Below are 133,470 nucleotides of genomic sequence, written 5' to 3'. Positions count from 1 at the left end.
CCGTGTCCTGGTGGCTCGGAGCAGCTGGGCCTCCCCCAGCAAGGGCGCAGCCCCGTGGCTGAGAAATACCTTCATCCGCCTTTGCTTCCCCTCGGAGGTAAAAACAAAGCCGCCCCAAGGACAGCAACTGCACTCACTGTCGTCCACGACACCGAGCAGCGTTGTCCTTCAGCTGAGGGCTCCCATCTGGTTTTCCCCAGGTCCTGGCCGGGTCTGTACGCCCGGGTTACGTTGCATGGCTGCGGGAGGGAGAGTCGCAGGCACTCTTCACGTGTCGCCTCTGTGTTTGCATCTGCAGTCCCAGCCCCGGGGCACGTGGTAAACGCGTAGGCTCGTCTGAGCTGCTGGGGCCACCCCAGTGGGGTCGGGAGGACAGCGAAGTCATTGCTTCTTCTATCCGTTATTTCTGTTCCCTCACGGGAGTTTCCTGCTGGGTGGAGGCTGCGACGCTTCCCGTCCCCGCGCCCCGGCAGCAGCACCAGCTCCCGCTCCAAGAAGCTCAGAGGCTTCTTGTTGGGACAGTCTCCAGCGAAGCCTAGCCCACAGTACGAGGGACCTGGACTGTGTAAGCGACCGCGCTTCGCTGTGCAACAGCTCTGCAGAGGAGGCTGTAGCTGTTGAAAGCCTTTGTGTACATCTCCAATAATCCGTGTTTATTCATACAGCACAACATCTCCTCCCTTCTTTGGTGCTAGGAGCAAGGCTCTCCCAGACCCAGTGCTGCCTCACGTGGGGTCTTGTGTACTGGAATGTTTCTTGATGCTTTTTTTTTTCCTTTTTTAACCTCAGGAATTAAAAAAATAAAATTCTATATCATTGAGAATGTGTGTCCCTTTTCTGCCTTGTAGAGATAGCTTTGTCTGGGAGGTAAATCAGATGATTGTATGATACACTTCTAAGTGTATCTTGGCCTGTGCCCCAAATATTGGCCTTCGCACACCCAGTATGACATTTTGCTGTGGGGACCGTGTGAAGCTGCCACGAGACAGCGGTATCCTCTCCGTTAGCCTTGAAATGTCACAGGGATGCTCTGAAGTCCAAATATAAGGTTTCAAAATACATACGGCCCAGAAGGCTTGGGAAAAACAGACAGCACTTGGGGGTGCTGGGACTACAGAGTCTGGCCAGTTAAATGGTGGATAATTGATCCAGATCATACTTGGAAATGGTGGGTTTGCACGTACCGAACTCAGATCGATGGTTTTGGGCTACTTTATCCACCATGACTTCAGTGATTCTTGCAGCACCCATCGCCATTCTCTCACACCTTTCCATTGCTTTTCTGCTCTCTGGAAGAGGCGCTTCTCTAAAGCACGTCTCTGTTTCAGGCAGGAGCAGGCATCAGTCAGGCGGGTTTGCCTGCAGAGAGTGAAAGTTTCTCACCGGCTCTCCCAACTTCCTCTCCTTGTACCACAGGCAGGCCGCCGCCATGCTACGTGACTGCCTGCACCACGGTCGCGGCTACCGCCGAGCCCTTCACCGTAGCGAATCGACGACAAGCCGAAGCTACTGCCATGGCTGTCCCCGCTACAGCACAGCTCCCGGCCTTTGCATAGTTTGGGGGTGACAGGCCAGCGGGCAGGTCTGGCCCCGTTCCTGTCCTGGTGAAATCTGGGGTCCTGGCACATCTCTGGCTCTCAGAAGTCTGAGGTGGGGACAAGGAGTTGAAGGGTCTCAGGGTGACGATGCAACGCTCAGGGCAGAGACAAGCTGAGCTGCTCCTTCAAAGAAAAGGGACAGCAGAGGAGACTGCAACCCAAAACTGGGAACATCTGGGTAAAAATGGCCTTAAAGAGAGGGGAGGGGAGCCTGTAAGATCTCAGGCCTCTCCCGGGGCTTCCAACAACTGCTCGGTGTCTGTCCTGCTGGAGCTGTGGGTAAGGCGCAGGCAGTGTCCCAGGGGCGGCGTGAGGGGCCGTGGGGCAGGGGAGGCAATGCCCCTCACCTTCGGAGAAACCTGCCCTCCGGGGAAGCAGCATCAGCTGAAGGCTGGGGACACCCTAGGGAGGCATGAGAGGGATATCAGTGGAATAAATCCAGCTAAAACCTCAGAACAGAGGGACAGAGGAGCCCCAGGAGGGCTTGGCCGCAAGAAGCTGAGCTGCTGGAGGACAGAGGTCCCTGGCAGACGGAGGAGGGGGCAATGGCAGCAGGCACCTCCATGATCAAGTCCCTGCTGCGTGGTGGCCGGCAGGGAGGGACCCCGCCGGGGATGAGGCTGCAGCCGGAGGGGCCGCAGGAAGGCAGCTTCCCTGTGAGTTGGGGGGGCACCGGCAGCCTGGGAAGCCGCCAGCGGCTGCTGGACTGCGGGCAGCCCTGGCGGGACGGACCCTAGGAGGGAAAACCCGGCCCGGGGGGGCTGGTCCCCCCGCTTCCCCGGGCAAAGCGGCGGGGAGCAGCCTGACTCAGAGCGGGACGAGCGTGACCCAGAGATGACCCTGCCGCCCCAAACTGCTGAAAGTTCATGGCCGTTTCACCACCCTCAACAGTTTCACTTGCCAACCAAGCATGAAAATTTCCCACCACATTTCGTGGAGCAAAGAAGCTTTTACCCTCGTTAAGAGGCCCCAAAATTCAAGTTCCCGGGATCGGCAGGACACCGTGCAGGGAAGAGAAGCTTGAGGGCACCAGGTAGGACCGCTGCTAAGATTTGCATGCTTTGTTTGTTTGTTTGTTTGCACGACTCGAGGGCTCTTTTGGGGCTGGGAGGACCCCCTGGCCCCCATCCCTGGGAAGGGGTGGTGGGGCTTAGCTGCCGTGGGGATGCATCTGCCCCCAGCGTGCTCCCTCCTCCCGCGCCCTCAGAAACCTGCCCTCCCTCCCAAAACTGCACCCCACCCACCGCCTCGGGAGCCAAAACCCACTCCGGCACCTGCGGGGTCCTCAGCTGCGACTTCCACACCCCAAGGCTTAGACACCCATAGTAAATCCTGTTCACAAGGTTTTCCTCTGGCCTTTTTTGGGAGGGGTAAATCCTGTCATTGGAAACAGGTTATGCATAGGGATCCAAACCTGGGAAGGACGCGTGGGCAAGAAACAACCAGTTCATCCCCTCGCTGTTTGTGACAGTGCCTTTATTTAACAGAATTTCAGCTTCCGTTCACATTGAGCTTGACACAAATCACAAAAAAACCCCAACCCTTCTTACACATATAGTAAAAAATACATAAATCTTTCACCATTTCTTTCCTTAAGGGAAAGGTAAAAAAAATTTTTAAATCCTAATAAACATATATGAAACTAGAAGCCCATCTGCTCAAATATTCCCTATTAGCTAAAAAAGCAGCGCCAAACCTTGCAGAAAGCTCATGTTTATTGACACGCTTTAACGATTAATGCACAACAGAAATACTTTGTTCCTGCAAGAAATAATTACCAGGAGGCAAACCAGGTTAAATGTGATTATTTAAAAGAAAGCTTCCTGAGCACTACAACTTGCGATTGAAGACTGGGAGGAGGCTGCGGTTGGGCAGGACAGGCGATGCCGCGGCCCGGAGGGGGGACGAGCGAGGGGGATCGGCCACGCGGTGCCCCGGCGGCCTCGGGCACCGTTATGGTGCCAGCGCCGGCACGCCGAAAGCCCTATAGAAGTTGCAGGGTGCGTTGCAGCACATCGCTTTTGGGAACCGCTGCCTCCACCAACTTAAGTCTCAATCCAATTTTCATTAACGTTAGGTTTGACACTTAATTACTCTCTGTCTTACTGGCCCCAGGCTAAATATATTTTCTCACCGTTAGCAGGGATATCAGTACATAACCAGTGGTCTGTTGAACCATGGGTTTGGTTTTTGTGTTCTCATTTACTACGGCTTTGCACCATAGGGCAAATATCTCCAGGGCAGACAACTCAACCTCTCTGATGCCCTTGAATTTTTATTGCAAGGTGCGATTTGTTTCCAGTATCAAAGTAGGAGCTGTAGCAACTAAATTATACCCAATCTCACTTTACATCACATAGCTAAAATATAGGAGAAAGACAGATTTAATTCTGTAACGACCACTTTATGAACATGAACGATTGGCTTTCCTTTGCAACACAAACCACCCGTGCAGCAAAACAGACTTGTGTCTGCGCTGGCACAGACAGCAGCATTTACCTGCTGCGATAAACCAGTGTAGGAGCTAAAGGCTGTTCTCCTTTACAAGGGAGGGGGCCTGGTGTCGGTGTGGGCAGGGCTCCCAAGCCTGGCCATCTCCGTAGGAGACTCCGGCTGGACAGCAAGCGAAGGCTGGACCCCCTCCTGCTGCTTCCTATGGGTGGTTCATGCTGCTGCATCTGCCCCTGCTGCTGCGGTCGCTGGGCTTATCGCCTCCCTGCAAGGCTTGTTATTTCAAGTTGTGGTCTGAGCTGCAGATGGGCTGGGTATTTACAGCTTTTATCTTCTATCAGTTCTGCTTACAACAAGCATGGCTCCGTTTTGCTGCCCTGTGCCAAAGGTTTCCCTTCCTTTCAGCCAGCAAGCCCAGGCGGGGCCCCACACGGCAAGCACGGGGCGCCGAGGAGCCCCCAGCCCTCCCCGCTCCTCTGAGGCAGTCTCTGAGACCGTTTCCAAAGAGTTTGGTGCTCCTCCGGAGGGGAGGGGGGGGACGACTAACTTACAAGAGGACTTGGCAAGGAGGGGGCGTAACAGAGGAGGTCAAATGGGTGCTGAGGGTCAGCGAGCTTCTCACCCGCCGCCTGCCCAGCATGGCAAAGGACCAGTCTGAGCCGCGCTCCTGGCTGTCGCAGGCGGAGGAGCACTGCTCTTGGCCCCCGCGCCGGCAGCAGCCGCCGCTCTGCACCATCCTGCCCAGCGCCGTCCTGAACCGCTCGCCAGCAAAGACGTAGAGGAAGGGGTTGAGGCAGCTGTGGAGGAAGGCAATGCTCTGGGTGACCTGCAGCCCGATGTCCAGCCGGTTGGCAGCCTGACAGCTGTATGCCACCCTGGTGTAGGTGTTGATGGCTTTGACCAGCAAAACAATATTGTACGGGAACTGAGAGAGAAGGAAAGCAGTGATGATCGTGGTGATGATCTTCAGGGACTTCTGCTTCTGGGATCTTTTGGCTTGCAGGAGGGTGTTGATGATAAGGGCGTAACAAATAACCATGACAAGCAGCGGGAGGAAGAATCCGATTGTGACTTTCAAGGCCAGGACAGTAACTCTGAAGACCATGCTGAGGTTTGGTGGGTATGTAATTTTGCAAACTGTTACGTCACCCACCCGCGTGCTTTGGCTGTACATGATTTCTGGGATGCACAGGCTCACGGACGTCAGCCAGACAGCCAAGCACATGAGTTTGCTGCGCAAGAGCCGCCTTCGCTTAGAAGTTTTAGCTTTCGTCGCCTGGACAATAGTGATGTACCTGTCAAAGCTGATGCAGGTTAGAAACAAGCTGCAGCTGTAGAAGTTGATCTTATACATGCTGTTGACGACTTTGCACATGAAGTTCTTGAAGATCCAGCCATCGGAGGCAGCCTTGGCCCAGAAGGGGAGGGTGAAGAGGAGGAGCAGGTCCGCAATGGCCAGGTGCAGCAGGTACCGATCCATCACGCACCTCCTGAAACGGTATTTGCAATAGACGAGCACGACCAAGGCGTTTCCCACTGTGCCCACAGAGAAGATGAGCCAGAAAAACACCGGCAGGAAGGCTCGAGCGAACTGCCTGACCTGCCTCTTGTCACACATGAAATCTGTGCCGTTCACCAGGTTTCCATACAGGGACAGCACCGTGCTGTCATTCCTGTAGCAATCCAGGCTGGTCTTACCGGGGTGGGTGGCCTGCAACGGGACATCAGGTAAATTTGTGTTGAGAGGTGGCTCATTACAGCATAAATTTGCCCCTCTCCGCCAGATGCAGTTGCAGATCCCCAGTAGATTCTGTTTCAGATGGGAAAGCGCAAAGGCTGCCAGCGAAACACAGCGCATTTCAGACTGCTTGAAGTGTGTGGGACAGCAGAGACTTATAAAAATGACCTGTTGAGTAACAAACTCCTTACAAAAGAGCAGTTCACAGCCTGCAGCCAACTTCAGTTATTAAAATGGCAGGTGGTGTCAGCGTTACCTCTGTCAGATCATTCAAAACACTGTTGGTTTGGCAGCTTCAAATACGTCACAAAATGCAAAATCCCCAACTCGGAAAGAGGTGGGGAAGAAGGCTTCGTGTTACTGCTATGGTGGGACAGCACTGTTGGCTCGAGAGAGGCAGAAAACTGATGGAGGCAAAGAGGGGGGAAAGAAAAACGGAGATTTATATATATATATACAGTATGGCTGTATACTCACTACGCTTGCAACAGCCATCTTCAGCCAGATCTTACTCAGTTTTGAAGGAGGCTCTGTAACCTGGAGAGGAAAGAGGAACAACTGATTTGGAACACCTTTGAAGTAGAACTGTGACTCTTTTCTTTCTTCTTCTTCTTTTAATAAAAACCTCAACCCTTTGAAACGAGTCTGGCCAGGAGACAAACAAACCACACAGAAATTGATGTCGCTGGTTTGAATTATTTAGCTGTTTCCATTTTACAAATTTACATTTAGCCCCCATTAGATCTTCGGCTTCTCTATGGCACCGTGCTGATTAAGTCCTTTGGCATACTAGAGTCACTGTGATCTCATTTTTAATGAGATGTAGAGTCCCCAGTGAGCACATTAAAAAAGAAAGTCATATGAAAGCACCATATCTTCCAAAAGATTCATGAGAATAAATGAAATGTCTCTTAAATTGTCTAGCAACTAACAAGGAAAAGTACCTGCCTTTAGCAGTAGTTTGCAGTGTTAAAATATTTGCATCCTCTGCAAATCTGAGGATGATAAAACTGATAATCTCTGCCTGCAACATCTCTTTCTTATCTGAGCGTTTAAGCACGATGCTCATTGCTGTTGGCCTGCAAAGTAGACCATTATGCCCTGGTAAACAAGAAAATGTTGTTTTTTCCTGCTGCAGATTGCTTTTCAAGTCAGTCTATCATCACAAAAAGTAGCTCAGCCTGGTGGGCTCGACACGAGTCAGGCACTCCACTCCTAAGTATTCAACACGTTCTGCACCAGCTCGCCCGTGCTAGTGCTGGGGATGAAGCCCGGGGACAACGCGAGGTGGGTCCCGTCGGTGCTACCGGGGACCTTCAGCCAGCGCAGACCTTTCCTCCGGACATCGGTGCCTGCCAAAGCAGGTCACGCAACCGAGAGGTCCCCTCGCAGAGCCAAACCTCTCACCCCAGCGGCAGCTGGACGGAGCCGAACCTTCTCCCCGGGGAAACGGCCCACGTTCACGCTCTGGCTTCCCGCCGGTTCCTCGTTGCGTGCTGACTAAAAGCACCTTCCCCGGTATTATTCGGGGCACGAACTAACGCAGCGTGCAGTTTGCCTCCCCAGCCTGTGCTAGGGTTAGCTGAGTTAGCAAGCTCGTCAGCAAAGCCCGTTTACTGTAAGCGGCTACTTCTAGGGATGGCGAGTGTGTTTGCAGCCGCGTCTCTGTGTTTGTGGCACCCTCTGGCCCAAACTGCCTTTGATGCCTTCACCCGCTCTCGGTGCTGAAGGGAATGCTTGCAGCAAGTATTTGCAGGGCTTTGGAATCTGGTCAAAAAAACGTAATGCAGTTGTTTTCATCTATTTAGAAATGACTGTGTTCAGAAAGCACAGAGTAGGGGCTAATCCTTCCATTTTTTACCTTCATGAAGCAACTTTAACGAATATGAATTATTTAGGAGCCAAGCTGGCAGCATGAGATCTTTGCAATAAAAGAACGTGAGTCTAGGCACAGAGTGTTTGCTTAAAAATAGATGGAAGAAACAAAAACAGTCATAAATATGTGCTCTTAGTTTTTAAATTTTCTATCAAGATGCAGAACTACACGCAGGATTATGCTGGCCCCTGGAGTTTCAACTTCAGATACAAATTTAGTACCTGTCTTTTAATGATGTCACCTATGTACCCTGTGCACAGTAGTTCAATTTCTGATGCACAAAACTCAAAATATATTTTTATTTTACTTCTTTTCAAAGCAGACAACCAAGGAAAGTAAATGGCCAAAGCATACTAATGCTACAGCGTGGTGCAGAATTTACGCCAGTAAAAATATGTAAGCAGACGGAAAGAAAACACTTGTATAATACCTATAAATCACTTATACCACATGTAAATACTAAGATGTAGAAATTAAGACCAGTCATAGCCACGCATATACAAATGATGTTGGACAGGTCTGATGAAACAAGTGGAAAATGCTCCTCTCCCAGCCACGGTTTAATACAGCAAAGTCTCTGGCGGCAAAAGCCCCACAAGGCGTTTTCCTCATCCCCGTCCCCGTCCCCATTCCCGCCTGGCTCCAGCCCAGGCAGCAGTGCAGGGGGGTGACCGACCCTGCCGGGCACAGGCAGCAAGGGTGCACCCGCCCCGGCCCCCTGGTCACCGGCGGGCTCGTGCACGTCACGGTAAATAGGGGGATAGCCGCAAGCCGAGCTGGATTCCTACCATCCGAGGGGCAAAGCACCACGACCTCACCCGCAGCGCCGAGGAGGCAGCATGCTAACCTCAGCGGCCGCCTCGTGCGGGGGTTTTGCTTTGTCGTTATAAGTTATATTAATAATAACAATGTTATTAGTATAATAATAATTAATGTTATTACGAGCTTTCATACGTTCTAGCCAGCACCTGATTTTTCTTCGACAGTGAACTTCACAGCACGCTAAAAGTTGACAAGCAACAGGCCGTCCCTTGAGATGAGGAGGGGCTGCTTATTAATCAAAACTAATTTGATCCTTTTTTGCTTATTTTCGGGAGGAAAAATGCGGTTTCAGGAATCGCTGTGCTAAGTGCGTGACTCACCCTTCCCAGCTACGCAGCAATGTCAGACCTGCCGCGCTCTACCCGCTGCGACTCCTCGCTGCAGAAACTCCTCAGCGAGTTGATATCTCAAACCAGCAGAGCCTCATCCCCGATACAACAGCACAAAATCCAGCTATCGAGGCTGAGACTGCCATGTACAACCCAGAGGTGACCGTGGCCAGCAGCAGGCAGTCAGCGAGCTACTGATTTCTCCCCGGTACCCGTTTCCAAAACGTCATTGCAGCATCTGCTGAAGGGTGCAGAGCTGTGCATCCCCAGGGGGCTTTTCTATGTTATTTTCTTTTAGCCATCAGACCTACCTTAAATTGTAATCAAAAAGGTCATCGTAACTGGGTGTGTTCAATGGCAAATGAGCTTCTTTTTTAAAAAACAAAAAAGCAATTTGTAATTCAGTTTCCTTTCCACGGAGGCTGCACCTGGGAAAGACAGACATGAATAGCAGAGGAGGGGACTCACCTCTGCTGCAGGGGCGTCAGCCCGGACGTCGCGCCCAGCAGTCACACCGCCGCGCACCGTGTTTGCTCTGTGCACCCACGATTAAGCTTTGGGCTTTTTGTAGGCTGAGGTGGGTGTGTGCTCCCCGGATCCCAGCCTAATTAGACTTGTTACAGGCTGTTTTCTCTGTGGTTTGCATGGTTTAGGTGGCTCAAACACAGATGGCAATCTTCTCTTTTTTTCTTTTTTCTTTGTTTTTTTCCTGGTAAGCTCTTTCAATAGCAAAGGGAAGACCTCTCATACCATCATTTTTCTGCTCATGTGCATCATATAACACAGGGCAAATCAGAGGCTGCTCCCAGCGTGGTCATGTCCTGCTGGAAAACACTTTCACTGGGGAAAAAAGAATCCCCAGACAAGAACTGGATCCCTCTGGGGAGCCACCAGTGTCCCCTGGGGAGGCGGGGACAGGAGTGAGGAGCCAGGTCTAGTCCTGCCCGCTCCAAGCTGGCCCACAGGCACAGCTCCCCAGGGCTGCCCGCCAAGGCTGCAAGCAAGCAGGAGCCAGGATCGCAGGGGCTGCGTGATGCCCTGCAACACCAGGTGCTTTGCAAGCAACAGCAAAATGGAGCAAAAGTACGTCACCTTCAAGAGGAAAGGCCAGGCTATTCCTGCCACAGAAACTGGGGAGACCCAGAGCAGGGCTGCAGGCAGTCACGTGAAGTCCCTGCTGGTGGCACATCTTAAGTGACAACCATCCAGAAGAGTGTGGCAGGAAAGATTTTGAAGAAGAAGGCAGTGAGAAATGCTTAATAAATATATGAACTCACACATCTTATGTCTTCTGCCTGGCAAGCTGGCATGCAAATTATGGTGATTTAAATTCCCCTCTCTGCAGGAGGTCCAAGCACCATGGGGTTTTGCTTAAATGCTGGATGGTGTTCAGCTGTGACCGATGCTTGTTTGACTCACGCTTCAAGAAAATTTCCAAACTGCAGTTCAGGCTCAGTTCCAATTATGGAGAAAACAATGATTTGGGCTAGCTTTTGGGTTGGGCTCAGCTGTCACTTGGCACCACACTCCAGCATCGGCAGTGTGGCATCCCCTTCCGAGGGGAAGGAGCCCAGGGTGCTCCACACTCAACTGCAAAATCCCCACTAAGGTGTCTGCATATCTTTAATTATTAGTTGTCATCCTGAAACTCTTCCTGAAACAGGCATAGGCTTGTATGCGATGATACCTCTGTGCAGCGCGTGGCCTCTTTCACCTCCCGGACCCCCAGGTAGGAAAACAGAGGTGGGGGAACAGCTCTCGGCTAAACCCCAGGGCACCTGCTAAGGAAAGCATAGGTGTGAAAGCACGGGCATAACCTCTGGGCTCAGGCACAAGTTACTCCGGGCTGGCAAATGGCTGCCTGCCAGCTGAGCCATGGTAATTACCCCTAATTCAAGCTAGTTTGGCCCTCGGTGTATTGCAAGGTGATTCAGCCTTGGGAGAGCTCCATTAGCTGCAGTAGGGTAAAGGCATGCCCGGGGGCAAAGCCTCTGATGCAAAGGGTCTTCACATCCTTTGGTCTCTCCATGAATCTGAGCCCTCACTTCTGGATTTAAGTGACTTCAATTAGACTTAGTTTAATTCTCCCTACAAGCAAAGTAATGAGTATAACTTAACCCACTCACTTCACACAGCCAGTTCCACTGTCCTAAAAGTCCCCAGGCAGACAAATCTCCAGACCAGAACATGGGCGGCTGCTCATGCTGTTTGTTATTTTTCTGCCACGTGCCATTTATTAAGTGAGTGTCGCTGACAACAACGGCATTTTTGCCCCCGAGGGTGAGAACAGAAGCAGGAGAACAGTGTGAACATTACAAACCCTCTTGCCAAATTTCTGCCAAACCGGTTCCCTATTTGCATCCTCACTCAGTGTCGTCCACGGTTAATTCATTTCGAACCAAAACGAAGATGGTGCTGTCAGTTCTTACGATACCAGCACGCATCATGAGATAGCTTGTGATTTCCCTCCAGCTCATATCATTACAAAACTAAGCATCTCTCTTTTCCTTACAATTATATTGCTTTCATGCTCGCCAAGAGAACGTGCAAGTGTAACACTTTTTCTTTTTTTGGTTTAAAGTAAGTGGGAAAATGAAAACCACCAGCATTTCTTATACTTCTTCTTTTTAGCTTCAGGGTGTTTAATTTTAAGCACAACTTGGGGATGATTTTTTAAGCTTCTCATTTAGTGCATGTACTAACGGCAGAGACGTACTCAGCTTGATGTGCTGATCAGGTGCTGGAAAGATTTTGCAGAAATAGAACAAAACTTGGGGTTACACCCTCTGCTGAGGCTGACCGAGAAGTTTCCTTTTTTCACAGTGAAAATTGCACTGTGCTTGCACTAAATCTGTCTTTTAATATACCTATTTTCCCCTCCCAGGTACAAGGAGGACATTAACCTGCTTCTCTCCAAGCAGGCTGTTTCACAGATTCAACAATCCCTCAGCTGGTCTGTTTAGGAGAGGCCACGGCCGTGATTCACCATCCTCGATGAGGAGGATATTTGCACTCAGTGAGACCCGTGCCTCTCGTACGCAAGCGAATCATGTTATCTAGGAACTTTCTATAGATCAAAACACTTGAGGCGAGTCCTAGGAACGTAAGACTGGACATGAAAAGTCACCTCAGCTGTTCCTTGTTTCCCCAAAGTGAGGCAAGACAAAGCACCTGGGCTATTCCTGACAAGCAAGAGTTGCTCTCCATTGAGTAGTCTCTTATACCTTCAAGCAAAGAAAAGATGACCCTGCGTAATACCATTCCCATCCTAGATACTTGCATACACTTTGCAAATCAAAAGCATGGTTCTGTAGATCTTTTCAGCATTTCTTATTCTACTAATAATGCAATTTCAGCCAGGTTACTTGTTTATGTAGACTACGCACAGGGTTTCCTGGGGCTTTCCATACCGAGCAAACAAAAGGGCGTTCTTATTCCCACTTCCAGGGGGTGTACAGAGTCATGACAATGATCAAAAGAGTTTGGGAGTTCAGTTGTAAATTTTGAGATAAAACCTGCCCGGTTTGGTTTCTTTTTTTTTTTTTTTTTTTTTGAGGGTACATCGTGCTCTCATAGCTTGCCCCCAACTGACCCAGTTGCAGGTGAAAGCGCAGGCAGCCCTCCTGTGAACCCGATCCCAGACAGAACACGCTGGGTCTCCAGAAGACAAGGTACCTGCAACCAGAAGCCACCTGCCACGACACAGGTCTGACTCCCTCCCCGCTGTCACGCAAGGTCACCACGGCAGACACAAGGTTAGACGCTCCTGCGGGGAGCCAGCCTGCCTGGGTCACAAAGTCTCATCTCTCTGACTTGGTATTTCGAGAAAGACATAGTTGACCTTCTTAACGATGCTGTAATCTGTGAATTACTAAACTCTCAGTTTAGATGGATTAGGCATTCTTTTTGGGCTAGAATGTGGTTTTCTAGATGTGATGCATTCTCATTTTCTCAAATTCTCAAAGAAATGTTTAGCCATGAGTTTTTCAAAATTAATTTTGCACAGTTGTTCCAAGCCTTCATTCACTCGAAAGAATGTGTTTAGGCTTCACCATTTTAAACTGCATCACACCATGCTAGTTAAACGTATGTTTTAATAACTTTATTTATGGAAATATTTTAGGTGCAAACCTAATTTCTAGTAAGGAGCATTAATGGCTTTCATTCAGTGAATGGTGTCAGCACGCACAATATTATCAGTGCTTTTGCAGAAGAGATTGATGACGTGATAATGGCAAATCACACTTGTGACAGCAGAAATTGTGATTTCACATGGGCAGTCAGCAGCATCCAGCAACTCAGCTGAGTCACTTTAAAGGATGTCATTTGTCAAATGTTCTCTAATGTAATTGTATCTGCTAAAAATCTGTTCTTACTCTGAAATCCTTAATGATCATATTAAAAGAAAACTTGTATATTATCTCTCTGTCTCACTGTGTTAAATTGAAGTCAGGAGGAGTGAGGAGAAAGTGTATCACAAATATACTAATGTGGATTCTTATCTCAGAAATTTTTTTATATTTCCTTCTTAGAGGTTTTGACATTTCACCTGCCCAGTGGATGAAGGGAAGACGGTGGATGTAGTTTTTCTGGATTTTAGTAAAGCTTTTGATATTGTCCTTCACAGCATCCTTCTGGACAAGTTGTCCAAGTGTGAGATGAGCAGACAGGCAGTGTGCTGGGTGAAGAACTGGCTGAAGGGCAGGGCTCAGAGGGTTGCAGTGAATGGGGCCACATCTGGCTGGAGACAAGCCACCAGCGGTGTTCCTCAGGGCTCAATCCTAGGGCCAGCTCTGTTCAATATTTTTATCAATGATCTGGATGCAGGAGATGAATGTACCATTAGCAAGTTTGCTGATGATACCAAACTGGGAGGTGCTGATGACTCTCTTGAGGGACAAGATGCCTTGCAGCATTGGGCAATCATTAATGGCATGGAATTTAACAAGTCCAAATGCTGGATTCTGCACCCGAGATGGAGTAACACCAGGCACAAATATAAATTGGGAGAGGAGTGGCTGGAGAGCAGCCCTGCAGAAAGGGATCTGGGGTGCTGGCTGACAGCAGGCTCAATACGACTCAGCAGTGTGCCCTGGCAGCCAAGAAGGCAAACCACATCCTGGGGTGCATCAAACACAGCATAAGCAGCCAGTCAAAGAGGTGATTATCCCGCTGTATTCAGCGTTGGTGCGGCCTCACCGTGAGTACTGTGTGCAGTTCTGGGCCCCACAATTTAAGAAGGATGTGAAGGTCCTTGAATGCATCCAGAGGAGGACAACCAAGAGGCTGAAGGAGCTGGAAGGAATGTCCTATGAGGAGCAGCTGAGGACTTTGGGTTTGTCTAGTTTGGAGAGAAGGAGGCTGAGGGGCGACCTCGTTGCTCCCTCCAGCTTCCTGAGGAGGGGAAGTGGAGAGGGAGGTGCTGAGCTCTTCTCACTGGGATCCAGTGATAGGACACGTGGGAATGGTTCAAAGCTGCACCAGGGGAGGTTTAGACCGGACATTAGGAAACATTTCTTTACCGAGGTGGTGGTCAAATATTGGAACAGGATTCCTGGAGAGGTGGATGATGCCCCATGCTTGCAAGTGTTCAAGAGGCATTTGGACAATGCCCTTAATAACAGGTTTTAACTTTTGGTCAGCCCTGAAGCGGTCAGGCAGTTGGCCTAGATGATTGTTGTAGGTCCCTTCCAGCTGAACTGTTCCCTTCCCTTCCCTTCCCTTCCCTTCCCTTCCCTTCCCTTCCCTTCCCTTCCCCCTTTACCTTCCTTTCCCTCTTTCCTTTCCCTTCCTTTCCCTTCTCTTTCCCTTCCCCTCCCCTTCCCGTTCCCCTTCCCTTCCTCCTCCCTTCCCCATCCTTTCCCTTCCCCACCCTTCGCCTTCCCTCCCAATAAGTCAAATAACGATGAGACTGTTATTTGCCTGAAATGCCAGGGGATTTCAGCTCCAAAACCACTTTCAAGGACACATATCACAAAGGTTACAAGTGCTAACAGGATTTTATTGTATTTTTCTCAATCTGTTTCAGAGCCGATGCTCACAAGCATGAACACGGTGTGCACGTGCAGCCAGGAGCAGGCTGATGCAATCCTCACTTTAGCTTGAAAAAACATCACTTCAAGCCTGGCAAAGGAAAACGAGGGCCACAGAAAGTCGCAACTCCCCTGTATCGTGTGGGGAGCCGGATGCATGATTGTTATGGTTAATCAAATATCAACCTTTGCCAGAAACAGGAAAGCAGGTAACTGACTGATGCACAAAGAAGGCGCTCTCAAGAACAAACTGAAAAGTTTTAAGAATGTGATTTTTCTCTCTTTTTGTTGGGAATGAATTATTTCACGTGATTTTTTATTTTGGCATCCAAAAAAAGCCCCAAAGCATTCCCATACCTAGTTTATCATTATTTTTTCTCTTGTGTTTCTAAATTCTTTTTTTGTTTCAGCCTGTGAGAAGAAAGGACTATCACTAAGGTCATGTATCACTTTGAATGAAAAACTCCAAGAATATGGCAGCAGACGTACAGGTCGAGCAGTCCCTGTTTCCCAAAGAGCAAGAATTTGAAGACTGAGGATTGGGACCGATCACATACAAGAGAAGCGGAGGAGGAGGTGCATGCTATTTTCCAAAGTGTTACACTTATCAATGCCAATCCTACTTTTTGCCCTCCAAAAATTGCTGCGCTGTGCTTCTTGGCCAGCGATGGGCAAGAGAGCCCGAGAGAGCCAGGGCACGAGCGGTGCCTTGGAGGTGCAAGAGCAGCAGGCAAGAACGGAGCCGAAAGGGCCCAGAGGAGCCCTGCCAAGGGGCTGTGCTCAGTGCTACAGAGGACAAGAAGCAACCCCCGGGGGCCACCCTGGGGCCCACCCTGGGAGTCTGGAAAGCTTCCTCTCCCCGGATGCGGGGCACGAGGGCCACCTTCGTGGAGCAGGAGCAGCAGGCACTTAGCCAAAGTGGCCCAAAGGAGCCCTGGCAAGGAGCTGTGCTCAATGCTGCAGAGGAAGGCAAAAAAACCCCCAGACACCTGCTAGCCCACCATGGGGGAAAAAAGCCTTCCTCCCCCCAGCTGCAGGGCACGAGAGGCCATCTTCGTGGTGCATGAGCAGCAGGCAGTAACCTAGCCAAAAGGGAGCAGAGGAGCCCTGACAAGTGGTCATGCTCAATGCTGCAGAGGAAGGCAAAAAACCCCCAGGGACCAGTGCCAATCTGCCCCGGGGGAAAATTCCTTCCTGACCCCAGAACTGGCGATCGGCTATTCCCTGAGCACGTGAGCAAGACCTTCCTCCTCCTCCCACAGGCTGGTCACGCCTCCCAGGAGATGCCCAAGCCCTATTCTCCCTCAACCTGGAGCCATCGCAGGGGCTTCTGAGTCGCCACATGCCCCCAGCCTGATTGACCTTGCGGGCAAGAATCCTTTCCGTGCCTGGCAGGACACCAGTGGGTGTTCCAAAGCACTGGGACCTCTTGCAACATCTCTGCATCCCATTTCTTACAGCTGCTGCCCCTGGCTCTGCAGGGGACGAGGGCAGAGAGCTCTGCAGTGCTCCTCAAGTGCTCCTCCAGAAGGCATTGCCTTGGTCTTGCCACTGGGGTTGTTGGTGGTTGTCATCTCCTGAGGAGCTGGCGTCTGTTCCCTGAGGCCTGAAGCAGGATTTCCATCCATCAGATGGGCTTTGAAGGTGGTCCCGCCAGGAGCTGGTCTTGCAGCAGAGAACCTCCAGCAGCTTCGTCCAGCCTCCAGTCTTCCTCCCTCCAAGTAATTCCACCGGGTGCTCAAGGACTTCCTTTCAGATATCTTCGGGCTGCCTGCCGGGCAAGCTGGCCACGGGACATGGGAGGATGCCCCTTTTATCCTGCCCCAGGGCATTGTGACCGCTGCGTTGCCGGGTGGTGGCACTGTGACACAGGGGTGACGGGGCCTCCCATGTGCAGCCCTGTCCGCCACCCCTCCACCCAGCATCCTTCAGAGAATCACAGAATCGTTTAGGTTGGAAAAGACCCTTAAGATCATCGAGTCCAACCGTTAACCTAACACTGCCAAGTCCACCACTAACCCATGTCCCTACACACCACATCTACACGTCTTGTAAATACCTCCGGGGATGGTGACTCAGCCACTTCCCTGGGCAGCCTGTTCCAGTGCTTGACAACCCTTGCAGTGAGGACATTTTTCCTAACAGCCAATCTAAACCTTCCCTGGCGCAACTTGAGGCCATTTCCTCTTGTCCTATGGCTTGTCACTTGGGAGAAAAGACCGACACCCACCTTGCTCCAACCTCCTTTCTGGTAGCTGTAGGGAGTGATATGGTCTCCCCTCAGCCTCCTTTTCTCCAGGCTAAACAACCCCAGTTCCCTCAGCCGCTCCTCATAAGACTTGTTCTCCAGACCCTTCACCAGCTTCATTGCTCTCCTAAAGGAAGGTCTGCTGCTCTTCTAAAGGAAGGTCTGCTCTTCAGAGGAAGGCCTTTGGGGTGCTGGCCCCGAGGCAGTCCCCATGCCCAGGAGGCCCAGGGGGCTATCGCTGCCCTTGGTGACCATGCACTGGGCACAACCAAAACCACCTGGGAATGGTGGTGGGATGAAATGACTGATGAGGTTATTCAGATGCAAAGGAACTTCTGGTTTTGCCTTTTAAATTACTAAAAGAAACAATGAAAACCAATCCTCTAGCACATGCACGGTAATTAATCCATCTGCAAAAGTGGTGCAATGAGTGCAGAAAGCTGCCAGACTGTGTCTATTCAGTTAAAGAATCTCAACATTTTGATGCCAGCTCGGTGTGAAGAGACAGGCCCTCGCACGGGTCCAGGTGGGGGTCTGGTGGACCAGCAGGCAGAGCGAGGCTAAAGACAAATTCCCTTGCCAGGAGTGCCCCCTGTCCAGAAAGCTGTTAGGAAAAAGACTGTCCGTCAGGAGTAAGGACTTCAAACCATATCTAATTTATCAGCCAAAACCTGTGTTTTGAGTCATGCTTAAAAACGAACCGGTAGCCAGTGCATTTTAAGACCATGCTTTCCTCTTTGCAAAGGGTCCTGCAAGGCAAAGGGGTGCTGAAATAGCACATTCAGAAATAATTAGCTCTAGCTGTACTAATTGCATTCCCATATAGTGCTGTATTTAGCAACAATCCAGGCTGGAAGTATCAAATTCCTTGATGATTGCACTGACTTGCCACATCAAAAAAGACGGGTCACATCTTTTAGCCAATGTAGATGGATAATTTTTTGGAAGTGCAGGTGTTACTTGGCTGTCTTCTTGCTTTAGCAATCACTCCTCCTCTCCTCTCCTCTCCTCTCCTCTCCTCTCCTCTCCTCTCCTCTCCTCTCCTCTCCTCTCCTCTCCTCTCCTCTTCTCTTCTTTTGATTTTCTTTTATTTTCTTTTCCTTTGCTCCTTTCCTTTCCTTTCCTTTCCTTTCCTTTCCTTTCCTTTCCTTTCCTTTCCTTTCCTTTCCTTTCCTTTCCTTTCCTTTCCTTTCCTTTCCTTTCCTTTCCTTTCCTTTCCTTTCCTTTCCTTTCCTTTCCCTTTCCCTTTCCCTTTCCCTTTCCCTTTCCCTTTCCCTTTCCCTTTCCCTTTCCCTTTTCCCTTTTCCCTTTCCCTTTTCCCGTTTCCCTTTCCTTTTCTTACTATGGCCAGATCTTGGGTTTATCTCTCATCCCAAGTGCCTTGCAGTCACACCACACAGAAGACACCTAAAACCTCTCCCTCTCCCTCCCATTCCTCCTCCCACCTCCCCACACCACTCCCACAGCTCGCTCTTTCACTCCGACTGGATCGCCAGGCACTGGTGAATGCTGATTCAGCCTTTACTAATTACATAACGAAGAACAGCGTTTTTCTCCACTTCTACCTGGAATTATAAAGGTGTGTCCATACTCTTTAAGTAAGGCAAGACTTTTCAAAAGAGTTACAAAAGAAAGTTGCAACAAAATCGTGTAAACTCAGCTAATCAATATGCATTAAGCGCACTTGCACGGCGGTTCACACGTACAAATACTCAAAAGTGAATGGTAACAGATGATATCATGACCAAAGCCGATAGATTCTGAAAATTGTCAAAATAAATATGTAAGTAGTCTTAAGACTGCATTTGAGGAATGAAGAGTTGTTACACGGGGTCCTTCTCATGCTCCCAGCCAAGAGGCACCTTTACTGCTGGCAATAAAAAGGGGGTTTAGCTAGCGCGTACTTCCACTGCCTGTTTTTTTCCTGGTACCCGCACGTGAACTAGAAGAAAAACACGAGGAAATCCATTTCGGTAACACCAGCATGGCTAAAATAATCTTGCCATTTCAGCCCCAAACTAGAGTCTTTTACAGGAATCCCTTTGCACCGCAGAAAGGAGACAAACTTCCTGATTACATCAAAACCATAATATACAAATGCAGAAATCTTAGGGGTAGCATTTAACTACTGACAAGCTGTAGGATGCTTTGCACGTACAAAGCACTTTTTACGCGGGCATCTCAAAGCATTTTAATAGATTCAGGGAGCTTCCCAACACCATCCCTGCGCAGTGCTGGAACAGAGTTATTCCTGGTTTACGGGCAGAAAACGGAAGCACAGCAATTTGTTCCAGTTGACACAGTTGACAACTGATGGGTCGAAGCATCTGTGTAAAGATTCCCCACTTTGTTTTGGGTTTGTTTTGTGCTGACAGCATGAGAAACTCCCTGGCTATTACCTTATGTAGTCTTGAGCGAGTATTTAATGTGTTGGCATCATAATTCCTTAATCATAAAATTGAAAAAGATTAAAAGTACAATCGTGCCAATGGACTAATGTATTCATTATCACAGTGTATTTTGAAGACAAAACCATTGTAATAACTGTATAAGAACACAGATACATCTAGTGTTTTGCATATGGAACTAACAAGTGTTGCTAACAGGCACATTATAAACAGATAGGCTAGATTATATACTATTTAATTTCTACCAACTACAAAAAAAATTGTAGAACTCTTTTTTTTTTTAAGGCTGCTGTGAAAAGATATTGAAAAAATTTGTGTTAATAGATTGTCACCTATAAATAAAGCCCATTAAAATTGATTTGTAAAGCCCTGATATGACTAAGACTCTGATTCTTTCATGTTTTTTAAAATGCTTCACACAGCATAAACTCTTTATACTTGAGTCCACATACATGCTGCTGTTGCTGGGAAAATAACATATTTATTTCATTGTTGTATCATCCATCTGGTTTTAAAGATAATTATCACTGTGATTTCTGTTTGCTGCTTTGGTTTTGGTTGTTTGCTTTATGGAACACAAGCAAAACTAAAATTAGGAGTGTCGAGGTTTCGGTTTTATTAGGCACTTAACCATAATGTATACATCTGTCCAACCCTAGAACATCATAAACAAAGACCCTTAACAATTTCAGGCTCTGTCATGTAAGACTTATTAATCCATATTTAAAAGCTATTAATCTTGTCTGAGCCAAGAATTCGCTGTGGCTTCCCTAAGAAGAGATACCAACAGGTCACCGGTGAGCGCCGTGTCCAGTTGGGCTCCCCAGTACAAAAAGAGATGGAGCTACAGGAGAGAGTCCAGCAAAGGGCCATGAGGATGATGAAGGGACCAGAGCATCTCTCCTATGAGGAGAGGCTGAGAGAGCTGGGACAGTTCAGCCTGGAGAAGAGAAGACTCAGGGGGACCTCATCGATGTGTATGAACGCCTGAAGGGAGGGCACACGGAGAACGGAGCCAGGTTCTTTCCAGTGGTGCCCAGAGACAGGACCAGAGGCGATGGGCACACACGGAAACACAGAACGCTCCCCCTGAGCACCAGAAACACTTTTTCACTGTGAGGGTGACCGAGCACTGGCACAGGTTTCCCGGGGAGGTTGTGGAGTCTCCATCCTTGGAGATACTCAGAACCATCTGGACATGGATCTGGGGAACCGGCTCTGGGTGGCCCTGCTTGAGCAGGGGGGCTGGACCAGATGAACCCCAGAGGTCCTCAACCATGCCACCCTCAACCATGCTGTGATGACGTGATCCGAGTGCTCACTCCGTTATACCAGAGCCGTATCGGAGCGTTAGGCTACAGAACCAGAGGTACGAGGTTTCAGCAGGATTATCGCAGTAATGTGAACCAGAACAGATCAAATTTGTAACAAATGCAGTAACACTGAACGCAAAAATCTCAGTGCAGAATAGGGCTCTTAAGCAAAACTGGTTTACCAACTACAAAGCTCATCAATGCATACCCACTTACCTTTTTATTATAATTTTAAGAGGTTCCCATGCATTTTGCCCACCTCCAACCAACTGCCCCAACTTCTGCCCCCAGGAGACTCATTCACGCACTCATTCATATTCGAACAGCGAGAGAAGCAAAGAATCCCAAAAGCTGAACAACTCTTTTATTTCCTGATGGCTTCAAGAAAAACCAACAAAAAAACCCCAAAACACAGATGTTGCAAAAAAAAACCCCTCACACAGCTTCCCACCTGCTTGCTCCCGCCTCCGCCCGCCCCCGTTTCCATCGGGGTGAAGGAAGAGCGGAGCGAAACCGGCCCAGCCCGGCACGGCCGCAAGCCGAGGCCCGGCAGCCGTGCCCTCCACGCCCGGCGGCAGGCCCCGGGGCTGCTAGGCCGCCCCGGGGAAGGGGCGGGAAGGACGGCACCCCACAGCCCCGCCGAGGAACCCCAAACACCCGCCTCGCCGCGCTGGGCTCCGCGCTGACGGGACGCTGGGCTGACTGGGCGGTGGCGGGGGGAGGGGGGGGTGCATGCGCAGACGGCGGAGCCGCGGAGAGGGGGACGACAGGGTCCGCGCCGAGCGCGAGGTCTCGGGGAGGGGAAGGGGGAGCAACGGCGGTTGCCCCGGGCAACGGCCGCCGCCGCCCGCCGAGAGGGAGGGGCGCCGGCGACGCGGCCGCGCAACGCCCGGGGGCGGGTGGTGTGAGTCACGTGAGCGAGCCGCCGCCAATAGGAGCGCAGCGAGGGCACTCGCGAGGCCTCGTTCTCTATGGCAACCGTCAGCCGGTAGCCAGCCGCCGAGCCCAGCCGCCGTCCGAGCGTCGGCGAAGGGGCCGCCATGGTGAGTAGCGGAGCCGCCTCCGGCCGTCAGTCGTTCGGGGCGCAGGATGGCGTCGCCCTCTGGCCGGCCTTGCTCCCCCACCGCGGGGCAGAGCCCCGCCCAGCACCGCCGTAGCCGTGAGGAGGCTCTCCGCGTCGGTCGGCCGTCGCCGTGAGCCGGCCTGCAGGCTGGGCAGGGAGGCGGCCCGTCTTCATGCGGGGGCCGCTGAAGGGGGCTGCTGCTGCTGCTGCCGCCTGCCGTCCTGGGCATCCGTGCCACCCCCGTTGGACCCTGCGGAGACTAGTGGGGCTTGGGGGTTTTGCAGGATCCGCTGCCCCGGTTGCTTAACTGCGCTTGGAGATCACAAGTGGCTTTGGCCTGCGCTTATATATTTATTTATTAGTTTAATGTCCTTTTATAGCTGCTCTCTGGATTGTGAGTTTTCAGCACTGGTGTTGGCGTATGTCTTCCTTTCTATCTGTAATGAATAGAAGCTTTTCACCTAACGAAAACCCAGCAACAGCAAAGGGAACATTAATCGAGCTTTTCATATGATCTCTCATTTGCAAGATGTGGGACTTTGTGGGAGACATCGGACTTGCAACCACGTTGTGAGAGCTTGTTTTATTGACTGCTATTGCCGTTTCCTAGACTGCCTTTAATTTCCAGGCAGTCGAGATCTGTGCTCACATTTTCAGTATCATTCATCCAGGTATCGCAGTATTGCATTTTCACTGGAGCTACCCTGCACAGTTGGATTAATAAGGACGAGATGGTGGGATTAATTGTTTTATCTGAGCTACTACATTGCTGTCTCCAATATCAGCAATACTAACTTAGTGCATTGGAGTAAATGAAACGGACTTCACCTTTGGTTGCATCAGCTCTCCAGGGATTGTGATTATAAACTTCTGTTCGTGCCCTGTTGTGCCTCCTTGTGACTTGTGCTACCTGCACAAGCAAGATTTATTCTAATGTAATTGGCCATGCCACTACTCCTTCTTTTGAAATAGAGGCATACAAAGAAGGGCTGGTTAGCCAGATCTAAAAATGCTTCCTTCTTAATTTGCCCTGGGAATATTTGTTTCTGGGCAATAGGCTGTTGAGAAACAAATTCAGATTCTTACTTAAGACTATATGGGAAATCTCAAGATTTTACGTATAAACTAACAAAGAAACATAACATGCTTTTCTGAGTATTTTTGTTAGTACATCTGTAAAAGATACATCATTCAGCTACATTATACGTGTGTACATGTAATACAAAGACAAATTTATCCAAGAGCTTCCTCTCCCCTATGGTCCTTCTGGTTCTGATCCTCTGATTGTCTCTGTCTCTGATTTTGTATGACTTTTCTGAGGGTACTGGTCCCTTGAGGACTTACTTCCAAGTACTGGTGCTTTTAAAGGGGGAGCACTTACGTGAGGTATATAGGGATTACACATATGAAAATATGGTTGTTTTTTAACATACTAGTTAACATGATAACCCTATGAAAGCAAGCACAGAAACTAGTCAGAAGGCAAGTCTTTGCAATACTTATGCTCCTTTTTACTTCTTTCAGTGTATATTTATCTTTGTGCTTATATCCTTATCCCCAGGCAGAGCTAGGCCTTAATGAGCACCACCAGAATGAAGTGATCAACTACATGCGCTTTGCTCGTTTCAAGCGTGGCCTGTGTCTCAAAACAGTGGATTCTTGTTTTCAGGACCTTAAGGACAGCAGGTACCGTGGGGGTGGGGGCTGGTTCTGGACAAGAATAAAGCAAAATATCCTAGCAACAATTGCAGGTTTAAATGCTTTATGGGGTGACTTTTCTCCATTTACATTTGTGTGTTCTTAGTGAGGAAGAAAGACCCAATAATTTTCCAAATGTTACAAGTTAAGTCCTTTTAAAACTAAGTTGTTCAAATTCTTAGGAATTAACATAGATATCGACAGCATGACATTGCTTTATATCTTGTTTCTGATGTCTAAATTTGATATAAGACTGTAGTGGAAACAATATTTGTGATTGTAATGTTTCCAAGAGAAAATTTAAATACCATAAACAATCAGTCGTGACATGGTCATCTAATAACTACTGTAAGTGGATGTTTTCAGAAGAACAGTGCATTATATTAGAGTGATACCTGTGCAGTGAGGTCTCATAACAATGCAAAATTGTTGCCTTTATCATACATGACTCATCTTGACTGCTCTGTTTAGACTTGTTGAGGAGACCTTCACAGTTGATGAAGTGATAGACATGCTGGATGGACTGCGGACTGTTGTACACAGTGAAGTGGAGTCAGAGCTCATAAATACAACTTACACCAATGTTTTACTTCTGCGGCAGCTCTTTTCGCAGGCTGAGAAATGGTACCTTAAGTTACAGACAGACGTCTCTGAATTGGAGAATCGGTAACGTATATTGGGCTCTACAGAATGCCCTTCAGTAATAAGAAGACTTTAGTGTTGACTGTTTGCCTTCTTTTCCTAACCATAGAAAGATGTTCTTTTACTATTGTATTGATGATAGGTTAGTTTCAAGTCTTCCATCTATAAAGTAGCAAGATACACAATAATTTCAAATTTGTCAGGAAGATGTTTTTATTGGTAATACTCTTACTTGTATTAATCAATTAAGAGCAGGTGATAGGATTTGATTAAAAAGCCTTTGTTGTCTGAGTAGATTATATTTTAATCAAGGTTGCTAAATCTTACAGTTCTAATGCATATACCATAACATTGCATGACATGATCTGTTGCATTTATTGTATTTGCATAGGACTTCATTCTGTACTTCTAATGAGAATCTTACATGCAATAAAGAGCATAGCATCAGCCTGGTAAAATGTGTTTCATAGCATAGCTCTTTTAGTAAATAAATGTGCCTCCCTTTATTTTTCTTTTCAAGAGAATTATTGGAACAGGTTGCTGAGTTTGAAAAGTCAGAATTTACATCTTCAAACAAGAAGGTAGAGTTTTATGTTAATCAAATCATAATCAAATGTCCTGTGGGGTCATGACATGTTTAAAATACTTAGTACTGACTCTTTATGCTTAAGAGAGAAAAATAAAAAAACCGCCCTTTTCCAAAACAACCTTTGAAAGTCTCCAAAAAGTAGCATTTTGCAGTTCCGCACCAAGTCTTACACTGAATTGCCTTGGCTGTTTCCAGATTGTGGATTCTGCACACCCAGGGCGTACCTCATAATCCTCATCCCAAAGTCAGCCAGACCAGGGATGTGTTGGAGCGTCTGCTCCTGGGTTCCCTTCCCCCTGGAAACTGGGGTAAGACTGGGACATTCACTTGTCCCAAGGCTTTGTCCCAACATGGAGTCAAGAGCTGAGAAGATTCCATGACACAGATACAACTCTACTTATCTTGTATAATTATGGTTGTACCTTATTTGGTTTGTAGCCTAAGTGTATATTTAGTTAATATATATTATATTTGAATACTTAAAAGAAGAAAATTATTTTGAGCTGTGTAAATATTTTTTACTCTTACAATCACTCAAATATTTTTTCTGTTTTCCTTAATCTTTTGTCTTTTGGTTGCTGCAGCATCGGTAGTCTTTTGTAAATTCAAGTTTGCAATCCTTTTATGTCTCTATGCAGTATTTTTGTTTAACTTTAGCTGAAAGTGAAGTATATAACTTAGGAGCCAAGGTACCAGTAAAAAATGAACTTGAAATAAAAGGTCATTCATTTGCTTTAAAAAGAAAGCTGAATTGACTGACAATAGTTATTTTACAGACTAAAGGAATATTTTTCTTCCTCCTAGAAATCTGTATAATTTAATTTTTTAACCTTTATTATTTCTTTAGCCCAGTGCAGATCTCATTAAACCAAAACTGGCTCCATTAAATGAAGGTGGGTCAGAGCTGCTAAACAAGGTAAGAACTTGTCTGTTCGTGCAGTTGTGGTTAATGAACATTCTGCTTATTCAACTGAACTGGATAGCTGTACAGTAATATTTATATAATGTGCCTGTCACTATATAGACATTAATGTAATATACCCCAGAATGTAAAGTAAAATGCTAATAAATTAATAAATATTGTAAAGCATCTTAAATTTATTGTGGGGTTATGGTCTCTAACATGTATTGCAATATTGATCTTCCTTTTGCAAAGACATTTTGGCCTTTGTAATTATTTATTTTTCCATTTAATGAGGAAATAAGTAGAAACCAGTATTCAATTTGTTCCGTGCAGCTGGCTGGCTTTCCAACAAGGAAATAAATTAAAATACATAGCTGGCTGAAATGATTAGGTTATCGGACGTTTTCTCTATCATTCAAAGACAATCCTGTTACATTTTAGTCTTTTTTCTTTTGTTAGTTGGTTAAATTCCTCCTAAAGAAACAGGCACTTAAAGAATTTGGAATTTACTAGTTTTGAAAATGCCTGATTTCCTACTTGCTGAAGATTTTCAGAATTACAAAACACATTCTCTTATTTGATGTTATCAATAGTAAGGTATTGAACTCATTCAGTTCAACTGAACTTTTTTAAAATACCACACTTCTTCCAATACACTTTTAGGTTATGGGCAGTCAAGAAATTTAGCGAGGAGTTGTGTTTTCTGTCTTCTAGCCTGCATTACCAAAATGGTCTGTCAAGTACAGTATCTGAATCAAATTTTTGTTACCCATTAAGATAATTAAAGCATTCAAGGATTCAGACTTGTATTTTACTTATAGATCAATGTAGTTCTCTTTCAAAAATAATTTCAAAATCTGTTTCACAACAGTTTTTCTTGAATATGTGCATCTGATGTCTTTTTTTCTCAAAAGTAATTAAAAGTTTATATGGTGAATTTACTCTGACTGATAAAATATGGTTATCTCCTGGGACACAGAGCACAATATGCAGTAACCTGGTATTGTCTCTTTTAAACAGGAATTATGAATAAATCCTTACTTGCCTGTTGATCGAAAACACAAATGTGAGCAGCAATGAGATTTGTGTCTCTGAACATGCAATTTTCTTTATTGTGAATCTTGATACTAACAAGATGCTGAGCTCACTATCTCAATTCAGTAAAGCATGTGCCAAATTTAAATGAACAGTCCTATATATTAGAATAGAATTGGAGACTTAAATTTCTTGCTGACTGAGGTAGAAAACATAATAAATAAATGGATTACTGATTTCTTATGAAGGCCATTTTTACAAGCATTTAGAAGCTTGTTTGCTTTCCCAAGCTATGAAACGTATTTTCTTACCTGAAATATTTGGAAAATTCAAAATAGCACAAGAGTGTTCACGGCCTTTTTCTTGTTCAGACAGTTGCCTGTCTCCAAGAAGAAAATGAAAAATTGAAGACCAGACTCAGGACCATAGAAACACAGGTAAATTCCCTGTAAGCTTGGATACTTAATACTGCTTACATATTGAAAAATATCTAAATAAGAATCCCATGGTTATTATTCTCATGTTTTCAACTAAAATGTGTTTCTGAGGTTTTACATTTTCAACGTATCACAGGCTACAGCTGCACTAGATGAAAAGTCCAAACTAGAGAAGTCACTGAAAGATTTACAGATGATCCAAGGAGATCAAAAGGTAAATATAATTAAGATTTCCCCTGCCACCACCCCAGTTTAACACAACTGTTGCCTGTACATCTAAAAAGTTGGTCTGTATGGTGTGTTTCTTTTCTGGCAAATACAAAAGTTCAAGTTAGTATCGTCATGTTCCTGCTGGTCTGTCAGTCAGCAGATAATCCAGAAAGTTGGTTGATTTTATGACACGTATTTTGTGTCACACAGACCGTGATAAATTATTATCAGAAAGTATTATTGCAGATACTGTCAGGAAGTAGAATTCCAGAGTTCATATTGTCAGAGGTGATATTTGTATTAACAGATACAAATTTATTTCTGTTTGTTTCTTCCCGTTTACTAATGAAAGAGTGATATCTAACCTGGTTTTTATAGCAACAATAAATAACTAATTCTTTCAAGCATTTGTCACACTTGATATTGACATGGACAAGCCAGACTTGCTGCTTCTCACTTCAGTCTTTAAAAACCTAAATACTTATATGTAAGTGTCCGGTGTCCTATATTCTTAAACATCAATTGAAATTTTGCTACAAATGTCAATGATCATGGGTCAGATGACAAATGTTGGATTTTATGTCGTTCTATCCATATCAGCGTAGTGTCAAAAATGGTTCACCATTTATTTTTACTACTTGAAGTTCTTAATCTTTTTGTAAATGAGGATTCAAACATGGTGAGTTGCTGCTGCAGAAAAAAACATGAGAAGCTAAAAATCATGCAGGTTGACACAGATAAATCTGTTCAGGTCACCTTAGTATATTTTTTTCATTTTGTACCTTTATTTTGTCAATAATTAGAATTTTCTAAAGTTTGTTCATGTGTGATTGTTTCTTAATTTAAAATATTTCAGTTCAAACTTTTAACAAAATTAGAATGCTTTAATCCTATTATTTTGAGAAACTGACTTTTTAAAATTCCTGCATTATTTACAGATTTGGAAGTGAAATTCAATATCATAAAACATTTCCACTTTAATTTTCGTATTTTAATCCTGATTTCTTTTTATTTTGCTTTCTAACTGGTTTATGGTATGTACTTGGCTTTCTTAATATGTTATAATTTTATCTAGTAACTTTCAAAATCTATATTCAATAATATTATTTAATGGGGAACTTGATTTATCAGTCATGGCAAATATTTTCTTTATCTGTTTTGTTAAGCCTTAAATTATTAAAGGTTTAAAATAGTAAAGGGGTTTATTAAATCTTGGATAATAGCGTTTGTAGTTTAAAAGACTGGAACCAAATCTCATCCTACTTTTCTGGTTAAACATGAATTGGCCTCAATGTCAGGGCTGCTGAGTAGCTTCAGCTTTCATGTCCTAATTTGCTCTCTATAATCTGTCACTTTCTTCTCCAGCTCTTACATTTTCTATTTACAGGCATATATATGTTGTTGAAACTAGCTAGTAGATATAGTGCTGAAATGTACTACTTTATTTAATCAATTAAAGTATTAGTTGTTTGGAGAAAATGCTAAATTTTTTCAGGTTTCACTTCATATTTTTATAGGAAGGTGTCAATAAAATCATATGAACCCAGTTGCTCATTAAAGCAGTAGTTTTCAAACTCTTTGGACAAACAAATGACTGTCAAACCACAATGGTTCTTAAGGACCAACTCGTAGCTCAGCCACTTTCTACCTTTTTTTTTTCCTTTGGTGGTTTTTTTAATAGTTTAATATGGTTCCACACACCAAGTGTGAACCATGGTTTTAGAGTAACTGCTCTGTTGGATCAGTTTAACTTGAGGATTTAGAATTTTTACATAATTGACTTATGTCACAATTTAGAAAAATGATCACTGTCTATTCTGATCTGAAACATTATACAATATAGTGCTTTTCAGCACTGCAGCCTTGGACTCCGTCTCAAAATTCAAAAAAATCTTTTCTTCTGTAGAGGTACTATTATCAAGTGGTTTCCTATGCTCAAATCTTACCTTCCACGTAGAAAAAGGAGCAGAGCTTCCTTAGCTTTAGACTTTTGTTCTTCTTAAGGTGCTGCTGGTTCAACCTCATCCTGGTCGTTATACTTTTGAGAGTTTGAACTTGAGCTTTTAAACCTGAGAGGGTTGGTTTTTTTTTTTAAATGGAAATCCATAGAGCAGTTACATGAATATAATGTTTTGTGACCCAGAACCGATGGCCAGAAGAGTTTGGGTTGTTTCTTCTCACAGGGAAACAGGAAAGTTGCTTCAGAAGTGACTGTGGAGGCTCTTTTTGTAATGCATCTGAGAACAGCGCAATGTCGGTACCTGACTGATAGTATGAGCCTTAACACTTTCATCCTTTCCTACCTGTATTACACTAACGGCTTTTGAAATGCCTGTGATATTTTAGCTGCTTTAAAAATACATTATAGCATAGACATTCAGATCTTAAACTGTAGTTTACTCTTTCTGTATGCTAAATAACTTCTTGTGATATGCTTCATCCTGTGGCTTCACCTAATTCCTAAAGAAGTGAAAAGTACCAGAAGTCGAAATCTCAACTTGGCAGAGGAGACATTCCGGCCATCTTTAAAATGCATTTATTAACAATTTTTTAAAGTTATAAATTAGTTAGTGCTTTAACTAATTTTTTTTAGTTGAAACACTTCTAATTTAGGCTTTACAGGAATAACATGAATATAATAATTAAAAATTAAGAATACCCACTTTATGTGGAATTTTGCACTTGGCGTTTTAAATATTTCTTCTCTTGCATTTGACATATTTTAAATATTTCTTCTTTCGAAGACTAACGCAAACCAGGATATCACTGAACTGGAGAATAAGGTGGCAGCTTTGAAATGCCAGTTTGAGAAGACTTTGAATGACTCTACTGCAAACCAAAAATTCTTGGAAGAGAACTTGGTGACAACAAAACATGACTTGCTTAAGGTTCAGGATCAGCTATCCACAGCTGAAAAGGTTAGCATTTTATGTAATGTAAAGATGAGATCCTTACTCACATTTTAACTGATTAGTAATTTAACAAGCATACACTACAGGATGCAGTTTACTGGGTCACACTTGTGCCAGCGTATTTCTGTTATTTCAGTGGAAAAACACGTTATACGTAAAACAGCAAAAACACACCTAACTGCATGATTATAACTAGATGAATACTTAAAAATTGCCCATTTGTCTGCATAAAAATTTTTGAATGAAAAGTGTACTCCCAGTCTTCAGAAGACTTCTAGCCTGATTTCAGTAGAAAATAAAGTTTGTGTTTCTCTGTCTCTCCCAGTAATATCATTTGAATCTACTAGCTGATTTCATCTAAATTTGTATAAGTTAGAGAAACTACTATTCTGAAACTCAAGGAGGAAAAGCAAGTCATCTTTTCTGAAAAGCATATTAGCCTGGTTTTCATAATATGTAAATAATATGCTGATGTTATTATTATGTAGGAATTAGAGAAGAAATTTCAGCAAACAGCTGCCTATCGCAACATGAAAGAGATTCTCACTAAGAAGAATGAACAGATAAAGGATCTACGTAAAAAGCTTTCCAAGTAAGTGGTGCTGTTCTGTCTGTCCAAACAGGATCCTCGTTCTGGTTCCATGTTCTGCTCCCATTTTTTTTTTATAAATGTGAAGCTGTCTCTAAAACAGACTATAAATTTTCCCTTAAAAAGAATTTCTAGTAGGCTGTTCCCTGATTTTTGAGAAGCCAGTCCTTTTAATGGGTGCTAGGTGAATAGGACTGATGTGTGCAACAGCAGCTACTGTGTAGCAAGCAATAAGAGAATTTAGTATGGAGAGGGTACAAAATATTGATGGGTGTGGTAGATAAGCCCCGAGGTGCTACACGCAGAGATACAGATGGGACATGTACCAGATGCTTTGCCATTATCTCATTTCTTCCACGCTTGTTTATGGGAATGAGAAGTCCACAGTATGTAAACAGGTCTAGGCCTGAACTGAATAAAGAAAGATGCACCCTGGCCATTATATTGCATAGAAGACTATCATCCTGCAGGTGTCAGGTGAGCTTTGGCAACAGGATGCCTTAGACCTATGCTGTAGGAGGACGGAGGTGGAACTTAAAACTTCTGTTTAAACTTCTGCCTGTATTTTGGGATTTGTGGGTAGGTTCCTGGTCATTCCCTCATTCTACTGTTTGGTAAACGGGCAAATTTTAAAAGGAGAAAATAGTCTAAAAAGTATATGCATTTGTCTGTGCCCTGAGTCATGCAGTGAGCCTTGACAGGAAAGCGTCACTAGTGGGAGTAATTTATTACTTAGGTTTCATGTTTTCTTTAGAGACAAAATGTCTCTTGGGTATTTTCTACTCTGTTTTAATGATTTGATTTTTTTTTTCCTTTAAATCCTCAGATATGAGCCAGAGGACTAAAACACCAAGAACATCTGATCTATCAGAAGCTGCCATAGAAAGAAAATGTAGACTGGTATTATTTTCAATAATTTTTGTTTTGAATGGTATATTTTTTTGCTTCTAGTGCTTAAAATAACTTTTTATTAATACTAATAAGATGGTGAAACTCCTGTCTTACTTCCTTATAAACCTACAATTTATAGGTATTAGTTTCTGTAGTCATGTTTTTAATTGTTAACCATCAACATTCCTTGAGAAATAGCAAACGGGAGCTTATTGAAGAACTGAGACCATTCTCTACAAAAAAAGGAGTTTATTTTTGTTAAGAAAAGAAAAAAAGACAAAAAATAAGCATTAGAGTTTTTTGATGTTTCTGAGGTGGAAACTCCCGTTGTTACTTTTGTATAGTTGATATAGCAATGAAGTGGCATTATATGTGAAAATTGCATGAGTGGAAGTAAAAAGTAGGAGGAAAAAAGGAAACACGCTGATTCTGTAATGTTATTTCACAGTGGACATGTCATACCGCAGCAAAATGTGGTCAGTAACATTTTGCTAGAGGGTGTTCATTAGATAGTGAGGTAAATATGCTTTATAGTGGAAGTGCTGGACCCTTTCAAATAAAGCCACTAATTGGAGTTATACTTTTTCACTTGAATTTATTTGAAACAAATTTGAATATCAGAATACAGATTCTGATTTTGCCAGTATTCTTAACGTTAAGATGATAAACTGAAAAAGTATAGGGAAGTTGCTAATGGAACAACTTTCTTGGGAAATAAGTTATTTTAGATGCTTTCATCTCCTTTCTTATTGTAACCTCAGCAGAAAACAGCTTACTTTTCTCAAGTCTTTTGCTTGTAATCCTCTGCCTTGCATTTATCTGGAAGCCTCCTAATAGTGCATTCTATTTGTTCATCTGTCCCGGTTCATATGTATGTTGTATTTTACTCCAAATAAAACCTTTATGTTTTCAAACACTTAATCTTTAAGGAGCTGGGTTTTTTATAGGAATGTTTTGTACAGCTCTTTTTTTAATATCTGTAGAAAAGAGTGGCAGATCAGTAAAGAATCGTGCTAGAAATGCGAACATGTAAATTACAGACTCATGCCCAAAGCCACACCACATCAAACAGCTGTAAAAAAGTGTACCAGCGGCAGGGCTGGGAAAACGCTGGGGTATGCGTAAGTTACAGAAACTGGCATTTAACAGCGCTTGTCTCGGGAGCTGCTTGAACTGAAATGGATGATTTTTCCTCATTCTTTCTCAAACAGGCAAAGCTGTTAAAATTGCCCAAGCAGTGATGCCCCAGTGAAATCTGCCATACACTTGCAGTCCATAAATTCTCTTGTTGTCCTTTTTCCCCCACTGGTTAAGCAAGATTGGTTTAGGATAAAGTCCTGTATCTAGCATGATATTATTGCTGTAGCACAATAATAGGACTTTACGGGGTGACATACTCCTCATCCGGTGTCAGTTAAATTAATGAAAGGTATTATTGTGCTCCTTGTGCAGTCACTAAAATGTTAAGTTCTTAATAGGGATGTACCAAAGAGCTTTCTGGCCTGTGTTTGCTCAGAGCAATTATGTTGACACTAACAGGTGTACTTGTCTGGGTGAATATTGTGGTTTTCTTTGTAATGAAACTCATTTTAATGAGGTCAGTTATTATTTCTACAGTGGCAGGTAAAGGGTGAAGAAAGGCAGAGAATCTCATGATTTCTGCTGGTTTTCTCTTTTCTGATAAATCTTTGGCTGTTGACTTAGGTAGAATATTGTCTCTGTGGTAGGCCTTCATTATCTGCTTAGAAACCATTTCAACAACAAAGTGCACTCTTAACTTCAGAATATGGATAGGTCCCAGTGAAATAAGTTGGCTGTAGGCAAGTGTGGTGACAGACCTTGTTATCTCCTCAAATGAGTACGGCAAATCTTGTAGAGACGTGTGCAGCGCAAAATTGAAACACTGACTTTGATTATCTGTCTTGCAGATTGCCAGTTTAGTAAGCACAAGATCAGTGTGATCCTGCATTGGTTTGTGTTGCACAATGGCTAAGGTAAAGGTCTTGTGTGGAGCTCTTGAGAAAAAAATACATCATCTGTCAAAGATGATGTACCTGTCAAAGAAGAACTGGAGCATTACACAGTAGCGATTCTCTTTTTCTTGAGATAAATACAATATTTTGAAGATGGAGAGGACATCTGAACCTCTCCTGATTGTGTCTGATGTTTCTAAAACTTCACTTCTTTCCCTGACGTGTAAATTCTAATACTGCTTTTACCAGCCTTTGTTCTTCAGAAGTTCATTATACTGCTCAAATAGACATCATCCGTTTTTTCCACTTCAGCTGTTAATTCCGTGTTATGCCTGAAAGGAATGTTTAAAAAGAAAATTTCTCTATGACTGGCTGATCTGCAGGAATCAAATCTCTTTCAAGATGGGTGAGGGTTTTTTGCTTGCAAACTGAACCATATTTTCAACAGGGATGAAAGGTAGGCAGCTCAGCTTCACTAGTATTGACTCTGACAGCTTACAACCAACCCTGTGCTGTAACGGTGACTTGAGTTCAGCAGTTGCTCATTAACAAATGAGCCAGCAGTGCTGCGTGCTACCTTCTTAATGAGACCTGATGTTCTGTAACTGTTCATCAAGTACTCCTTAATCTGTTTTTCTCTTTGTTGTGGTTTAAGCCCAGCCAGCAAATAAACCCCACGCAGCTGCTCACTCACCCCTGCCCTCCGGTGGGATGGGGGAGAGAATTGGAAGGGCACAAGTAGGAAAACTCGCGGGTTGAGATAAAAACAGTTTAATAATTGAAATAAACCGAAGTAGAACAGTAATAATAACAATGAGAACAACAACAATAGCAGAATATACAAAGCAGGCAATGCACAATGCTACTGCTCACCGACCGCTGACCGCGTGTCACAAACGGGGCGAGCCCTCCCCCCCGCCCCGGTTTTTATACTGAGCATGACGTCACATGGTATAGAATACCCCATTGGCCAGCTGGGTCCACCACCCCGGCTGTGCTCCCCACCCCACAGCTTCCCCTGCACTTGGCAGGGCATGGGAGGCCAAAAAGGTGCAAGCACCACCCGGCAACAACCAAAGCATCAATGGGCCATCAACGAAACACAGCACACCCCCCAGCTACTGGGAAGAAAGTTAACTCTGTCCCAGCCGGAACCAGGACACTCTTGTGGATAATAGCTGGGGTTTTTTTATGTCCTAAGATGAATACTAATATATAACACTTAAACTGCAAGTGCTCCACTTTATTTGATAGACCAATGTAAGGACAGCTGCAATCTGGACATTTCCCACATACCTTGTTTTTGGGAAACCCACAGTCATCTGCCAGGCACTTAGATTTCAATTCAGCTAAAAAGTTCTTAAGATTCCTCAGTTTGGTTTCCCCCTTCTGGCATTATCAAGGACTGCTCTTGGCTTCTGCATGATGCCAAATGCTGTCGGACCACAGCCCCATGATTCTTACTACCTCAGGAAACAAACGTGAATCATCTTGGGGTGTCACGTGGCTGAATGGATCAAGCTTAAAACGTTTGAGCCCTTCTAAGAGGCCAGGCCTTTTAAAACGCATTAAAAAACAATTTAATGTGATTTGAAGGTAAGTTGGTATGTGAGCAGGTAAGAATTATTATTGTAAATGTTTCTAACTGGCTTTCAGCAGAGAATGTGCCCACGGGCGTTACCCTATGACTTAATTTTGACAATGTCCCGGTAAAAGCATTGGCACAGGATTTCTTCCCTGCTCTCACCACCTACAGAACTCTCCCTGAAGGCACCTAGATCTGCACTCCTTACTAGTCTCCTCTCAGACATACTCTGAAACATCAGGCAGCCTATTTGGAGTCAAGTCTTCTCCAAATAAAGGTGGGTAGATACATATTATTCTATTTCAGCAGTCTTAATATCTAGAGACTTTGATTTTTATCAATTTTTAATTATTACTTTTAGGAACCTGTTAATGTAGTGTCTTGGAGTGTCTGTTGTAAGTGATGGTGATGCTAAGTGGTTGGTGCAGGACCCTGACAGGGCAGCTCACGACTGACAGCTGCTGGTGAACAAGGGAGCTGCCTGGAGGTCTCCCCAAACGGCAGGCAAGCTTTGACAGAGAGAAAACATGAACTGGCAGAAGGCAAGCAGAAGAACTGACTGACTGACAGGTATCCTTTTGATTTTAGTGAGGTGGCAGTTTGTGGCTCTTTTGCTTTACACAAGCAGGTTCTGAGGTCTGGTGCAATTGAATTAGGTGCAATTCTGTGAATCAGAACTGCATTGAGTGTACCTTTATGGAGGGAGTACCCTAAAAAAACACATGGTTAGAAGATGGATAGAGCTGTGGTGCTAAAGAAAAACAAGGAAAATAAAAAGACGGGCTCTTCTTAGGCATGCTTTCTTGGGGATAAGGCCTGTATCAGAAATAGTGTGGCCAGCAGGAGTAGGGAGGTGATCGTGCCCCTGTACTCGGCACTGGTGAGGCCGCACCTCAAATACTGTGTTCAGTTTTGGGCCCCTCACTACAAGAAGGACATTGAGGTGCTTGAGCATGTCCAGAGAAGGGCAACGAAGCTGGTGAAGGGCCTGGAGCACAAGTCTTATGAGGAGCGGCTGGGGAACTGGGGTTGTTTAGCCTGGGGAAGAGGAGGCTGAGGGGAGACCTCATCGTGCTCTACAACTACCTGAAAGAAGGTTGTACTGAGGTAGGTGTCAGTCTCTTCTCCCAAGTGACAAGCCATAGGACAAGAGGAAATGGCCTCAAGTTGCACCGGGGAAGGTTTAGATTGGCTGTTAGGAAAAATGTCTTCACCGCAAGGATTGTCAAGCACTGGAACAGGCTGCCCAGAGAAGCGGTTGAGTCACCATCCCCGGAGGTATTTACAAGACGTGTAGATGTGGTGCATAGGGACATGGGTTAGTGGTGGACTTGGCAGTGTTAGGTTAACGGTTGAACTCAATGATCTTAAGGGTCTTTTCCAACCTAAATGATTCTGTGGTTCTATGATTCTCTGTTGGATGTAGCATAACAAAGTCCAGGCTACCTGGTGGAATTATCTAGAAGTTGTCTATACCAGACTTCTTCCACTGCTGTTTATTATTCCTTCCTCCCTTGTTTCCATCTCTTTTGGCAATAGATCTATTAAGCTTCTCCCCACCCTCGAATCATGGTTGCCAATCTGTTGCTAGGACTCCAGACTCCCTTTTTGTTTGTGTTTTAAGTATCCGGGAGAAGTGCTTGGCTTCTTACTGTGCTGGTGTCAAGAGACAGAAGCCCAGGATTTTCAGTCGGTACCTTCTCCTAAGTACTTCCGGTTTTGCTTCAGTGACAAATGGGATTCTCTGCTTTGTTTACCAGTTTCTGATTAGATTTACATAGGGCAGTTCTCATGCTATCCCGTCAGTCCCCAGCCTGTGTGGAGATGAACCCCTACCCTTTCTCACCCACTTCCCCCAAACCCCACACTCTCACATTTGTTAGGTACAGGGGGGGAAAATTTCCTTCTAATCCTCCTTTAACATGACCAGTGAAATGATCAGAAGTTCTTGCCTGTGTCTATTAGAGGCTTGTCTTTGTCCCTGCAGATAAAGCCCAAGTCCTCACCCAACCCAAAGGAAGGAAGTTCAAAGGAGATGAAATCTTGAATGGCATCAGAAATAGCATATTGATTATCTGAGGTGTGTATGGAAAATCACACAGGAAGAATCCCTAAGTGTTATCTGTTTAAACACCTTCCAGTATATTTTAAGTGGCTCTCAAGGAGCCACTGGATGACAGGCACTTTGCTGCTTGTGAGACTGACACTTGTGAGAAAGGCAAGGATTCATTTCATTGCACCTGAACATCCTGACCTGAGCCGAGGACACCACACCTCTCTGCCTGCACAGGCTCCCTAGACCATTAGTAAACTAGTTTGAAATGTAATGGGAAGGAGGTACAGAGCCAAGAAAATGTTTAATTTGATTATGCTCGTCAGTAGCACTAATCTATTCACACAGAAGCATCCCAAGTGCTAGTGATGTCCTATTTTTAAGGCTGTCCTGTCTGTGAGTTATTAAATGCTGTATGTTATTTATAAGCATCACTTGTAATAAATCCCACAGGCAGTGATGGACATTTGACTTTTTAATAATTTGCAAAAGTTTTTGTGATGTGGGACAGTTAACATAGCTGTAGTTTCTCAGTGTGTGTCCTTCAGTTAATAGCTTATGGACCTAAAATTGCCTTGGGTTTTTCCTTCCAGCAGAATTTAGGGTTACCCATGAGATCTATTTCCAGGGCTAGCTGGCATGTTGCAATTCTGCGGGCAAGACAGGAACAGCAAGGATGTTGCAGAAGAGCCACAAGCTCCCTCAAAACTGTACTCTGGGAGGGTTTGGCAATGTTTGCCGATGACAACCTCCATTTCCAGCAGCACTAAAACACGCCAGGAGGAATGGATTCACTTACAGGAGATGCATAAACCTTTTGCAGTCACCTTTTCTAGCATGCAAAAAAACACCACTTTGTGACTTTGCTACTATAGGTGGCTGGTCAGCAAGTCCACCAGAGTGGTTCTGCTGGTCTCAACAACGCTGCATGACATACTCTGGAGTTTGGGCTCATGTCCAAAGGCCCCGTGGTAGGGGTTCTCACCCGTACCCGCAGCTGGATGCCTCGGCTCTGCCAGTGCCTGATGTGATGCTGGAGCAGCACGCACAGCGCTGGCAGGGAGCAAGTTGCTGGCGCTGGAGGAATGAGATTGACAGCAGCTGAGTGGGTCTTATTTGTAGAATGGACCTGAAAGGCACCCAGTTCTGGCATGAAAAAAAACACGTTTAGACAGAGGAAGGAAGCTGAGTCCTTGGACTTTTTCAGCCCCTTTTTAGTGCTACAGACGCTCCTTCACTGGAAGACCTGTCTGAAGTGGTTGAGCTCAAAGTGTACCTTGGCAGGGGCCCAAGCGCACAGGGTTCATGTTCAGACCTGGCATCTCAGTGTGCGTTCAGACGACCCAAAGGCCTCTTAGGTCCTTCTGCCTCCACAACAGGCCACAGACACCTTTTCCCTGTGGCCTTTGTATATATTTGGTCCCTGCTGCTTAACAGTATTTTAAAACGCCAACCCCTCAGAAAAGTTCATCTGCAGCAGTGGGGTTTGAGCATGAAGCTAAGTAAAAAGAGACTGGACTATTTTGCACTCTCTCACACACACACAGCGCGGGTAGAGGGAGGGTAGTATTCCCGGAGGGTCAAACTCGAGTGTTATACTCAAGGCTGCAGCAGGCTGGGGACCCGCATGGCTGATGGGGACTGTTTCAAGACCACTCTCAGAGCTGGGGAGTGTGCTGGGCTGGTTGGGGTGAGCACCAGGCTGCACGAGACAGGATGCCCAAGGACCTGTTTAGGACAAGGGACACTGGGAATAAAAGCCAGCTCTGACAGCCACTAAGCCCGGTTCTAATGGTGTGGGAATCCCTTCCCCGTGCTATCAAATCCAAGCTGGTGCCTCACACACACAAATGCCACTCCCAGGGAAGAGAGCCCTTTGGGGAAGGAGTTTCCCATTTCCAAACCCAACTCAAACCAGTGTTATTTCCTCCCTGTGTCAAGTCGGCATGTGAGCCGACAAAAATCCCTGGGCTCACATCCTTACCAGAAATGCCAGTCAAAACCCAAGCAGCTATTCACCCAAAGTACCAATTTTATAGTTCTGTGTGTGTCTATAATCTATTTACCAGCATTCCTACTTCAGTATGTGCCTGTTAATAAGATTAGTAATTAAAAAGCTTGATAGGAATTGGCAAGCATAGTGCCTTTCCCTCCCCTCCAAGCCGGGCTGGCGTGGAGTCTGAGGCAGGGCTGGCAGAGTACCTGAAGGAGTGAAGGCAGGAAAGCTCAGCTGAAACCTCTGCCTGCAAGTAGGCAATGGAGAAATCCCGGCCGCTGTGGGACAATCCCCTGCAGTTTGTTTTTGCCTGCATTTCCTATGCTGTGGGGCTGGGAAATGTGTGGAGGTTTCCATACTTATGTCAGATGTACGGAGGAGGTAAGTGTGGCTTATGTTTCTTGCTTCCCTTGAGGAGGATGTGGCAAGCTTTAAATCCAAAAGTATGTTGTCCATGCTAACGCCCTGTCCACCCAGCAGGGTCCGGGGCAGAGCAGGAGGTCAGGCTTTTTGTTGGCGTGCAATCTCTTCTATTGCTGCTTTATTTTACGTATTCTTTGGCATAAGGCTTTTACCTGACAGCTGCCCCGATATAGCAGCTTTCCTTTCCTAGAAGTGCAGTGAAACAGTGGGAAGGCCCATGTTTTCTGAAAGGATGGAGGTAGAGTGAGAGAGGTAGGTCCCCATGGTATTAACGTATTACTTTCTTGCCCCATTGAACCGCTCTGAAGGCATCGGAAACTAGTTCGGTTCCTTGTTAATTCACTTGGAACATATTGAGAAAGGGAAATGCTTATGCTGATTTAATTCAAGGATCAACTATCATTTCAAGTTGCTTTCATTAATGTGTTGTCTCTTATATATAAACCTTACTTTAGGAGGTGATAACTTGGCTGCAAATCTGCCTTGAAGTTGGCTGAAACTCCTTAATCAACAGGAGTTCCACAGCTAAAGCCTCCTGGGAAGCGTTGAAAACAGGGAATAAATTGCTTTGGGCTCCAAAAAAAAGGTTCTTTGAAAGTTTATCCTTCTTCTAGGTCCAAACTGGAAAAAGATGATGATGTCTGTATCATGCCAGCCACAGATATTCTTCCTTAGAAATCAAAAGTCAGTTAATTAGATTAATTAAAAACCAACACTAATAATCTCTTCTAGTATACAGTTACTACTGGTTAATGACCATGTTTTGAAGAACCCTTATAAAAAGCCTCTCTTCATAAGACATCCCAGTTTTATACTGCTTCTCACACTGCATCTGTTGCCGTAGTGTCGGACCCATCTCAGCCGTGCATTAAGTGACATGATGAGCACCCCCCTCCTTTGCTTCTGGTCTGCTTCCACCTTTTCTTCCTTTCAGGAAGAAACACACTGAGACGTTTAAGTGCTTTTTGCTTGTTTTGTGCTTGTTTTGTTGGCTTGTAGCTTACTTCTAAATGCACGTGTGGTGGTAGGAGTTGGTTCATGCTGCTTGTTGAAAAGCCAGCTCAGTGCTGGGACGGCATCAGAGCTGCTCTGTGGGATCAGGTCAGAAAAATCCAGATAATACACTGGGTGAAATTACAGTAGAAGCTAGATGGTGCAGTGGCTGAAGCTTCCTTAGATGTTTCAAATAGCGGAAGTGATAGACACGCAGCAATTCTGGGTGTATTCCTCTACACAGATGCTTTTGAGGGTAAGGACTTCATGTCTGACACCAAACTCCAGCCCAAAGCTTAAAATGCAAGTGTTTCTGTACGCAGTTTAACTGCACGTGACGAGTTCACTAGCAGCCTGTCTTGGCAGACATCCTGAAGGACAGCAAAACTCAGATGCTGGGGTCTTTGCCTGGTTTATCCTCTTCTTACCAGCCATCAGTAGTGTAGTAGATGGTGAAAATTTTCTGAAATGTAACCAAAACTGGAACACTTGATTAACCAGAAAAAAAGATTCAATAAACCCCAGTCTTTTCTGAAAAGAGTAGTTTGTCCACTACTTTTGTCCTCCCTGGTTAAATTTCCCAGGGGAAAGGCAGCTCTCCCTACTTTGAAACTCAAACTCCTGACAGCAGGCTTTGCTTTTCTTCATTGTTTTTCACTGCCCTCTTAAAAAGGATTCGGTGGCTTTCCAGGGGTCTGCAAAACCCAGGCAGACAAAACGTCGTTTCAGGAACTTAAAAGCTGGATACGCCAGGTACTGGGCTTAGGGCGGATGCCAGCAACTGCTTGTTTGGCATCTTCCTTGTAGAAAAGCACAGAGCTAGTCCCTGTCCTGCCCAGCAGAGCGATAGAGCCCTTATCACTGATGATGATACTCATAAACAGGGTATTATTTGTAGACTTTACAACTTCCTGCCTTTCTGTTCATCAGCATATTGCCTCCTTCTTGCTCACCTCCAGAGAGCTTGACCCGAACAGAGCAAGGGGGGTTCAAACCTCATAGGTGCAGTTAATCTGTCCATAAGCAGGTGGGGCCAGGCTGAAAGGACACTGGGATGGGTTTACAGCAGGGCGGGTGCTCAGCAGCGCTCAGCCCTGGGCGAGGAAGCCTCTGGGCACCAGGCGGGATGCTGAGCAGAGGGGAGGGTGCCGCTGGCCCAGCCTCGTGCCTCCACCAGACCCGGGGCACACGCCACATGCTGTGCCAGCTGCAGGGGTCTGGCCTGGGGGCTGGTTTTCGCAGGCGGTTGGCACCGTAGGGAGCAACGCTGGGTGTAAATGAGCAGGGAGGTCAGTGGAGCTGTGCTGGTTTACAGCAGATAAGGAGCTGGTTCATACAGCTGCCCTGAGTCACTTATATGAGGCATTTTGGTTCTACCCTTCAGGAAAAGCAGCATCAGGAGCAAGATCTGAGTGCAAATAGGGTGTGGAGCAGGGGACTCAGCCCCAGCACCCCCAGCTGCGGGGGGACATTGGAGTGAAGAGCAAGCCCAGAGGCGTTCCTCCTCCTTGCAAGGTGGCAAAGCCAATGCCAAGCATGAGGCAAAGCTGCCGGGAGAGCGGAAAAGCCTTCACAAAGGGCCTGATGCTGTTTCCCCCCGTGGTACGTGGCAAAACTCCCCTCGGCGGCTGCTAGGGCAGCTCGCACCCCGCCAGGACAGAGCAGCTCTTAAACCTCCAACAGCTCCCTTGCGGCATAGGAAGTTATCTAACAGACTAACAAAGGGGTTGTTAAGAACGATAGAACCGGGAGGTGGGAAATTAATTCCCAGAATAAACCGGATTATTGCTCAGTGTTTATTTCCAGTTCTTTGCCTCAGTCACTGCCTGGAGTTCATTCCTCTGCGGCGCTGCACCGAGCCCATTGCGAGGAATGTTAATGCTGCAGATTAAATCCTAAATAAGAGATATTTACGTAAATATTTTTGGCTTGCTGTAAAAAGGGAAGCAGGAAAGCCTTCGCAAAAATCCAGTTTTTGCCTCAGTCAGCAGCTCTTTCTAAAGTGAGCCCCAAGTCGAGGACAAGGATTTTTTTTTTTCCCCAGCAGAAATTTAAGCCGAAGCGCATCCTGGTTGCCGGCTGGGAAGGTCCTTTCCCCTCCCTTGCCGCCTGCCCACCCGTTCCTGCTGTTCCTCTTCTGCAGGAGCATCCCTGCGGCTTTCCGTGCCAAGAGACATGGGGCATGGGGAGGCCGTGTGCCTCTGTCCCTGCAGGTGGGACTCCAGAGGAAAAGCCTTCACCCCTTTGCTGGCATCTGTGGCTCAGATTTTGGGGGAGTTTTTTGTAGTTTGGGGTTTTTTTTCAAGCCAGGCCAGAACTTCAATATGTTACTTACTTAAAATTCTATTCAACGCAGACTTTGCTGTTACTTTTTCATCGAGCGCTTCGGCTCTGCCGCAGACTGCCGCACACAAAGTAAATCTTTCCCTCGCCCTCTTTCTCTCATTATCTTTTACAAGGTTTGGCTGGTGTTTAGTTACCCTTTAACAGCACCAGCCCAGAACATTGCTCAAACCACTCGCAAAGCACCTGGGCAGCCCCGCCGCGCCAGGGTGGCGACCGGCACATTTTAACAGCAGAATTCCCAGCACTGCCAAGTGCCCGCGGAAAATTCCCCACGCCCTGGCGCTCGGTGCTCACCGGCATCTGGGATGCCACCTGAAACCCCCTGAGATGTCCCTCAGGGTTGTGCTGTGCTCTCAAGGTACCCGGACAGGACCCAGCTCCAGCCACCTCCTGGGACACTAATGAGGTGATTTGACCACAAATAGGGCAACCTGGTGTTTATTATGCTCCTGATCTGCTGAAGGCCATATGCTGGGTTTTTCTTGCAGGCGGCTTTTTGATCCCATATTTTATCATGCTGATCGCCGAGGGAATGCCGCTGCTCTACCTGGAGCTGGCCGTGGGGCAGCGCATGCGTCAAGGCAGCATCGGTGCCTGGAAAATAATAAGTCCCTACCTCTGCGGTGTTGGTATGTTCTCAGTTTGGAACTTCGTTTGTAAGCGCCCGGGGAAGACAGATGATTTTGAATGGAGAGCTCTATCTTTCAGAGCGGAAACCAGGCAGGAGTCGGGGTGTTACTGAGTCTCACCAGGCTGAGCAAAGGGGTTAACCAGATGCCCCGCAGCACGCATTTACCCCCTCCCTCGCCAGGCATTGGGGCCAGACGCTGGCTTGCTGTACCAGGTCCCTGGCCACAGACTGCCAAAACCGCAGTGTGAAGGCCCTGGGGCTGCCTGCACTGGGCTTTGACCCCAAGAGTATCATCCTGATAAGCTCAACATTGAGTGATAAAACGATGTCTTAATTTCCTACCGTTACTGCCTACCACTTGCCAATGTCCGCTCTCAGCTACATTATTATGTTATTAAATTACCCCAATAGCTCAAACTATCGCTAATTTGCTGAAATGCACATTCTATTTTTAATGATACATTGAATATTCACTCCCCCAGAGGCTAAAGTATAAGATCCAGTGCAGGATAGCCCTGATGGGAGGAGGAGGAGGAGGAGGAGGTGGCTGAGGCTGCCGTGGCAGCGGCATGCCCTGCGCGTGGGGCCATGCAGAAGCGAAGCCCCGCTCCCCGTGCTGGCTGCGGTGCTCCCCCGGGGCGCTACGAGGCCCTGGGCATTTCGGGGTTTCACCGCTGACTGAGCACCTCCCTCCATGCCCGCAGGCGTCGCCAGTGTCGTCGTCTCCTTCTTCCTCTCCATGTACTACAACGTGATAAATGCCTGGGCCTTCTGGTACCTCTTCCACTCCTTCCAGGTGTGTGGGTGCCCAGCAGCACGGCTCGGCCCCGCTGCGGCCGTGGAGGGTCGTGGGGGCTTTGCATTGGTGCTGGGCATTGTCCAGCACCATCATCAGCCAGGGGAGACCAAAAACTCCAGAAACCCCCCCAGGGCTTTTCTGGGGGGAAAAATGAGGCAGTGGTGTCCCTCCCTGGGGGCTCCCCAAGGGCATCGGGGTGCCTTCTCCTCCCCACAAAACACAGGTCAAGGCCAGCCCCATGATGCCTTGCTTGCATGTGCCTTGGAGGACATGGTGTCCTGCACCCTGGGGGGGGTCTATCCGAAGGCAGAGAAGATGGTTGCCCCTGGGGGAGAAGATCGGGAGGGTCATCCCCAGGGGAGAGGCTCAGTTGTCAGGGAGAGGCTCAGTCCTCAGGGAGAGGGTCATCCCCTGGGAAGAGGGGCAGAGTGGGCCTGTCCTTAGGGAGCAGGTCCGAAAGACTCATCCCCAGGGGAGAGCGTCAGAGAGGGTCAGTCCTCACAGAGGGGGTCGTTCCCAGGGGAGAGGGTCAGAAAGGCTCAGTCCTTGGGGAGATGGTCACCCCAGGGAGAGGGTCAGTCCTCAGGGAGAGGGTCATCCCCAGGGGAGATGGTCAGGACCAAGGGAGAGGGTCGGCCCCAGCCCCAGGCAGCACAATGTGGGGACAAGCAAGCCCCGGACAGAAAGCCGCCCTCGCCTTCATCCTCCCCGGCTCTCCCCATCATGCTGACGGCGGGCCCTCGCCCCACGCCCCTTCCCTCCCTCGCAGGACCCCCTGCCATGGGCCACCTGCCCCCTGAACAGCAACCGCACCGGCTATGAGGAGGAGTGCGAGAAGACGTCGTCCACCCAGTACTTCTGGTACCGGCAGACCCTGAACATCTCCCCGTCGCTGGAGGCCAGCGGGAGCGTGCAGTGGGAGCAGGCGCTCTGCCTGATGCTGGCCTGGCTGGTGGTCTACCTCTGCATCCTCCGCGGCACCGAGTCCACCGGCAAGGTGAGAGGCGGGCACAGCCCCACCGAGCCCCAGCAGGATGGGGGGGAGGATAAACGAGCACCGAAAAGTGAGCAGCCATGGCTGCTGTTACTTGGGGTTACGGTATCTCCCCAGGAGCAGCCAGCCCAGGCCCCTCTGCCAACCTGTTAAGTTGCAACTGAAGAAGGCTCTACCAAAACACTGAGTGATATTAAAAAAAAAACAAACTAGAAAAGTCTTTTAAATGCAGGCACCTCTGCTGCAAAACCAGCCACCAGGCTGCTGGCCCTGCGGAAAGCCACCCGCCACAGCAGAGCCACATCAGGAGGCGTCTGTTCCTCAGTCCTTGCAAGAAAAAAAAGGCGTCTACCGGGCGTTTTTGCTCACTTTTTATTCACAGCAGAAGTTATGAGGAAGCAGGGAAAAAAAGCAATGTCCTGGCTGAGCCTGCACTAAGAAGCGAGCTGAGGGCTGTAATCCCCAAATCGTATTAGCTGAACGCAGAAAGCCAAGAGACTGTAAACCAAGAATAACCTCTCAAACTTGCTGCAGCTGGCTTTGTGGGCAAAAAAGAAACAAATAAATAGCCAAGGCGCATTAAAAGGACGACTAGCTGAAAGGAGATTGGAACGAGGTGGGTGTTGGTCTCTTCTCCCAAGTGACAAGCCACAGGACAAGAGGAAATGGCCTCAAGTTGCGCCAGGGAAGGTTTAGATTGGCTGTTAGGAAAAATTTCGCCACCGCGAGGGTTATCAAGCACTGGAACAGGCTGCCCGGGGAAGTGGCTGAGTCACCATCCCCGGAGGTATTTACAAGACCTGTAGGTGTGGGGCGTAGGGACATGGGTTAGTGGTGGACTTGGCAGTGTTAGGTTAACGGTGAGACTCGATGATCTTAAAGGTCTTTTCCAACCTAAATGATTCTGTGGTTCTATAAAAGTGCTTTGTGAAGGCAGGGTCTCATCAGGGGGAGCGCAGGGGGCTTCCCCACATCCCCCATGCGTGGGAAGCAGGGCTGTCCCACTGGGGAAGGTGAAGCTGCTGCATTTCCAGGAGTGTGGCAACGAAAGGCAGATGCCGACTGGCAGCGCAGGCAGGTGCAAATCGGAGGAATATTTGGTAATTGCCCATCCGCTTCTCCTCCCAAGAGCTTGGGAAGGCACATTTTTGTCTGTTAGGTGTTTGATTGTTTGTTTTGTTTTTGCATATGGCTCTTTCCAATGTGGAAATTAAACATTTAGGTTCAAACCCAGGGGTCTGCTCAAAAGCTCATGGAAGACAACTGAAAGACTTAATTCCCTCCATCCCCCATCTGAGTTACATTCAGTTAAAGTCTTTTTCACATCTGAATTAAAATATTTTCAGTCAAGTTTGAATTTTGACCGATTATGAAGTCTGCTCACCTTCCTCCTAGAGCAAATGATGGATGACCTTTGCTGAATGCGTTCCTGACAGACGGTGGCAAACTGGTGTTACTCCACTAAATGCTGCAGAACTGAGTTTGTAAATGCTGCAAATATTTTAAATATCATTCTTATTTTTCCAGTCAAAGAGAAGACCGGTGGGAACATTAGCACAGGGTCTTTATTATTAATAAAAGCTTGTTTCCCTAAAACCTAAATCTAAAGTTAGATTTATCTGAAGATATTTGTTTAAAGATTGATACAAGGTAACAAACACTTTACATAAAGCATTTCCGTTATTTTAAGTAAGTGAGAAAGAGCTGATCTATTACGGCCAGTCTTGTGCATTCTTTAGACCAAGGTATTTTCCCCTCCTTCCTCCAGGTGGTCTATGTAACAGCATCTTTGCCATACTGCGTTCTCATCATATACCTCATCAGAGGATTAACACTTCATGGAGCTGTGAACGGGCTCGTCTACATGTTCACACCAAAGGTAGAGAAAAACCATGCTGAATTTTTCATGAAATGTTATTAGTTACCAACCGTGTAGGTTTTTAAAAGCTGGCCATACTCCTTTTCCTTACATTGAATTTTTGCAGCAGTAGCTCAGGTCAGGCAGGTGGAAACCCCGACTGGGAGCGGCTGGAGGCTGTTCTGCCACGGTGCCCGTAAGCTGCTTGCTTTCTCCTGCAGAAAAAGACCTGCCCGTTAACATAACCCGTAGCGTATTACTTCCAGACTGAGCAGCAACCCTGCTCAAAAAACACCCCTGAGCTAAAACGGGTACGCGAAGGGGCCCGTCCTTGTCCCCATTCCCGGAGGCTGGAAGGGGCAGTGCCGGCCATCCCTGCGCAGCTTCACGCTCCCGCTCTCCCCGTCCGCTTTTGCAGCTGGAGCAGCTGTCGAACCCCAAGACGTGGATCAGCGCCGCTACGCAGATCTTCTTCTCTCTGGGCCTGGGCTTTGGAAGCCTCATCGCATTCGCCAGCTACAATGAGCCCAGCAACAACTGCGAGAGGCACGCCATCATCGTCTCGCTGATCAACAGCACCACGTCCATATTTGCCAGCATCGTGACTTTCTCCATCTATGGCTTCAAGGCGACGTTTAACTACGAAAGCTGTATAAACAAGTAAGAGGCCGGTATTTCGTTTGTTTTCCACCGCAAGCCATTCTGGGGAAGGTAAGGGGGGAAGGTAAATAAATAACAGCACGCGGTGCTGCCAGCGCTGGCCCAAGCCCAGCCTTGATACTGCTCTAATAAAGCTAATGGCGTGATTTAAAGTGATGAAGGCTGAGATGAAAGGTCAGAGCTGGTGTGCCTTTTGACACCTGGGTGCCACTTCCAGGCACGGGCCAGGTTGAGAGGATGAGTTTGCCTGGCGAGTCACAGCGGCGCTTTCCCCTGCACCCCGGTCCAGGGACATGCTTTGGGGAGAAGGGTGGGGGGGCTGATTAATAAAGCGCAATGATGCTCAGATCCCTCCATTTAAGGCTATGCCCTGTGCCAGGAGCCCACCTCCTCGGCGGTGATGCTCTGGAGGTGCCCCGCAGCCTGCAGGATCGTGCCCCGAGGCAGGAGGCTCGCATGCCGTCCCTGGCACAGGGCCCTCCGCGGTTACACTTTTACTCATATTTTTACAGCTTTCAATCTATCTGCTGATCAGAGAGGAAACCGTGCTGCTAGTCCCTGCTCCTTGCCAAAAGGCTCATTAAATTGGTGGGGTGTGGACGTGGGACCAGAGGGCAAAGGGGAAGTGACACCAGCTGGCACTGGCCAGCACCCAAAATACTTGCTGGCTCCCTCCCAGGCGCCTGAGAGCGGCAGCCTGGGCGCAGGAGCTGCTCCCTCTGAAGCAGAGATGAGCACCAGGCTGCCGGCATCCTGACACCGCGCTGGAAGTGCCATGGCTGTGGCTCCCATCCGGGAAGACTGGAGCCCTGGGGCTGGCAGAGCATCCCTGCGCGGGGGCCAATGGAGAAGGGGATGGGGTATAAAACCAGCATCAGTTTTATACCTTGGCCTGAAAGACGTTCAATTCCAATAATCTTTCCCAGAGTGATCCTGCTGCTGATGAACGCTTTCGACCTGGAGGAAGGCTCTTTAACAGCAGACAACCTCAATGAGATGAAAGACTACCTCATGGCCACCCACCCGCAGGAATACGCGCAATTATTGCCGCAGCTTAAAAACTGCAGCTTGGAAGCTGAACTAGATACAGTGAGTTGCTGCCCTGTGCTGGTGCCTGGGCTTCACTCGTGCCTTTCCTCCTACCGAGCCCGGGCAGCCCCTCCAGCCGCCTGGCCGGGGGCTGCGGTGGGGCTCATTTGTGCACCTCAGGATGGGACGGGGGGCACCGGCTCAGCCCGGCAAAGGGCTCGCTTGGCTCATTAGCAACTGAGCTGGCTGGTGATGCAGCCGGACTGCCAGCTCCAGCTGTGGGACAGGGCAGGTCGCAAAGATATGGGGCAAATGTTTTCGCTATGAGCAGGACTGTGCCAGTTTCTATCCAATTTGAGTAAATCGGTGAGATCTCATCTGCCTCTGCCGTGCAGATCTGCCACCATGGGTGTATTTTGTTGTTGTGGAGGACCAATCTCATATGTCCCTATTCTTATGTCCCTTATCGAGCTGAGGAGCTGCCCTCACTTCTTCCCCTTCTGGCCGGCAGGCTGTCCAGGGGACGGGACTGGCATTTATAGTCTATTCTGAAGCGATCAAAAACATGGAGGTGCCCCAGCTGTACTCCGTGCTCTACTTCTTCATGCTGCTGATGCTGGGCATCGGCAGCATGCTGGGAAACACTGCCGCTATCCTCACGCCGCTGACCGACAGCAGGGTCATTGCTGCCCGTTTCCCCAAGGAGGTGATCTCAGGTAAGCACCTGCCGCGAGCAGCGTAGGCCATGCAGGGAGAGAGCACCTGTGTGCAAAAGCTTTGGTGTCCCACAGCCATTGAGGTCCTTCTTTGACGTCAGGTGGAGCAGAGAATATCAAAAATGCTGCCAGAAGGGTTTGCCTGCCCTTGGGGAATTCTGCCCAGCCTGTACAGCACTTTCCCTTGGGAGGTCTCAAAGCACTAGGGCAATCGTGGCTGTATTTGCAGGCTTCCCGACACATCCCAGCTCCTTCAGACTGGTGTCTGACCGGTGAAACTCAAAGGGCCAGGAGACCTGTCAAGACACCTGCAGTGAGTGGCTCTTCAGCCACACCACTGGTATCCCAACTGCGAACCACCTCGGTCTTTAGCCAAAAGTGATAGGGGCTCCCGTTGGGGCACGGAATCTGTTGTGCCACCGTAAAACCTGTTTTAGCTGGATGCCCAGCAGCGACAGCAGATGCTGTGCACACATGCGACAAGGCTATAGCCAAGATTGGGTTGTCTTGACCCTGCTGGGACGATGTGCTGTGACTGTGCAGGTCTAAGGAGCAGCAGTTTAAGGATACACCAGCATAGTCACACCCAGAGAGGCAGGGTCTTTTCCAAAGGGAAAAAAATTATCTTTCTCCTCCAAGAAAGCTGCTCCCCAACAGAAATCAGTAGAAATCCCACCAGCTTTTTAGCCACAAGAAGTACGACATTCCCCCCAGGCAATTAGATTTCCAGGTGTAACGCAGGGTCCCTGTTTTATCCACGCAGGTGTTGTGTGTTTCATTAACTGCGTGATTGGCCTAATCTTCACCATGGAGGCTGGAAATTATTGGTTTGACATATTCAACGACTACGCTGCCACCCTCTCGCTGCTGCTCATCGTGCTGGTAGAAACCATTGCTGTGTGTTATATCTACGGGATAAGAAGGTAAAAGCTTGAACCCTCCTTTCTTCAGAGTGGGATAGCAGGGGTGTGATCACTGGCCAAGGCACGCAGGGCCAAGAATAAAAATAGCACCTCGGGCTACATTTTTCTCCTATGCTATGGTATCAGCAAGGCAATGGGGTCTCCCCTGCTCTGCAGACCCCTTCCAGGGCCTCGGGTTCAGGGCTATGGGGGGGCCGGGCTGGGCTGACACCTTCTCTGCAGGCAGGGGAGTGCTAACGAGCCGTACACGCTGCTCCCTGCTGCTCCTGTCTTTGGTCTCAAGAGCACCTTCTGCCGAAACGCTGCTTCTCCTTTCACAGCAATTCAGCGCCAGCACCACAGTGCCAGTGAGTCTGGTTTCAAACTTTGCACATCGCTGGTCTCCCAGGTCATCCCCTGTGGGTAAAAGCAAGATTCAGCATCATGAAAGGTTTTACACAGCGGAGGTGTTTGTGCTCAGGGCATCTAAAGAAAAAGGTGTTAGTATTTGCTTTGTTAGTCCGCTAGCACAGCACGTGTACAGGCACCCACACTGGTATTACGCCCTCGATGAGTTCAAAGCCTTCAAGCCAGATCCAGGTTTCCTGCGTGATTTTAGGTACCATCCCCTGCATTAGTACTTCCTCAGTCAAGTAGCAGAGGTGAGAACAACTCAACTACACAAAAACGAGCAGCGTTTTCTCCACATTACTTAAGCATAATCGCTTTTCTCCATCAGCTTACACCAATAACGGTCTGAACTTATGCTCCAGGCAGAATTTTTTGGGGACTTTTCTTGCTGTACTGCAGTGAAATGTGAATCAAGCCTGCAGTTTGGAGTCCTCTCGGAAGCCCTGCTATCTTCTTTATTCCAACCTCACTATATAATGCTGGTGAGCCAGTTCTTCAGACAATACCTCTCTGCTTGTTACTCTTCTGGTCGACTATACTCCCCTTTTCCATCCTACATATTTAATTCTGTAGGTGGTTTTGAAGTAACTCAGATCAAGGTATCGATAGAACATATGCAGCTGTTCTCAAAAATATGTTGGTTTTTTTTTTTAAACACAGATTTGAGAAGGATCTTCACACCATGATTGGACGCAAGCCAAACTGGTATTGGAAAATTATGTGGGCTTTTGCTAGTCCTTTGCTAATTATAAGCCTATTTATATTTTACCTCACCGACTATATCCTCACAGGAACGCTGCAATACCAAGCATGGGATGCCACACAGGTAAAATAGTTCTGGTTTGGGGTGGTGTTTGTTGTGTTGTTTTTTTTTTTTTTTTTTCTTTTTGAACTTCCCTTAATTCCTGCAAGGACACAGCCATCCTTCCTAACTACATCATTCCACAAAGCTGCCTTCTGAAAGCTTGCAGCTGGAGTCAGGGCAACTCCTTAATTTTGTGGAAAGGGAAAAATTGACCTAGTGACAACAGTGCTATGGTTCTGTAAAACAGGAGTAATTTCCCACTACAATTCTTAATTGATCCCTTCAAACAGTAAAATTTTATTCATGTTGACTGAAGGCTCACATATCATCTTAAAAAATACTCTTTGAACAGAAAAATTACTTTCAAAGTGTAGTATTTTGAACAAAATTAGTGGTATTTTAACAGAACTGAGCTGCTGCTGGAATAAATAGTTTTCATAAACCGCTCTGGTTTTCATAATTTCCATATACCTTTTTTTTCATGGCCAAAATGCTTTTGTACAAATGCTGAACTGTGTATTTATCACAGAGGAATTACTACTGGATAAGTAGTCACTGGTTTCATAACCTTTTGTGGAAATGTTCCTAGCACGCAGAAACAAATTACGCCTGTTGTTTTCATGTCTTCACCGATTTGGGACCCGCTGACTGGGTGTCAGCGTGAGCCCACAGGCTCCAGGAGAGGAACGCAGGGACCCAACAGAGGTCAGGGCCGAGCCACCTCATTAAAAAATGTGAATCAAGCCAAAATCTGCTCTTTACCAAAGCTTGCAGAAGTTTTCTCCCGTATTTTCATCAGCAGCTCTGTTCTTGCCCATTTTAAGCTTGTATGGTTGGACAAAGAAAAGCACTGAGGACAGTCACGGGCTGCTGCAGCCTGCAAGTGCTTCTCAGAGGTCCCGTTTAAATACACAGCTTTGCTCCAGGCCCGACTCCGGGACACAGAAAACCAGAGCCCCCACAGACCCAGCGCCGCTTCTCTCCCTTGCAGGGGCAGCTGGTGACAAAGGACTACCCAGGCTACGCCCTGGCGGTGATCGGGCTGCTGGTGGCGGCATCCACCATGTGCATACCCCTGGGGGCACTAGTAACTTTTATACGGAAGAGACTGAAGAGGGAAAGCGTTTCAACCGTTGCATGAGCGCCGACAGCTGGATTTGGGAAGACCTCACCCCCATCGTCTGTGCCCGGGCACTTCTGGAAGACAGCAGCAACCATTACTTGTAGCAGCTATTTAGAGTTGAGAATCGTGGGTGCTATATTGACCAAAAAGTGCTCTTACGAGGTTCCACAATGGTTTGGGGAAAAAAAAGCTCTTCCGTAACAAGATGAAGCTTTAAAATGGCCTCTGTAAGAGAGGGAAAAACAGAAAGGCAGCTCACAAAATGCTAGCCAGCACAAATTAACCAGCTATCAACCCATTACACATTAGGTAATTCTTTTGCACTCTGTTGTAGCGCTGCCTGTGTGGAAACATGAGCAACCAGCTAAGCATGTTCCTGCACCAAAGCACCATTCAAGAAAGCCACGCTTAAGCATGCATGTTATTTGAAATGACATCTGTATTTCATCATCAGATGAAACTGCTGAAGTCTTGCAATGCGAACACGATAATCCCCTTCCTACAGGGGAAAAGGCAGTAGGATGGCATTCAAGATAAATGTGGCAACACTGCTTCTTTTATACTTGGGTCCAGCAAAGCAGTTGGTTTTTTTATATATATATATATATATATGAGCTGCACAAATTCTCTCATCTCCAGAAGTAAACTTCCAATTCCCGTACGTAATTGTGCACTGTGCTGTACTTTGTATTGTCTAGGGATGCACTTTAGGTAGATAGAAGAAATCTGAGATAAAGCTGCTTTACAAGCCCCACCCAAACAAAAGTATGCCATATAATTAGCTGTGACAAAGTTCATATCCAGGTATACTTTAATCATGAAATGTAACAATCCAGCAGTTCCACACAACTTGTTAATTTCCCTATGTGAACGTTTTATAAAGAAAGCAACATGTTTAAATTGTAAGCTTCATGTAATAGAAAACAGTAAAATTATATCTATGAACTTTAAAGAGGTCACTCTGCAGAAGACTAATATTAGAGACACACTCACGGGATGCGGGTTCTTCATATAGTGTCTTAACTATATCACCATTAGAAGATGGCAAGTGCCTTACAAAAGAGGAATTAATTTCAAACAAATGTTGTTAGAGCACACCAACACAAGCCTCTTGCTCTGGGGCAAAAAGCAAGAGGTAACTGTACAGCCTTCAGGGGTGGGTGAAATCTTGACAATGACAACCAACACCAACAAGACGTGCTTAGTCTGCAACAGCCTCTAGAAATAGGACATGCCTCCCTCCCCAGACTTCACGAACAAAGGAAAGACAACTTTTTCACATTTCAGTTTATTAAAAATGGATACCATAAACAAGACCTGTACAAAAAAGGATCCGAAATTGCCCAGAATTTGGTAACAGTTGCACTGTGAGAAGTTATCGCCTTGGGCCCCCTCTTCCTCTTCCACGACCTCGGCCTCTGCCACGGCCTCTGCCACGGCCTCTTCCAGCAACTGAGCAGATGAAACAAAAAGGGTAAATCAAGTGAGACCCAGGAATACTCTCGTTTTGATTAAAACATTCTGCATCAAGCATAAACAACATACTGCTTCCCTGCGATGAGACATTAACTCAGATATCAAGTCTGTGAATTCTCAGTAAGTTTCAGACAATATTTTCATCTTTTGTGTTAGGATTTTCAGTACACAACTTCCAGAGACTACTGTCTGGCTTTGGCTTCGCTGCAGAAAACAAGGGGATATAACAGTTGGCTCCTCCCAAATGCTAGGGTAAGTCTGACAGAGAACTATGATTCCTCTTCTTTTTTTTTGACAAAATCTAGTTTCTCAGGCATCAGAAAAAGCATATGCAAGACAGAGTATTTTGTTTACTATTCACTACAGCGGAAAAGACGTTTTTTGGCCACAGCTCACATTGTAGTTTATAAAGTACACTGCTAAAGGGAAAAGCGAGTTTTAACACGCTGGGAGGTTCCCAAGCTCACCCTTTCTCAGGCACCATGTGAAAGGGCAGCATTTTGAAAAGATTCCAGCACCCAGAAGCTCCTGCTGTTTTCAACAATGCCTCTGCCAATTTCAAATGTGATTCTCAGGCCAAGGTGCTCCTACTCTTAAATACTGCTATTTAATGGTAAAGGGAAGACAGAATCGCAGAGTAATTCAGGCTGCAAGCAACTGCTGGAGGTCATACGATCCATATGATGATAACGTGTCATTCCACCCCTTTTTCCTAAAGAAATATGATCTCCCCCATCAGGTTGCAAGGCCACCCTACAAACTTTTGAAATTACTGGTTAATTTCAAACAAGTTTGCCAGTGTAAGGCTCAAAAAGATACCAAGAAACTTAAAATTCTGTGGAGGTGGGTGGCTGGGCAAGAGACACACAGTAGCATACACATTCAAGAAGCAGCCTCTAACAATTATTCTGTTCCATCTGAGGGTATGTGGGTCAGAAACGCAGTGAAGACAGAAAGAGCAGAGGCACGGGACAAATCTGTGAGAAGGAAGGTGTCACTTGTTTTGCTGGTAACAGTCTGACTCTGTGTAAAACACACGGAAGCATCAACATCTGACTAAACAATTACTGCATCAGTAGACAGTCATACTCACTAAGCGGCAGCACGCTCAGACCCAAGGCACACATGCCACGTCCATCTCTCAGCCAGCATCCTGCCTCCCAGCAACAATTTCACTTGGCAAGGACAGACCATGCGTTACAAGCTTTTGAAGCTCAAGGGCATTTATAGATTAAGGCAAAGTGCAGCACAACGCAGCTGCGGTCTGAGAGTGCCTCAGTACAGTGAAGATGCAAGGAGTATTAAACCGAGGCAAATAGCGCTATCGCAGCTCCTTTTCTTTCTTCAAAGTTAAAAAGAAATAGTGATGTTCTTGTTCACATCACATCATGAGGTTCAGAAAAGAAGCAATCCAACCACGCTCCAATTTCTCCATGTGGTCAGACTATTTTTAATGGACATGAGAAGAGCAAAACACTTTCAGGAGCTTTATCCTTATTCTCTAGAAAGACAGCAGCCATAACACTTGCACCTTGTGATGCACACACCTGAGAGTTCCTTATACCATTTCAATAAGGTAAGCACACCAATTCGTAACATACGCATGGATCAAAGACAGCAGATCCAAATACTTAAACACTAGTTACAGGAGAAATGGTACGACATTATTTTAGAGCACAATTAGCTTTCACTTAAAACTTATTATTTCAAAAACACACAGATTAGTCGATGGGCAAAATATATACTGCCTGAAGACAACCTACAGATTTTTGGGGATTTACTGGTTATTAATCTGTAATAGTGTGGATTAAAACTGAATTACTCTCTATACTGTTAGGTTTCTAAGGAAAAGATTTTTCTTCAACGGCCTTTTGACAAAAAAGTTCCAGGAAGAGCGCAGAGTGGAACAGTACTGGGAGCCAAAGCTAGAGAGCTGCTCATTGGAATACAGCCTAGACCTCCTCAGAGTTTCAAGTCTTTCAAATTCAGTTCTCTGACAGATTATTTTTATCCTCAGTGAAGGACTCAGCACTGTTCAAGAGGCTGTTCTGTACTTCCTCATTAGGCTGTGTGAAGTTCCTCATGCAAACTGGGAAAAACAGCAGATGTTCGGAGAAGAGGAAATGTACATCCCTTTGGTGTCAACTCTGAGACTGAGATAGGTTAAGATTTATTCAAGCCTAAAAACATTTACATTTTTAAAAGCAGATGTATGAAAAGCCATACACATAATTTCACATGAAAGCAAGCTCTACAGGTACTAAAAGGTGGGCAAGGCAGCCTTAGCCAGTTCTACATCAAACCCTCAAAGATGAAAGAACTAACTGCCAAATGCAGATACTAAGACACTCAAATCAGATGTCTTCAGATTCAGAGTACTAAAATGCATACAAAGCCAGAACACACACAGACTGGGAAAGCACAAACCTGCTTCTCTTTTCTTGGATTTGACTTTTGGTTCAACATCCACTAGCAAAGTATCCAGAGGCAAACTGTCCGGCAGAATGAAGTATCGGATGTTATTCCCTCGAATACTCAGCGTCTCCAGCTGTACGGGTTCTCTGTTCTTCAGTGTCATTTTCACTGCTTTGAGATGCGTATTCATACTGACATCCACTCCTGAAACAACACAAGTCTAATTTCAGGGATGAACGCCTACAAGATGGTCCCTTGTTGGTTATTTTTAGGTACACACATGCTTCAAGATTTACCCTGTTCATTAACACCTGCTTCTGCCATTCATTAATTAAGCCTCTAACTGAAAGAAACTACATGTCTTTTTCTCTCTTAAATTATGCTTGCTAATTTATCAATTGCTGCCTTCAACACCGCATTGCTAGAGATCTTCATCTAGGTCTTAGCAACAGCCGCAGTAATTTTGTAAATGGTTGAAACAATTCCTTTGAATAACAGATACACTGCTGCTTATTACAGAAGTCCAATACTAGTCTTTTGACTCTTTTAAAAAGAAGCAAAACAAACCTTTGAGGCGGAAAAATAACCTGATCATTTCCTCTTTCTGTAAGCCTTAGAAAAAGTCCAACTACCAAAGAAGCATTTTCTGACAAAATACATCTAATACTAGTGTGGTATCTTCTATGACAGTACGTAAAATACACTACTGCAGGAACAATCATTGTGGTTACAAACTCCGTTAACAGCCAGTATGTAAGAATTGTATGGAATCAGTACTGTGCCCACTATGCAGTGCTAAGCATAATCCGAAACCAGAAAAAAGTCTCAGTTGAATGCATGTATTGAATAACAGCCCCGAAAAGCATTAAAAAGCGCTCCATATTGATTTTATTTTGCATATCACAAGTCTTGCATGGGATTTGATCTCAAACTATGAAGATCAAAATGAGAGTAACTTTTTCAGATCAAAAATTAGGCAAAAGGTGGAAATTCTAGTTTACAAACACCTGCTAATTCAGTGACAGGGCACCCACATGATCAAAACCTTTTGTGTGTTCAAACTTCTGCACAAACAACCCTTTGTGGTAAAAATAATTATTGTCTCGCTTCATAAACACAGAAAGACAAACTGTAAGATGTCTTACCAAGGTAAATAACATAAGTGGGTAGCAGGCCAGAACCAGAAGAACCACTGTGCTATGCTTATTCCATATATTTTTCCATCCTCTCCCCTTCCTTCTAGACAGCTCTCCAACACGGGCACTCCACCTGACCTGCCCCCGTAGTTTGTATGCGTTACATGAAACCCGCCCCTTCAGCATGCCTGCTCTGGCCAACCGACACACGAGAGGAAGAGGAGCCTGTACAATTCGCAGACGGCACAGCAATTATGAACACAGCTCACGCACCAGTGTAAAGGGAAGATTGTAATTTTAGAAATATGGATTGCATTCAAAGTTTTTACAGATTCTTAGCAGAAAATGAGCAAGACTTTGCTTAACAATTAAGCCTGCAAGAGCACAAGGTCAGGAGACAAGCAGTTTGTTTGCTTCCTACCTAGCTGGGTTCAACAAAGCATGCTGCAATCAGATACCAGGGTGGTGCCTTCAGGTTTAATCAAAGCTGATGGATCTGGCTGCAAAATAATGCCAGTTTTTAACTGCCAGATCTCAGCAGATTGCTACTGGCCACCTAAGCAACCCCCTGGAATAAAACTCTGCCAAGTTTGAATTTTATTAGTTTTTAACAGTGTCTGGGCAGAAGAGCTTTTAAAAGTAGCCTGGGGTGAGTGAAGGAAAGGAGACCAAGCGCATCCATCAACGTAACTGTAAGGGTTTGCTTCATTAAATATGATGTGCCCCACCTACACACCTGATTGTCTCTAAAGTAATGCCAACATGAATGTCTCAGAACAATATCCCTCACTAGTATTATTAAAGCAAACAAAATAGTCCGCACATTTTTCAATACATATGAGAACCATATAAAGTTATCCACCAAGGCTTTTCCTGCAACTATCAGTTCAGTGATACGAAGAAGCACCTACTAGACAATGACACCCACAAACTTCTATGATAGACCTTTGGCAACAGCAGGGGACCAGATTCTCGACACCAGGACTCCTTTTTGCCCTGTATCTCCCACCAAGCAATCTGTTTTCAAATCAGTTTCATAAAATCAATGCAAGTATGTGCAAAGATGCATTTCCATATAAATTCACCTTAACCCAAGCTAAAACATACTCAACAGAAATAATTAATTTTTAGATTAAAATTGTCTACACAGAAATTTTAACCGACTTAAGACCATATCAACAGTTAACATTTGCCACTTATCTGTACTACCATTAAAAAAAGTTCCCCTTCTCTGGCGATTCAACTGTAACGTTTTTATGCGACTATAGCTTACTACAATTTCGCAAATGAAAGTCAGATGTACTGAAACATCTTATAAAAATTTAGCTGTATATTCACTACCAGTTTGATAAGGTAACAAAACTACCTCATCAACATTATCATGCTTATTATTCTAAGAGAATACCATGCTTACACCTGCTTTGCCAACGGCCTGGAAAAGTTTGCTTCCTTCACCCCCGAGCCTGTTCGTAAGCAAAGCCTGCGGTCAGGCTCAGACGCTCCCAGGACTACAGCAAATTTACTGCCTCCCAGCAACTTCTGCCAATGTCCAGACTCTCCTGTAATAAATACACCTTAAGCTTGCACGTAAAGACGTGAACTAAAATGAACATCTCCTGCATCTTACAGAGAAGGTCCCCGCAAGAGGGAGTACAAAACAAAAAAGCCCAAACCGCGGCTGCCAATTGTTAGCAGAAAGGTAACAGGCAATACTTTGTCGTAGTCTCCCATCCTGCCGTACCTGTGATAGTTCCATGCACCTGTGTCCCATTTTTCAGTTCAATGGTCACAGTCTCATGGCTCAGCTTCATTAGAAACCTGGAAATTAAAAACAAATTTGTTCACTCCCACATAAAGCCTTACACGTTGAACAGAAAACCAATATGCACCAAGTATTCACGCATCTCCAGCTTCCAAAGACAGCGTTCCCAGAGCTCACGCATTCTGCTGAAGACACGTAGTAAAGCATTACATGAGAGCAAGATACAAAAACCCAAACAAACCCTGCGTCCTACCTAACCACCGGGAGCTGGGACACCTGACTGACACACTGTTGAATCCAGCAACCTACTTCCAGGCCAAATAGTCATTATTGCACAAGGAAGGAAACAATTCAAAACCTGTTAATGCCTCAGGAAAGTAATTCTAACCAGATCTGGGTTTTTTTCCCAGGAAAATACCTCAGAAAGGTAATTCTAACCAAATCTGGGGTGGTTTTACTGAGGAACCTGCGCAGGCCCCGCTCCAGGAGCCCCCCAGCCCCTTGCCGCACAGCTGTACCAGGCCGCCAGGCCAGGACTGAGGCAGCGGTACGGGAGAGCAGGGCCCCCCGCCGCCAGCTAGCGGGTGGCGGCCCGGCTCGGCCCTGCAGGGCGGACGACCCACCGCCGTCGCCATCCGGGGGTCCGCAGGCGGCCGCTGCCGCCCGCCTCAACGGCCGGGGGCGAGGGAAGCGGCCCGCCAGGCGGCCGTTAGCGCCAGGGCAGTCGTTGAGCGCGCGGGCTTCCTTGCCGCCGCCGCGGCCGGGCGCCGGCAATCCGCCTCCATCCGCTCACCTGACGAGCTTCATGGCGGCGGGAGGCCGGCGCTACGGCCGGGCGGCCTTCGGCAGGGAGCGGTGGCCGCCCCGCGGGGAGAGGAGAGCCCCTCGGCGGGAAGGCCCCAAGGCGCGGGCGGTGCGGAGGCCTCCTCCGAGCAGGCCTCGCCGCCGCTGCCGCCAGGAAGCGGCCGCCGTCGACAGCGATGAATGGGCGGAAGCGCCGCCGCGCGCGGGGCGGAAGGGGCGGTGCCAGCCGCGCATGCGCGAGGCAGGGCCGGGTCCCGCCCGGGGGTAAAGCTCGGCTCGAAGGGGAAAGGCCGCGCTCCGGTAGAGGGAGGGCGTCAGTGGGGAGCTGCGTGCGGGAGGTGACCGAGCTCCACCCGGGTCTGTGGCAGCCAGGCTTTTCCTAAGATCTCACAGCTACTCTTGCCTTACATTTTAGACAAAAATTAGTTCAAGTATTTTTAAATTATTTGATTTTAAACCTGCTCTGAGCTTCAAAAAAGCTTCCACGCAAAATAAACAAAAAAGTACAACCTTTAAAGAATTCTTTATTTAAAAGACTTAGAGCTTCTGGATCCAAAATTTTAACTAATAATTTTATCTGAGTGCGGGAGCCTAGTCATCTAGTGAAGCCAAATCAATTTAAAACGGACCCACTGGGCTCCTCCAAGTACCATTTCACCAGCTCTGAGCCAGCTCAGAACCTGCACAGTTTGAGTTTGTGAAGGGCCGATGCAGCTGTCCAACACACCACAGTAAAACAATGAGGGGAAAAAAACCCACAAGGAAGCTGCTGGGTGCCTGCAGTGGGGGAGGGAAAGGGAGAAGACAGCTTGAATTTTCACCTGTGGTGAGTACAAACCCCTGCAGCAGCCTCGTGAGGGAGGGAGTGAAGAGCCATCAGTACGGAGCAGAGGTGACACTTAGAATTAAGCACCAGAGAAATCCAGTCACGGAAGCTCTCAGTCTGAGATCCAGACGGGGCAATGAAGACTGGAACATGACACTAATGCAAGCTCTTACATAGAGTGGGGTGCAAGATCATCAATATTTAAGCACAGAATAGCAAGATCTTCATATGTGATGAGCAGAGGCAAAACCGAAGCATCCTTCTGCTGAGACACAGCTCCTAAGGAACAATTTGGGAAAAGTCTGCTCCAAAGCACAAAATGCACCACAAACAGTATATCTAGAAAAGTTGAACATTTTATTGTCATTTATGAGTACACCATTTCTGATTTTAGAAATACAGAGTCTTTGCAAAGCACTGAAATACAGGTGCCTTCCAACTTCTAAAACCTACATTATTCTATGTCTTACAAACCTTTCATACTAGCAATTCAAGTTTGGTCTTTGCTGCAACAAGTTCTTCAAAGATGCAAAGATATAGTTCTAGACTGCAAGACAACCAAACCAAGTTTCAAATGCCACCTGCCAGTGAGCCACCAAAACCGTTACTTTCAAATACCAAGTCTATGATGTTCTTGTACTTTGGGCCCATAATGGAGTTCACCTTTGAAAATTTTAAGTTAGAGGATTTTCCAGTTAACTGTCAACTGGTATTTCCATTACAGCACCTAGAAGCAAACAGAGACTCTGCAAGTACTAGCGCTCATGAACAGGTTATGTTCACACAAAACCCAGAGAGGCCTCCAGAAACATTCAAGGTTAAAATGAACAGTTAACAGTTGCAAAAATCTGTACATATTTTCAGTCATAACACAAGGAAACACTGGAGTATCAGTGTTTTGTGTTCTAGCTTCAATAGTGACGACTGTGCTACTCCTAGTATTCTACATGTTTCTCCCTTCCCCCCATTTACATTTTATAATCGCAATCTGAATATACAGCTGTACTTACAGGAAATATTAAACAATGCACAGCGCCTTAAGCAAGTTCCATGTCTGGTTTTGAACAAACCATATAAAATAAGTGACAAAATAGTTTAAAATTGGTCCTTGATTAGGATTACTTATTTTTATACAGCTTGGAAGCACTAAATTTAGACACACATTTATTATTAACCAGCACAAATTATTCTGTAGCTTTTTTTTTTTCCCCTCTTTTTTTTTTTAAAGAGTGTGTTACAGTATCATGCATGAAAAGCAAGCTGCTGCTCCCAAGTGCAAACATGGAGTTTAGACTAAATGCTTTCTCCTCAGGTTGTTATTCTTTCTTTCATAAATTGTTTCAACATAACCAAGAACAGAAGCAGCTGACTAGCAAAACAATACGAAGTTCACCTTTTACGTTGTGACCCATTCTTAAAGTAATGGAATACTTTGGACCTTTAGCATAAGGAAGGTTCAATAAACACTGCAAAGGATTTTTACATTCTTTGATTTCATTTACATCTTCAGAAAGAAAATTCTATATTTTAACTCACTAACTAATGAATCATCTGGAGACTGTAGTATTGAAATAGTGCAAGACATTTGCAACTTCAGGAACATCCAATTACACTCTCCTTTCACCCAAACAATGATTAGTAGAATATTGCATCAGTCCTAGATAAACAAGACAGGACAGAAAGCTCATTTCAGAAGAGCATTAGGATTCCAAAATCTTTTATATTTAGTGAAAAGAATCCACACACAGATATGCACAAAGGACTCCTTAACATGGACTTTATCACAACAAATGTAATCCAGCTGTAAGTCTTGGAAGTAGACTTTTTATTGGTATGAAGCCATATTTGTTCAAAGACCACGATTAGAAGCTCCATTATTAGTGCTTCAACGTCTGGGTTTTTTGACACATGAACAGCATCAGTGTTCTCCTGTCAAACCAGAGACCAAAAATTCAGCTGAAACAGCCCAGGTGGACTATGAGCTCAAGCAGTCCGCTTATGCCCTAAAACATTCCAGACACCAAAAAGCTGGCTTTCATCTTTGCATTACCTCAGTAAGAGTGGAGCCCCCTCCACTAATGCAATATTCCAAAGACCATTGCAACTAAGACTGTTGAGCCAGGTCTCAGTTGAAAGCTACCACCACCCACAGGACACGATTTTCTTTCGCCCCCCACCCCCCATGCTGCCAAGGAAGAATGTTAAAAAGACCACTATTCGGTGTGGAAAGCAGGTCAGTAGAGACTCCAAGTGTGGCTAGAGGAATCCTCAGTACCAAGCCGCTTTCCACACACACAAATTCAGTCCATCTTCTCTTTCTGGACCAGCTTGGGTGCATCTACAAAATCCTTGCCGTTGTAAAGGATGATAGCGAAAGTTCCAAAGCTTGCACTTCCCCAGAAAAGCACATAGGCCAGTGTCTCAGTCCATGTATCACCTGTTAAGAGTCAGAGAAACATTTTAGTTCATTATCTCCAATTACCAGAGAGAAGTGTTTTTAGTACACAAGCAAAATATTTCAAGCCCTCCCTCAGAGATCTGCTGTCAAATGAAGTTAGAAGTCCTCATGGGTACTGGGGTCTTTTATTTTTGTATTTCCTTACCTAGGAAAACTCTGTTTGCCACACAGTTCTTAGAACATTTTGAACAGACAGCTACAGAAGTGAGAGTCAAGGACTGTTGGCACTAGTGTTAGAAAACTCAAGGGAAAAGCAGAAGGCAAAAACCTTCACAACTCCCAACACAGATTTTGATTAGGGGGACCATCCATCAGAACAGGCTTATGCCTATATCTGACTTTTCTGAACTGTCTTTCTGCCCAAAATTAGATAGGTATTCTTCTGGGGATTCATCCAGCCTATAATAAAGCTAGATGTCTACTCAGGTGCAGCTAAATTTGGGGGCACCTTAAGTGACTTCTACAAAGGTTTTAACATTGTTTTCTATAGTACCTCTGGTTTTTCCTCATTAATGATACACTGCTAACCCTCAATCTCCAGAGCCATACTCAAACACCTTTTAGTATGACTGAGAAGCAATTTTATACTGAATAGTTTCCGGTAACCATTTATAGAAAGTCCACACACAAGCAAGCTAATTTTGTGAAATCAAACTCAATAGTGACTTACCAGCCATTAGCAAACAAATAATGCACATGGAGAAAGCAACCACCATAATAATAGGCAACTGGGGAAAGAGAAAAAGAATATTCATTTGATATAGTAGCACATATATTCCTTAATTTCCTTTCAGATGGGCTGTACCGCAAAGCTATTTACTTGCTTTGCAATAAAGTTGATTTAATTACTGATTCACCTGCTGTCAGGTACAACTAAAATTTTGGATAGTTCAAAAATTTGGAAGAGTGCATTCAATACTAGGTTAAGAATTAGACTACATCTTCTATCTATTAAAAGAGAGGTTGAGGTTTGTGTTTTGTTTTTTTTAAAAAAAATACACCAGCCACTAATTAAACCTGTAGTGTCCCCAAATCCCATTTCACAAAATACAAGGGAGAAGGAAAAAAAAAGGTTTTTTTGTGTTACAGTCTATGCTTCTGCATAAAGTATGAGAAGAGATCTTCACAAGTTTCTTCTGCAGAAGGAAACAGTCATTGATGGTGACTAGTAGAATTTCTCCCTTTCCACTTGATGAAGCAGATTTAAAAAAAAGAGCAAGCAGCAGTTTTTTCAATACCTCAAGGACACTCCATTTTCTGTCAAGGGAACAGTCTGGGTTTAGTCCTATAAGCAGGTATCATAGAAACATAACCAGATTATAGGGACGCTTCATTACTAAATAGACAAGTTCTACTTAGTCATATGAAGCAAGTGACTAAAAGGTTGTATGTGTTTCTCCAGTCATGAATAAAGTCTCCATACTCACAGCTAAGAACTTCCAGTCTTTCTTGACATGTAGAGGACTAGCAGGTTCTACTTCATCCACTGAGTAATTTCCAAGAAAAAGATCAATCGCATCCTGGATGAGAAATGGAGAGCAAGAGTTAAAATGCACAGCAATGTTTATCAAATACATTTCTCCACAGTTAAAAGCCTAACTTACTTGTCTAAATCCATCAGAAAAGTTATTTTTGTAGTAACGTATTAATGAGTTCCAGCCATCCATTATTAAGCCCCACTGAGTTCTCTTCCCAGTTCTGTGAAAAAAGTTTTGAAAAAATTGTAAAATAGATTTATAAATTCAGGAAGATAATTTCAGATTTACAGTTCTTTCATTGTTCAAATGTGTACTATGTTTAATGAATAACTGCATGTAAATACATTTATCTAGCGCTGCCTCTGCATTATTACCACACATACTTGTAACAAAGTTTGAAAGTAAAATTGCACTTCTCTCCATCCTACAATATAAATGTTCCTTGAAGAGGCACATTTTCTTGGTTTTATTTCCAGATAGCCTTTTCTCCTTTCATATAAACACAGTGAAGAATGGTATTCTTCTGTAGATTTTAGTATGACATTTTACCACTTGAACCATTGCAAAACTCATTAATGATCTAAACCCCAAATTAATAACCTTCTCAGATATGAAGACTTCAAGAAAATCCAAACATGCCCAAAAACCCAGAAATCCTTTACAAGAAAGGCTGACTTGCCTTGTGTAATCTGTCTTTAAGGCACCAGTTCCAGCATATTGTTTGGCACAAGCATTAGCATTATCAGCCCATGCTGTGAATAGGAAAACATCAAGAAAGATTAAGGAAGTTAGGTACTCTGTTTGGAAAAAAGTGATTGTTTGAACTCTATAAACAGCCTACCATTTTTGTAGATTTTCTCAAAATCTGCTTGCTCTTCAATTCTCTGTCCAACATGCAGAACACCTAGCCTCTAAAACAAAAAGCATATTTTTGTTTGATAGTAGTTCGCTAGAAAAATTAGGATTTGCTTTCAGAAAAAGCTGTGTTTATTAAACTAGAGTCTGGCCAATGCATTTCAAGTAAGTAGTACAGTAACTCAAGTGTGCAAGTTCTTATTGAAGCATTGAAATTACGTTTCCATTCGAAACAGAAAGCCTCTCTCCTCTTCTAGCTTCTTAAACAAGAATAAAATATTTACCTGAAGCTGGGCTTGAAGAGATCGGCGTGCTAACAAGCTCTGAATCACATTAGTCCGATCAAGGCAGTCCATGCAGTTACTGCGGAATATTCCTTCCTGCTGAGTCACAATTTTACCATCGGAATCAACTAGAAAATAACTAACACACATACAATCCACCTAAGTATTTATAGATAACAGTCCATATATAAACCACATGTTTTCAGAAGTAAATATTCTAGCAAGCAAAACACAGCTGTCTTGAGCATATGAGGAGTTCTTAGCCATGTCTTTGAACTTCGATGCCTCCCTGAATTCTTCCTCTTCCACAAGATGCTGAAAAACAGCATTGATATATGAACATTTAGTAATCTCAGGGCAGTATTCACTCTTCACATTTAGACAGCCAACCAGCAATATTGAATTATGTGCCACTGGGAAGAGCAGCTTCTGGTGCAAAATCAGTGACTTACATTTTATTTTTTTTCACTTATTACAGGGTCCTAGCTCCACAGATATCAAGATCATTAGCAGAGTGTAACAGCAGAAGTAACCAGATTTGTATATACCTGGTCACCTGGTTCAATCCAGTCACCACTACGTACAAAGTCACATAAGCTGTCAGGCATACTTCTTCCAGGAAGGTATTAAAATCTTTAAGGCCATTACTGAAATCTGCTACTGTCACTTACTCTTCTCTCCATTATGTGAGCCTCTGGGGGAACTAGATGTTCCCTCTTGCAACTGCATGCTAATTGTTACCTCAATCCTTTTAATCAACTAAACCAGGTGTTTCTAGTAATTGATAACAAAAAGATCATTTTAAATACTGAATTGCATGCAAGTATTTTGATAACTGAGCTGGTAAAACAGATATGCTGATCAAGTTATCAGTTGGATGTGTGAATGGGACAAAACTATACTTGTCCTTTGCCACAGCATTAAACTTCCCGTTGCCTAAAGATTTACAGATCATATTCTGTAGATTAAGTTACTCCATTATGTAATTATGAACTCTGAATGTGGACTAGCACATGATCCACTGTTACTGTACAGCATTTTAAGATTATAAAGTCTTAGAGTCATGCAGTACTAAAATCAAGAGCCTTAGAAGCATATATATTTACTTTGATCAACCTTGTGTTAACAAGACCCATTTTTGTCATTCTTGGAGAACTAGTTTTGTTAAACCAAGTTTTACATTGTTGTATGATTAAAGGAGACAATAACACCTGTGAAATCTTCATTTTCCCCCTTCCCCCCCAAGCTTTGCCTAGAACCGATATTAGGATAATTAGTGTAGTTGAAGAGTAGACATTTTTGGTTAATAAGATAGTTTAAGTGCTGCATCTCCTATTGCTCTAAAAAAATTAAAACCAAAAAACCCTCACCAAACTAAACACCTCCCCCTCCCAATCCCAGCAAGCCACCTCTCCTTTCTGATAAGTCTTTCACAACTGTATTTAACCTGCAGAAAATAGATTTGTTTACCTCCCTCAGGGTTGCAGAACTATTTTCTAAGAAGATCAGAACTCAGATTTTTCTGTTCTTATTTAAGCAATAGTCACTCTAGATGAAACAAAACAAGGCAAGGTAGAGCCAACCTAATCTTGAGAAAAAGCTTTCATTTTTGTATCTTGTTTTAGAGACACATGGCCTTTTTTTTGCCCCCCTCTTTTTCTTCGTTTCAAGGAAACCGGGTCCTTTTGTAAGCCTCCAGTGGCAGATGACAGGAAACAAGTAATGTGATTCAGTATTCACTCTAAGAATAAAGGATCCTTGCTGCATAGGCAACCTACATGCTTATTTCTCTTTATTTGCGGTGCCCAAAGCCAATATATTCTTCAGCTCTTCAGGTGTTTTTTAGGCTTTTTTTTTGTGGTGGGCAGAGAATATTCACTATCACCTGGTTAATTATACTATTCCCACAGCCTTCATTCCAGGTAAGAGATTTCATTCATGAGACTCCTGTTCTAGTCCACAGCTCACCTCATTTTTTTTAGGATAGAATATACCACTGCCAGTTTTGTAATGTTCTAGCTGAATCTACTTTGTACTTTAGGCACAAGACTTCAGGAACAGGAAGGAAGCAATCAGAAAAGCAGAACAAAGTAAAACATTTCCCTAACAATCTACATGGCTACAAGTAGCAAAGACCAAGAAGTGCTTAAAACAACACAATTGTGGGACTCAAAGATTTAACTTGATTTGGACATTTAGTCTACTTTTATATGACTAAACAAAATGAGAATTTGTTTCGTTGTAGGTTACTTATGTTAGCAAGGGCTAACAATCAGTGCCAGTGCCAAGGTTTGGTGCCACAAACAAGGTGTGTTAGAGAAAACACTTTTAAAAGGAGGGCGGGTGCCTGTGGAAGGCGCAGTACGTGTTTGACACTATGTAGCAGAACAGTTTGCTGTCAACAGCACATGGAATTACTCTTGGATTAAAAAAAGTATCACCTAAGGAGACTTTTTTTAAAAATAGCTTCAGTTGTATGCATGCTCATTTCTTTGTCTAACCTTTTACCCAAAGGTACAAAGGCAGCTCTTGAGTCACAACGGAGGGTTGTTACGATTCTCAGAACCATTTTATTGGGACATGTTACCCATTACCAGGTCTGTAATCTTGCACGTGGTATCAGCAAGAGATTAGAGATATGGAAACACTAATGCATATGAATGCATCTTCTTTATAGAAGATTACAGGTCTGTTTTACTGTGCCTTAACTCAAGACTATAGAAACTATGAGAAAGTAGTCTCATTTTAACAGAAGTAAAAAGAACTGCAGAGCCTTACCTAAACTCATCTTGCTGTTCTGCTAGTTGATCCATCAAAATCTGAAGTCGATCCCACCTCATCCGACTGCACTCTTTATGGAAGTCAAATGCTACGTATCTGTTCAGAGAGAGAAGCATCTTTTCAGACTACATATGTATTCCAGTGAAGGTCTCCGAAAACCCCACAGGGAAGGGCTGATCTATAAAATAGGTTGTGACAGAGGATTTGTTTTTCTTTAGAGATGGCTTCCAGCAAGTATCTGTGGATTCTGTCAGTGCTCTGTGATCTTCCTGAGGCTGCACCCTTAGTGTGCATGGTGACAGCATTTAAATTTCTTTACAAGATGCCACTAGTCTGGAGAAGCACACATTCAGTTCCAAGTTACTCGTTCTATATTCTGGCTAGTATTTTTCCTCCAGAAAGTACAAAAGGGATATGCATCTGATTTCATCTCCCTTTTTTCCACCAGGACTCTTTTGCCCTCCTCTCTTCCAAGCAACTGCATTGGGAACTTCCATTCACTTTGAAAGAGACACAGGTGTTGAAATGCAACATTCTTTGCTGGCATGCACCATAATTCCGTTGATAGCTCTCTAGAAACCTGAGACAGGTTCTGTTCAAACAGCTAACCTACTCTGTCATAAGAAAATTAAACAGCTACTGACTTGGAACAAGACTTTAACAGCCAATTCATTCCTGGTAAGAAGTGCTCTAGATGAGTGGTTTGACTCAACATTTTTATATATATATTTTTTTCACACATTTGCTGTGAATTACGGGGCATTACATTCCTCCCCTCAAGTATTCATAATCCAAAAGTTATTATTTGCCAAGTTTTCAAGACTATTTGCATGAAGAAAGATGGTATGTATACACTGAAGACTCAAGTCTTAGTCTGGCAGGTAAACGCTATCAAAACTGACTAACAAAGAAAAAGGATTTTGGCAGCATTAACAAAATGGGGCTGACAAACACTATTTTTTAACATATACAGAACAAGCAGCATTTCTAAAACACACTCTGACAGAATTTTACATCTTGGTTTCCACCACATGATATTATAGCAAAGGTGCACAGAATTCCACAAGCTTTGTATAGCTAAGGTATCAATACCAGCCTAGGTGTGAGAACAAGGAAAAAGCTCACCTTAGAAGCGGTCTTTTTTAACAAAAGCAAACAAAAAAATCCACACCCACACACCAATAACACACAAACACACCCCTGAGAGTAGTAAAAGAAGCTCGCAGAAGTGAGACAGACATCTATAACTACCCTGGTGAAGGCAGCAACATCACACAAGCAGAAAAAAGCTTGGAAAAAAATCAAAGTATGTCAGGATTTATAAGGGCATCTTGATTATACTCTGCAATTCCTTAGTTATGCTTAGACAGAAGTGAATCCTTATTAAAACAGGATACCTTTTTGCTTATGGGTAGGATTTTGTCCCTTGACATAGTGATAATACTACTATACAGCAATTTCAAGGAAAAGGTAGAGGTAAGTATCTGTGGGAGTTGGATGCTAGCCCACCCTCTAGAAGTTAGTGAAAGCAAGCACAGGCAGGTTGTAAAACTGTGTACTGCGCTCAAGATTCCCACAAAGAGATGGAATTTCTCTTGGTCCATTGTTAGACTGAGGTCCAGACATTTAAATTGCATGTTCCCCTTACTGTTTCCTCCTTTATCTCAATACTGTTTTGCTCACACTCAGCACTCCCTTGCTAAGTTAGCAATGTTACCAAGCCCTTTTGCCAGAAGCTAGTTCTACAGGGCATGATTTCTTTTCCCTAAAATGCAGATCTCCACAGTTCTCACAGCACACTATTACTCCAATAGTGGCATTACCATTGCCTCTGAGATCCCTTCTTTATTCTGTCTGTCTCCTCTTTTTGTCTCATGTTTGCTTCACGGTCTCACTTCTGCTTAGAATGCGAGCTCTGAGGTAGGGGCATTGGTCATATGCAAGTTACTTCATAAAAATAAAACTCAAACAAATCAGACAGTTGGTAAAGGCCCCCCAAGAACTGATCACTCTGTGGGTCTCAGAGGCAATGCTCTACTTTTAACACAGAACATATCATTTTACTTCACATGTACCTGACCATTCCATTTGCCATGCTGTTAACCATTTTTGCAAATGTTTGCTCAAGAGGCTTCTCTGAACCTTTTTGGTTAACCTGGAAGAAAGAAGAAAAAAAGACAGTATTACTCAAAAGCCTGCTTAAAAGAACAGCAGCTTTTTCAGGAAGAACAAGTGAAAGCATACCAAGTTGACAATCATTTGCTTTCCATAGCTAATTATTTGCGAGTCAAAATGTCTTTGGAAGCCGTCCATCTAGAAGAGAAAGGAAGTGTGTTGACAGATGTACACTACTATTAAGATCCGTGATTTACAAGAAATCACTACAATCACCTTTTTTATGATACTGCATAGGTAGTTTTGTAACTAAGAAAAGTGTTTGATGTTCTCTATTGTGCTGATACATTTCTACTTTCATCCCCGCAGTCCATTCAGCTCTCCTTATTAAATAAGCCACAGAAAACGAGTATTGTGCAGCTACTAAAACTATTGCAAACAAGAACCAAAGAGAAACTAGCCCCATTGATGTCTGAATTTTTTTCAGGCTCTGAACTCATCTTAAGGAGTACAAGGCTTCTTGCTACTACTTTTTAAACATAAAGCTCAATCCAGTTTGCTGATCTTTATTCTTCCGATTACAGTTTGTTACCCTATCACACAAACATGAGCCCAGAAATACATTAAAACCCCAGGACACAAACACTCACATACATGATTTACTGACTTGCTGATCTGTGGCTTTGGTTTATACTTGAGGTTTGGTCTTTGAGACCAGAAAAAAGGAATTGATCCACGGGTCTGCAAAAGAATGGAAATAGTTTTAAGCAACAAAACTTATGGACTTACTTGCCAAATAAAGCAGACTGGTTTAGTTTGTTTTTTGTGTGCATGTACATTTTATATATAATCTATATTTAGAAACACAGAGCTATTTATCTATATATCTTAAGCTAGTGAGCCGTTCCTGACACTGACTTTACCTGAACAAACGATGCTTTGCTCCCCTTGTAATGCACAATTTGTTCCGTTTCAACAAAGTTAGCAGCATGTCCTTCTGAATCAATACCTATGTCGGAGAAAGACCTTGTTAACCAGCTCAGACTGGCTGCAGAACAGTGACAGTGTATCAGCAAAAGGCTTCCTAACCCTTCCCTTTTAAGCTCTCACAGAAAGCATGAAAATACCACAGAGCTGCCAGAAGATGGTAAATTAAACACACCTTTGGCAAAAGTTTAACATGACCTGTACTAAATTTAACTTGAAGAAGCACAGTTGTGCTTAACACATTTTTATATTTATAGTCCTCAAAATTGAGTAGTTTAATACAAAATAAAACACGAGTGCTTTGACACTGAAATATTCACAATTCAATAGCAGTGGTACTGCAGAAACTGACCAATTTCTTCAAAAGCATGTATGCTGGGACTAAGAACACAGAAAGGAATTTAAATCCATATCCTTGTTCACTTTTTAACTTGAAACAATTAGAGAACACCACTATTCAGGGCTCCTCTGCCAGCACCAATAATGCTCTTAGTTGAATTTACTGCTAGGCCAAAAGGGCTATTACACATTTGCATTTAACTCCAATAAAAACAGTAAAGTGTTAAAAACCCCTACAAAACTTTTGCAGTTATCTCTAGGAGGAATTAAGAAGAGTCAGTTTTAGTAAATACCAGAACATGCTTCAGTTCATCATACGGGTTCCTAATATTTTCTTTGGAGCAAGGACCTCTTGAGACAAACTATTATAAGCATTTTTTTTGTTCAAGTCATTATACAGAAATTACTCTTAAAGGTAAGTCACATGCACAGATGGAATTCGCATTATTTTAAAATAAATCTATTTGCCATTTTACCTCTTACATAGTAGCGTACACCAGCCCTGAAACAGCTTCTTCTGGAAACAAGCAGCCAGTCAAAACACTTGCCATTAATAGAACAAGAGTGCATAGTGATGACTAATGAATAACACTAAGGAAAAACTCCCAAAATCTCATTAGGATATTTTGATATATCAAGAGGTAGGAAACATCAAGGAACGAAGCAACCACATTCAATGAAACCTGTAAACATTTCTCATACCAGTAACAGTTGAACATTACACTTGAGAGAGAGTAACTTAATATTAGGATCGGTGTATCACAAAAGGATAGGCAATAGGTGATGTCACTGGTGAACGCACATTAAAACTGCTATAATTTTTAGAAAACAGGATTCTAAAGAAGATTAATCTGGTCTTATCGTCCTATGTATATAATTAAACGGACTGACTTCTGAAGTTCTATTCAGTGCTACATTCTTCTCATCCATAATTTTATTAAGCTACTTTAACAGTTTCTTGCCCCTATTGCTTTTAGCAAAAAATACCTCTCCAAAACTTTTTTCCTAGGCTTTTAGAGGAGTGAATATCTTGGGCTGTTATACCTTGCACCTGTAAGTGCTACATACATCCCATTTACAGATGCCAGAACTAGCAGCAAGGTAGACTGGCTTTCAAATCCATGCCAAGAAAAATAATGAACATGTACCAAGTCTCCAGTGGGAGCTTCTTAGGTAAGAATGCTTTCCTGCTCAGGCTGGATACCCGAAGTGGCAGATACACCATTATCTGGGACTAATCAACAAACAGGGGCCACTGACAACCAGTTTCGGTTTGAGAGTCTTGTTCTGTGCTGCTTGTAATTGCCTTTATGTGGACTAAGTACACTATCAAGTCTAGCAGAGACCAGCATTCATTGTGAATAACTTCTGCCAGTAGATTCACAGGCTCTCATCCTCTGTCCCTAAAAAATTGAAACCTACAACTTTAAAGCAAGCAAAAGATAAAAATGGTCAATTTTTGCAAGCTGCAGTATTAGCGTGTTGCAGTCTTCTATTCTTTGAGGAATCTAGATACTTTGTCTTAAGGTTTGTAAAGTAAACAAGATGTATTTTCTTTTTTGAAATAGCACATTTTACAGTGATTCTGCATTTATGATTCAAATGGGACACAAAGTAGCTGTGTCACACGTGAGCACCTAAGCTATGTTAAAGAGCACACTGACTGCATACAGTCAGTGATTTATGTGTGCATTTGTTTGTTAAAAATTAAAAAATAATGCAAGTTGGCCCTACATAATCCAGAATGTTCTCACAATTTGTAACTTAGACTGTGAAAAAGACCTATTCCTCTGCTTTCCTGGAAAATTACTGCTAGGTCCTACACACTTTAATCCAAGACTTGTACAATCAACAGTTTCCTGCAAAGAAAGGTTACCTCTAAACTTAGCTGCTTAGCAATAGTCAGCTCATTTTCTGTCTGCAATCTCTGTCCTAACTTAAATGGCAACTTGCTATTGGCCTCTTTCCACACACACAAAAAAAAGAAAATACATAATTTATTGTTCTTTATAAGGGGTTTTTTTTGAGCAGCAAGGCAAATATTAAACATAGTTTAGGCTTTAGATGATCAAAGTCTTGATTACCCAAGTAAGCCCATTATTTCTCATCACTGCAAGACTAGAACCCCAGCCCAGACAGTTGAACAAAATATATTTAGGTTTATATGGAGGGTGGGTGTGGCGGTAAAGAGTCTTTGATTTTACTGAAATAACTGCTAGTGGCGCTGTAACAGTTCTGCTTAGGGCTCTTCCTAGCATTTTCATCACTAAAAATCCAGTTTCTTTGAATTCCTGGGTTCTCTAAGGTGTTTGGTTAGTATTAGAATTACAGCAAAACATACATTACTTATTCTAATTATTTATATAGTGAAAATAGGACAGAGGAAGGTGTTAATTGCAGTCTGCCGATTGCTAATTGCAATCCACCCAGACTCTTCCACCCAGGACTTGCAGGATAAGGATTGGGTTGTTCTGACAGTTCCCTTTTGCTGTCTTTCCTTGCCTCTCCACCTACTTCCACAACATTTTCCATTAAATGAAGTCACAGGAAAGAAGGACTGGGAGATCTGCCAGCTGCTAACAGTCCTACCAGAACCACCGATCCAGTCTGGAAGCTGTTCCCTGCACACACCCAGGGGGCCTTTGCAATGGAGCAACTAAGGAGAATGTGGCATGAGTTGCTCTGTCCAGTCCTGCCAGTCCTTTTCAAGCTGCCCATCCAAGAGCACCTGGGACTTACTGCTGATCACACACTGCATGAGGAACACTGCCGCCCGAAAGCATTAGGCTTACTCGCAGCATACATCCCTTCTCAAAAATAAACTCATGACTGCTTTGCTAAAAAGGCTGTTACCCAAAGTGTTGGTGCAGGAAAAGTAGCTGGCTAGAAGTGTTCCAGGAGCCTTCAGTAGAATTCCTTACCCTTTTATTCATCAATGGGAATGTCCATCCTTCACGTCAAAACTGTTCTCCCTTATTTTAAATCCAAAGTAAATGCTAAGTGAAGGTATCCTTATCGCAAGATAAGAAGTACTAAGGCTGATGTGAGAGAATTTGCCATATTCATCTTAACCTTCAATCCCATTGAAAGACAGTTACGCAAGTCATCCCTGTAAAATTAAATACATTAAGCCTTAAAAGCAGAATATTCAAGTGAGTTAACATGAGTGGGCTATCAAACAATATGTAATGCTCGTATCTGAACAAACTACAACTTAATTCTGACACTGTGTTCTATGTTATAGTTGCCAACATAGCCAATAGAGCAAAATGGTTGCTGATGTGGCTGCTGTTAGACTACCATATTCAGCACTGAGCTTTACAACATAGAAGGATACATCCGTGCATCACAGGCGTAGCAAACCTATGGATCTGAAACACACACAAACAATACATGTTAAAAATATTAAACACTAGCAGCCAAAAAAGATAAGTGAGTGACTATGCTTTGTCTAGGAGGTTTTTTGATAGTTTTATATACTTTATATCCTTTTCTTTTTGTTTAGGGTGCAGTAATTCTGAAAGTTCAAAGAAAACAGCAACACACGAAACCCTTACTAGCAGCAGGGAAAAAGTGAAAGTCTAATCCTAATTAAGTGACCTTGACAAAAAAACCAAGCTGCTTTGTCCTCCTATACATGGCATTTACTCTTCTACAAAGATGCCAGATACACAGCGGTACACACTGAAAACCTTTTGATATGGTATTTGCTGTACCTCCACAGTATGATGTAAGCAGAGAGAGTAGTAAACAACAGAGGGCTTCAGTAAGGAATACTTCTATGTGATTAATACTTGAAATGCTTGTTCTAGGGTTTTTCCCATCCTGCCACTCCTGAATAACTTGGTCTTTCAAAGAAATTTAAAATTAAAATTTTCCAATACTAGAGGTCAGAAATACCACATCTCATTACCTAAAACTGTTACTATAGCAAGCCACCTGTAGTCAATATTAGGTCACGCTTCCCCTCACATATCGGTTATCTCCCTTCTCGACTTCTGTGTTTTGCCTCCTACGTCTGTTTTCACTAACCAGCCACACTTGGCTTTCTTTGCTGTTCCCACCACAGCTTCTCTCTCATTTCCCAAGCTTTGTTTGCTTAGCACTGTCCAAACCATATACCCAGTCATATGCCTCTGAGTATGCACAACAGCCCTTTGCTGATTCATATCTTCACATTCCAGAAGCACTGCACAAACCAGCCTTTTGGAACAGCGCTGTCTAATGTAAGAGCACATCTCCACAGGTTACCGAGACAGAAATAGCAGCAGTGCGTCACTCACTTCGATAAATAAGTACCGATAGAGAGAAAAGGTTGCTGTAGTGCAGACAATTCAAGAAGTTTAACACACATCTGAAGTCTCTAGCAGGAAGGAGCTTAGGTCAGTCTGGCCATTGAGGTACTACAGTTGGGGCTCATGGTCATGCACTTGTATTTGCTAGACTAAGTGAATTCAAAGGTTACACTGTGCTAGTCTTCATTTGAAAAACTGGAAGAATCTAAACTGTCAGTCTTACTCTTAATTATCAGCTTTATGACCTATTCACTAGGCAAATGGAGTTTAAACTGCACTCATGGAGAAAGATGCTAGTCAGTCTTAGAAAAAAGTGATGAGCTGAACCTTGCCTATCCCTAAAGATAAGTAAGTAGCTAAACTTAAAAAAGCTTGAGAAGCATATGCTGTGCAGTATGACTTCCCCTTCGGTTTATATGAGCATGGTCTCAGCACAGTATCTTCAAATGCAGACATTTAAAAAGAGTCAGCTTTACTATATGTACTACTGAGGACATTGACATAAAGTTGGAAGTTTGAAAGACTCAGAAGACTCACTGTGCTAAACTAGAAGATGAATAGCCACATTATACTAGATTCTGGCTGTCTGAAACAAGAGACAGAATTATAGGAAACTGTTGTATACTTACAGTAAAAGTATATTGTCCTCTATTAATATAATCATTACAAAGTGTTTACCTCTGGTTGAGCAGCAAATTCTCTAAGAAGATGTCCATTCCATACAAACCGTGGATCCGCCTGCAGCAAGAAAAAAGCCAACATGCTTTTAGAGACCGTCAGTTCTGTTTAATTCAACATAAAGGCAATATCATAGTATCCATGCATTACACAAGTTTAGGTGAACAGATGTACATAGAGATGGAACGTCCTTCTTTCATCAGTACCATTCATAACCTCAACTAGAAGTCTAAATAAAATAAAAATAGTTAAAAGAAGAACAGTTCTCTCCAATCTTTAAGGGTGTTGCCTGACACTTCAGGCATGCTGAACCATTAACAACTGAGCTGCAGTATTGGAAGAACATTCCAGTCTTCGCCCTAAGTAAACAGGGCTTGAAGAGATTATCCAAAATTTTAAGAACAGTAGCAAGGTATCACTCTTAAAATCAGTAGAAGGCAAAAATGCAAGGAGTCCTGTATGCAATAATCAACAATTCTGAGAATCAAATGTTAAACAATACTTGTAGCTTAAAAGACAAGAGTATTTATATTCCACTGCATAAATGATCCTCTTCAACTTTGCATATTTCCTATTTCTAATTCACCTCGAAAGTGTCTTCAGCACATTGCTGAGCACATTCCAGAAAGCTACCAGATTAGTCACAAAATTGACATTTGCTGCAGAACATAGTGCAGTCTCCAGGGAAGTGGCATAAATCTCAACTTTAAGATGAGGCAGGCAGATGATACATCACTGAGGATGAGGGTTAATTCAAACTCAGTGTTCGAACAGTCCTTTGTCTAATAGAAAACAACAAATACAACTACATGCCAGGAACTGATCAAATCCTACTTGCAGTATCTTGAACTAGTGAAAGAACATGACATGATGCTTTCGTGCCCCTATATTGGGGCTGTTTCCTTCCACCAGTACTATTTATAAAAAAAACCAAACCAAAACACACAAACAAAAAAACACCACACCAACAACAAACACCACAAATATCAAACCGAAACACCCACACACCAAACACAGGCCAGGCTTCTCCTGTAGAGGTGAACTAGAGATGCCCAAAAATTGCCACCATCCTTTTGTTAAGCCATTATACTGCAACCACATGACTGTGAAATTACATTAAAATTGTTTTAACCATATAACATCTGAATTTACTGACACCTTTTTACTGTACTTTGCCTTTCAAACAACCTTCTGAAGAGCCACAATTTTAAGGCAAACCAATCCTTTCATGTCAGCAACTGCTCTCCCTGGCAAGAGTACTGCCAGAGCAGCATTTAATAATGCAAAATAGTCCCCAACTATAAACTGATTTTTAAGCTTTTTTTTGTTTGGTTGGGTTTTTTTTAATCTTGGAAAAAGTGTACTGCTTCCCCAGCTTAGACAGTTTCAGTAACTAAGAGACAACATCTCATGACTCCACTGCCACCTCTTCTGCAAAGGAAGAAAAAGCGCTATTGACTTCCAAGGTTTCAGTATTTCAGTGCCTAGGCAGTTTAGACCTTGTTTACACTGCAGTATAGTAAGTTACCAGACTAAGGATTCTGGAACTCTGGAAGCACAAGAGAATTTTAAGTTCAAATTGCATTTGGCTGTGTGATTCTATTGTCTTTAAGACAAAAGCAGCATATTAAATTCATGCTTCAAACATAAGGAATAGGCATAGTTTAGACAGAATGCAACATCCTAGGGCCAACAGCCATAAACCCCACAGTTCTATTCCACGTTATCCTGGAAGAGAATTTGAAGCCAAGTGCCATTTATTCCACTTTGCGTTTTCCCCCCCGCCCCATTCTAGGTTAGAGGAATTACTTGCTTTCTCTCATTTTTCTGCTTAGTTCCTTCTTGTTGCAGTTAGTGTTGTTCAATATTGAAGTCAGAGGCAAACTTTCATTTTTTTTGAATTTTTTAAATCCATTTAAAGCAGACTTCAGAAAGTACTTCTAATCTGAACAGATTTCTAGAACTGCAAGTTGCTAACAAGCTATGAGACTTAAGGAAGGGTGGACCAGTATGCTCAGCCACAACCCCTAACAGTTTCAATAAAACGCCACAATGCTGAACAAACTTGTGTACTGAAATATTACAGACCAGTAATTTCCACCCTTATTCTAAGCACCCTACGAAGCAAACTCAAACTGTAACTTGACTCAATGTACTTTGCACACTTGCTTGGTTGCTTCTGTTTCCTCTCACTGTCAGCATCTTATTCCAGAGAACTGCCTCAGTACAACTCGTGTAGATGAGGCACTTAGGGACATGGTTTAGTGGACATGGTGTGTTGGGTTGACCGTTGGACACGATGATCTTAGAGGTCTTTTCCAACCTGTATGATTCTATGATTGACAAGATCACAGAGATAGTCTAGTTACACAGTTTAGCAACATAGTGCTATTTTTTGCTAGCTCTATTATAAGGATTTGCATCTAAGCAACAATCTGTTTCACTAGTTTAAATTAATGATTAAAACAGTAAAGCCATTTTCAGTTTTACAGAGGACCATAAATGCTTTAACAGTATCCACTACCATTTAGCATATTAATTCATTGTAAAAAAAAACAAACAAAAAAAACAAAAAGAAGGTTTCATCTCAAGTGTAATGGGACCACCAATTTCAGCAACGTCATCCTAAGCTTTACGTAAAGTTTCCTTTAGTTTGTGATAGTTTGTTTTGACATCATTTAGACACCAGCTGCATAAACTAAACTTAAGCCATGCAGAACTGATTGGCAATGTCTGAGACACAGACACTAAGCAAAGTGAAATCCTTACCCTCTCTAGGAGGCTCATTTCCTGGAACTCTGGGCTCGTGTTGGCTAACCGTTGCAGAGTGTGTGTTAGGTCATACGTTGTTGAGAAGTAAAATCCATCCACGCTCAAGACATGACTAAGCATTGACAAAAATACTTTATTGTCCTGCAACTGTTGAGAGGAGAAAAAAGGACAAAAGAGGTCTCATTTCTTACCATCGAAATATACTATTCTTGAGCTACCACTACTTTTTGAACTGATGAGACGAAATTTGCTAGTGCTCTAGCAACACATGACATCATCCAGAGATTACCACACAAGAAGGAAACCATGAGATTGCAATTTTGATACCAGTTCACTGATAACTTCCAGCTAACACACTGCAACCAGATTCTGCGAGAACAGTGGAGAGCACAGAACAGTATTCCTGTGAGGTAAATAGCTACTGATATTAAACTAATATTAGTGACTTCCAAGCAAAAAGGAAGCCATTAGTTTCCCTGAAAACCATTCAGTCAAAAAACCAAAACAAGATGGCAAAGCAAAAGAAAGTATATAACTTACTGTCAAGATTACCCCAATAACTAATCTGTGTTCTGATTCGAGTTTTGATTAACCTCATTCCTTTCCTGAAAGAGCATCAGATTCTCTTTCAGCTCCATTGGTTAGACACCCTTATCTACTCTTTATCAATCCACAACATATCTGTTTTAAACAATCTTCATCCTTTCCCTCCCTCTCAAAAAAAAAAAATCAATTTTTCCCTGCTGGGTAATTATGTAATTGAACAATTTCATAAATTAAGCAAGACAGATAATTAGATGACAGCAAGGCAGCTTACTGTAGGGGGCTATCGGAATAGTAGAGCTGTGAGAAAGACGTAACAGGAAGAGTATTGTGATTTTGTGGGCTGGTTCAGGGACCCTGCTTTGTAATGGGCTGCATTTGTGCGATCTATTACAAAGCAGCACTAAAACACTTCTGCAATATGCCAGGCAAGCAAAGCCTTCATGAAGGTCCTCAGAGCAGAAAAAATGATACAGGCTTTAGGAACAAGAACAGAGATGCATCAAGACAGTCCACCTCATCCTCCCATACTGTACCACCTTAAAAGGGAGAAAAATGCACAATATGCAGATCAAACTCTGGGGATGATATTCTAAATCGCACAATGTGAGTTTGTTATCTTACGAGTTATACATCTATACCCAAATATTACATCAATTGTAGCCTGAATAAATCAGAGAAAAAAGTATAGTTCAAAGAGCTTCTTAAAAAATTTTCATAGTTTCATCAAATTGGGTCCTGTGGTAATGGACATTAACATAAGATAACATTCCCCCACACTCCCCTAATCAATCCACCTACCTGAATATCAGTTAAGTGCAGCATGGTCTTTTTGTAGGAGAGGATATCAAAATCTGTTGCTTTCCAGATTGCATGACTGAAAATCTCACCTACTTTTTTCTTTTTTGTTATTACAATAAGATATGTGCCTATAAATCAGAAAGAGCGAAGTTTAAAAAAAAAACCAAACATGCATACATTAAGAAAAAACAGCCTATAACCATACCAGAAAACTGAAACCAATAGGAAAGAGTAAGGTTTCTTCAAGTTACACCTAGGACTTTATGTTCTTAACAGTAAGGGGCTGGAACAGGAACAAAACACACTTGCTAAGCTACCCACTTCTCTATGCTCACAGATCTTGAGCTACTCATTAAGTTTAAGGAATTAAAAATGGACAAGATAAAAAAAAGTGTCAGCTAATCTTACTTCAGACTAGAGACAGTCTGAAAGTCTTTAGGCTTGCAAGTACAGAAAGAGACCAATGGTCTTGAATGCGGTTTGGAAAGCACAGAGTAAGACAGAAATACACGAAAGGAAGCATGCTTCAGAATCCAAAAAGCCTATTCATTTTATCCTGAAAAAAATATTTATCCCAATAGGTTCAAAATGGAGCAAAGAGAAGGGGGTTTCTTTTAATAATTTAAGACAGGAAGTTTGCTCTTTTCCTGGTTGCATAAGTAACAAAGCAAAAAAACATAATCATGACAGTTCACTCAAAGCAATTAATTTACACTTGCTGGTAAACACAACATAGCCTTATTTCCAAGCCTATCATATTTCAGTGCCATCTTGTTTTTGAAGAAAAAGGTTACTTTATTAAATTGGATATTGATGGATAAAAATGTCTCATCTGCATTTTATGGAGCAAAACAATGAGCAGGCCATGCAAAAGTACAGAACTACAAATCTAGTACATTTTTGTACTAAAGCAAAGAAGTATAAATGTCAAAGCAGCAGCAGTTCATTGTGTGCAGTAAGTTTACCCATTATTTGTATTTACTACTATACCTACATATACACCAAGTTTTAAGGACAGGTGAATTATTATATCAGGTATCTAGCCTATATAGTTAGTCAAAAAACAGGTACCACTCCCACTTTTTTTACCTCCGCAGCGTTATACCTTTTATTTGGGTGGAATATTCAAGCACTTAAGAATGCTCTAGCATGTTTACATCTCAAATTATAAGTATTGCTTTAGGTTGGTATGTCAGAAGCATCCAGATACCTTATAAAAACAGCACATTATATTCACAACTATGCCATAAAGATGCTGCACAAATAGATACAGTTAATCTGACAGGAATTTTCCATATTGTCTTTTCCTATTTGGGTATGCAACCTTCTGTTTCGATTTCAGAGCTTCAGATATTACTTCAGCATTTTTTTCCCCTAATACTGTAATAGGTGAAGAATATTTATGCTTGTTAAAGACACTGCATTGCTAGATATGGAACAGTTTTACAGTTAACAAATAACAGTGAACTGCCTAACAACACCTAAACATTTACTTTAACTGATACCATCCTCAGTTTGACAGCTGTATGCTAACAATCAGTGCAAAGCTTTGGGGGGTGGAAAGAAAAAAAAAAGGCTATTAGAAGAAGTTACATACTTCTACTTTTTATATAATATTCAGTCAGATGAATGAAAGTCAATACCAAGCCTGTAAGTTGTGAAAATTCCCCTTTGGAGCAGTTCAGTTTTAAAACAGTCAGGGCTTGTCAAGTACCTAAGACATTGTCAAGTACCTAAGTCCATTCCATTGCTCTTACTCTGCAAGATCCACAATTCTTTAGAATTTGAGCATATGAAGTTTAGGAGTTTAAGACCCCATCAGAAGTTACTGCATTTAACACAATGATACTTTGCTTCAGTTGAGACTACTGCAATGAGTGAACTGCAATTTAAGTTCACTCTACGTATGGAGACTTTTATTTGGTACGCACGCTCCTTATTACATCATTTTTCAGACTACGTTAGTCTCAAACTCTAATAAAGTCTGACCACAAAAGATCTTTTGAATAGCCACACTTACTTTCCTGGAAGTTTAGACTTCATGCATCAGGTTTATTTGTGGCAGTGACTGTTTAGATCTGATGCACTGAGATACTTAGAAAAAGCAGACAGCTTATTCTTCCCTTATCCCACAACTCCCTAAAATATAGCATTGTTGGAACATAATCATTACACAAACAGCTGCATCTACTAGTCTATCACCCTGTCACACTCAGTTATTTGCGTACCAAGATTATTGATTTAAAGTCAAACTTCACCACCCAGTACTTGACTGTTGCATCAAATTCTACAGCTAAGATTAAAACAGTTATGAAGAGTAAGTAGATGAAGCTCTTTGCTCACATTTGAAATGCATTCCTTAAAACTCAACCAGCTGTCAATTAACCCTACCTTTAGAGCAGCTACAGGTTTAAGAGGTACATGAACATTCATGATAAACTGTATTTGGATACTCCATCCTCTAGTGGCCACAAGGAAAGCCCATCATACTGATGAAAGTGTAACCTCAGATACTTGCAAATACTATTTTTGTCTTCAAAGCTTCTTTAGCAATATATTTTGCCTAAGTATTTTTAAAGAGCGCAGTTCTGTTTTCCTTACCTGCCACCAACCGGATTGTTCCCAAAATACCATATATAGGCCTTGTAACAGCTGAAGGGGGAACATCTTTCTTAACTGAAATGCAGAAGAAAACAACATCAGAATTTCAGACTGCTTCTTTCATTACTATATCAGAAAATGATTAAACTAGGTTTGTCAAAGCTTCTTGGTCAAATCTCAAGTTTTGCTGGAGTCTTTGTCAGATCTCTCTTTGTCAGATTAAGTAGAAGCAGCAATGCATCAGAATTTCAAAGCCTGATGCGGGCCAGGGGGCAAGGATGTGGAAGTACTCTAACCCAATTTCTCATGTTATTTAATCAAAACAGTCATCCACTGAAGAAATTCAAGCTCATTTACATGATAGTAGTCATAGCAAGTAGACTCCTCAATGATGTATTGTCCTGCCAGCTTCCAGAAACTTTTTGTTCTGAAGACATCAAGGACAAACAAACTGTAAGTGCTTGTGCCTCCCACTTTTGTCTGCTGCTTCTGAGCCTCAGCCTATTTCCATCTCAGAAGACGTAGTTTACTTTTTGGTCTATCTGTGCAAAACTACCAACAACAGCATAGATGTGGCAAGGGATACAGTATTCCAAACAACATACCAAGAGATCCAATAGGTATCTAAATATCAATTAGAAGTCCTAGCATGTTAAACTTTCATCCATCCATATTTCTAGAATAGCAGAAGGGATATTAGAGAAGTTTAAAAAAACCTTCAAAACACCCACACCAGAGTTAGGCATTTTCCCAGAGCTTGGAAAACAGAGAAAGACAGCGCTTGATTCTTCCTTTGTTTTAAAAACTTTGCAGGTTCGTCTGATAAAACACCAGTAATGAGAATAGATGAAGACTAATAAAAGGCTTGGGACAGCTCTCTCTACAGTTTTGAAGGGACAACTTTGAAGGAGAAATTGAAATATTATACTACAACACCAAAATTATCAGTGGGATGAGCACACTGCTCTTACATGAGGTATACAAGAGACCTAAAAAAAGGAAAAGAATGACTGCTTTTATATTAATATTACTGTAGCATTTCATCTGTTTAGAGACTAGTAATACTGAGGTACAAACTCCTGAAGTATCAAAAGGGAAGTCACTCATTGCCTTCATTTCATGTTGTCATTTAATGCAAGTTCTTTGATTGTTTTTATGCATTAATTTCACATTCTTAAAAAAAAATTAAACTAAAATTTTGAAGACCTCAGCATCAGTATGCTTAAGACTACTTGCACTGACATTTGAATCCAGATTTGCAACAGAACTAAATTTACAGTGAGGGTTTTTTTACTGTTCTTGTTTCTAGAGGCTTTATGAAAATTCAGGTTTCAGTATTACATAAAAGACAGTGCTGAGGCAATTCAGCAAAAGCTGCAGAAGTCCAGTGTTCAACCCTTCCTATATTTAATCTTGGACTTGTAGCACCAATCCCAACTATCTTGGATGAGTCAGTTTTTACTGTTGTGATGCACAGTCTTACCAAAAACAGGCAAGCACCATCATCCTGGTTACCCACAGCATCAATCCCACAGCGAGAAGGCATTTCAAACAGAGTTCTTTGCAGGGTAGAATACAAAGCACTATTTTAAAACAGTAACTAAAGATAAAAACAATTATCCCAGTATCAATTTAAGGTTCTGAAGATCTTCTGGAAGTGCCTAGAGCAAAATAACAGACAAGAGAGGCCTATGTTAAGAAATACTGGTGAGCAGAATACCTGTAAGAGTGACTTCCGTGGAGACTCTATCAATAGCAAGCACATCATCTGCTCCATCATCGCAAGCTTCCACAAAGAATTTCTCTGGTGTTATATGCCTTTAATGGAATGGATAGGAAAAAGGAATTTGTTTAGCAACATTTACTTTGGGTTTGTTTATTTATATTTAAGCTCTTCACCAGGTGAAGATAGAGCAATCTTAAACCTTATTTCAGCTGCAAAACCAAAATTCTCATTGGATTCCTTCCCAACAGCCACCGATGTTGACAGTGCATAAAAAGCAAATCAAACTAATCAGTTACTGCAAAATACATGGCTTGTTTAATAATCTTAATTCTTATTTAATACTGAAAGTTAAAGACATGAAAGTGAATTTGTGTACATGGTGGTCCACTATATAATTCATGTAAGCTTGAACTATGTCACTTAGAAGTCTGATAAGCCAAAACCAAACTTCAAAATATAAAATTTTTTAATTAAACACTGTCAGAAACTAAAGCACCACATCCCTGATGCAAGTTTAGTAAACACAAAAATAATGTCCTAAGTGATAAAAATACCTGTTTCACATTAGAGTGTTCCAAGTATTGTAAGAATCCACTGGAAACAACACAGGAAAAAAACCAGAAGTATGAAAGTCACACACTAGTTTATTGAAGCAGGTGTCTCAACATTACCATTCCCCAGATTTGTTAGCCAGGTCTATGTGACACACATGGGGTAACCTGTATCCTCACCATCGGACACATTAGACAAATCACACACTGACATCCTGTTCAGACTTCACACCTATCCTTCCTTTAGATAAACTGTATGCAGTACAACACTAGCCATAAAATTAAGTAGTTTTCAGAAACAGTCCTTAAAAATACACCTGTTGAGATACTTGCAAGAAGCCAGACATGTTATACTGTGCAACAGTACAAGAGTTATGCAGAAATGACTTGTAGCTGTACATAGGAAATGCTAAACAAACAGACAACCCCAAACACTCTTGAACTAGTGTTCTTAACTCTCATAATGATTTTTCTTAGTTTAAGGCTTGACAAGACTAGGGGTTGGAGTTTTAAACATCTTGTTCTGGAAACTTCTTCTACAGCATAGATATTTTTAGGCTCCTTCTCCGTAAATAGATCTTGCATTTCTTCACATCTTTTGTATTTTTTGTAATCCTTCAGAAAGCTGAATTAGAATCCTAATTTAGATCAGAAGAGCCCTTTGAAAGAGGTCTAGAAGACCTTTTTTAACATGTTTAACACCCCACCTTCCACCCACTAAAAGCAGGGCCAACTTCAAAGTTTATCCAGCTTCAAAGTTAAACCCTGTTTCTTAAGGTGTGTTTTGACTTCCCCGAGGATGGTGATTCTACCACCTCTCTGGGCAATTAGAGGAAAGCCAGAGGAGACCAAATGCTTAACTGAACTGAAAAAAAAATCCCAGAAACATAACTATTGACTGCTTTGTTGTTGTGTTAACTGTTCATCAGGTAATTTAACTTCTTTAAAGGAAAATTAGTCAATGGGTCCTAAAATGGGAAACACATCAACAGTATTCCCCTTGTAAATCAACCTTCTTAAAGCATTTCATACCTGTACATGAAAGATTATCTTTGAAACTAAAAACTTCAGAGTAAGAAATACAAACATGCAGTTCATTGAACACTGAAGCCTTAAAACCCCTACTTTGCTTTCATTGCTTCTGTTTGCACCCCTGGCTCTTCAAGGGGGTTTCATAGCAATAATGGGAGCTGTTTTTGTGGTAAAGAGCAAACAGGATTACACAGATAGAACGGGCAAGACAAGCTTAAGGACATTCATAAGCCCTCAATTTGTTAAAGAATTTAAAAAGAAATCAGGATATACTATTTCAGGTGCAGTCAGAAACCTATTACTAGTTGGTAGGAGACAGTAGTAGACATTTTTTCCACAACAGAAAGCTGCAGCTACTTCTCTGTTGGTTTAGCTGAACAGTCAGTTTTTTCTGGGAGGTCTGTTGACACACAAGACTCCAGCTAAAAAAACTGGGGAAAAGGCACTGCAAAGTTTAATATTGTACCTGTTATGCCTTTAACACAGATGCTTATGCACCCTTACTCATCTGACTATCTTAAGTAAAATAAGTTTAAAAAAATCTTTGAACATAGCAGGTTGTAAAATAGCGTCCAAACAAAATAGAGAGAATGACAGTTTCAGTTTTTGAATACTCTGTATAAAGAACACAACATAGACAAGACACCTACACTGACCATACAAAGCACAACTGAGCATTTCCCTCCATGACCATTATTTTTGAAAACTGATCTTTTCATTATAAAGTGCAACATGGGCATGACTATATTATAGTCTCAGCACTGAGATTCACTTACATATTAGTCAAAGCCCATTTTCAAACAACTGAGAAAAAGCTTACATGTGTAGAATATTTGTCATAAAAAAGTTTTCTATTTACTACACTCAAGAATAATAATTTCTCCCTGAAGAACATGAAGTCTTTTACCCACATCATCTACAAGTTAAGAAAAATGAGAGAACTAAGGCTGCCAGTGAAAGTTATGCCTGGCCTCTCAATACGTGTCATATGCCCTGTTTCGCTAGACCAGTCCCCAGCATTTCTCTCTCTCAAATCCTATTTTGTCTCCTGCCACTACCATTGCCCTTTTAACGGTTTTTTATCACCTTTACCTCCTCTTACACAATGCCTGTACATTTCTATCTTTGCTTAAACTACATTTTACCCTTGACACACATAGAAAAGAAAACTTTGCAATCAAAATCCTCCTTCCTACGGTCCTCTTCAAGACCAGATTTGGTGAAAAAAGTGTCATGGAGAACACAAGACAAGTGATTCCTGTTTTCAGTTCAAGGCTTCAGCAGCTTGCAGCACACTGGAACAGTCTTGGCATCAACTGTTTTGGAGCTTTGGGTGTTTTTCTTTTGGAGGTCTTTTTTGGGGGGCAAGAGGAAATCAGGTTGCCAGTCTATGAAGTTGAGAGAACTTAAACAAATAAGTTGGGTCTCTGTTGGGACCACCGTTAAAAACTGCCTAAAATACAACTGCACAACAATACAAATCAAAAAGCCCAATGCCCTGCAAAATGTTAAATCCTTGCTTCAGAAGAAGTGGGAGAATTAGTGGTCTTCGAAGTTTTTAACAGAAAGATGATTCACTTAGTCGTTGCTTCATTTGTGTAAATAGTTGAAAGTTTTCTAAAATAAATATAGTTGAAGAACAGGCCAAGACTCAAAGATGTTTCAGCCCAAATGCTGATTTACAAGTTTCCCAATTCCCAGAACTAGGCTAGTAGGCTCATTCTCGTTTAGATGACCTTTCCAATCATAAGATTGCTATAACCATGATGATTGCCTCCCATTTCTCTTTCAGAAAGGAAGCTGACGGACACTGCATGCAAGAATGGTGTTTTTCCACAGACTCTACTCAGTACCAAGTCTGTATGTCTACCATGAGCTCAAAGATAACACGCATGCTTATTTTACTGATCTGAGAAGAAGGTATTAACATGCTGAAAGAAGGATCATTCACAATGATCAGGAATCTGCAGACAGATTAATTCTGTTCCTTCAACGAAATAAGGAACAGATGAAAGTCCAAGTGCTAGTATTATAACAAAAATAATAAAGAAATCAGTATTTTCTAGAAGCCCATAATCTCTGTAGTTACTTTTAAAACTAGTTTTCATACACCAGGCTATATTCTACTTTTGTATAACCTTCGTATTTGACACTGGAGCCTGCCTTCTCCTTGGCTACGTTGTCACTGTTGTCTACAACCATCCAAAATGTCAAGAACTCTTAACAGCAATGTCTTGCTTCCACTACAGCACATGAAATCTTCACAAAATCTGAGTTCCTCTCATTTACTTTTTTTTTTAAAAACCTGACCAACATTATCATGGACTACTTCTCAGTGTTGCTAAAGAACAAAGGGAGTGTTAAATGGAAATAGTTGACATTGATAGCATAACTCATGGTACTCAAGAAAAGGAAAGATATTGAAACACTGCAACCACCAAATTCAAGTATTACTGAAGGTGACTTGGATCTCATTTTGAAAATCTTCTCCAACTGAAACTGTATGGATTGCTGCCAAGAGACAAAGCAACTCATCCAGTAGATTTCATCCCTACAATTCAAAGTTGAGAAAAAAGTATCTGCAAGTGATTTAAAGATGACCTAGAAGGAAAACACAGCACAGTTACACATCAGGCCTTAGGTTGAGTTTGGTTGTGGTTTTTATTTGGGGGTGGGTTTTGATTGTTTGGGTTTTTTTGTTGTTGTTTGTTTGTTTTTAAATAAAAGGCACTTTTTTGTTATTTCAGCTCATGTTGCTGAAGAAACAGCCAAAAGGAAAACCTATGCAAAAAGGGTGCACAGAGGCTACAATTAGAAAGTGCTTTCAACTATCTTACCTTTAAGAAGCAAAAAGAAAATTCAGTAAAACTCTCACTAAAAATTAAGCCTTTTGATTTTCTAGTTTCTTCAGTTCAGGCAGAACCACTGCTGTGAAATCATTCTGATCACTGACATAAGTGAGTATGTCTAGTAATGTATAAAACAACAGAAAACTAAATGGCTTTATTGAAGTTAGTCCCCACACTCTCCAAAACTGAGCTAAGTACTATGTTGCAGCATAAGTTTTTAGATGCAAGAGGCATTTTTAATGCCCAGACGAGAGACTTTCACATGGGTCTGAGAAGAAGAAAAAAGGACAAGAGCACCTATGACCAGTTAGAATCTGAATGCAAGTTAACTCAGTATCTCTCATTTCTGTAGTCATGCTTTGAATAAAAGATGTTTTCCACATTTATAGTGAGTGTCTGAACAAGGCTGGTGTTATGTCAAGAGTGGTTTTCCTCCAAAAATTTCTGAAAGCTCCTACAAAAGCACAGATACTTTGAAATTACCTTAAAGCAGGAAGTTTCAGAGTTTTGTGTTTTTTCTTGTTAGTTATTTATATTACAAAAGATTCTCTATTCTTCTGCATTCAATTCAGGTTTACTGTATTCCTGTGCTTCACGAGAAATTAACAGAGGAAGTCATTCTACCTCAAAACCCTTGAGCTGCATCTTAGAATCTTCTAAGAAAAACCATCTTCTGTTGTTTTAACTGACCGCTTTCATGGATCTCTTTTTAAAGACATTGCCTTCTCTTTTTAAGCCATTAATCAAAACAAGAGTTGTCCCATTTAATAATCCAAGGCAAAAAGCTGCCTTACAAAAGAAAGTGTTGATTCCCAACATAGAAACATAGGAAAAAAGACAAAAACATTGCTTGCTTATACCATGTATAAAGTCAGCTTAATTTACAGTTAAGTGAGATAGTCTTTTTTAGTTTGTGTATTTGTTGTGAAGTTTCACTTCATTAGTTATATTATAAAGCAGTATTGTACATCACGAAGATGATGCAGAGTTGCATCCCACATTTTAATTAGGCAGATCTTACAGACAAGAATATTTCTGTGTTCAGATACAGCATGAAAGAGGACCCATCATGCTCTAATGGCAACTAAAGATAGTACTTCACTCAATATCACTTAAGCCTTCTAGGCCTCAACAGCCAAACCCTTACTTCAGTAATTGATTATTTCACCATAAATGCTTAACATTGCCCTAATGCAGGAAACTCTTTGATGTCAGCCTCTGAATACTGCAATAAAGCAAGCAAAAAGCACATCCTGTGCTGCGCAGCAATGCATTTGCTGTACTCAAGATACCAAAGCGGTCTGCAGTTAGATATAGGAAAGACATTAGTATACGCACACAGAGTCCCAACAGCGTGTTAAGTAACAGTGCTAACACGCTGATGGTTTCAACACTCCAGAGATTCCAGATTTTCTAGGTGAGCAGGTGTGCTAATTATACGTCTACAATAAATATTACTCCTCGAGCAGAAACAGCTCAAGGAAGTGGAACATCTCCCATGGAGCAGTAGTTGTTGCAGGGAGGAGAAAGGGAGTATAATCCCAGGATTAAAAAACCACTAATGGAAACACCATTTAAAAAAAAAAGGTATATATTAAAGGCATAGCTTCATAATAACTATTTCCAGTTGTTTCACTTATGACAAGTAATTTACTGCATAAGTTAATGCCCTCCTCAACCAACATCCCTGAGCTTCACCATGACAGCCACTTAGATTAAGCAAAAAAAAAAAATAAATGTGTGGCTGTTCTTTCTAGAAGTATTATCCAAACTCTGGAAACTCAGTTTAGAAAACAAGCAAAAAAAAACTGCAAAGATAAGATGCACTTTTGCACCTCTCCGCAAACAGACAGGTGGCAGGCACTGTGTTCAAATGCAGTCGCTACTAATGACTGACCAGTACATTCACAAAGCATGTAGGCATAACTGTGGGCAGGAGGAGTTAAATTTAAAACACAGCTAGTGTCAGAGACCCACAGGATACTGAGAAGGCTATCAGCAAGATAAGTCTTCACCCAAGCACAAAGAAAAAAAAGAGATTTTAAGTGAGCTGAAACAACAGCCAAGATTATCTCTATTCCGCAGGCAGCTTTACCAATCAGTTTTTGTTGATTAATTGGACTGGTAGCTTCACTACCATCCACTAGCTTACTACCTGCAATAGCTGTTTGAATTTTACAATTTATTCCTGAGGCAACAAGAGGAAGTTAAATAAGTACAGCAATGACACAGATGACACAACTATGGATAGCAGTTTTCACGTTAATAATTTTCCCCAATAACTGTTGGTGTAACTCTAATAGTTCCAACGGTAGCACAGACACTAGACATCAGCATTTTTACTGGTAGCACCTGAACTTGACTGAAGACACAGGTCAAGGCACAAAGGGTTTGAATCACTACTTATGATAACATGAGAAACACAAGAGGTTTGCTTTCAGAGCTAGAACCTGCGATTGGATGTACAGCATGGGACCCCGCAGAGCACTACAATCAGGGAAGCTCCACACAGGGCCACCGGACTACCCAGAAGAGGTGCAACTGCAAAATCTGACCTTTTCATAGTGAGAATGAGAGGTCAGTTTAAAACAAACAAACAAACCCACACAAAAAACTAATAACCACACACAACAAAAACAAAACCACAACTGTTGTCACTAAATCCCCAAACTGAAGTCTAGCCTAAATTTCTCAGAAAAACATTCTCTTTTGACCTTGCCAATCTAGTAAGTTTGACTCATCACCCAAGTTATGGCCCTATATCTTAAAATGCTTGGTAGAAAGTCTGCAGACATTACCACAACTTGGTATAATAACAGGGGAAAAAAGCCTGTTTTTCAGAACAGAAAACAATTTGGTTTTCAAGTTTATGAAAAAATTCATCTTAAACTACATTTGACACAGCCTTGCTCTAAAAAGATCAAAACTTACTTTTAGTTAAGATTAAACTTTTAAATGAGAGAATTCTTTACTAGCCTGTATTCACAAAAGTGATTTTACACAAAAAAAATTCTCAGTTAGACTGTGTACTACAAGCCACATAACTGCTACTCATACAACTCACCTTTTCTCCTCTGCAGGCAAAAAGATCACAAGTTCAGCTTAAAGAAAGACAAATATCGTTTAGGTGACAAGAGAAAAAAAAAAAAGAGCCTTCTGCCAAATAAGCAAGTCTTTCAACCATTAGTGGTGATCTTACTGTTCAGTAATAGTCAATTCCAGTATCTGTGTACCCTCACACAGCTACCTAATCAAAATAAGGAAAGAAACTCAGTGATTTTTAAACACATAACAGCATTATGACAAACTGTTTATACAGATCTCTAAGAAAGATCTAAGTATGTTTGCTCTGAATCCAAAAGATGACTGTCAAATGAAATTTAACAGAGCATTAAGTACAGTTAAATCAGGCTTAAAAATCACTTTCAGATACCGCTGCCTGAAAATGGCATCAGTAACTCAATTATAGAGTTTCAAGCTAATATTTAGAGGTCAAAAGCCTGGAAACGCCTTTAGGACACACAAGGACATTTCAGTGTTGGCTTCAGAGAGCCATGAAGAGTCTCATGCTCAGAGTAATTTTTTCAGGAATTTCAACTGGCCAGTGTGAGGGCTTATAATGGAAACTCCTCTTCAGTTTTAACTTTGTATTGCTTTGGTTATGCAACTTCTTTTGCTGTATAAAGGCAGCAAGCAAACATCTGGCATATGCAAGTTCAAAGGGTTACTTTCTCCCCCAAAACCTTCGTTTTAATGAAAAAATTACACCAGGAGGTTAGAAGAATTTATTTGAAAAGTCACAGTAGGCACTACACAGGAGAGTCCCAAGAGTTCAAAATCATCAACTGGCATCAAAACCAAAACACTTGTGCCACGAAGGACTGATGGGCAAGTACACTTCATGAACCTTCTGCTGGCAAGTAACACTGCATATACAGAGCTTTGCGTTAGCATCACTACTCGAGTTTCTACAAAAGCCGCCTATAAAGACAGCAGAAGAGAGCTTTCTGGTTCCCCCGCTCCGTGCACCACCTCCTCTTTACAGACCAGCGGTTACTCCAGCGTTCCCCCGGCAGAGCTCCCTCTCTCAGCAGCGCAACTCGCCTACCGCGCTGAGGCGGGCGCCGGAGGAGACCCGCACTCATTAGCCCTCCTGTATATGCAGGAGGGAAACGAGACAGACACGCGAACCGCCAGCAGCGTTTCAACCCACAGCTGCGCTATCAGATGGACGCCGAAAGGGGATCGGATCCAAAGTCCTCCTCCCTCCCGCCCTGGGCTGCCGCACGCAGCCGCTGCCTCGGGCCAAGCCCTTCGCGCTGACCCAGGAAGCGAGGGAGAGGCGGCGAGCGCGGCACAGCCCGGCGGCGGCCCCCGAGAAGGGGGACGACGGCCGAGAGCGGCAGCCAGTCGCCGCCAGCCGCAGGGCCTCCCGGAGCGCTGCGGGACCCCGCGCGGGTCCGTGAAGGGAGCGCGAGACGGGCGGGGGGAGGGGACAGGACTGGCGGCCGTTGCCCCAACGGCCGGCCCCTCCCCTCCCCTCCGGCAGGGCCGGTAGCGGCAGGTGACAGAGCCGCGTCCCCCCCTCCGGCGGGTCACTCACAGCTTCAGGCTGGCGTAGGCCGCCGCTGCCGTCGTTCCTGCCGCTGCTGCCGCCGCCATTCGTCCCCCTCCGGCTGTCTCCGGCCGCCGCCGGCTCCGCTCCGCGTCGCTGTCGCCCCCTCCGACCCGGCCGCTCCCTCCCTTCCAGACTGACGCGTCCCCCAGCCTTGAGGGACGGAACCCCGCACAGGACAAACCTACTCGGGCACGTTAACGAGCGCTACAGGGCGGGGCACCACCTATGGAGGAAGGGGGAGGGCCTGGGCTGACTCGCCGGCCCCGCGATTGGCTGAGCCACGGCGCTCTGACCCCGCCCCGGCGCGCCGGAGGCCACCAGGGCACCGCGAAACGGTGACGCGCAAGCGGGGGCGGGAGGGGCGGGGGAGTTCAAACGAAGCCGGTGGGGATTGGCCAGCGCCCGGGTGGGGCGATAAGCCACGCCCCAGGGGAACCGCTGGGAGGGGTGTCGGTGAGGAGGTTGCGTTGGATTGGCTGCTCTCCCAGCGGCGGCCCCGCCCCCGCGCGAGATCTGTGGTGAAGTGCGTGCGGGCAGAAAAGTCATCATGAGCAGGGCCAGTGGCGCAATGGATAACGCGTCTGACTACGGATCAGAAGATTCTAGGTTCGACTCCTGGCTGGCTCGGCTGCTCATTTTTTTCCCGTCTGTGCCACCCCCCCCCGCCTTTTCCCCTCCTGCTCTCCACCCCGAGGGTGCTGCCTGCATCCCCCCGCGCCTGGGCAGCGCCCCCGCTCTTGCACGGACCCACCCCGGCCCCCCTCATGCCCCCAACGTGGGGGTCCACCGGATGCAGGGGCCTCCAAAGCACCCCCGGGTTGGGTGGTATTGCAGGGGCTTGTGACCCGTGGCAGCCCCCCACCACAGGCACCACTTTGGGGACGACTGCTGCAGGGGAGGCCGGTGCCTACCTGGGCACCCCCACCTGTGCTATGGTGGGGAGCCCAGGTCCGGGGCATCGGCACAGAGGAGGCCAGGGACACCTCCTTGTCAATTTCCCACTGGATCCAGCCCTCTGAGTATCACCCCCCGGTTTTGGGCAGCTTCTCGCCTCAAGGAGGGGGAACCCCAAAGTATAATTACAGGTAATCCTATTTATTAGCTCCATTTTAGCTGGTAGCTCCGTGCTGCCGTGGTGCTGCTCAGCCAGCAGTACTTAAGCATCCCATCTTCAGACATGAGGCGTCATGGTCGCTGATTGCAGCGAAGCCTACGGGGGCACCACGTGGCCGCCTGCCTCCCAGAACCACGGGAAGTCTCCCCAAAACCCTCCCCCAAAGGAGATCCCCGTGCTGGGACCGGAGCCTGCTCCCACCCATAGCACATCCCTCCTCAGCTCCTCACCCCGGGATCAGGATCTCCCTGAGGGACGCTGGAGCAGGACGGCCTCAGAGGGGGCTGCAGCAAATCCCAGCCGCCTGCAAAGGACTGGAAATGCCCAGTGAACCCCACTAAGAAGGCTTCCCCCTGCCAGTCCCTGCTTCAGCTACTGAGGCAGGGGGAGAAGAGGAAGGCAGAAGTTGGGAAACCATCATTCCACAGCGTAACTCCCTCCCCATGGACTCTGGGCGATGACAATCATTGTAATTTTAGGAAAGACTTGACGCTGAGCACTGCTTTACAGTATTGTCTTTAATCACTGAAATCACAACAGGCCCGCGGCTTTGCCCCCGCTGCCAGCCTTCATTCTTTATAAATATTTAACAGCACAGAAGAAAAGAGGGCTGTGTTCACAGGTGGCTAAGGTGAGTTACACCAGCGCAAATCCTAAAATACTCTCTCCCGGAGTTGAGCTTTGAAGGAAACATAACAAAATAATTAGTACCGTTCAGTATCGTTAGCCAGGCCCTGGCTTTGCTTTTTAGGTACAGAAAGCCGCAGCCTGCGTGTGTGCACCCGGGTCCCCGTCTGGCCGTGCACCGCAGACCTGCTGCGCGGGGACGAGGGTCGGTGCCAGCAGGGCTGGGAACTGCAGCCCCGTCATCCCCCCACTGGGGCCGCGGAGCATCCCTGTCGTCTGCCTTCAGGGGCTCTACGCCACGTGTTTTCACGTGGGGACAGCTTCTTCCCACCTCTCATCTTGTCTTAGCGGGCTACCGATGCATATTGCCACGTGAGCTTCTGGCTGCCCTGGAAGAAAGCAGGGTGAGGATTTTTATTGCTCAGAAAAGCTTAATTGTGCTTCTCCTTAGGATGGGTGAGCAGCCCTGGGCTCTGTCTGGGCTCACGGCAGGAAGATGTCTGCCCGATCGGCTCTGCTAAGTACACCTAGTGCCACTGCAGCCAGCAAGCGGCAGGACACAGAAACAGAAAAGAAAAATGAACACACAAATGCAGCACGACGAGAGAGGCAAACCCCACCCCAGCTTCTCCCAGTGACGCAGGCGCTCGGCCTCAGAGGATCGGGGAAAAGGGATGTGTATCTGCAGCCCTTCCCTGCCCACAGGTACTGACTCCAGAGATGTTTCTCCAGCAATAAGCCCGGGTCAACTTGTCCTTACATTCATGCACAGAAGGTTGCTCAAAATGCATGTACAAACCCTTGGCATGGGCACAGAGGTGTGGAAGGCAGGTCTCTCGCAGGCAGCATGTGCTGCATGTCCACGTGCACAGACATGACAGCGCACATGACCCCAAAAGTGGACGCAGAGCATGCAGCCAAGGCTGACATGGGCGAAGCATGGCCCAGACCAGCATACGAAGGTGTGCTTCCCCTCAAAACCCCCTCTAATAAATGTCCAGGAATATGACAAACAAAAGCAAATTCCCTTTGTGCCACCTTCTGCCCTGCTCTTTGTAATCGCCTGCCCTCTTTTCCCTACCGCTACTGTATTTTTTAACTCACATCCTCCTTTCTCCACGCACCCCCACTACTTCAGTACATATTTTTGTTTATTGAACAAAAAAGTTGGCAGTCCACTTCAGCGATCTTTTCAAGGCAACTTTTACCCTGCTGCAGATTCATCCCCAGGTATGTCTTGTCTGTAATAAAATCACTCTGCCCTTGATCCAAAACTGACCTATGCACACACATTGATTTTCATGTACGTGCGCAGCCTTACTGGTTTCAGTGGGACTGCCTTCCCGTGCACTTCAAGTTTAACACAGACGGAGCCCTTCATGTGACTTTCTTAGCAACAGCAGCGGAGTCCAAAGCTGCCACTGCATCGACCAGCAGCAGGCTGATATTCAGGTAATTTGGAGGATCAGGTCCAAGTGTTCAAGTAAGGATGGGGAGCGTGTGTCCATTTTCCTTCAAGCAAGGACCCGTTTTTGCTGTTGCTTAAATAATGAAGCAGTAAAATTTCCAGGGAAATACCAAAGTGCAGAATCGGGACTAAACTCATGAGGAAGAGTATGCCTGTGATCCTCCCCGGGGTTATGAACTCACGGGAGGGAGAGGAGGAGGTCGCAGCAGTGCTTACAAACAGACCTGAACACTGAAATTCAGGGATGCCAAATATTTGCCCAGTGCTATAAATCAGCACAAGGAGAAAGCACAGGAAGATATTTACGTTCCTCTCTCGGCAGCCAAAGATACTCCTTCCTTTTGAACAGCCAGCCAGACCCGTACCTGCTCCTTCCCCCTTTCACATCTGCCATAGCACACCTGATGCTAATGAGACTCCACCATTTCCAAACCAAGGAGCTATTCACTTTGTAGTAAAAAGATCTACAAAAAAATCATTTAAACCCTGAAAGACTGGGAAAACATTTTGAAAGCCCCCAAATGAAACTCAGAAACTGAAGAGCACAGACCTCATCAAACACTCTTCACCAGGGTGTTTGAAAATGCTGTTCCCTGCTTTTAACATCAGGGCAGTTTCCCAAATCACTTTGATCACAGGTGTTTCTTAAACTTTAAATTACACAAAAATGTCTGCTTCTTCTATAGCGGGGGCTTTTCCCCTGGCTTTTATGCAAAAATTCCTATTTAAATGAGTTTCTGTATTCTAAACAGTAGAAATTTAACAGCATGGTCTGAATGAAAAAATCTATTAAGCTCTGGCTCCTGAAAGCAAGTTTCAGGGAATTCACTTGAATAACTATTTGCATGTGAGTCACACATTACCAGCACAATGGGACTTCCAAGGATCCCTTACCTTAAAACCAGTCAGAAGAGCATGCTGGGGGAGGAATTAAGACTAACTTTTCATAGCACGTTTCAGCATCTTAATAAATAAAAAGACAACAAGGTTCACGTGAACAGCAAAACCCATTGCGTATCAGCCAGGTGACAGGCACAATTCAACATGTTTCCCGAAATTCTTCTGCAGAGCACGCAAAGCCTCGCACCCCCAGCTCCAGAGCTACCTGCCTGCCCGTTTTTCCCTTTGGGGGAGCTGCCTGAAGGCAGGCAGTGAGGGCTTGCAGCTCCACAGATGCCTGGCAGGGGGTTAGGAGGAGGAGAAGCCTCCCCTGTGCAGGATGCTCCTGCCTCCCCACCAGACCCACCATCAGGCAGCTGCAGAGCTGGGGACAAGCTGGGGACAATCAACACGGACTCAGACACCCACAGCCTAGGAGAAAAGGCAGGAATAATAAGGAGCTTAAAGGAATTCAAACGCCCAAAGATAAAAGCGGTGCAAGTTAGCACACATAGAGGAGCAGGGCAATGCAGCAGACACTTTAGCTTCAAAACCACCACCTCACACGCTCCATTTTCAATAGCTTCACGTTGTCATTTCTAGCTCTTCATAAATACAGGAAAGGAGAGCATTGGCACTTAATAATTCATACCGGACCTCAAAACTGAAAGTAGGGCAGCCTTCATTTCCCCAGCGCTGAGAGATACGGGATGGCTGACAGGAGTAACAAGACACCGTGTGGGAGCAGAGGCCAAGCTTTCTGTTGATGCAAAGGAGGCTCCACAAACGGGCTGCTCGAGGCTTTCCACAAAGGAAAATCGTCCTTCTCCCCCTCCCCTTCTTGCCTGCTTATTTTGGGGTTGTGGGGAAGGCTGCAAGAGTGAAACAGTAGTTTAAACCGCAGCTTAAAAAGAAAATATCAGCCCCGCTAGTGTTTTCAGATCTTCCCAAAACGGAGGCCAGAAAATGTGCGTGATGGGCTGCTCTAAAAATCAAGAGCTAGCAAAAGCATGAGCCATGTCGCAGCTGGTCTCTCACAGACAGAACAACAGATCCGGGCTGCTGTATCCAGCTCACTTCCCAAAAGCCACTGTGATATCTCACTGCCTTCACTGCCAAAGGAAGCTCAAAGAGGGGAACCACCTGCCCAGGACTATTTGAATTATTTACCAGGAACACTCAGCTGGCGTTGTTTCCCACCTCAGTCCCTTCAGGCAGTCCTAAGATCACAGTCGCATCTTGAGACACCCTCCCGTGCCCAGGACACAAGCTGCAGGACACAAGCTGACACGGCGCGCCGGGGTGAGAGCACCGCAGGATCTGCCCTGGATGTTCTGTTGCCCCCAAACCCTATTGCCTGGATACAGAACCAGTTACATTTTGTGTCGGTTCCCATCCCTTTGTTGCGCCCAAACCCTATTGCTTGGATACAGCACCAGTTATATTTTGTGTCGGTTCCCATCCCTTCGCTATCCAGCATTTGGAGGCCAAATTTAAGGCTCCAGGGAACTCACATATTTGGGGTCAATTTTACCTCCTCTAAAATCACAGATAAAACTCTCCAAATCATATGCGCCCCAGAGCCATGTATACTGCAGTGGGAAAGTCCCCCCCCTTGAGCTTTCGGTCACTCACTGAGGGCTTGCGTGTCCCCAGGAGAAACGGCACCGCAGAGCCAAGCTCCACGAAAGCTGGGGCTCTGGATGATTTCCAGCGCGGGACCGACCTCCAGCCACATGCCGCCGTCCCCATCCCGAAGAGCAGCAGCAACAGGCGGAGGCACTTACAGCTGGATGGGGCAGAAGTCTGGATGGTCTGCCGGCCCGATGGAACTCCGCTCCAAAACCACCAAGCTCCCGAGGCTCGGGCAGTTTCAGACGTCCACACTTCAGCCGAGGCAAGCTGATACAGACGCGTAGGAGGGTGCTAACAGGCCGCTGGTCTTCATCTGTTTTACAGCAGATGCTTGTGCCTCTGCTTAATACTTAGCGCAGCAACTTGCACCACGCAAAATGGAGGCCTGTGGTATTTATTAGCACAGGCAGAGACAGGCAGCTTGCTGCAGCCGGCACCTCTGCTGCTCCAGATGGGTACAGGAGGCAGTCTGACGACACGGTGTGAAGTTCAAGCACCTATCTAGCTACATTCATGCTACGGGAGAAGAGGTTTGGTTGAACCATAGTGGGTTCTTGGCGCAGGCTCACGTCGGGAGTCCCAGTGCCACTGCTCAGCTAATTTGTTGTAGTTTCCTCACTAAAAAGATCTTCAAGAATATCATCCTGTCCTCTATCCATCGTAACTGAATTTACATCTTCAGCACGGATACATTAGGATTTAACTATTTTTCCACACAGTATGTCGGAAAGGGTAGCTAAGATCCCTGATTGCATCCGAGACTTTAAATTAAAAGCTTTTTCTTAAACAAAAACTTTGTACCTGTACACGAGGGGCTGCACAGCTTTGGTACCCACAGAACATGCACTGCAGGCACATCTATCTTACATGTAACACATACTGGGGGAGCAGATTAATTTGACTATAAAGCAGGGGGGTTCAAAAAGAGAAATAACCTGCCTTTCTGCTTTCTCAGCAGAATAGAAAGCAAGGGCCAAACTCACTAACCCCTTGCTCAGATAAGCTGTTATTATTCATGGGAGCAAATCTGTTTATACCAACATACTCATTTGAGTACAGGTTGTGGAGCTGGGCTCCAAATCCCTGTATAACAAAACCTTCATAACAATCTCGAGTTTGTTCCCAGAGCTCTAAATAAGCACCATTATGAAATAGCTTTGTGCTGGGTAAACACCACGGAAAGGAGGGGCCAGGCGGGGGCTGAGCTGTGGGGACAAGCTGAAAATCTCAGGCAAGTGTCTGTGTACGGAGAACTTTTTTCCAAAGCAAGCTCTGCAAGCAAGAACGAGGCTGGATTTCCCCAGTGTCCACACTTTCAGCATCCCGACCTTTCCTTTCCAAATATAATCTGCTATTCAGACTCTGACACAGCAGACTGATCCCTACATATCACACTGACATGCAAGCCCGGGCCCCAAGTCACTGCGGTAGCTTAGCCTAGCTTGTTCCAGTTTTTTGTTCTGTTTGGAATGGGATGTCGGCCTCCACCTGCCAGCCAGCACGCCTGGTTTGTGCTTGGAGAGTTGGTGCTTTTACAGCCAGACTTGATACCGGAGTTCGGGGAATTAACTGGAAGGTCTGAGCGTGCCATTTTGCACAGACCCCTTTCTTTTCTTTTCCTAAAGAATTAATAAAAAGAGAGACAGTGTCTAAAAACTGGTATTAATAGGTTGATGTTCTTCAGGGAATCTGAAGAAATGTGCTTGTCAGGAAACATTTAGTAGACTGATGGGATGTTCCCAGCCGGCAGGCAGGCAGGCAGGCAAGCCAGCCTCTGGCTTTTTAATTGTGCATGGCATGATCTGAGTTCATAGGCACGACAGCAAGTTGTGCTTTCACTGAAGAATCTTCCAAAATGAGCCAAGAAGAATCTCCAGAGAGCAGAAAAAGGCACGTAAAAGTAAACTGATCAGTTTAGGTAACATGCCACATTCTTGGTCAAGTAGACATGGTTTGATACAGCTGGAACTCAGAAGCATACATACTCTGGGAATCCAGCAAAAATCTCTCATATCCTTTTACAGGAACATTGCCGACTGGCGAAAAACATGCACAGGAAATCAACTGAGGGTGGGGAGAGGGAGATCACGTAACAGGTCTTCTCTCCGGGCTTTCCCGTGTCGGCCACGCTGGCTAGTAGTGGTGCTGGTACACAGCTGCTGGGGTAGTGCCCTTCTCTATGTGTTTCAGATGACAGGAGTGACAAAGCAAATGTTCATCTAGCGGGTAACAGCGATGCCCGTCTTCGTCGTTCAGTTCCATCCCACAGTCCTGCAAAGAGAGGCCATGCAAATTATTAGAGCGTGTGTTCACCTTCCACCGTCAAGCGGTCTGGCTTCCAGGAGGGTGATTTTGTGACAAGGACGGAAGACGCCCAGCCAACAGCTCCTTCCTAGTAAGGCCAACATTTGCCATGAGAAGGAAAGCATCTGACATAGGCATTTTGAGGGGCAGCCTTGTACAAGTTTGTCTTACACAGTTTTATTGAATAAGCTTTATCTCATGGCGAGGTGCAACCCTATGTATTTTAAACGCGCTCGTGTCTCCTTACACTCCCAGGTAGGATTCACCTCTTCACGTTATGTTAATTGTAGTTGTACCGATGCGAAACCAGCCTGCTGAGTCAGGGCCTCTTTCCACTGCATACGAGCACAGTGAGAGAAGACATCTATTTATTTTAATTCACAGAGCAGAAGTATGAAGGCTCTCTGGGAAGCCCTGCACGGAGACCAAACGGTGTTTAAGAGCCGGCATCTCTTGAGATTTTTTTGTGCAGCCCTGTCCTTTCTCCAGCCCCAATGACACATGCATTTCCCATGAGAGTGAAGGTAACTCACACCAGACAGGATCAGTCATCACCTTAGCATTTTTGAACAACCTGACTTTTGTCCTCAAACTGGAAATTTCTCAGCCACTGATAGAAACGGTCACGCCACGCAATGTTTGAATCGCTCATCTACTGCCATTGGAAGGGAGGAGATTTATTTCCATCTTAAAAATAATAGTAGTTATCACTATTAAGTGCCCACACCCTGAGAAAGCTGCTGACCTACCTCGCAGTGATAACATTCCACGTGGTAATCCTTGTCCATGGACACAACCCGAATGGTCTCATCAGACCCCTGTAAGCGTTCAAGCAAAAGAGAAATTACAAAGGATTACAGCAGGATCAGACACATGCACTCTGTAGATTGCTTCCTGCAACAATGTGAATGTTGAAAAAATGCATTTGAGCTGCTGGATGAACACCACAAATAAATCCTGCCAACTGCAGTTATTTTTACAGTAAAGCTTCATCATCAACTGCAGATATCCTCTAAAATGTAACATCAGAAATGTTAATTCTCTCTGTTTAACAGTCACATCTATCCCAAATCAGGCATTAATGATTTGGTAATTTCAATATATCACATTTCTCAGCATTTTAAATTGGTTTTGCCCAAGATTCATCTCCTCCAAGTATTAAAAGGAGTTCATCCCGGAGGGGTCACACGAGGTCATTCACGAGCACCACCAGCATTTATTGACATGACAGAAAGGTATCCCGAACATAAAACTAACAGCAGGAGATGAAAAAAGCAGCCCGGCTCAGCAGAAATAAGCTTCATTATCGAGCAAAAGAAGGGTCACCTCTCAAGGGCAGTGTATGAGCCTAGGTCAAAAGGTTGCATGCTGGAGGAAGCGGTCATCTCTCCCCATCCCCAAGGACATTCATCTTGACATAGGGTCAAGTGTGAAAGAGAGCAAAGCCTGAGACATGATGCTCTCTCCCCAGAGGGGACACGAAACAAAAGGCTCTCACCTCGGAGGGCAGAATGGGAAGCCCACACGCTGCACACTTTGGAGCTAAAACTCTGGAAGAGCAATGAGAAAGTGAAGGCAAGTTATAGATCAACGTAAAAAGAGAGGCCTGTATGTTCTCGGCAATAAGACAAAAAGCTGCAGCTGTAAATAACTTATCCACAGGAAAGCTTTACATCCCGAGATCATAAATTCATTTTAGAATTGATTGTAAGTAATGCTTGGCACACATTGCTCAGTTAGGCAAAAAAAGATCTTGCATTTTACATTTAGCGCCAGAAAGAAAAACAAACCCACTGTAGAATTCTTGGCTGCTACTAAGAGATTGGGAAGAGAGAATGAGGAGACACTGAGCAGGACCGTCCCCAGAAAAACACATTAAAAGAAGTGGCAGCCTTACATCGGGGCAGGAAACCTCAGAGAAAACACCATGGGACCGTCAGGTTCCTTAAGACCTTATAACACAACGTAACACGGTGAGAAAATAATTCAATGAAATAGCAAGGAAACGTGCATCATTTCAGAACAACAATGGCACACGGAGGCAACTCTAATCTTGCCAGAACACAGAACAGTTCCCGGGGCTGCCTGAGCAACACTTAATACTCTGCCTGCTCAGAAAATGGAGCAAGGAGCAAAGCAAGCCAAATGGACACTCGAAATGTATGCAGCTTTAATATCGTAACTACCAGCTAAGAGCACAGCCATTTTATTTTACTAAATGACAAGTGTTTTTTTTAAGTGGATTTATCGCTTGTTTAGTTTAGAGCTGGATAAAAGTTTCACTTCGATTTCTAAAAGCATTCTTTAAAAGTCAAGCTCAGGCCTGCACCTGCTCAAAAAGCAACTCATGTTGATTTCAACAGGCGTTCACAGTCTTACTTTAAAGTGGACTGACTTCTTACATCACTGAACACTTCACAAGCACTATTTCTCACTGTCTCTGCTTTGCAGAAGGGGCAGCTGAAGCCCCGGGGTTAAGTGGCTTCCTCAGAGTTACACAGAAAGCTGATGGCAGGGCAAGAGGAGAGACATCAGGAATTTCCAGGGTCTAGCCCCATTCTCAAACTTCTACCTTCTAATCCTGTCCCTATTTTACTAATCCATGCTTACTAATTAGCTGAAAAGCTAAATTAGAGGTTTGTTGATTGGAGCATCTCCGCTGTTCATTTTGTCCTTACTTGTGGTAATCTCTGACACAGTAGATTTTGTTTTCAGAGTCTACAGTGAATGGCACACCATCCAGACACTCGTTGCAGACCACGCATCGGAAGCAGCCTGGATGATATGATTTCCCTAGAGCCTGCAGGATCTGCAACAAACCAAGAGACAGGAAAAAAGCATGTGAACAGCCAATAAAGGTGAAAATAACAAACACACAGCTTTACATCAGACAACGCTGCATATTCATCAGCAGGACTGTGGTTTTTTTTAGGCACCTCATCTGAAAAATGAGTTAACAGGGATGGAAAGGGCAGCTGGAATCAATATATATCACCTGGTTCCAGAGAAATTAATTATTAGCATGGGTAAGAAAACAATTTAGAGTCTCAGTCAAGGTATTTAGCATTACAAAGGATAGAAGTGACAGAATTCAAAGGAAAGAAAATAATTTCTGAAGCCAACAGTTGGAGAATACTTAGCAGGATCACAAGGCAAGACATACCAGGCCAACAAAAGGAAATACATCTTTATATTCTCCATGAGAGGCTGAAACAAATACTATTGCTAGGTTTTCATAATGCCTTAGATATCCAAGAGCTTTGTACTCGCTAGCCTGGCTTTCTAATTAACACAGACTATGGGAACTGTATTGAACTCAACAGCTGCAATTCACCTGCTGGCTTTGGGGCAGCAATTACTACACTTCTGAGTATAAAATAGCTTTTCCAATTTTAATGCTTTCCAGTATAAGCAGGCAAAGATAATTAACAATAAGCATTAGAAAATCTTGGGACGCTGTGAACTAACCACTCGAAATTCCTAATTTCTTTGCCTCAGACATAGCTCACCAGCTACATGACCATGAATTTGTCTCCCTCTGAATCACCCACAACCGAATGCTGCCCGGTGCTGGCTAAAGGCCAGCTGACCCCCCGAGCTGTGACCCACTCCGTGCAAATCTTGAACGCATGGTACTTGCTGCAGGCTAATGAGAACTGCCTGCTTCAGAAGGATGTCCACACATCTACTGAACAGTTTTCAAGGACTCGGACAGATCTGAACTCAGGTCTGGATCACATACTCTGGGTTGAACCTGCTCCCCAAGGTATCAGCCCAACACCTTCCACCACCCACCACAAGCAGCAAGAAGACACCAGCTTCAGCCTGAAGGTACGTGGGGAGCCACGGCTTGACTGCAGGAAAGACGGGCTCAAGCAGAGCCGCACTGATGCCCCACAGCAAGGGAGCACTGCAGAGCCACGGCACTTCTGAGCAGGAAGCATCGAGAGGATTATGAATACGCTGTCCAGGGAAGCCCAAAAGGGGATGAAAGAGCTGAAGGCTCTGATTTTCAATTTGCACTGAAAACAGGCAGAGCAAAGTCTGTGCATCGCATACAGCAGGGTGCCAGCTTCACTTCCTCGCAAAAATCAACATGGATTTTCTTTCTGCTACCAATCTCACACTAGGCAGACTACCAGATGATAACAGGCAGTACTGGATATTAATATATTTTGCTTTTGATGCATTATTCTAAAAAGCTGTGGGATTTTTTCTCCTAAAGCAATTATCACTTACCATGTCCATTATCAAATGACCACAAATGAAACACCTGTCAGCTGACTGCTGGAAACCAGAATACTGCAAGGACAAAGAAGAATTGGCTTAAAATTTCACAAGGCTAGTCGAGCATAAACAACAGCATATTATGCAGCGTTATTTGCTTGGCCTTTTTCTGTACTCCTTACACAAGCTAAACTTTCCAGTGCTTTTTTCAGTATATGTGGATGGGTCCCCAGAGGATATTCTATAAAGACATCAGACTTCCACCATTCAGAAGGAGTATGAGTTCCTATAACTTTCAAGTCCTAAATTTAACTTTAATTAAGTATGTAAGTAAATACCATAAATGCATATGCAAATAAGGCATTTGCTAATAAGACTTACATTCTTATTTGACCATGTGAATCTACACGCCAGGAACTTACTTGTGTTTATCACAAATTCATATCACAACATTAGAAAGCCAAATTCTTCCTTTGGAAGAATAGTCTACTGGAGCTTCTCCGAGACCACTGGTATCGTCCCAGCTCTCTGGTAGCATAACATTCAAGTTTGGCCTGGAGCACCTTTCTTGCTGCTATTGCTAATATCTAACGGTAAGGAACTGCCTGTCATGTCCACGACATGCACCTCAGGCATAACACATCAGCTGTCTAAGGTTTCAGTCCTGTCTGAATGGTGGAAGTGCAAACTGGAAAAATGAAATATTTTAGATGCATTTAACCAATCTTTCCATTTTCAGCCTGTGTAGAATATACTGATGCCAGCAAAGATTAACTCACTTCTCTCTGACAGACATCACCGGACTTCCCCGATAAATAGGCAAATATGACTTTTTCAAGTCTCAATGAAGGTTTAATCTATGAGGGCTTGAGGGCGGGGGGGTACATGGCTTTTTACCTCCACCAGCCCAGGAGAGGACCATGGGATTGCTTCATGCTCAGGTATGTTCACACAAAATCCATTGAGGGCAACAGAAAGATATCCATTAAGACACCCAAGCAAAAACAGTTCATTGGAAAGGGAAATTCACTCATTGATTCTTCTGTAGCCATTCATCTCACTCCTGTCTCCACAGCGTGGTCACAGAAATACGCTTTGAAGGAGCCATCGCAAGAGGCTATGGCTTCAACTACAGGCTCTGCACTGCAAAATCGTGGTCTTTCACTCGGCTACTTCCAGCACCACATGTGGGCGGCCACCATGGCTAGGGCTGGCCCTGGGTACAGGGGGAGCAGAAGGGCCAGGTTGGACTAGAGCCGTGTGAAACCTGGGCAAAGCTGCCGGGCAGAAAGGCTGCACGTCTGCCAGAGAAGCTGAGATGTGCCAGCACAAGGGTCAGCTGTGTGCTTACCAGGAAATCTTCTTCACAGAACACCTTGCCATTGACAAAATAAAAGGCTTTTCCCCTCAGCTTTCGACCTGAGGAAAAAACACAAGAAAGAAGAGAAAGGTCAGCAGAGAGCGGAGAGAAAATGTGAACAAAAACTGGCTGCTGAGAAGCGAACAACGAGGACATCCAAGCACGGTCGCCACACAGCTGGAGAAGAGCACCCAACCCCAGCAGAGGTCTTCCCAGCCTCCGGCGCGACTAACCCCATCTCCTCTTCCGCTGGTGGTTGCAGGTGAACGCCAATCGCTGGATCCAGACAACAGTCCCACCTCCGGGCAGGAGGAGGTAGCTTTGCACGCCTGGACCACCTCCTGGCAGATTACAACACAAAATAACCTGGCAAGAGCGAGTGAGGGTACTCTGACTCACACTGGAAAACACCCCAGGAGAGGAGCAAGGAGAAGAAAGGGCATGCAGAGAGTGATCCATACTTGACATCGTTCCTCAAAATGTCACCTCCCATGCTGTTCCACTAGAAGGTGCCTTCACCCAGCAGCTGCCAGATAAGCCACTGCAATACCCAACCACTCCGTCTGCCTCCAGCAGAGTGCAACATCAGAGCACCAAACATGCTTCTCTCTGCTCCCTATCAGCGTATTCATTGTTGCAGCTGCCAACAAAAACTTGAAAGCATTAAAGAAAAAATATTTTTTTCAAACCAGAATGTCCTAACAGAGATAAGATGACAAAGTTTTTCCAAGAAAGAACTCCACACATGGGGAAGATTTGTATTTACTGCAGCTTTTGTGTTTATGCCTCACATTCACCGTCTGTTTTCAGTTCCACATAACTATGGCAACGCACGCTCACGCTGCCACCACTTCTTTCTAAATGCCCTGCCTTCCCCCCGGAGAAAAGTGATAGGTTTTGTTTGTTTATAAAAAGCTGCTCCTACCTCTTTTCAGCCAGGTTTCCCTATTCAGCCAGGGGTTTGAAACGCAGCCTAGCACTGGAGCAGCTCTGCTTGCTCTGCTCGGTCAAGGAGCCCCAAGCACATGCCCGGAGGCAGTGCCCGGGGCAGGGGGAGCAGCACTGCCCGGGCACAGCCAGAGCAGGACCTGCCACAGGCTGGTTTCGGGGACTGGCCAGGCATTGCTGGAAGGAAATCAGAACCGAGACACCAGGGCCCAGAAGCCTCCTGCTTGATATGCATGTATAATTAAAAAATGATCATCAGCTGCTAGGTGTATAAACACAGACGACACACAGGACTGGTCTGGAGCTCATCCCTGGGTGCTTTATGGCATGCACTTATCTGGCAGCTTTCAACGATTAACCATGCTGGCTGAAAAGTATTAAGAAAAGGAGGAAGCCAAGTAAAACTACTTCAATAAATTAAAAGCTTTACCGTCTCCTGCATACGCCAGAGGGCACTCTCAGGCTGGGAAATAACTCACACTGCTCCTCGGAAAATGGAGATGCTCCAGTGAAGCTCTAAAGTTTTGCCAGTGAATTCAGCCAGACCAACATTTCACCAGTAGCCCTTAGTTCCCTGCCCAGGTTTCAGCCAGCAAGGCGGGTGGAGGACATGGCAGTGTGTTTCTCAAGGAACAAGCCCCGGTTTGCACGTGCAGCAGCTTCGTGGTTAAGCTGCAGGCGTTGTTCAGCCGCGTGTTTACCGAGTGGCGTAGGAGCCAGAAGCATGCCGCCCCGACACGCTCGTCATCCCCCCCGTTCTCCTCTAATCCCCGCTGGGGACAACCGTGTTACTTGGAAGCCAGCCCATCCTTGCATCAATGCGGACGTTGGACGGGACACGGAAGAAAACCTGACAAACCCGAAAGCATCATGCTCCCATGTCTCTCACCCACTCTGATGCTTTGCCAAAGTTGCTGACACCAGAACAGGACCCGGCGCCCAAAATAAAAAGTATCCAATCTTGGATGCGTTAGCTTTGCGGTCCATAACCCAGGGGTTGTATGATAACCCCTCCTGCGTGCCTGCCTGTCCACAGGTAAGCCCGGCATGCTCGCCGGCAGTTGCAGAGTCCCAATTTCTGAGGAGGGAAAGGAGAGGCATGGGGATACCTGGGATTTGCAGCACCCTTGTCAACGGTGGTCCTAAGCGAGTTAACAACAAGCCGAATGCAGCAAGAAGTACCCCCAAAAATCTCCTGCTGATTTAAATACAGCATTGGGATTTGGCACTCCTAAAAACGAAAAACAAACAAAAACCATTTAACTTTGATTTTAAATTACGCAGTAGCGTGGGCTACAGTTTGGGCAGGTGCCCAAACGACTTTCCACCTGTATGCAATGTCTCTCCTTAAAGACAAGCTGGCAGCAGTGAGGAAAAACATACGCGTGGAGCCATGCAATGAGGAGACACTTCTTTGGATGATGGCCGGTGCGTGAGAAGCAGCCGTCACAGCACAGGGGATGAGGTTTGGATCGCTGCCACCACGTCATTCTTCCATGGTGACAAAACCAGCATTTACCAGCCATTCTGTACCCAGTATATTTTTAACCCTGTGACATTAGCAGGTCAAGATTGATGGCAACAGACCTTCAGAGAAGGTGCCACAGCCAGTGCACTGTGTCTAGGCTTCTGCTGCAAGCTCATTCAGCAGAGGGATAAGCCCCTTTATAAAGGATTTATAATTTGGCTGTTGGCGTTACATGGGCCCATGAAGAAGAGGTGCTGACACCAAGAGCACTTTGAGGGAAATGGGGGGGATGATTTAATTACTTTCTTTAGGGAAGAAGTGGACATTTTGACTATTTTTAGCTCCTCTCCACAAGTCTCTTTAAGCCCCTGGCAGAAGTGTAAATGGAAATTTGCCAAAAAAGCAAGTAACTAGGTACCCCTGCAGCCGCTGCAGGAGCAGTGCATGCAAACAGAGCCAATTTCTTCCTCTGCTGTTCTCAGCTTCTCCCTGCCCACATCGGGATGTACTTCTCCTCCCACCACCCCTTTGAGATGAGGAAGCATCCCCTCCTACACATGGGAAAGCAAGATGCAGGAAAAGCTACTTCCCCAGGCTGCGCTGGGGACTGTCTCAGTGGAGCTGGGAAATGCACGTTCTGGCTGCGGCCACACCAGTAAAACAAACCGTGCTGGGACTGTCCCACAGCGCAGAGCAGGGCAGCAGCGGCTTCTGTCCCTGTGCTGAGCTCCCTGCCACAGGACAGCGCCTTAAATTAAACAAGTCCCTCTCAAAAGCGATACTTCTGACTGTGTGCCTGCAGAGGCTGGAAGAGGTTTCACTTGAGCACAGAGATGCTGTCGCAATTTCACTGAAAGGAAGGATTGAGAACTTAAATGGCATATAAGGAATCACATATTGATCACTGCCTACTTTAAATATGCCTCATGATGACTACAGAGACGATATCCTTTGATAAACCCAGGAATATTAATGCGTGGCTTGCTGCTTTCAGGATCAACTGCTCTACTACATGTCTTAAGCTGCTTGCCTCTGACTGTATTTCACTTTCACTTCACCCTGAATTTAGCTAATCTCTCACCTGAAAAAATTCAGACAGTTAAAATGCTTCGGCATTTCAACCCTACCACCTTCACCTGTTGTTACAAGATTTTGTGATCCTCTTCCTGACAGAAGGTTTGAGCCTCATTCTTTTATGTACTGCTCATCCCTAACACATCTGTCTAATCTGTTTAGCTGTGGGACCTTCAGGATGACCTCGAGGTCATTTCAGCACCAATTTCAGAATATTTCAAGCTTAGTCACTAGTGCCTTTGTGCTAAAATAAACACACTTTGCTTAGCAGCTGATAATAGGCATACCACCAGGCTGCACTCCCAGGATGCTGGTGCTTTTGTCCATCGTTTTCTCAAATGACAGCTCGCTCCTTTTGAAGTTCATACAGAGAGGGGGTTGCAGGGACTTGCAATGGCCCAGGGAGGATGCTGGGAGATGCATCATTTGCTTGCTGGGGAGCTGGACCCAACTTTCTCTTGTGAAGTTGCTTTTCTGTTATATATTAAAAGGACAATGGGGTCACAAACCAATGTTCAAAGACAAGAGATTGCTCTCGATGCATGTAATGGTACAGGGCCACGTCCAGATCCCAGGGCTCTATGGGGATGCAGGACCAGGACCCTGCATTGCTGGGGAGGCAGCGTGGACCTCACTTATCACTTATCTAAGCACCATGGAGCTCCCTGTGGTATCTGCACAGCAGATGGGCGAGAATCGCTGCAGACTGGCAGCTGCTCCCGGGTCCTTTCCATGCTGACAGCCCTGGGCCTCTGTCATTACAAAAATCAGTCTTCCTTAGAGTGCCACAGCTGTAAGATAAATTTGGACATGTGATTACTAATGGTAGGTTAAATACAAAAGGATTTCAGTTTCCAGATTCAGCGGATGTAACCTCCTGACAGACTAGCGGGACAGCAGGCTGGAAACACCATCCGTCTAGCTGCTAAGGATCGAAACAAGCTCCTCCTCAGTCCTGGGTGGCTCTGGCTGAAGCTGCAGTTTTCACTTCCCCCACGTAAAACTGCGAGAAGGTTTGGATCAAAGAACCTACTCTGGTCCATGCGCACCCTGCAGGCAGCACAGCGGGCGCAGACAGAGCCCAGAGGCTTCAGCTCCCTCATACCATACAAAATTCCCTGCTGCCCACAGATCAGCAGCACACGACCCACCGGTGCCCGGCCAGAACACGCGATTTTGGAGCCCTCCATGGATACTGGCTTTGCTGACATGCAGTATGGTGTCCTACTGTGTGCCACAGACTAGGTTGAGCATCAGAGAGCTCTACTTATTTTCTGCCATCTGTGCTATTTCTGTTGGCCGCCATTAAAGCTGGATGCAGCAACTGAGTCTGGCACAGAAGCGCCAATGTTTCCAATCCGCTCTTGAACTGGGGCTGCACGAAAGAGTCATTAGATGCCTGCACATCCTCCAAATCAGGTGAACACAGACTGTGATCAACCGGGAGACACCCCAGGTCAGATCAAAGCTTTGGTGAAACCGTGGGCAGGAGGATAGGAAGTCTCTTAGAAAAAACTGCGCTAAGACACAGCTCCATTACCATTAAGATGTTCAGTCTCTCTCTCAGCTATACCAGCTGTATTGTAAAATTGCAAAAAACGCCCTCCGCGCTCTCACCACACATTTGAGGCGGTAAAAAAAAAAACAAACTCTGAGAAAATGATCTGATGCCTGAAAGCCAAAAGCATGCTTTGGCACGTGTAAGAAAAGGTCAGCCGCCTCTAACGGCAAAGCAACCACAGGTGAAGGCAGAAATGGCTCCTCAGAGGGAAACATTGCGAAACCACAGTAAGCCACACAACTGAGCAACACCTCTCCTTTGCTGATGGCAAACCGTTGCAAGAAGATATTCAAATGTTTTTCTTTTTAGGGAAAACCCCTAGAAGCTTCAAGAGGTAAGATAAAGTCACCCTGGGACAAAGCAGCCCTACGATCCAGGGAGTCCCTGCTGAGGGGACAGTTTTCAACTCAGTGCCCAGCCGCTCTCTGCATCACTCCGAGGACGGCTGCCTTGATCCCCAAAAAGCACCAAAACCAGGCAGTTGTCAGAGCTGGCCTCCCACCCCGTCACACACCGACCGTAATCGAAACGCCCGGAGGCTCAGAGGAGGAAGGAGGGGGAGGCAATCTCTGTGTCCTCGGTGAATGTAACTCTGCATCAAAACTATACAAGAGAGCAATTTTTAAATTTCTCTAGGTATTTCTCTAGGAAGAGGTCTCACTGCTTACTAAGCCACTACTCAGAAAATTATTCACAGGTACCATTAAAACATTATAAGAAACGCCCTAAAATCTTTACAGCACAACTAATCCTATGCCTGTTCTTAACAAAAACCAGTACTTTGAAGATGACATTATGAAATAAAAAGACCAGAAAGATTGGAAATATATTCCATTAAAGGTTTCAACCTTTTTTCTCACATTGTCCTGATTTCAGACTTTCAGCCAGCACTAAAACACATGCAATTGACTCAAACCACTAACATACTGATAAAACCCTGCATCTCCTGCGTGTGAGCTGAACACTTGTACCTTTACAGCGGGGATATCTCCTGAGGACACCCAGACCATGCCAAAACCCCTTCAGCTCAGACCTCAAAGCCCTACCGCCCTGAAATCTGGCCAGGAGAGGAACAAGTACTGTCATCCTACCGTGAAAGCTGCCCTGGCATTTCTCATCTACGGCAAGTACTTCTTATGCCAAACAGCAGGGATTTCTCACCAGTGAGCTGAGAGACTGAAGACAAAAAGTCAGCAAGAACAAAGCAGCAATTTAGACTGGAGCGGAAACATGCACTGATGCCTTCCCTGTCTCCCAAACTGTTGGTAAAGCCAGGCACAGCTGAATCTTTTCTGAGATTACTTTTGCTAAAAAACCTATATTATTTACTGTGTGGACTCTTGCATGATAATTTTATTAAAGGGTTGCTGAGGAAGGACTACCAGCAGTACTTTGCACTCTCTGCTTTGAAGATCTGTGCATTTCTCATGCGTGTCAATCAGTATAGTGGTTTTATACCCAATTACAAACAGTAAATTCTGCCTCCACTAGAAGAGCTGGTAGTTTCTGCATCTGAAGATAACCATACACATACATGTGCCGTGGGGAAATTCACTTGGCGAGGCTGTCTGTCCTGCAACCTGGGATTAAGTCGCACTTGCAGAAAAAGGTGACTTTCTATTTGTAGAGTTATTTAGCGATACCAATAAAAACTATGGCCTTCTTGTTCCAGGGGTTATATACCAACATATTCAACATAATTATCGCAAAGGCACCAAGAGCTGCATCGCTCTAGTAGCCATGCTTTATAATCACTGCAGCAAGACTAATTAGCAGAGAGCTACGTTCGCAGATATACTGCTTCAATACCTTAGCTACCTTGTTTAGTAAATGACGGTTGATACCTCTAAACACAACTATATTGTGAAATATTAAAAAAAAACCCCATATATATCCCCAGAGGGTAGCAAGAGACAGCCAGCTCGTGTTATTTCAAACTCTGTCACTTGAACAGCAGCCTGTTACCCTTACACAGACATCAACATTAATCGGAGCTTACAATAAAAAAAGAAAAAGAAAGTAATGTAGTAATGTTGACACGTCAAAGGTCGAATTCTGTAATCTGGCAAACATGCAAGGTTTCCACCTCTTTGTAATAAGGGGTCAAAATCTGGTCCTCGTTTTGGACCTTCTGCTGCCGTTCAACATTGAACCCTCCTTCAAACCACCTTGCAATCAGTTCTTTCTTTCTGACTTCCTTCCTCGCCTACTGATTTCCTCCACAGTCATCTCTGACACTTCCCTTGCACTTTTTTAGCTTTCAGATTTCCTCTGAGGACCAAGTGGCTCAAGTACAAGACCCTTATGCTCTAAATTACACTGCCAGCAGAGCTAAAAATGTCTGTTTTCCAGACAATCTGCGGCAGTCGGATATAAGCCTGGCTGGATGTTAGCAAAAACACTAAAACACCACAATAGGTTAGAGTGATACTGTCTAGTTAAATCTGTATCATTTATAAGGTCTCCCTACTACCTAAATAATAAATATCAGCATCTGGAAACACCTGCATTTTTTATGTTCTGAGGAGGTATAAACAGGTGACTTAACTTAAACAGTTAATGTGTAACAAGCCATTTGATAACTACAACTGTTTGTCCAACAACCTGAAAAAAAAAGAAAGACAGAAACTGACACCTTGAGCTTGCAGGAAATAGCCCTATGAGTTTTGAGGACTTTTTTTTTTAACCTACTTTTGTGGCCCTCCTGTAAAGCAAATATAATTTATTACTAATCTCGCAGAAAGAGCCTGAAGTTTTTTCCCCTCCCTCTCTGCAAAAAGTTGCCTTGTTTGTGTCTCTGCCCTGTAACAAACAAGAAGATAAATGAGACATTTATGCCAAAGTAATCATTCTAAATCTGTTGTTTTGACCTCTAAGCCAAATTTTCTGCATTACATGCCAGTGGCTCAGATAAAACAGTACATTTTTTTTCCTGACAACTCAACCCTGTAAAGTATGCGTAGCTCTGCTCAACAAACTGTTCTATCGTTTATCTCTGAACATATGTGTATCAGGAACCAGAGGGTGTAGGAAATTTGGCACCATAAGGTATCAACCCCCCTCCCCTCCTTAGACCCTCTTGGTTTTCTGTATCTGGGAAACTAATGCACATTTGGACACAAATCCAACTGCAAGCAAAATTAGAAATTCTCACTAAAATGAAAACAGCGGGACAGTGGATATAAATATCTGGAGGACAATATGCTTTACCTTAATAGGTAATTTTGCATATTTTATTTATTGGAGCGGAGATATTCAGCGTTCCACCAGAGCAGAAATTTTAGGTTTGAAATCACGAGCAACCTTGACTTCTCAAAGACAAGATTGTACTGGATGGTGTCCAAGATGAACTCCACTTGACCTTAAAAGCACTGCTTACTTTTCAGCTGGAAACCAGAGTTTCCACATAGGCTGCTCAAGACGTGCTTTGCAGCTAAACAGACAACACCGTCCGGGCAAATATTTATTTTTCTGGCAGATAAAATGGCCTCATCATATTTACTGCAGCAACACAGATGACAGCAAGCCTGCAGAGAGGCACGCGCTCTCTCTGGTAAGGACAGGGCTGTGTGCCCTTCATTCCTCTTGCGGCCGATGGTCCGGGGGACTGGGAAATGACCTCGGTCTGCGAAAGGGGGGATTCCCCTCGGGTACATTTCCTCCCTGAGTGCAGGGCAGGACAGCATGTACCACCCCAGGCATCAGTTAAGCAGCTGCAATGCAAAGAGGCTTGATGAATCAGAAAGTCAGCCCAGCTATGGTTTTAGCAGCCCAGCAAGCCAGGCGGCAAAGCCCACTGCTGGGGGAGGAAATACAAACGCCCTCCCAAGCCCCTGGAGCAAACAACTCCTGCACGAAGGGCCCTGCAGGCCACAGCGGCAGCGCAGGAAACCTCCCCCTGTACTGCAGGGTTTCTTGTGAGCCTTGCCACTTGTAGACGTACGTGCACGTGAGGGAAACACCGCTACTGCCGAGGCCTCCCTCCGGCGCCGCTCTCCTTCGAGTCCCACGCCACCACACACTCTCCTCTCCATCCATCCCTGCCGGCCACCGCTGCATCCAGCTCCCATCTTAGTACGTCCGCTGCCCCAGTGGGAAGGACTTGAGCTTTCACGAGTAATTACTCTCCTGCACATAACAAGCCGAAACAGGCTCTCGCTTATACTCCTGTGGCTTCCATTCCCCTTTTTTATCTCATATGGAAATACAGCATTTTCTACTCAGAGAAATATTATTACCACTCCCCTCTTTTTTTTTTTTTTTTTAAACTAGCATTTTTACTAGCTTTTTTGTCACTTTCCATTTGAAATCCTTTGCTCCAGCACATCTCCATAGACATTCCTCAGTTACAGCCTGGGTAAGAAAGAAAATGAGCTTCGCTTTGCTAAACTTACTTTTTTTCCATCTTTCTAAGTCTCACCTGACACCCAAACCTTTTCATCTTGTATTGGAAACCTCTGGAAAGGGTTGCCTTTTAGAATAAGCAGCAAATAGCTATTCTTTCAGCCCTCACCAACCCACCTCATTAGAAATGGGATTAAGCTATTTTTTAACCCAACACAAACAAACATAAACGGAAGTACCACTGATATCTCTGCAACCACAAGTACCTCTCTAGCGCGGGTCTCCAAATAAAGATGGTAAAATCCGTTCTAAAAGGAGGATCGAAAGTGTTTCTTTCAAAAGCACCAGTTGCACAGTAGTAATTTTAGAAATTTAAGACAGGTCGAACCTGCTGCTGGATTACTTTTAACAGAAGCTTTGTGTGCAAGGGCAGTTTGGAGGCCACCCAGCCACGGAGGGTGAGAGGTCCCTGAAGCAAAGCTCTGACTGCCAGGAACCCTCTCTGCAGGAGAAGATTTTGAATTAATTTATGAGCGGACAAAAGAATGAGCTGCTGACTTCTGAGCCTTTACGAAACTGCCACCACACGCAAACACCACTTTTTCTTTTCAGTTTTCCCATCTTCAGTCAGATGACGGTGAAATGCTCTACTGAAAATATAGGTGAGTCAAGGCAGTTGGTGTCAGACAGCTGGGAAATGAGCAGAGTTCAAGGTTCAGCTATTATTAAAAAGCACACGCATCTCTCTATATTTATTCCCACTTTACACCTCCAAATAAAACACATGCAGTCCTGATGAGTTTACAACTCCAAATACAACGCAGGAGAAAAATCCTAAGACTCATCTGGGAAAACCAAACTGATATATACAAAAGCACCAGAAGGATTATTATTATTTTTTCTGCCACCACATATAGAGCTACATTTCTAAAAATATGCTACTAACCCTAGAGTTAAACATAACGAAATAGAAAAACCACTGTCTTACAAACACAGCCACAATTTGAAATTAAGCAGCACGCGGTTCCTCACCCCAGCTCCATTACAGATCTCCTTGAAAAGCCGCTCAGGAGGATCCATACATTGCAGCAAGCTTGATGTGTGGGTCTGATACGTGGCAGGGAGCTCAGCGGGGCCAGCCGAACTATTTACCCTACTTCCCGGGCAGATTTCGCAGGGCTCGCCATCGCTACTCCCAGCCTGATACCTCTGGCACAATAACCAGCTCCCTCCCTGCAATAACCAGAAATCAAGTCGGCAGAGACATGTCCCTCGTCTCGGGGCATGGCTGCATTTCTCCAGAGAAAGAACAAGAAAGGTGTGTAACCTGGGTCATTCATGCACTCAGAGGCTTTGACCGCACGTCCCTCAGAAGGGCAAAACGAGTACAGGTAACGCACGCAGTGAAAACGGGACCGACCGTGCAGCAGCTCCATCTGAAAAGGTGTCTCCGGCGCTCGCAGAGCCCGCTGCCGATACTCGCGCCCTGCCTGCGCCCTCGGCACGGCGGCTCTCCCTGGGGTCCGCAGACTGAAAGGCCAGAATGGCTGGAAAGTCTGACATGACAAATAAACAACCCCTAAATGCCAGCTAAGGCATATTCACTGCCACTTTGAAAAAATACTCTTATGAGTAAGAAAATATAGCTGTAATGGAGAGACAGCGGAATGAAAACAACCGTCCCCCATACCAGAACACAGACCTAAAATATCTTTTCTACATGCCTTGCAAGAACCCATTCAAAAACAAATAGCAACCACCACCACCAAGACATACAACTGCGGCAGACTCCAGCTGGCAGATAATTCAATAATCACCTCCTTTTTTTCCCCCTTTGCACCAGAAAAACATTAAGCCGAAGAGTTTGCGCCAGGGCCCTGCTCCGGCAGCACCGACAGCAGGCCAGGCAGGGGGTACTCACTGCAGGCTCCGCAGGTGAAGCAGCCATCGTGGTAGAGGTTGCCCATGGCCTGGCAAGCCTGGTTTGCTCCGTACACCCCCTTGCTGCACTTCACGCAGGTGCCTGGAAGAAAGAGAGGGAGACAGAGGTCAGAAGCGGGACCCGGCGGGGTGGCAGGGCTCGCTGGCTGGGTGACCACACCTGTAATTCAGCATGGTGGCTCGGCAGCTTAGGCGGGGCGGTCCATTGTAGCCACAAGATGTAGGTGACATCGGTGTCACCCACCCCGAGAGATGCTGTTAACAGTGGGCAGGACAGTCACCAAGCCCCCACGGCGAAAGCCTTTTGCAAAGAAGTAAACTGGACAACAGCAGCCCTGTTTGTCTACAGTAACATCTCCCTCCTTCACCCATTCATTCCCACAAATTTTATATACATTTAAAATCACCTCATGACTCTCCCAAAAGCCTGGGTGGTAGTAAGTGGTGCTCACGGCTGTTCGCAGACCAACAGTTTCTGCTACTTACTGCACAAAATAAGCTTGTTGGTTGCAACCGGTGTGAGGAAAACACACTTCTTCACTCAGCCCCTTTAAATCTTCATCGATTTCAGACCCCGCTCACGTCTGCTGAAGGCCGTAAGGATTTCCCACTGAAACAGAGCTAAACTGACTACCTGGAACCTACCTCTCTTCCCTCAGTCAGCCACATCTGAACAGAGAGACCCAACGTAGGCGCTACCTACAGACCATGTATCCTGCCCAGACGTTCTTCTCGTCTCTTGCAGGACAAGGCAAGAAAGAAGTCAGTTTTAAGGAGAGGACACCTGGTGGCAGTGGCACCACCAGCCAAGAGGGGCTTACTCTCAGGTGGCCCATGGGGTGAAGGAGAGCCAGGGCCAGCACACACGGTCAACTTCTGGCTATAAGCTGTCCCAAGTGCAAGTCCAAGCTGCTCCTCGCACCCAGGCCTTCCTGCCACCACCATCACCTAAAGACCAGGGTCAGCTCTGGAGCTCCAGAGGAGGGAGAAAATGACTGCGCTCGGCTGTTCAGCCCAACCTCTTGCTACAGCCAGCACAGCCAAGCACACTTCCACCTGCACCCACCCCAGTGTGGAGCTCCAACCCAAAACCCAAGCCAGGCAGAGAGCGTTGGGTGAGGAGTTCCACCTCATGAGGAAGCTGCTGGGACCGTCCAGGCACAGACCTGCCTGACTGAGGCTGGAAACAGCAGCAATGGGGCAGATGCACAGTGGTAGTGGTGGTGGGGAGGGACCACAGGGAGAAGACTTCAGCGCTGCAAGTTCACAAAGGGTGTTGTGTGTTCACCTAGGGCTTCTCAAATCTCACCACATTTCCACATAAAACTATTTTGATAACGAAGTAAGAAATGACAACTGAGTTTCATGCGCTTGACGGCATCTGCTAGCAGGACCTGCTCCCTCCACCTGGCAGGGAGAAACGCAGCGAGGCCACCCAAAACCACTATTAGTGGCTGGGGAGAGAAAGTCCTTGTCCAAGGAAAATGACACAGCAAGCCAATTTACTTTCTTCAGGCATTACCCTGTGATTGTGACAGACTGGTTTTAAAGCAGCATCACCATTTAACTACCTCTAAATGAGCAACTTCAACCTAGATCTACCCAAAAAGGGCAGTGTGAAGGACAAACAGAAGATGTGTCTCTGCTCCTCAGCGACCCTGCAGATGTGACTTTGCCCCCAGGTCTCTCCTTCCACTGCTGCTCCGACTATTAAACTCCCTGGGGCAGGGACTGTTGGTCACGTCTTGCTCCTACTGGCCCAAGAAGAGGGATAGCATCATCTTGCTGGAAATCCTTAGTCATGCTGTGGTTAACAAAAATTCACTTCTTTCGGGGCCCCGCAAGCTCTGGAGTAATTGGAAAGGTCTGGTGAAAGTTAGGAAGAAACCCAAAGTACTTACGACAGCGCTGAAAAGTAACTCCCAACGCTGGCAGCACCATGCTGGCAGTCCCAGGGTGGTTAAGAATTTCTTCCCGCAGCCGATAGCTGCGGCCATCAATTTTCACACTACAGGGTTAAAAATGCTCAGGAACCCTTTGCAGTAGCGCACACAGGGCTGCTGAAAAGCAGATATTTTATTTTCCCAGAGCAGACCTGGCTCTCTGTGCTGCAGCTGCCCGCGTGCATTCAACTGCACGCTGAAAGCTGTCCTAGCGCTGCTCCAAGACCCACTGCACTCAGAGCCAGAGTCCAAACTGACACAAACCTGGAGAGAAGGCTGCAGAGAATAATTAGTTACTCTGTTTTGTCCAAATCTGACCTGAACTGAAATGCTAGCTTGGCTGTGGGCCCACCCCAGCACGCAGTCTGGCACCAAGTTAGTAAAACTTGCTGGTTCTTTTCGAACCAAGCGGATTTATCTCAGCTATTTATTGAAAGAAACATTTTAAGAAAGCAAAAGATAAATCATGCAGGCATTACAAAAAAAAAAAGAAGAAAAAAGAAAATAAAAGACAAGACAAAGATAAGAAAATTTGGCTTTTCAAATGGATGTGTTCTCCCAGGAACGCGTACGTTCAGCAGCTGCCTGAGATGCTGTGCAATCATCTGACACAAGAGCTAACAGCTACCTTGCAAAATTCCCTCTCGACTACAGTGATGCCGAGTGGAAAGTTTTGAGAGCAGAAAACCTGGTGATTTTGCTGCTCAAAGCCTTCTTTCCACGACATTCACCAGGCTTTCCACAGAACCGATGTATTTATTGCACTGCAAGTGCTGCATTTTCCCCTTTTCCGTGCCAAAGAGCGGCTGCTCCAGAAAAAATCACCAGCTCTGACTTCCTCCTTTCCAGAAAGCAGCTGGGTGACACTGAATATGGATGAGCAGCAAGAAGAAGCAGGAGGCAGAAGGCACAGCAGCCGCGTGCAGGCACGGTGCACGGTGAAGATGCTGGCAGGCATCTAAAGCCACTATAAAATACTCTAACGCAAATCCCACGGAGGGCAGAAATTGCCCCTACTGTCTCCTGTCCATCCCATTTAAGGTTCAGAGCATAGGCACTGCCCAGGTTTTCCCCAAAGGGACAGACAGTCCGGCCAGATCCTGCAGGAGCTGCCCGGGCTCCCGCATCCGTACCCAAACCTTCCTCCACCTCCCGCCCCTCGAGAGCTCCTACCATCCTTCCCCCTTTCTTTCAGTATGTGCTCCATTTCATCCCCTGCTTAACCCTTTTGACCACTTCTTTAAATATTTAGGCCCTTAAAACATGGAAAATAAAGTCATAGAATGAAAGGGCTTTTAAAATAAATTGACAATGTTGTCTGTAAAAACTATAACGTGCTAAATTACCCAACTATGTAATAACCAGCCATGATATAAATATTCATAGATTTCCCGTGGCAAGGCTGACAATTGAAAAATGGCATTACGGCAAATCTGTGTACAGTTTCTGCTTTTACTTATATCTGCTAAATCTTACTTGAAAGCCAATTAAGTCTCAGTAGCTATTGGAATCATTCTAGAAATAACTCTTTGCTTCTTCCAAATATAATAGTCTGAAGTATTTTAAGAAACATACTTGAGCCTTCATCTTTGACTCTCAGCACACCTGGCCTGAAAGGGGAAAAAAAGGTGATTTTTATTGATTTTTTGCTTTCCACTTTTGTTTTTTTGCCGCTCACTCCCCGCTGCCACGATGATCCTGTTCTTTCGGCTTAGGCTACGCAAAGAAAAAGCAATACCTGTTGCTGACAGCGGCCAGTCGCCGAGCTCGGCAACACATGTGCGAAGCCAGCCTGATGGATGGCAGCGCAGCACAGGCCACATCCAACCCCATCCCGCCGCCAAACGGGCTCCGCGCCCTGCTCCACGCCAGCTCCGACGACTCTTTCCCGAAAGAGTGCTGAGCGTGCTTTCTGCTAGCCAGGGCGTAGAGTTAAAATGTCAGCAGCATCATTCCAACCTCACATGCTGCTGACTCTAGTCAGCAGCTCAGGGTAATTTTCTGGGCATAACGCAGCATTTAGCAAAAACTTCTGTTCTCAGATCGAAGCAGAGGGATCCCGAGTATCCACAGCTCAGCGAGACGCCCGGTTCCTGCACTCGGTTACTTTGCCACACGTAACCAGCACTTATGCAAGCGTCAATCTGAGCAGACATCCCCTCCAAAATTATGGCTTTTAACCTGAGACGGCGTTATTAAGACGTTATGAAGGAGAAATGAAAGGTTTCTCTTTCACGAGCAGGATGACAAGCCCAAAGCACCGCACATGCGCAGCGCCGGTAAATTCACGCTCCAGCGCACCGGCAGAATGGTGGCCAGATTTGGAAAGGGAAAGGCTGGAAATTGCTGATTTCGGCTCAATTTCTGCCGGCAGGGCAGCCGGGCCCCTGACAACAAAGAAATCTCTGTTCCCTTTCGCATCACGCAGCAAGCAACCGCCTGCGCCGCAGCTGAGCGCCTGAACAAAGGGACCTTTGGGGCAGAGCTGGGACCGAAAACATGCCCTGTAAGCCACGTCCCGGCGCTCGCCGTACTCCATCTCGGCACTGCAAACCAGAAGAAGGGCTGCCACCAGGAACGGCTTCAGCTCATGATATCAAACAGGTCCGATGCAGACCTCAAAGGCTGTCAGAAATGAAAACGAAACCGGTGCCCAGTCTGAAATGTCAGTCCCACCATCAAAGTTCAACAACTGCATTTCCATTTACTACCGGACTCAAAGCCTCTATAGATGTTTTTTCCTCTAAGTGTTGCTATTTCACGCTCACCAGAAGGAGCTCAGTAACTTACTATATCCCACTCGCTAAAAATTCAATGCAAACCATGCTGAACAACAGCATTTTCTGGGACTGGTCAGTATGATTTATTTCCACGTGCCAGACATCATCCATCTACAAACCAAGAACAGAGTCGTGGGTTTTTCCAGCAGCATTCCCCTTCTTTTCAGCAGCATTCCTGCTCTTAGCAGCATCCAGGACAGCCAAGCTTTTCTACACGTGCTCCTGGTTGGGTTTGCTAAGACTGTCACTTAATTTTAGAGGGTCAAATGTGTTGCTGTGCTGCTTCAGTGGTGAAGCAGCCTTTCCACGTCCTGGTACCTCCCATAACATCTTTCCTATCTGCCCAGACACGCACGTGGCTAATCCAGAAGTAGACCCTGCTGCCTCTCGACAGAAGCTGTACCTACACGAGGGTCCTCCCCTCCTCCCCATCAGAGTGGAAAGGGGAAAAAGGCCAAGAGCTTTCCTCTTACCTTGTTCCCCTTTCCCGCTCTGACGGGGAGGACCCTTGTGAAGGTACAGCTTCTGTGTTTCCGACCCACCTATTTATTCCAGGAGAACCAAGTCCTCCACTTACACACACATTTTTCAAAGAGCATCTGCTGAAAAAAAAAGACTTCACCTTGTCACACCCAACGTGATGCTCAGTTCTTCAGGTTTTACTTCAGACCTTCTCCAGAACCCGATGCCAGCCCCTGTGGCTCACCTTAACCAAGTCATTCCTACATCAAACTCTAAATTAGACATACTGCGTGCCTCGCTATGCTGTTATCCACTACTGTGCAATCGCGCTTGCCAGAGAGTTGACTTCAAGGAGATCTGGAGGCCCGTGTGAGATCGAGTGCCTGGAAAAGGCAGTCTGGTCCCATTCACCACTGGGTATCATCACTCGTATCAGCCCCACGTTGTCACTCAGTGGTAGCAAAGATGGGCAGGTCCTTCCTGCCCAAAGAACCACAGAGCTGGTAAATGCAATTTTTCTGTACTGTTTTTGCATGCCATGTTCTTGACCCCTGACTTTGCTGTAGACAGTCATGTACACACTGCCAGCGAAGTACCAAATGCCATCAAACTCACATCAGCGACATTTTAAGTACCTTACAGCGATGTCAGAGATTACGTTAACTCCGGTGCCAAATTGTCCTGGTTCCAGGTTAACTCCTGGGATAGAGTTAATTTTCTTTCTAGTGCTGTGTTTTGGGTTCGGTATGAGAAGAATGTTGATGGCGTATTGATGTTCTAGATGTTCCTAAGTGGTGCTTGCACTAGTCAAGGACTCTTCAGCTTCCCATACTCCGCTGGGTGCACAGGAAGCAGGGAGGGAGCATAGCTGGGACAGCTAGCCCAGCTGGCCAATGAGGTATTCCATACCATATGATGTCATGCGCAGTATATACACTAGGAGGTGTGGTCCGGGAAGGGGGGATCGCGGCTCGGGACAGGCTGGGGTCGTCAGTCGGCGGGTGGTGAGCAGTTGCATTGTGCACCGCCTGCTTTGTATATTCTATTGTTGTTGTTGTTGTTATTATTACTACTGTTCTACTTTGTTCTATTTCAATTATTAAACTGTTTTTATCTCAACCCACAAGTTTTCCCTCTTTTGCCTTCCTGATTCTCTCCCCCATCCTACCGGAGGGTGGCGGGGTGAGCGAGCGGCTGTGTGGCGTTTAATTGCTGGCTAGGGTTAAACCATGACACAAATGAATGAGGCTCCTTATTCCTTACAGTCCCCACTGCCACAGTATCCTAGCTGAAAGACCTATTGATCCTCTGCCTCAACTCCTTCCTTTTTCTTTCCTTTTGGCACAGATTTTTCCTTAGCTTGCAAACCCAGCTGAGCTCCCCAGAGAAAGGGAGGAGAAGCGCATACTGCTGTCATCTTGAAGAGCCATATCCCAGGCAAATACTTACTTGCTTGGTTCCTTGCAGTGAGATAAGCTTTGCAATCTGCACACACCCACTAGTCCACATGCCCTGATCCTTCCCGCTTTCCTTGTTCCACCAGGACCCGCCTCACCCTGTCTCCCCCTCCTCTCTGCTGCAGGGAGGCATCTCCTTCCAGCCGTGGTGTTCTCCCAGGAGTAGGCAGCGAGGGATGCCTCCACTCATTCCCAGTGGAAACAACGCCATTATCATAACCCATGTATAAAACAAACCTCAGCAGAACTTCTGTTTTGACCAGAAATTCTCCACTCAGCAGCCCTGAAATTATTCTTGTTGCCGCCGAAGCATCCTGCTGCACCATCAGCAGGGTTTGGTAAAATCTGCAGGTGTGTACAACCTTAAAGTTAAATGAATTGCGGTTTCGGCAGTGGTAAAACACTTCACTATACACAAGACTTTGAAAGGGAGCTGCTGGCCTTCGAGCTGATCACACCTATTCAAAGGTGCTGGGGTTCCAGGTCTCCAGCCAAGTTTCAGCGACTCGGCTACTGCTCTGCTTCTGCCAAGGGGAAAAGAAATCTGCAGACTTCGCTACGAGATCTTCTCTGCCCGACTGCTGGGAAGCATCCCAGTATTTTGCTGCAAAACAAGATGCCTGGGGCCCTCCTAAAATACCTGCAGCTTATCAGCTCTGCTCTAAATAATAATAGGAAGCCAGAACTCAACACCTAACAAATATTTATAACAAGAAAACCATTTGTAAAAATTGTTTTAAAAAAAGCTCTTGGTAAGGGTGTAGATAGTCTCCATCAGATGGAGATTTCCATCTGGCTATATGAAATAAGCACTGGTAAAAACGTGATGCTACACGTTACACCTCTGAAAGCATCCATCTGTGCCTGCAGACCAAGGAACTGCATGGTACCACAGGTTCTGCTAAAATGAATGGCAAAACCTCCCTGCAGACCCCAACGCCTCTCAGCCTCTCCCCTACCAAGTTCCAGGCAGTGCAGGCAGACGCTCGGTTTGGTTGTGCATCTGCCCGGCTCTCACCTGAAAACTTGTCCTGCGCCAGTCCTCGAAATGGTGCCACCTCACCTAACCCAAAACATCTGCATTGCGCTGGGTGGTGCTAGTGGAGGAGGTGCAACTCCTCCAGTCACTCCTGTTTAATTAATCTTCCTGTTCACCAAGTGGAGATGAAGGCTGGTGCATCCAAAGGAACACCACGGAAAGTCAGTGGGATTCAGGCACCTCACTCCTGGAGGTTTCCTGGAAACAGCAGACCAAAAACCTGAATACAACCTAAGGTGGCTTCCAGCGACACCTCCTGGGACGTCAGGCCCCTTCTTTGCTGCATGGGAACCAGCATCGCCAGGGAGCAATTTCAGGATTTCCCTCCCCAAGCGTTAAGACTTGGGTGATACCTGAGACTCCCTATCTCCTCCTCGAAAGCCCACATAAATCAAGTCAGCACTTCAAAAGCACTCTTGGAGAACCCAAATTCCTCCAGAGAGACGTGCAGCCCATGCTGCTCAAACACAGGCCACTATTTAAAAAAAGAAAATTCTTGGCTTTGTTTGCTTCTTTCCTTTCACTTACTATACATACTCTGAGCAGACAAACGGATTTTGTACAGCAAGCTGGTGCTGACAGATAACCATACTGTCTGTTACTCCCCAGCAGAGCATCCTACCTATGTTATGCCTAGTCCATAGCTTATCCTTTCCTAGGCTTTCATTTACAAAGGTTCGCTTTCACATAGTGAAGGAAAAAGCAGCTCCTTTTCTGTGATCAGAATAAATTGTTCATGATAAATATCTGGTCCAGACAGAGACAGACTGAGGGACTGTATGTTACCAAGACAGACAGACCCATCTTAAAAAATCTCCTTGTTACAAAAGTGGCACCCAAAATTAGGAGAGCTGAAAGCACTTTAGATAAAACACTTTGGTCATCTGCAGCTCAGTCCTGGTTTCATTTCCTGCCTCCGATGTACTGCAAAGCTGCTGCATTAGACTTTTCTTCACTGGGGGAAAGTCTGCAACAAAAAAGATATGTTTGATCTGTTGATCAAAACTGTTGATCCTTTTTATCTATTGCATACAAGTATTTACTTTCCATCCTACAGTTTGCTAGCTTGAGGGTAGCGAATAGCAAAGATGATAGATTCAGAAGACCAGCTGGGTCCTTTCTTCCTCCAAAGGAAGTAAGGTAACTGTGAAAAAATGAAAATAAAAGTAGAAAAAAAGGGGGAGGAGGCCCAGAATTAAAATACCTCAAGACTTGCCCCATCCTGCTCCTTGGTCCTCCATGGGGCAGATTTGCCGAGCCTTCCTCCACAGAACTGAGGAGTGACTCTGCCGTGACTGCATCCTTTTGTTTTTCCCTCTCCCTCTCCTCCGTCACTCTCCTCCTTCCCCAGTTTCTCAGATACTACATCCTGGTGTAAAACCTCCTGCCAGGAGTACATCAAAAGACCTCACTGTGGATCAGGCAGCCTCCATCTCTCCTCCGTCACCGGGGCTCACCGGTAACTCAGCGGCCAGACCAGCAGGACTCTCCGTGCTGCCAGAATTACTCCTGCTTCACTATGAATTTCCTGCAGGACGAAAGCCTCCCCCTGGCGCTATCCCCTATTTGGTGACAAAAATGTAAAAATAATCTAACCACCGGCTAGGTCCCTCTGCTTTCTCACCCCAGCCCCAAGCACATTTTGGACGAGGTATGATCCAGCTGGTTTACTTGCACCGTGAGGAGAAGAGGCACGCAGCAGGGTCTGTTGAAGAGACCCCTGACACCTCTCCAGTGGGAGCTGAATGCCGCCTCCAGCAAAATATTCCCATTTTTGAGCATTGTCTCCCACGAGACTGTTGTCCCAACCCCATCTTCATTATCAACTCCTTTGTCACAGCATTCAGCCCCCCCACAACGAGGCTCCCTGAGCTCATTCAAACCACGCGCTGCCCGCACGGGACGGAAAGCACCAAAACATGTTTCCAGGCCAAAACGCTCCACGTACAGCAACTCGACACATCACTTTTCTGCGTCAGACTAAAAACTCGTCTGCCCTGCCACAAGGCTGAATCCAGTTTCAGACACTGAGATAAATAATCCCAGCACAGCCCTCTGAGGGCAAGTGCCACCGCCTGATGCCAAGAAACACATTTTGTTATGCAATTTGCAACTGAGCACTCGGTGGTCCCTCCAGCTACGTCCCCGAAGCATGGTGTGAAGCCTGTGGTTGCCCCTGTGTGTGCAGACCACCGCTGAGCCACCTACCCACCCCACTGGGCAGGACCCTGTGCAACGGCACCTGCGCAGCCTGAGATGCAAACCTTTCCTCTGCACCAGGCTGACGAGTTTAATCTGTCCCTGCTTCTACTTCTGTGACCGTGGGTCTAAAATCATGAGGAAAATCCATACTAGACCTGCTCCCACCATTCGCTAAATTAACCCCGGAGTTCTCAGCCTTCCCAGCAACTTCAGGTTTCCTTCTCCCAAAAGCTGAACGCTGTCATCTGCTATTAAATTGCAAAGTGGCACGGCAGGGAAAGGAAACGCTCGATTTGCCCCTGACCTTCTGCCATCACGGGGTAGTAAATTGGTTTAATCCAGCAGGACATTTAATACTCTCATTGGGAGATCCTCGCATGTAAGCTGTCCCTTTCCACTGCCCAAGTGCCAGCGATAACCTCTGGTGGTGGTCTGGACTACTCGCGGACCTGAAATTTAGGGAGGAATGTGCCTACCGCCTGTTTTTCTGCCTTCCGTCTTCAGGATGCACTGATCCTTTCAGAGCTGACGGGTGCCAGCACCTGGGGGCAGGGGGAAATCCTGGCAAGTTTGGGAAACCACCACCCTTCCCATCCCCAAGCAACTCCTCTTCAAGAGATCCCACAAGCACGCCCGGCCATGGCCACCTCCATGGGAGGTACCACCAAGCCTCCCCTGAGCTCTGTGCCCTTCTCTGTGCCCGCAGAGTACGCAGGCGCGACTCCTCTGCAGGCTGGACGGCTGCCTTCCCGCTCACACGTGGTCGGGCAGCGTACTTTTAAGAAACAGAGAACCAGGAATACTGTCAAGAAAAGTTAAGTGCCTCCCTGCCACCAATGAAGGGCACTTCAAAAGATGCTGCTCCAGCTTCTTTTCAGCGCTGTCCTCCCCAAAGCTGCTAAACTACCTTTGCTTCAAAATTTAAGAGGTAGGATTAAAGAAAAAAGTGTCACAGGAGGAAGAGCCTCCAGTCCCTGTGATAAATAAAAGTTAAATAACAAAAAAAACCCTGAGCAACTGAAAAAGTATAACCAAGCAGGCATACGGAGACACACAACCCTGCGGGTGCAAACCCTGCAATGGCACTTTGCAACGAACCCTTTTCACACCGACTGGTGGACTGCCTCCTTACCAAAGTAATCCGCCTTCGGCCGAGCATCCATCTCCTGCTCCAGGCGCTGGGTCAGTGCCTCCAGCTTCAGCTCAGCCACCGACGGCCCTTGCTCTGGCTGCGGAAGGAGGGTCTGGCAGGGCAGCTTCACCTTTGCCGCGCTGGAGCCCTCCGGGTGCCCGGTGTCCGACCGCGGGCCACTCGCGCCCTCCGGGAAAAGCGGCTGTGGAGCATCCAAAGCCGTCGGCCCGCGCGAGGCCAGGCGTGAGGAACCCAGCTCGGGGCTCGCGCCGCTGCCATTGGGCCGGTGGTTTTGACCATGGGCCACAAAGTGCCCGGCTGGGCCTGGGTAGGCGGCGGCGTGCTGGTAGTCCACGCTCGGGGCGGCAGGCACGGAGCTGGAGGGGAAGGACAGTGGGACGCCCTGGTACCACAGCTGGCTGCCGTTCCCTCCGGCCCTGGGACCGCAAGCGTCAGCAGGGCCTGAAAACCCCCGGGCGGGCTGCACCGAGGGGGCCGAGAAGGAGGAGGACCTCTGCTGTGGCAGGGCCCCCAGCGCTCCCTCCTCCGTCCCCGTCAAGGGTGCCGGGGGGGTCCGGGCATGCGAGAAGGAGGAGGACCTCTGCCCGGCTGGCGTCGGGTCGCGGCCCCCGCCACCCCGCCTGCCCTCACTGCCGTTCTCCTGCCCTCCGCGGCAGGGCTGGGGGTCACCGGAGCTCCCGGCCTGCTGCTCCCCGCGCCCCGCACCAGGCCGCGAGCCCCCCGTTCTGGGGATCCTGTCGGGCTCCGCTTCCCAGCCCCGGCGCCCGGCCTGGCTCGCCGGGACCTCGGCACGCATCCCGCTCTCGCCGAAGCCATGCTCCCCTCCCTCATACGGCCTCGCGCGCGGCCCCTCGGCGGCGGAGGCCGGGGGCGGCTTGGCACCCCGTGCTGGCGGCGGGCTGGGCCGGGGGGCATTGAAGGCAGCCCCTCCGTTCAGGGTGGCCATCAGCATCTCCTCCTGCTGCTGTTGCTGCTGCTGCTGGAGGTGGATCTTGGCCATTTTGGTGGCGAAGACCCGCCTGGTCTCCTCAAACTCGGGGTTGTTGCCGGCAGCTTTGTCCACCCGAAAGAGACCGTCCTTGGAGGCCTCGTACATGTTGAGGTCTTCGATGAACTTGCTGGCTTCCAGACCCAGGTCGTCGTACTTATCCATCCCGCCCGGCTTAGCGGGCTGACCCCCGCCTTCCTCCTCCTCCTCCTCCTCCTCCTTCCCGCCGGGCTCAGGGCGCTGCCGGCCGCGGCGGCCGCTCCGTCCCGCCGCGCCGTCTCACTCCCGCCGCGCCCGTCCCCGGCGGGGGCGGGGCTGGGGGCGGAGCCAGGAGGCGGGGGGCGGGCGCGGACGCCCCCGCCCCCCGCCTCCTGGCTCCGCCCCCAGCCCCGCCCCCGCGCTGCGCGAAGCCGCCGCTCGTCACCAGTCAAGGGTGGTTGCGTGTGCGGGCGACCGAGAGACGTCACGTGCGGGGCTAAAGACGTAACGCGCGCAAGTAGCGCGCTGCATCCAGCATAGGCGGTGTCAGATATCGCTTGGAAAGGGGCCAGATAAGGCAGCTCTCGGAAAGGGGGTTGCGCGCGGGGATTAAAGTCGCCCGTATGATGCAAGGAGGGTGTTTCTCCTCCTCTCCTCCAGATAATGCTCCTTTTCTCATCACATTCCCCTGAAGAATTGGCGTGCCAGCCCTAAAACCCTCGTGAAAAACCCGTGTGAAAAGTCGCCGCCACCCATCGTGACAAAACAGCCCCCCCTCCACAAAAAACTATTCGGAAAAATCTCATGCTGTAACTGCCGTACCAATTAGTCGTCATAGTAGGAAATTGTACGGCTTTTCTTAATATAGATATATTTTACATTGTATGCTGCATAGTCACACTTAAGCGAGCATGACTAAAGGATCTCAGCTCATTGCAAGGAGAAGGAGACCCCCCACCCTGAAGAATAAAGGATACCCCTGGACGCCCAAGGTAACAGCATCCCAGCCCCTCCAACACCTCCGTGAAACCCCCCCGTTACCTGGCATCATAGACAAGTAACTGCAGCAAGACCAGTTCCAGGGATATTTAGATCAAGAAAGAAGCAGACGGATGATGACATCATAAAATTACAGTTGCTTTGCAAAACAGTGGCATGTGTGTCTTAGCAGCGATTGGTCAAATCATGTGTACCTGAAGGCTTGAAAGGTATAAGAACCGTGTGTAAAACTGCATTCGGGTGCCCCAGCGTGA

At 45.2% G+C, this 133,470-nt stretch overlaps 6 protein-coding genes and 1 non-coding gene across 16 annotated transcripts; 3 read left to right on the top strand and 4 right to left on the bottom strand.

Annotated features, from left to right (window-relative positions):
- Positions 1 to 3,131: 3,131 nt before the first annotated feature.
- On the bottom strand, positions 3,132 to 10,320 carry CCR9 (C-C motif chemokine receptor 9). The gene is made up of 3 exons (XM_075143231.1): positions 9,283 to 10,320; positions 6,265 to 6,324; positions 3,132 to 5,760 (listed from the first exon to the last, which is right to left on the bottom strand). The coding sequence occupies exons 2-3, from the start codon at positions 6,280 to 6,282 to the stop codon at positions 4,597 to 4,599; spliced, it is 1,182 nt and encodes a 393-aa protein (XP_074999332.1). The 5' UTR covers positions 6,283 to 6,324; positions 9,283 to 10,320; the 3' UTR covers positions 3,132 to 4,596.
- An 11,406-nt stretch (positions 10,321 to 21,726) lies between these two features.
- Positions 21,727 to 32,701, top strand: LZTFL1 (leucine zipper transcription factor like 1). Of its 3 annotated transcripts, none has more exons than XM_075143227.1 (10): positions 21,727 to 21,858; positions 23,440 to 23,564; positions 24,048 to 24,242; positions 24,739 to 24,799; positions 25,655 to 25,723; positions 27,118 to 27,183; positions 27,320 to 27,397; positions 30,138 to 30,311; positions 30,794 to 30,897; positions 31,721 to 32,701. In XM_075143227.1, exons 1-10 carry the CDS (start codon positions 21,856 to 21,858, stop codon positions 31,737 to 31,739), a joined length of 894 nt encoding a protein of 297 aa, XP_074999328.1. In that variant the 5' UTR covers positions 21,727 to 21,855; the 3' UTR covers positions 31,740 to 32,701. The 3 variants fall into 3 exon arrangements, with proteins under 3 accessions (XP_074999328.1, XP_074999329.1, XP_074999327.1); XM_075143228.1 differs by having other exon boundaries at positions 21,843 to 22,549; XM_075143226.1 differs by lacking the exon at positions 21,727 to 21,858 and adding an exon at positions 22,155 to 22,448.
- Positions 32,702 to 39,644: 6,943 nt separating this feature from the next.
- On the top strand, positions 39,645 to 53,789 carry SLC6A20 (solute carrier family 6 member 20). The gene is made up of 11 exons (XM_075143230.1): positions 39,645 to 39,773; positions 43,643 to 43,783; positions 44,490 to 44,581; positions 45,354 to 45,581; positions 47,347 to 47,457; positions 47,855 to 48,096; positions 49,023 to 49,185; positions 49,637 to 49,841; positions 50,605 to 50,764; positions 51,815 to 51,980; positions 52,951 to 53,789. The coding sequence occupies exons 1-11, from the start codon at positions 39,653 to 39,655 to the stop codon at positions 53,098 to 53,100; spliced, it is 1,779 nt and encodes a 592-aa protein (XP_074999331.1). The 5' UTR covers positions 39,645 to 39,652; the 3' UTR covers positions 53,101 to 53,789.
- An 86-nt stretch (positions 53,790 to 53,875) lies between these two features.
- On the bottom strand, positions 53,876 to 60,900 carry SNRPD1 (small nuclear ribonucleoprotein D1 polypeptide). Its single transcript, XM_075143229.1, has 4 exons — positions 60,665 to 60,900; positions 59,851 to 59,927; positions 56,986 to 57,177; positions 53,876 to 54,534 (listed from the first exon to the last, which is right to left on the bottom strand). The coding sequence occupies exons 1-4, from the start codon at positions 60,676 to 60,678 to the stop codon at positions 54,458 to 54,460; spliced, it is 360 nt and encodes a 119-aa protein (XP_074999330.1). The 5' UTR covers positions 60,679 to 60,900; the 3' UTR covers positions 53,876 to 54,457.
- Positions 60,901 to 61,839: 939 nt separating this feature from the next.
- On the bottom strand, positions 61,840 to 95,475 carry SACM1L (SAC1 like phosphatidylinositide phosphatase). Of its 4 annotated transcripts, none has more exons than XM_075143222.1 (20): positions 95,250 to 95,474; positions 86,209 to 86,306; positions 84,489 to 84,563; positions 81,888 to 82,015; positions 80,541 to 80,690; positions 77,772 to 77,831; positions 76,136 to 76,169; positions 73,275 to 73,376; positions 72,396 to 72,481; positions 72,127 to 72,213; positions 71,602 to 71,670; positions 71,433 to 71,512; positions 69,355 to 69,453; positions 66,577 to 66,715; positions 66,279 to 66,348; positions 66,117 to 66,189; positions 65,564 to 65,657; positions 65,387 to 65,479; positions 64,630 to 64,687; positions 61,840 to 63,938 (listed from the first exon to the last, which is right to left on the bottom strand). In XM_075143222.1, the coding sequence occupies exons 1-20, from the start codon at positions 95,306 to 95,308 to the stop codon at positions 63,802 to 63,804; spliced, it is 1,791 nt and encodes a 596-aa protein (XP_074999323.1). In that variant the 5' UTR covers positions 95,309 to 95,474; the 3' UTR covers positions 61,840 to 63,801. The 4 variants fall into 4 exon arrangements, with proteins under 4 accessions (XP_074999323.1, XP_074999325.1, XP_074999324.1 ...); XM_075143224.1 differs by lacking the exon at positions 81,888 to 82,015 and adding an exon at positions 93,711 to 93,747 and having other exon boundaries at positions 95,250 to 95,323; XM_075143223.1 differs by lacking the exon at positions 81,888 to 82,015 and having other exon boundaries at positions 95,250 to 95,411.
- Positions 95,476 to 95,818: 343 nt separating this feature from the next.
- TRNAR-ACG (transfer RNA arginine (anticodon ACG)) lies at positions 95,819 to 95,891 on the top strand. The gene has a single exon. It is a non-coding gene; the product is annotated as a tRNA-Arg (tRNA).
- A 987-nt stretch (positions 95,892 to 96,878) lies between these two features.
- Positions 96,879 to 132,435, bottom strand: LIMD1 (LIM domain containing 1). Of its 5 annotated transcripts, none has more exons than XR_012672590.1 (9): positions 131,230 to 132,435; positions 120,195 to 120,296; positions 108,870 to 108,937; positions 107,531 to 107,593; positions 105,970 to 106,100; positions 104,790 to 104,841; positions 104,041 to 104,109; positions 100,010 to 103,258; positions 96,879 to 97,394 (listed from the first exon to the last, which is right to left on the bottom strand). XR_012672590.1 is itself a non-coding variant. In XM_075143220.1 (8 exons), exons 1-8 carry the CDS (start codon positions 132,401 to 132,403, stop codon positions 103,121 to 103,123), a joined length of 1,797 nt encoding a protein of 598 aa, XP_074999321.1. In that variant the 5' UTR covers positions 132,404 to 132,435; the 3' UTR covers positions 96,879 to 103,120. The 5 variants fall into 5 exon arrangements, 1 of the variants encoding a protein (XP_074999321.1); XR_012672588.1 differs by having other exon boundaries at positions 96,879 to 100,224; positions 100,988 to 103,258; XR_012672589.1 differs by having other exon boundaries at positions 96,879 to 100,224; positions 101,140 to 103,258.
- Between the last annotated feature and the right edge of the window lie 1,035 nt (positions 132,436 to 133,470).

This window comes from Calonectris borealis, chromosome 2, assembly GCF_964195595.1.
Source record: "Calonectris borealis chromosome 2, bCalBor7.hap1.2, whole genome shotgun sequence".
NCBI classification, from domain to species: domain Eukaryota; kingdom Metazoa; phylum Chordata; class Aves; order Procellariiformes; family Procellariidae; genus Calonectris; species Calonectris borealis.
The sequence above is the reverse complement of the archived record's forward strand: the minus strand, read 5'-3'. Positions and strand labels throughout refer to the sequence as shown.

Bases quoted from the DNA above. Each gene is read 5' to 3' on its own strand.
- LZTFL1 (XM_075143226.1), top strand. From the start codon at position 22,389: ATGATCTCTCATTTGCAAGATGTGGGACTTTGTGGGAGACATCGGACT. The intron at 23,565-24,047 runs GTACCGTGGGGG...TGCTCTGTTTAG, and splicing joins CAGGACCTTAAGGACAGCAG to ACTTGTTGAGGAGACCTTCA. The intron at 24,800-25,654 runs GTAGAGTTTTAT...TTATTTCTTTAG, and splicing joins TTACATCTTCAAACAAGAAG to CCCAGTGCAGATCTCATTAA.
- SLC6A20 (XM_075143230.1), top strand. From the start codon at position 39,653: ATGGAGAAATCCCGGCCGCTGTGGGACAATCCCCTGCAGTTTGTTTTT. The intron at 44,582-45,353 runs GTGTGTGGGTGC...CCTCCCTCGCAG, and splicing joins ACCTCTTCCACTCCTTCCAG to GACCCCCTGCCATGGGCCAC. The intron at 47,458-47,854 runs GTAGAGAAAAAC...CCGCTTTTGCAG, and splicing joins TCTACATGTTCACACCAAAG to CTGGAGCAGCTGTCGAACCC.
- SNRPD1 (XM_075143229.1), bottom strand. The intron at 57,178-59,850 runs GTACGGCAGGAT...GTGTTGTTTCAG, and splicing joins GGTGCATGGAACTATCACAG to GAGTGGATGTCAGTATGAAT. The intron at 54,535-56,985 runs GTTTGTGCTTTC...TCATCTGCTCAG, and splicing joins ATCCAAGAAAAGAGAAGCAG to TTGCTGGAAGAGGCCGTGGC.
- SACM1L (XM_075143222.1), bottom strand. From the start codon at position 95,308: ATGGCGGCGGCAGCAGCGGCAGGAACGACGGCAGCGGCGGCCTACGCC. The intron at 72,482-73,274 runs GTAAAATGGCAA...TCTCCGACATAG, and splicing joins TGTACGCTACTATGTAAGAG to GTATTGATTCAGAAGGACAT. The intron at 65,658-66,116 runs GCAAGTCAGCCT...CTTTTTTCACAG, and splicing joins TTAAAGACAGATTACACAAG to AACTGGGAAGAGAACTCAGT.
- LIMD1 (XM_075143220.1), bottom strand. From the start codon at position 132,403: ATGGATAAGTACGACGACCTGGGTCTGGAAGCCAGCAAGTTCATCGAA. The intron at 108,938-120,194 runs GTGAGTACCCCC...TTTTTTCCTCAG, and splicing joins CTTCACCTGCGGAGCCTGCA to GTCGAAAGCTGAGGGGAAAA. The intron at 104,110-104,789 runs GTGAGAGCCTTT...GAACGCTTACAG, and splicing joins TTCCCATTCTGCCCTCCGAG to GGGTCTGATGAGACCATTCG.